Below are 125,755 nucleotides of genomic sequence, written 5' to 3' on the forward strand. Positions count from 1 at the left end.
TTGGTGAAACAGTGCCTTATTAGTGCCCCAGTGTTGGCTTTACCCAACCTAAATAAGCCATTTGACATATATACCAATGCGAAAGGAGGTGTAGCCACCGGAATACTAACACAAGAGAGGGCAGGCTATAGACAGCCAGTTGCTTTTCTGTCAAAAGTTTTAGACCCTATTTGTCGTGGTTGGCCAGAGTGTGTGCAAGCCATCGCAGCCACTGCTATTTTAGTTGAGGAAGGACGAAAGATTATGTTTGGTGCCCCGATGATAGTTCACACCCCTCACACAGTCCGCAATATTCTCTTACAACATGCTGGAAGGTGGCTCACAGACTCTAGAATTTTAAAATATGAAGCGATCCTAATGGATAGGGATGATTTGACCCTGATTACGAATAAAGAACACAATCCAGCAGCTTTCTTGGTTTCTCCAAATTCTAACAATACCATAAATGAGTTAGAGCATGTATGTTTAGAGGTAATAGATTTACAGACTAAAATTAGAGAGGATTTAAGTGATGAGCCTGTTAGAAATAGAAGTACCTTAAATTCCTCTTACCGGTGTGAGAGATGGGAAAATTGACCTAAAATTATGAACATGGAAGAAACTAAAGTTCATCAGTAAAATGGCTGAAACCAGTTCAAACAGGATAAGCTTGGGGCTTAGGATGCAGGAAAGCAGAGTCAGCACGATTAACATAAGAATCTTCTAGTCTTTGTGACAAGACCATAGGACTAAGATAAGGAATGGTAAGGTACAATAGAATGTAGGAAGTTGAGGTAGTCTGGATCAGATAAGGGTCTCCTAGCCCTGGACAGAAGTACCAAGTCATACATTTCTAATTAGCTAACCATACACAGATTTATACATATGAAATTAGCCAACCCTAGATAGAATGAGTCAACTCTGCATATCAAGAGACTGTAGCCCCGAGAATCAGGAAGGTGTGAATAAGGACAATGACATGAAGGGACACCGACAGGATACCCCCCCCTGGTTCTCCAAGTATACTGAAATTGCACGTAGGCAGGCAGGATTGCCTAATGCCAAACCTCTCCAGCAGGAGGCAGAAGAATGTAAGGGGGAGGGTATTCCTACACTGAAATCAACTGTATAAAAGTTGGGTGAGCCCCAGTGTGTGTGTGTATTCCCAGGGTAAGGGGAAGCACCCAACTTTGCATTGTTGTAGTAATAAATGTTCTTTGTTCTCAATTTTTGTCTCGAGCAATTTCTTTAAAGGTACTTTAATTCCTAACACCGGGATCCAGTAGCTAATCCTAGCGTGCTTCCTTAACGTCCTCCCGTTGTTTGTTCTCAATGCCTCTTTTCAGATATCAATCGCTTCATCCACTGACCAGTCACCCTCTGTCCATGAGTCCAGCTGAATCAGCTGGGGTGCAGCTACCCCTGTCTTTGGGCACTCTGTCAGTGGAGGGAGTGTGATCCCGGACGAGGTCCCATTTGTTAGAAATAGATGTACCTTCACAGAAATTGCTCGAGACAAAAATTGAGAACAAAGAACATTTATTAAACAACAATGCAAAGTTGGGTGCTTCCCCTTACCCTGGGAATACACACATACACTGGGGCTCACCCAACTTTTATACAGTTGATTTCAGTATAGGCATACCCTCCCCCTTACATTCTTCTGCCTCCTGGATGGGTGTGGCATTAGGCAATCCTTCCTGCCTACGTGCAGTTTCTGTGAACTTGGAGGACCAGGGGGTATCCTGTCGGTGTCTCATCATGTCATTATCATCACAACCTTGCCCTTGTCCCCATTCAAACCTTTCCAACTCTCAGAGCTACAGTCTCTTCATATGCAGAGTTCGCTAATCCTGTCTAGGGTTTACTAATTTAATATGCATAACTTGATAAATCTGTGTAAGGCTTACTAATTATATATGTAGAACTTGGTACTTCTGTCTAGGGCTAGGAGACCCTTATCTCATCCAGACTATCTCAACTTCCTACATTCTATTCCTTACCTCTCCTTATCTTATTCATACGGTGGGCTCACTGATCCTGTCGAAAAGACTAGAAGATTCTTATCTTACATAGGCTGACTCTGCTTCCTGCATTCTAATTTCCATGCTTAGCCTGTTCATACTGGTTTAATCCATCACTCCACATGTCTGCACTAGTTTCCCCATCTTTCATATTTTATGTCAAGTTTCCTCATCTCTCACAAGCCTTTACAGGAGGGTGAAAGGTGGTTTATTGATGGATCTTCCCATTGCATTGATGGCACTTGCTATAGCGGGTATAGTGTAGTGGATGGGAAAGAAGGAATGATGATTGAAGCCGGTCACCTTCCCGGCCATTGGTCAGCACAATCTTGTGAATTGTATACCCTCTGTAGAGATCTCCAGGGTCTAGAGAACAAGGTGGGCACGATCTACACAGACTCAAAGTACGCTTTTGGTGTAGTGCACACCTTTGGGAAGAACTGAAAAGAGCGGTGAATTATAACTGGAAAAGGACAAAAGTTGATCCATGAAAACTCAATTGTCCAATCTCTAGATACTCTTACATTACCTGAGGAAATAGCTGTAGTTCATGTACGGAGCCATCAAGGTGGTGACAGTCCTGAAGCACAGGGGAACAGACAGGCAGATGCAGCTGCCAAACAGGCTGCGCTCACGGAGAAAATAGACATGCAGCTGTTACTGCCCACCCCTGGAGTATCCTATTCATTCTATTAAACCTGGTGATTGGGTATATGTAAAAGCATGGCAAGATCACCAACTAAAACCTGTCTGGGATGGCCCCTATTGTGTACTTTTGATTACAGACACTGCCGAGCGAACGAAAGAAAAGGGATGGAGCCACATCCAACAAATTAAACGAGCTGCTGAACCACAGATTAACGACATTGATAATCTACCCTCCACCTGGCGTGCTGACCTTCATCCTTCTGATCTGAAAGTTACATTACGCCGGGAAAAAGTGCTGTCATGTTGTTTTTACCATTTGCTGTTTTGTTTACTTGTTGGTTCCCAATTTTTGGGAAATCACCAAATTGCTCACAGTGTATTAAGTCCTCCTGGAACAGGGGCAGCAGAGGTGACAATTATTTACCTTTAGAATGTAGACAGCGCGCAGGTATAGAGTCTAGTCATAGTGGGGTATGGGTTAATATAGGATCCCAACATGGACCAGGGGAACAGAACAGCTCTAGAGGAGTACATTTGATATGTATTTTGGCCTCTACAGGTATTAAAGAGAGGAGTTTTAAAGGGATAGCACAAAGGAGATGGTGGGACAAAGACAGGCAGAATGGTAGTCAGGATGGTACATGTGGCAGAGATAGAGTTAATACATATGCTAATGTTCACAGACAAGCTGCAACTCACAGGTTAAGTGACAAGAAACACCCCTCCCCAACTTGGTCTCCTGTAAATCATCTTTTGGGTCACACAGACATTCGGAATGTTAAGACCCACCACTGTAAGGGGAGTTCCAGTTGTAAAGGACGTAAGCTGCTCCAGAATAATAAAGCTGCTTGGCATTTAAATCGTTTAATCAGACTCCAGGCAGCCTTGGAGATCATCACTGAACAGACAGCGATGGCCCTGCATTTATGGGCTGAAGAAAGACGACAGATACGAGCCACAGTTCAACAAAACCGCCTGGCTCTCGATTACTCGTTGGCTGCTGAAGGCAACGTTTGTGAAAGACAGGTGAATGACGATGCTCACAACGGTCAGGCGGTTAAAGACACTTCTTCAGGAGTTCGAAAATATTCCCATGCCCAGATTCAGACTTGGCAACATTGGTCCGGTGTGGGATGGACTAGACTTTTTATTGGTAACTGGAGTCTGATACCCACAGCCCTTATAGCAGCTGGACTCGCTATTCTGGCCATTATGGTGCTCCCCTGCCTAAAGACTTGTGTGCAGTATTTAATTAATCGAACCCCTCATCAGAACACTATAACCCAAAGGATGTATGTTTCCCTAATTCTGTCTAATGATACTGAGACTGCAGTTCGTTTACTGACCAGCTGGGAAAAAGACCAAGTTTGCAAGTAATACATTTCAGTTGAGAATTCACGAAGTGTAGCTAAAAGAAAAGTGAGGATTGTGAGAGATGAGTAAAACTGATATAAATATATGAAGATGAGGAAACTAATATAGATATATGTGTAAATGAATAAAGCCAGTATGAACAGGATAAGAAATGGATATTAGAATGTAGGAAGCAGAGTTAGTCAGAATAAGATAAGAATCTTCTAGCCTTTAGACAGAATCAGCAAGTTCACCGAATGAATGAGATAAGGATAGACAATAGATAATAGAATGTAGGAAGCAGAGTTAGTCTGAATAAGATAAGGGTCTCCTAGCCCTAGATAGAATTAGCAGGTTTTGCATATGTAATTAGTAAGGCCTAGACAGTATTAGCAAGTTCTACATATGAAGAGGTTGTCGCTGAGAGTTGGGAAGGTGTAAATTAGAACAAAGACAGGTTTGTGAATAAGGGCAATGAGGATAATGACATGATGAGACACCAACAGGATACCCCCTGGTCCTTCAAGTTCACAGAAACAGAATGTAGGCAGGCAGGATTGCCTAATGCAAAACCTATCCAGGAGGCAGAAGAATGTAAGGGGGAGGGTATTCCTATACTGAAATCAACTGTATAAAAGTTGGGTGAGCCCCCGTGTGTGTGTATATTCCCAGGCTAAGGGGAAACACCCAACTTTGCACTGTTGTATAATAAATGTTCTTTGTTCTCAATTTTTGTCTCGAGCAATTTCTGTGAAGGTACTTCTGTTTCCAACACTTTGAATACAATGGTTATTTTGCATCAAGGCTAGGCCTCTGACAGCCTGTGACCAAAACAAGCAGGAAGATCAAATGTTCTTGGTACACAGATGTCCTTTTGTCAGATAACTGCATCTCTGGCCCCTCGGTGGAATTTAGCTTAAGTCTGCAGATTCTAAAAAACAAGCAGGTTCTCAGCCTTGCAGAAGCAAAGGTTGCAAAAGTAAAAAAAAACGGTTTTAATCTTCCATTACATTCCCCTCCCCATTCCCCTGCCCATTACCCTCCCCATTTCCTTCCCCCTTCACCTCCCAGTTCCCCTCCCCTTCCCATTCCCCTACTCCTAACTCTAACCCATAACAAACCCTAACCTTAACACTACCGATACCCCCATCACTATTCCACGTCCCCTAACTCTACCCCTACCCCATCCCCTAACTCTATCTCTACCCCTACGCTGTCCCCTAACCCCAACCCTAATTCTACCCACCTTCCTCTAACCCAAACACTCACCCTACCTCTACCTCCTTCTCCTACCCCCTTCCCCTCTTTGGCTTGGCTTCGCGGAAGAAGATTTATGGAGGGGGTAAAAAAGTCCACGTCAGCTGCAGGCTCGTTTGTGGCTGACCAGTCCGAAGCGGGACAGGCAGACACGATTGCAGCGGTTGCAAGGGAAAATTGGTTGGTTGGGGTTGGGTGTTGGGTTTTTCCTCCTTTGCCTTTTGTCAGTGAGGTGGGCTCTGCGGTCTTCTTCAAAGGAGGCTGCTGCCCGCTAAACTGTGAGGCGCCAAGATGCACGGTTTGAGGCGTTATCAGCCCACTGGCGGTGGTCAATGTGGCAGGCACCAAGAGATTTCTTTAGGCAGTCCTTGTACCTTTTCTTTGGTGCACCTCTGTCACGGTGGCCAGTGGAGAGCTCGCCATATAATACGATCTTGGGAAGGCGATGGTCCTCCATTCTGGAGACGTGACCCATCCAGCGCAGCTGGATCTTCAGCAGCGTGGACTCGATGCTGTCGACCTCTGCCATCTCGAGTACCTCGACGTTAGGGGTGTGAGCGCTCCAATGGATGTTGAGGATGGAGCGGAGACAACGCTGGTGGAAGCGTTCTAGGAGCCGTAGGTGGTGCCGGTAGAGGACCCATGATTCGGAGCCGAACAGGAGTGTGGGTATGACAACGGCTCTGTATACGCTTATCTTTGTGAGGTTTTTCAGTTGGTTGTTTTTCCAGACTCTTTTGTGTAGTCTTCCAAAGGCGCTATTTGCCTTGGCGAGTCTGTTGTCTATCTCATTGTCGATCCTTGCATCTGATGAAATGGTGCAGCCGAGATAGGTAAACTGGTTGACCGTTTTGAGTTTTGTGTGCCCGATGGAGATGTGGGGGGGCTGGTAGTCATGGTGGGGAGCTGGCTGATGGAGGACCTCAGTTTTCTTCAGGCTGACTTCCAGGCCAAACATTTTGGCAGTTTCCGCAAAGCAGGACGTCAAGCGCTGAAGAGCTGGCTCTGACCCTTCCCCTAAACCCATCACAAACCCACATCCCCAAACTCTAAACCTCACCCTAAACCTAGACCTAATCCTAGCCCATGTCTCCTAACCCTAACCATGATGTTACCTCTATCCCGGCCCTAACCCTTACTCTCACCCAACCCAACCCTAAACCCTACCCCTATACCCTACACCTATCCCTTCCCCAAACCATACCCCTTACCCCTATCCCATACCCACACCCCCAAGCCTACCCCTTACTCACCCCACTTCCATTACCCCCTTTCTCCTACCCCCTTCCCCTACCACTCCTTCCCCTAGGTTAGGGTAGTAAGGGGAAAGGGGGAGGGGGAAGGGGAGGTGAAGGGAGGAGGGCTGGGATTAGGGCATAGGTGTGAGGGAAGGGGAAGGTAAGCAGGAGGGTGTTGGGGTGGAGGAAGGGTAGGGAAGAAAGGGGGCATGGGTGAAGGGACATGGAAGATGCAGGGAATGGGGTTGGCAGGCCCAGAGGGAGAAGAAGGGGAGAGATTCAGGCCATCATGATGTTGTCCGACCTCTGTTCAGCTGGGATGCGAGGTTCTTCTGGACTCGTGTCTTGTCTCTGAGATCGCTCCTTCTCCTGGGAAGAGAAATACGAGTGATAGAGATGCTGTCTCCGAGGCCTGATCATAATGATTTTGGAGGGTCCCAACTCTTCCCCATCACCCCCCTCCCTACCCCTTCACACTAGGGCCTTTCCACTTCCTCTGCTTTACCTGAGGAAGTGTGTTTTAGAGAAAAGCACAATCTATCTGTGCAGAGCTCAGAGGACCGTGTCCCCATCAGGCAAAGCCCTGGTTCACCACTATATGGCAGGAAGATGCTGGACAAATCATGGATGGATCGGTCGAGTCCCTTCAGCTGACCCATCTGAACCTACCCCACAACAATATTACCCTTCCCTCCCTCACACCAGTACCCTCTGTTTTTCTTTTATTCCTGTCCCCATATTAAAATCTTTTTTATGCCTTTTTTGGACCAGCCTCCTTTAAATCAAATATTATAACAATTAATATCAAATCACAATGTTACAGTGTTTACAAATATATGTTGATAACATATAAAAGAGAAAAGAAAGGAAAAGAAATTAAGATACTACTGTAGCGGCGGCTACTCTGTTACTGAATGACCTCACAACCAGATGGGTTGAGTTCAGTGAGCAAAAACTCCTTTATTCAGGTCTGCCTGGCTGGTCTTATGCTCCCAGCCCGGACCTGACTGAGAAGCACACCGGGGGACCGGACGTAGCTGGGGTGGTCACGTGGGCTGCAGGATGCGGGCTTCTGAGTCTGGTGCCGAGGTCAGGGAGAAACCCCCGACAGCGCCACTTTGGCTGGCTGCCCCGCCACGTGCGTGACATGAGGGGCTGGATTGCCTGCGTCATGGCTTGCCGCCACACAGACCCCCAGAACCGGCACCAATGGCCTTTTTTGCCGGGCAGCCTCACTTCTTGGGTTGAGCCGCGACCACTGGCTCGTTGGGGTCGAGGTATGCTGTCTTTAATCTGTCCACAGTAAACAGTTCCCTCTTACCACTGATGTCTGGTGTGAAGGTTGATCCCGAATGATGGATGACTCTGTACGGCTCTTCATATGGTCTTTGAAGGAGTGCTGTGGAAGGGCCTCACTGGGGATGTAAGAGGCCTGTGTGCCATGTCTGGGCGGTGGTGGGAGTGTGAATGAGTCAAACTGGGCCCGGAGTCGGAGAAATAAATCGTGCGGTGACTGTTGCAGGTTGTGAGGTGCATTGATAAAGTCACCAGGTAGGGCTAGTGGTTTACCGTAGACCAGATCAACAGATGACATCTGCAGGTCTTCTTTGGGTGTCTAACGGATTCCCAGGATTACCCAAGGCAGCCTATCCACTGAGTTGGGGCCGGTGACGCAGGCCACAAGTGCCGACTTAAGGTGGCGATGCAATCGTTCGACCAGTCCATTGGTATGTGGGTGATAGACCGTTGTGTGATGCAGCTCAATTCCCAGTCTGTTGATGAGCTGTGCCCAGAGTGCAGAGGTGAACTGCGTGCCACATTCGCTGGTGAGGAGGGCCAGGACGCCAAACCAGGTAACCTAACCGGTCAAAAGTGCTTGGGAGTATGAGTCCGTGGAGGCATCTGGCATCGGGATCACCTCAGGCCAACGAGTGGTGCAGTCTACCACTGTGAAAAGGTAACAGTTACTTCGGGAAACGGGTAAGGAGCTGGCAATGTCCACATGTATGTGGCTGAAACGTTCTCGGACGTGTTCAAAATCCTGCACGGGCATTCTGGTGTGCCTGTGTACCTTGGAAAGCTGGCAATGGGTGCAGGTTCTGGCCCAGTCCACAATCTGCTTTCGAAGCCTGTGCCAGACGAAGTGTTCTGCCACCATATGAACCTTGGACCTGATGGAAGGGTGGAAAAGCTCGTGGATATGGTAAAGACTTGCCTGCGCCACTGCTAGGGAACCATTGGTCGCAGGGTGCTCAACACTGAGAGGATTCAGGAGGATCTGGAACCGCAGGCGCATGATGGCAGTCCTGAAGGCCTGCATCTCCTCATCGGACTTCTGATCTGGGACAAGCTGGTCATAGTCTAGGCTGGGTATCAGCGAGCAAATGGCCGGTTGGGAGAGCGCTTCAGTCACCACATTGTCTTTCCCTGCCTTGTGCTGAATGTGGGTGGTGAACTCCGATACAAAGGACAGGTGAAGGTGTAAGTGGGCCGACCAGGGATCTCTAGCTATAGCGAGAGCTTGAGTGAGGGGTTTGTGGTCGGTATAAATTGTGAAAGGCCTCCCCTCCAAGAAATAGCGAAAATGAGGCACAGCAAGGTACATGCCCAGCAACTCACGGTTGAAAACACTATACTTGCGGTCTGGCGGATGAAGAAGTTGGCTAAAGAATTCCAGTGGTTTCCACTGTCCATTAACCTGCATCAATGGCAGTGGCAGAGGCATCGATGGAGAGCACCATAGGAAGGTCGGTGCGTGGGTGGAGGAGCAGGGTAGCCTTCATGAAGGCAACTTTCGTGGCTTTGAATACCCTGTTGGCCTCTGGAGTCCAGGCGAGTATCTTGTCCTTGGCGAAGAGTGGCTGCATGATGTGTGCAGCTCCTGGAATGAATCGGTTATAGAAGGTGACCATACCTGCAAACTCTTGTAGCCCCTTGTGGTTGTCCGGGCATGGAAAATCTCTGATTGCAGTGACCTTCATAGCAGCTGGTGTAGCTCCTTCGGCCATGATGATGTGGGCCAGAAACTGCATGGACTCTTTCCGGAACTGGCATTTGGCCAGGTTGATTGTTAGGCCAGATTCGGCCAGTAGGGAGAAGAGGGTGTGCAGGTGAGACTTGATTTGTGCCCAGTCTCTGCTGGCGACAAGAATGTCATCCAGATAAATGAACATGAAATTCAAATCCCTGCGCCACGTATTTATGAGGTGCTGGAATGTCTGGGTGATGATTTTGAGCTCCAAAGGCATGCGTAGAAATTTGAACAAGCCGAAGGGGGTGATGATGGCTGTTTTGGGGATGTCCTCAGGCGACAATGGGATTGATGACACACGCGCACCAGATCGACCTTGGAGAATAACCTCGCGCCATGCAGATTGGCCGTAAAATCCTGAATGAGAGGGATGGGGTAACGGTCAGATACTGTGATGTCATTAAGCCATTGATAATCTCTGCAGGGGCGCCAGCCACCAGAGGCTCTGGACCAGGTGGAGCGGCGAGGCCCCAGTTGCTGCAGATGCTCCACTATCTGGAGCTTATCCGGCAGGTTTAACAGTAATGTACAATAAACTGTGTCAGATACTGTGACATGAGGTTCACAATGGGGAGAATATTTAACAGTGATATACAGTAGAGTTTGGCAGATACTGTGACATCAATTTCACAGTAGTGAGAAGGTTTAACAGTAATGCATGATAAGGTGTGGTAGATACCGTGATACCAGGTACACAGTTGGAACAATGTTTTATGGTGATGTAATATTAACTGTGGCAGATAAAGTGACACCAAGTTCACATTGGGGAGAAGTTTATGGTGATGTACGGAAGACTGACGCAGATACGATGATACTGCATTCACAATGAGGAGAAGGTATATCAGTGATGTACAATAAACTGTGGAATATACTGTGACTCCAAGTTTACAGTGGGGAGAAGGTTGAACTCTGATGTACGATAAATGGTGGGAAAAACAGTGAAAAATGGGTCAACATGGGGTGAATGTGATGTACAGTCGACTTTGGCAGACACTGTGACACCGTGTTCACAGTATTGAGAAGGGTTAACAGAGATGTGCGGTAGAATAAGGCAGATTATATGACTCCTGGATTACAGTAGTGAGAAGGTTTTAAAATGATGTACAATAAACTGTGGCAGATACTGTGAAATCTGGTGCACAATGGGGAGGAGGTTAATGGTGATGTACGGGAGACTACGTAGATACGTTGATACTGGGCTCAGAGTAGGAAAAAAAAGCTTTATTGGTGATGTATGGGAAACTGAGGCAGTTACTGTGACACTGGGTTCATAGTGGGGAAAATGTTTTACAGAGCTGTACGATAACCTTTCGTGAACACAGTGACACCAGGTTCACATGGTGGAGAATGTTTAACGGTGATGTACAATAAATTGTGGCAGATACAATAACACCAGGCTCACATTTGGGAGAAGGTTTACTGATGATGTAAGGTAGACTTTGGCAGACTCTGTAACACCAAGTTCACAGTAGTGAGAAGGTATAACAGTGATTTACAATAAACTATGGCAGATACAGTAAAAACGGTCTCACACTGGGAAGAAGGTTTAATGGTGATGTGTGGTAAACTTAGGCTGATACTTTAACACCAAGTTAACAGGGGGAGAATATTTAATGTTGATTAAAGGTAGACTGAGGCAGAAACAGAGGAATGAGAAGGTTTAACAGTGATTTACTATAAACTATGTCAGATACTGTGACAAGATGGCGCAGAGGGTAGACATGTGGTTCCAACCTTCCCCAGTTAGACTATTAAATGCTCAATTTTAAAAGTTGTAAAAGTGATTAAAAATACTGTTTATAGACTTGGGAATAGTGGAGGATCGAAATAGCTGCAAATGTGAAAAAAAGTGAAAACACAGTTACAGAAGAAATTACCTTACAAAATTGTTGAAGAATCGAGGCCTAGTTCAAGTTGAAGCAACGGAGTTGTTCACTGGAGTCCCCAAGCCTCAGAAGACTCCTGCCCGACTTAGTAATACACCGGCGCCATCTTGTGGAATCGCAAGATGGTGCAGGCTCAGCGATGAGTTCGGCCGGTTTCAACTCATACGCTCGTTAACTCGGGCGTGAGGGCGGGCCAGCTGAGTGAGGACAGGCCTGCGTGCTTGCAGCATTGCCTGGTGGTCCGGGGGTGCACAGTATAGCGTCGGAAGATGCACCTGCACGGTGGGTGGCCCTACCAGGCATGCTCCATGCGTCGAGTGTCCACGAAACTTTGGAGAAGGTGTGGGCTATGGGGGAGCCCGAGTGATGCCAGCTGATGAGGTAGGCATGCTGTTGTCGGGTGTCCAGACCTGCAGCTGCACTGGAAGAGGACCTACTGCTTTGGAGGAAGAAGACTGCTCAACTTCATTTGAGTTTGAAGAACTGGGGACTAAGGCAAAAGATGTTCGGCCTCAAAGGGAGGTGATGGATCCTGGACTGGATTCTGTGTTTCCAATTCTAGAAGGGATTGATCAGCTCATGGAAGATATGGCAAATATATCAATGCAGATGACTCATCAGATGAGTTAAGGATTTTCAGAAATGAAAACTAAAATGAACACTGTGTTTGAAAAGATAACTTTTATGAAGCAAGATATTAATGTAGTTAAGAGTGATGTTATGAGATGGACACGATCAGTGGATACTGTGCAAGATCATGTTAAAAAGATTGAGGAGGCTTTCTTGAATGCAAGTGTCAAGTGGAGCGTAATAGAGAAAAAATGGAAATAGTGGAAGATCCTTTTGTAGATTAGGGGATTCAGAAGAAGGAATTATTGAAGAAGTTTGACTTATTAGCAAACCAAAGTCGTAGAAATAATGTTAAGATAGTGGGTCTTCTGGAAGATATGGAAGGTTCGGATCCGATAAAAGTTTTGAAGAAATGGATCCCAGAAGTGTAGGGCAGGTAATTCGTTCCAGATGGACTGGAATTAGATCGAGCAAACAGAGCGTTAAGGAAGAAACTGTTTCCAGGCCAATTACCACGAGCAGTTTTGATTCGCTGTTTTAAATATCAAGACAGAGAGATGATCCTCCGATTGGTGGTGCAGAAAACACGGCAAGATCAAGCTCCACTGATGGTTCAAAATAATAGGGTTTTTTTTAATGCAGATCTGAGTCAAGAAATTATCAGAAGAGACCGAGAATTTAATTCAGCCTAAGAAGTATTGTGGTGAAAGGGATATAAATTTGCTTTTCGTTATGCGGCAGTATTGAAAGATTTTTATGGGAATTTTCAATCTCAGTTTTTTGAAAATGACCATGATGCTTTAATATTTGCTAATTCATTGCCAGAAGTACGAGGAAATGGGCGATCGTCACCATTGTCATCGAAGGGAAGGGTCAATGGGAATGGAAATGGGAAGATTGGAAAATATGGAAAGAATGGGAAAAAAAGTTGAATTGACGCAAAGTCTTCTCGATATTGAAGATCCGGAAAAATCATTGGGACTGGAATCACTGGGTTGAATGTTTTTGTTTCAGGACTTTGTGAAAGTCTGACTGGGGGTGGGTGACACTGAGTCCTTTAGTCACCTCCCACTTATGGACTTTACCACACCCAGATTTTTAGGGGGCTACTACTTTTGATTAGTTTGTTTTGGGATTGATTTTTCTCTTTTTTTGGAATTTTTAAAATAGGTGGGGATTCGAATACAGCGAGACTTAGAAGGGGAGTATTATTTTATAGTAGGATTCACATTTGTGAGAAGGTTTAACAGTGATATACTATGAACTGTGGCAGATACTGTGAAAGCAGGTTTACTACGGGAATAAGGTTTAACGGTGATAAAAAAAAAATAAACTGTGGCAGATAAAGTGACGAAAGTTTCACAGTAAGAAAAAGGTTTAACGGTGATGTAAAATAAAATGTGGCAGATAAAGTGACACCGGGTTCACATTGGGGAGAGGTTTAATGGTGATGTACGGAAAACTGAGGCAGATACTGTGACACCGAATTCACAATTGGGAGAAAGTTTATCAGTGATGTACGCTAAACTGTAAAAGATACTGTAACCCCAGGTTCACAGTGGGGAGCAGGTTTAGCGGTGATGTACGATAAATTGTGGAATATACTGTGACCCCAGGTTCACAGGGTTAATAAGGTTTATCAGTGTTGCACGATAAACTCTGTTAGATACTGTAACCCCAGGTTCAGAGTGGGAAGAATGTTGAATGGTTAACTTAGGCTTAGACAGATAATGCTGACACCAGATTCACTGGAGTGAGAAGGTTTAACAGTGATGTACAATAAATTCTGGCATATACTTTGACATTGTGATGGTACAGATCTATCACCAATATACATAGTGTATATAGTTACAGTATCTCGACTGCACTTACAGCGATTGGCTGAGAGCTTAGCCACGCCTACTCTCTGGGCCTTAAAGGGTTGTGTCCCTAGCCAGGTCAGATCATTCCGGACTGGTCGGCCACCTGTGAAGAGCTCCTGTCTTTTGCTAATAAAAGCCTTGGTTTGGATCAACAAGTCTTTGATTCTTTCAATAAGCTCTACAGTCATCAAGTTCATATTGGGGAGAAGGTTTAATGGTGATGTATGGTAGTGAGGCAGATGCTGTGACATCAGGCTCATTGTATTGTTCATTTATCTTAATTACAACATCTAATTTATATGCTCCATTTTTTTGTGGCAACTTCTAAACATTCCATAAACTTCTATTCTAATCAGATTTTGTTCATTTAAATAGGTCACCACTAAAAGCCCAAATTGTTTGGTCTCTTAAGTACACTGCACAAAATTAAATTCTTTACCTGGGTTTGGTTCAACGTCACTTCAGTCTGCTTCATTATTTTTTCAGTCCCTTGTTTTGTGCTTTCTGCTTTGCCCAGCAGATTCGCCTAATGGGCATCCAACTCTGTCTTCTCAGCTTGACCCAACGTCTCCTCTGTAAACTTAATCAAACCAAGGAGACCAAAGTTAACATTTTCACATCTGCATTTTCAAAAACAAAAATCACGCTGTGACTTGCAGTTTCACATCATAATCCCACTTGCTAAACTTGCAAGCAACTACAGCTGGAAAATTGCAAGAAAACTGCTTGGTTAAAGCAAAGATTCCACCCTGTCACCACATTAAAGGCCTCCAAGTTAACAACAGAGAGCAACCTGAAAGTTAAATACAAAGATTTGCATCAGGAAGATTAATGGGCTTTTTTAAAAAAAAATAATTTCCACTATTGAAAGAAAACTCCTCAGGGAACACCAGCCTCTTGTTGAACAATTCCTGTTGTATTCCTCAAAATGGTTTGAATCTTGATTTCAAGCAGTGTCATTTGGTGAGATTGTTGGTCCAGAACAAACCCTGCCCACACACTCCCTTAAATACCTGCAAAGTCCTGGATCAGCTCTGCTCCATGCTAAAGCTATGAGAGCTTTTCTGATGATATAACGGTTTTCAGATGCTGATTCGTTGAGCACAAATAAACACTAATGCTTCCCTGAACAACGCACCTCTCTCTGAAAACCAACAAGAACCTTCCCGAGTGGTAATCATTCACCTTTTGAGCACCAAAGTCTGGTGAACTTTTGATATGTTCAATTCTGTGCACAGTATAAGAATGGCCTGCATACAGTGGACTTGGAGGAATGAGAAGTGAGATTGGACTGTGAATCAAGGAACTTTTCTGAACTTACACACACATTACACACACGTGCACTTAGAATTAGAAGGGGGGTAAGTTAGGTAAAGTAAGTTAGTAAAATGGTGATAAGTTAAAGAGTAATTCTGTTTTCATGTTTAAAGATAATTAAAATCAACTTTTATTTAAGCAACCATTTGTCTTGGTGAATATCTATTGCTGCTGTGTTTTGGGATCCTCTGGTCTCGTAACTCAGCAACAAGCTTCCGGTTATGATAATAGTCCAAAAAAGAGACCCGGCATCTTTTGCAAATTATTAATTGACTTTTCAATAATTATTGTAAATATCAACAAGACATAATATCATGTAACTGTTGTGTCTGTGTTGTTGGAGAATTCCCTTTCCATTCAATCAGGTTTAGAGTTTTGGGTGCCGTATTTGAGAAAAAATGTGCTGGTGTTGGAGAAGGTCAGAGATGATTTACTGGAATGATATCAGGAATGAAAGGGTTAGTGTATGAGGAACAATTGTCGACTCTTTGACTGTACTAGTTGGAGTACAGAAGGATACGGGGGACCTCAGAAGGATTTCAAATGCTGGATGCCCTAGGCAGAGTACATATGGCAATGATGTTTCCCATGGTAGGGGATTCTAGGACAGGAGAGCATAATTTCAGGATAAAAGGGTGTCAATTTAAAACAAATGTGGAACAAATTATTTTGTCAGTGGATCGTGAATCTGTGGAATTGAGGTCATTGGGCGTATTTCAGGCAGAGATTGAAGGTATTTGATTAGTCAAGGAATCAAGGGTAATGGGGAGAGAGCTGGGCAGTGGGGCTGAGTGCAAGAATAGTGGAATAGACTCAAAGGGCATACTTCTACTCCTTTATCTTGTGATCTATATCCTGCTGGAGACCTAGACAACCTTCCTCTTGTTTTCCATTCTTAGAAAACAGTCTGCATCATGAGTTTATGTCATGTGAACACATTTCCGATTGAATCGCATGCTACAAGTGACCCACACTCCTCCAGGATATTTGCTCTCATGTTATGCCATTTTAGCCAATTCAATAAGATAGCTAAAGACAGCTGCGTTTCTCTCAATGCAAATTCTACATTGACAGGACTACAGCTTCCTCATTTTGAAAATTAGTATTGAGCAGCTCAAATGAGATTTCTTGCTTCTATTTTTGAAAGGGAAAAAATTGCCATGGGTTAAATTTGAATCAAATAAAATAGGAGAGAGGAAAAGCAGAAGAATTTATATCCAAGTGGGAATTGAAATTAATGGTTGGTGATAAAGATAAACCACTGTTGAAACATTTAATTAATATATGGAATAAAATAAATTATGAAATTGGTGTAAGTGGATATACAAATCCTCGTCTCTTTTTCGAAGGATCATCAATTTCTGAATAGCTGGTTTCGTAAGGGGATTATAAATTTTGAAGATTGTGATGAAAGGGGTAAAATAATGTCATTTGAGCAACTGAGAAATAAATATTGTATAACTCATCGCAATCTTTTTTGCTCTTTCCAACTAAGGACATATTTGAAGGATATGTTAGGACCAACCATGTTGTACTGAAATAGAAATTCCTTATAAAGAGGTATTGTTAAAATGTTTACTTCGATAATGTATTCTTTATTACTAGTAGGAATTTTTAAATGAGGAGTTCATAAGTCTAGACAAATGTGGGAAATGGATTTGAATGTTGTAGTAATGTATGATATAAATTAGTTCAGTATAATTGTTTTTACATTAGTCATGTACCAGATGTCAGCAAGGATTTTATCTGAAAGCTACACCAAGAATCAGGTGAGTCACGCAGTTGGATATGAAAAGCACTGCAGGAAGCTGATTTGGCAATAGGGATCACGTGATCCAGGGGAGATGTATTAATTCACTTCAACTCAGCAGTCTGGAACTATTGACCAGAGTTCCACACTACAGCAGTGAGGAAGGAATTCACAACTAGTTTTTCTTCTACAGTTACTTCTTACACTAGAGAAATTGATTAGAATAAAATCAGAATTATCAGATCAATGTTTTAAGTGTGGTGAAGATGTAGCAACTTTCTTGCATTCAACTTATCTTTGTCCTAAAGTAAGATCTTTTTAGGGAGAATTATAAATTTTTTGGAACAAGCTACAGGAGATGTTTTTCCACAAAATCAAACTTTATTTTTATTAGGAAATATTGAATGAACAAGGCCCAAATTAAAACTATTAATATATCAATTGAAATTTGTTAAATTAGCCGTAGTGGTGATGAGGAAATGTATTTCATTAGTTGGAAATCAGATATATTTTTAGGGATGCCAAGATGACATGCAAACATTCAAAGTTGTATTCTTTTGGAAAAAATTACATATAGCTTGAGAAATATATACTCTATGCTTTTCCAAATTTGGCACATGAAAATTCCAATATTAGGCTTCAATTTGTAATAATGCCCTTTCCATCCCTCTAGACATGGGAGATTCTCCTCTAAGTTGTAAAATTTTAATTTAGATGTGTTAAATTTCCTCGGCACCGCGAACTCTAGGGAAGCGCAGGACTAGCGCAGGGCACCAGAAAACAAGAAGACCAAACCCCATCAACATCTAGAAGCAGAGGATACAATCCACAGGTCAGTGACAATGGAAGCAGACCAGTGAGGGGTTCTGCAGCTGAAGGACCCACACAGGTGACAGGCTGTTGGTGACTTGAGGAGAGGAACCCACGCAGGCTGTGTAAAGAAGCAGTCAAGGAACTCACACCAGGTCATGGATTCCTAGAGACTGGTTGAAGACTGGCTAAAAGGGTGTCAGACCTGGGATATGAGTGGGTGCTGAAGGATTCCTAATCGTGTCAGAGGTTCAAAACTGCCGCTCGCATTACCAATGGCTTGGATTGATCTGTGAGCACTGAAAGAGAATCCACAGACCCTCAGTGACTTGGCCCAGGATTCGGGATGGTGGGGGTGGGGGAGAGTGACTCTCATTTCCTTCCTTCTCTGGCTGCAAGAGGCATTTCAGGCAATTTCTGCCAATGGCGAATCTGTCTGTCTTTCAGCAAGAAAAAAACAATTTTGTGTGTTATGACACATTTTAAATACATGAGAGTAAATTGTCTCCTGAAATAGAGAGAGAGGTTCAAGTTTCAAACTATTATAAACTCCACTCACCAGAGCTACCTGGATTATACCTCTTCCCACTTATTTTTTTGCAAGGACACCATTGATTTTATCACAACTCCTCTGCTGCATCTGTCCTGTGACAGATTATCTATATTTTATATGTATGTAGATATGTTTTTGAAGGATAGATTGTAGGAGTCGTGTAGGTCACAAACAAATACAAACACTTTGCAAAACAGCTCTTACGTAAAATGCAAGAGCTTTGCCGAGAGAGAGTCATGCAGGCGCTGAGAGCCGCCGAGAGCCTTTGCAAAGACTGTTTAGCTAAATAATTTCAAAAGCAGGTGCAAAATGGAATATTGTTTTTAAAACAACATATTATTGGACTCAGAAGTTAACTGTTCTAAGAAGGTCATGTGCTTTTGCAAGCAGAGAGGAGACACCAAATAGGCTTTTTGCTAAAAGAGAGAGAGATGGCAAGCTGGCATCTTGTTGAAACCCCATTTTGAAGACGGGTTGTGAGTTCTCAGTTCAGCCTGTTGAAAAACCTTGTTCTACATACAAGAGGAAATGGCTGGCTAGAAATGGTGTTTCACCTGAAATAAGGGAAACAAAAGGAACTCAATGGTGACCTGCAGAAGAGGTTATCATTTGGAAAACTCTGATGGTGAAAGTTTCTTTGGCAAGACACCAAAGTGGCTGATCAGAGGGAATCAGTTTTTGTGTGTCCAATGAGCAAGAAATCCCTCTCTGAAACCAACAAGAGCCTTCCTGGAGGGTAAACATTTACTTTTAAGCACCAGAGCTTGGTGAAAAGTCATAAATGTTGAATGCTGTGCACAGTATAAGAATTGATAGATACCGGTGAACTTGTAGGAGTGTCAAAGAACTTTATACACATTAAATACACCTGTGCTTAGAATTAGAAAGGGTTAATGTTAGGCAGTTACATTAATAGTGATAGTTTAAAGTTTCATCCTGTTTTTTTGTTTCAAGGAAATTAAAAAGACATTTGTTGAAGTATCTGTTTGTCTTGGTGATTTTCTATTGCTGCTAGGTTTTGGGGTCCTCTGGACCTGTAACAATCCCAAGTTTAGGTCCTCATACCAGGGTACCCAAAATGTCTTATTTCTTCAATAATTGCCGACCCCCATTGATAAACCCTGCACCCATATCTCCAATTATCTTTTTGCCTTTACCCCACCTCCTTTCCGGCAGAACACGAACAGAATCCCGCAGATTTCTCACTTACCACCCATCAGCTGCCACATCTGACACGTTATCCTTGGACACTTCCAAATTCAGCACCATCCTCTAACCTGCTACATCTAAACCGCTCCACTCATATCCTTTTTTCATAGGTGCACGTCTTTCTGTGACTCCCTCGACGGCACTTCCCTCTCCACCCACCTCCACCTGATGCACTCCCCATTGGAACTGCAGAAATTGCCAAACTTGTCCCTATATCTCCTCTCACCTCCATCCAAGGCCACAATCAGGCCTTCCAGGTGAGGCAGAGTTTCACATGCACCCCATCCAACCTAATCTAATACATTTGGTCGACTCAGTTGACCTCAATATCAGCAAGACCAAATACAGACTGGGTGGCCATTTTGCTAAACACCTGTGCTCTGTGGATCTAAACTTGAGCTTCCTGTGACCTACCATATCAATTCTCGAACCCTTCCAGCAACATGTCTGTTGGCCCCATCCTTCGCCAAGGTGAGGGCAAACAATCTTAAAGAAAACACATTATATTCCTCCTGGGCAGCCTTAAACTCTATAGCATGAACACGAATGTTTCTAATTTTAAGCAGCCACTCACCTCTGTCTGATTTCACTGTTTCCATCTCTTGATCTACTGCCCATTTGAATATAATTACTCCTTTAAGGCAGAAGACTTGACAGTGGTGTTTTCCCCATATAGCTTACATAGATACATAGAAGATAGGAGAAGGAGGAGGTCATTTGGCCCTTCGAGCATGCTCCGCCATTCAATGAGATCATGGCTGATCTTAAAGTGCAGTACCCCGTCCCCGCCTTCTCTCCGTAACCCCTAATTCCCTTATACTGAAGAAATATATCTAAATCCCTCTTAAATATATTCAATGAACCTGCCTCTACTGCCCTCTGTGGCAATGAATTCCACAGATTCACCACCCTCTTGGTAAATAAATTCCTCCTCATCTCAGTCATAAATGGTTTGCCTATTATCCTCGAACCATGGCCCTGGGTTCTGGACTCCCCCACCATTTGAAACATCCCTTCCGCATCCATTCTGTCCAGTCCTGCCAGAATTTTATATGTCTCTATGAGATCCCCTCTCAATCTTCTCAACTCCAGCGAGTTCAATCCCAATTTGCGCAATCTTTCCTCATAAGTCATTCCTGCCATTCCAGGTATCAGCCTGGTGAATCGCCTCTGCACTCCCTCCATTGCAAGAAAATCCTTCCTTAGATAAGGTGACCAAAACTGCACACAATACTCCAGGTGGGGTCTCACCAAGGCTCTGTACAGCTGCAGTAAGGTTTCCTTATTCCTATACTCAAACCCTCTTGATATGAAGGCCAACATACCATTTGCCTTTTTAACCGCCTGCTGTACCTGCATGCTCACCTTCAGTGACTGGTGCTCAAGAACCCCCTAGGTCTCTCTGCACTTCCCCATCTCCCAATCTATTGCCATTCAAATAGTAATCTGCCCTCCGGTTTGTATTACCAAAGTGGATAACCTGACATTTATCCACATTGTAGTGCATTTGCCATGTATCTGCCCAGTCCCTCAATTTATCAAAATCACACTGGAGCTTCCTGACCCGATCTTCAGTGCACACTAGCTTAGAGTCGTCTGCAAATTTGGAGATATTACATCCAATCCCCTCATCTAGATCATTAAAGTAAATTGTGAACAGTTGGGGTCCCAATACAGATCCCTGTGGCACCCCACTGGTCACCACCTGCCACTCAGAAAATGAGCCATTTATCCCAACTCTCTGTCTTCTATCTGCCAGCCAGTTCTCAATCCACATCAATACCTTGCCCCTAATCCCATGAGCCTTGATTTTGCATGCCAGACATTTATGTGGGACCTTATCGAAGGCCTTTTGGAAGTCCAGGTACACCACATCCACTGGCTCTCCCCCATCTATATTACCTGTCACCATCTCAAAGAATTCCAATAGATTTGTCAAGCACGATTTTCCTTTTGTAAATCCATGTTGACTCTGTCCGATCCCTTCTCTGCTAGTCATAGGCTCCGCTATTACATCCTTAATAATGGATTCCATCATTTTGCCCACTACTGATGTAAGCCTCACCGGCCTATAATTCCCTGCTTTTTCTCTACCCCCCTTTTTAAATAGTGGGGTAACATTAGCTACCCTCCAATCCATGGGCACTGATCCTGAGTCTATTGAGTTCTGGAAAATAATTCAGAATGTCCACTTCCTTAAGTACACTAGGATGTAGATTATCAGGCCCTTGGGATTTATCGGCCTTCAATCCCTTCAATTTCCCCAAGACCATGTCCTTAGAGATACTGATTTCTTTCACCTCCTCCCTTACATTAGTCTCTATGTTTCCCAACATCCTTGGGAGGTTATTTGTATCCTCTCTTGTGAAAACAGAACTAAAGTAAGAATTTAATTGGTCTGCCATTTCCTTATTCCCCATTATATATTCCCCTGATTCTGACTGCAAGGGACTGTGAGAGATGAGAAAAACTGACATTGCAATATGAACATGAAGAAATGAAGAAAATAAAATTGATACATAAGTAAATGAATGAAGCCAGTGCAAACAACATGAGACATGGATATTAGAAGGCAGGAAGCTGACACTGTCTGAGTAAGATAAGAATCTCCTCCACCAGCAAGTTCACTGAATGAAGGAGAGAAGGACAGACAATTGAGAATAGAAGTAGAGTTAGTCTGAACGAGTTAAGGGTCGCCAAGCCCCAGATAGAATTAGCAAGGCTTGCATAAATAATTAGAAGACCTTAGACAGTATTAGCAAGTTATACATATATAATTAGTAAGCCATACAACAGATTTTTCAAGTATGCATATTTAACTAGTAAACCCTAGACAAGATTAACGAACCCTCCATATGAAGGGACTGTAGCCCTGAGAGTCGGGAAGGTGTGAATGGGGACAAGGGCTAGGATGTGAATAAGGACAATGGGAATAATGGCATAAGAAGAGACCGACAGGATACCCCCTGGTCCTCCAAGTATACTGAAACTGCACGTAGGCAGGAAGGATTGCCTCTGCCAAACCCATCCAGGGGGCAGAAGAATGTAAGGGGGAGGGTATTCTGATACTGAAATTTACTGTATAAAAGTTGGGTGAGCCCAGTGTATGTGTGTATTCCCAGGGTAAGGGGAAGCACCCAACTTTGCATTGTTGTTGTAATAAATGTTCTTTGTTCTCAATATTTGTCTCGAGCAATTTCTTTAAAGGTACTTCTATTTCTAACAAATGGGGGCTCATCCGGGATCACACTCCCTCCACTGACAGAGTGCCCGACGACGAGAGTAGGTGCATCCCAGCTGATTCAGCTGGACTCACGGACGACGGGTGGCTGGTCAGTGGAAGAAGCGAGTGATATCCGAGAAGAAGCACTGAGAACAAACAACGGAAGAACGTTAAGGAAGCGCGCTAGAGCCTTGCTACTGGAACCCGGTAAGAGGAATTTTACTTGCCTATCAGTATGGGAAATATGGGTAGCAAGGAAGAGAGTCCTGGTAAAGGATGTGAGGATCAGATAACTACACACAGCCCGCTTGGGTTGATGTTATCTGACTGGGGCACGGGAAGGACCCGTGGAAAGGACAAACTGACCATGGTCAGGTATTGTTGTAGGGACTGGGTTAAATACCCGATAAAAGGGAGCTCCGTGTACTGGCCAAAACTCGGATCCGAGGATGACTGGATGTGTCAAGCTTTGAACATCTGGCTCTATCAAAACCAGAGAGAGAACCTAGAGAGCAAGGAATATGCAGCCTGCTGGCTTAGGGGATCGTGTGATCAATTGGTTTTGAAAGAAAAAGAGAACAGGGACAAGAGAGATGAGGAACCTTTTGTCCCTGAACCACAAGGGTGGGATGTGCTACATTCCCTCTCTCCACCTTATGTTCCTCCTATGCCAGCTCCTATCTTTCCTCCCCCTCCTATAACCTACCCTTCTGCACCTTCCCCACCTCCCCCACCACTAGAGAAGAGAGAAGAGAGCAGGAGTGGTATGATGACTCGCTCACAAAGCACTCGATTACCACCCCTGTTGACAGGAGAGAGAGGAAACTTTAATTCAGAACAGTGTGAGACTCTTCAGGAAGAAAGGGCAGAGCCCCCCAATCCATCTCCCAGGGGGCAGGAACCCAGACTTAATAAGCCAGAAACCAACTGGATGCGACCTCTGCGGGAAGTTCCCGTAGGAGAGGGTCTCGGTTTCATAAATGTGCCCCTGACCAGTACTGAAGTGTGTAACTTTAAGAAAGAACTCACCTCCCTGATAGAAGATCCCCAGGGATGTGCCGAACAGTTAGACCAATTTTTGGGACCAAATCTATATACTTGGGAGGAGTTAACATCTATCTTTAGGACCCTGTTTACTTTGGATGAGCGTGGAATGATCCGCCAGGCAGGGATTAAAGTCTGGGATAGGGATCACCAAGGGGGACTAGATGCGGTACCCGGAGAAACTAAATTTCCCTTGGCAAGACCTAATTGGGATAAAAATACCAATGACGGTCGGGTATTGATGGAAGAGTACAGGGTTAATTTGATAAGAGGAATCAAGGTATCTGTCCCAAAGGGACAGAATTTCAAGAAAGCCTTTGAGGTTCCCCAAGGTCCCGACGAGACCCCCTCCGCATTTCTGAATAGATTGCGCACGGCAATACAGCAATATGGGGGTCTCGACATAGAATCCCCAGCAGGGCAACAATTGGTACTAACTGGTTTTGTTACCAACTCAGCCCCAGACATTAGAAGAAAATTACAAAAAACAGAAAATTGGCATGAGCAAGGAATTACCCAGCTACTACAGATTGCACAGAAAGCATTTGTCCAGAGGTCTGAAGATAAGCAAATAGGGAAGGCAAAAACATTAATCCAAGCAGTCAGAGAGGTAGTAGATGAGCGACATAAAAAGGATAGGGACTGTGTGCCAGCTCCTGTATGCGGTGAGGGAAGCCACGGGTGGGGAAGTGCGGACCCCAGTGGATGGAGGAGTAGAGGAGGATTCCGGGGACCTTAGAAACCTAGGTAGAGATTGGGAAACGGGAACATTTGTCTGTTTCCATTGTAAAAAGGAAGGACACTTTAAAAAGGATTGCCCACTGCGAGCCAGGGACACACGATCCTATGCCCTGATGGAAGCAGATTATGAATAGGGGGGTCACGGTTCTCAGTCAATACACACTGTGGGGCTGCACGGAGAACCATTAGTTAATTTATGCATAGGACCCCACAGTGACAACATGATATTTTTAGTTGATTCTGGAGAAGCCCGATCTAGTATTTTACACCAACCAAAGGGGGTTAAAATAGAAGGGACAATGATAATTTCGGGGGTGGGAGGAAGAGACTTCACAGTCCCTGTATTAAGAGAGGTCAGAATCCAAATGGGAAATAAGGTAATAGTAGAGGATCTTCTACTACTTCCCCAGGCTGGAGTATGCTTATTAGGATGAGACTTACAGGACCAATTGGCTATCGGTACCAGACCACTAGAATCAGGCATCGGGGTTCAATTTTATATTTTAAGCGAGGAAGATCGAGAACTTATCAATCCAAGAGTATGGGCAGAAAAAGGCAATAGAGGGGTTTTAGACATTCCTCCCCTCCAAGTTACTTTAAAAGACTCGCAACAAACAATTAGAAGAAAACAGTACCCAATTCCTATGGCTGGCCGCAAAGGTCTGCAGCCCGTAATTGACCAGCTGCTTAAGGATGGTATACTCGAACCTTGTATGTCACCCTTTAATACCCCGATTTTACCTGTCCAGAAACCAGACGGTACCTATCGATTAGTACAGGACTTAAGGGAGTTGAACAAAATCATTCTTACCCGTCACCCTGTTGTACCTAATCCCTATACGATCATGAGTAAAATCGATCCCCATAGTAAATGGTTTAGTGTGATTGACCTCAAAGTTGCTTTCTGGACCTGCCCGTTAGCAACAGAAAGCAGAGACATGTTTGCCTTTGAATGGGAAAACCCTTTTACTGGACGTAAAAATCAATACCAGTGGACTGTCCTTCCTCAGGGCTTTACAGAATCTCCAAATTTATTCGGTCAGGTCCTGGAACAGATACTAGATGAGTCTCCTCGGAGAGACAATTGTCAGCTAATACAATACGTAGACGACTTGTTAATTATTGGAAGAACATACGAATTGGCTAAAGAATTTACTGTTGCACTTTTAAATTTTTTAGAAAAAAAAGGTCTTAGAGTGAGCGAATCCAAATTACAATTTGTTCAATCAGAAGTTAAATACTTAGGTCATCTGGTAAGTCAGGGAACTAGGAAAATAAGTCCAGAGAGGATACGTGGTATTCTGCAGATTCCCCCTCCCAAAAATGCCAAGGAACTTAGGAAATTCCTTGGCTTAGTGGGATTCTGTAGAATCTGGATGGAAAATTATTCTAGCCTTGTCAAATTTCTTTACGATAAACTCACGATTATAGAAACCGAAGCTCTAGTCTGGACAGACGATGAGATTAAAGATTTTGACTTCGTTAAACATAGCCTTACGCGTGCCCCAGTCTTGGCACTACCCGACTTAAATAAGCCTTTTGATTTATATACTAATGCCAAAGGAGGTGTAGCCACCGGAGTACTAACCCAGGACAGGGCAGGCTATAGACAACCAGTGGCTTTTCTATCAAAGATTTTAGACCCCGTTTGTCGTGGCTGTCCAGAATGTGTACAAGCCATAGCAGCCACTGCTGTTTTAGTTGAGGAAGGACGGAAAATTACTTTCGGCGCCCCTATGATAGTTCACACCCCTCACACAGTCCGCAATATTCTCTTACAACGTGCTGGGAGATGGCTCACGGACCCTAGAATTTTAAAATATGAAACGATCCTAATGGATAGGGATGATTTGACCTTGCTCACGACTAAAACCCTTAACCCAGCAGCCTTCCTCGTTGCTCCAAATTTGGACAATTCCACAAATGAATTAGAACATGAGTGCTTAGAAGTCATAGATCTACAAACCAAAATTAGGGAAGATCTTACTGATGTCCCTTTAAAAGAAGGTGAAAGATGGTTTATTGATGGCTCTTCACGATGCATTGCAGGAACTCGCTATAGTGGGTACAGTGTAGTGGATGGGAAGCAAGGACTAGTGATTGAAGCCGGTCGCCTCCCTGGTCATTGGTCAGCGCAATCCTGTGAATTATACACCCTATGTAGAGCACTCCACGGCTTAGAGAACAAAATAGACGCTATCTACACTGACTCTAAGTACGCTTTTGGTGTAGTCCACACCTTTGGGAAGATCTGGAAAGAACGAGGAATGATAACTGGTAAAGGACAGAAGTTAGCCCATGAACACTTAATTGTCCAATCCCTAGATGCTCTGATGCTCCCGACTGAAATAGCCGTAGTACATGTCCAAGGATATCAAAGTGGTGACAGTCCTGAAGCGAACGGCAACAGACAGGCTGATGCAGCTGCCAAACAGGCTGCACTTGCGGAAAAGATTCACATCCACCTATTACTGCCCACACCACTAGAGATTTAAAAAACCCCCATCTTTTCACGGGAAGAGGAGGTCTCAATGAAAGATCAGGGATTTCGCCAAACTGCCGACGGGTTGTGGTGGACAGCAGACGGACGTCAAGTCCTTAACAAAGCATTAGCCCGCCAAGTGGTAGATCAGCTACACCAACAGACACATTGGGGAACTCAGGCGCTTGTTGATGCCTTTCAACGATCTTTATACTGCTCCGGTATATATACAATTGCTAAACTTACTACTCGCAGCTGTCCGATCTGTCAGAGAATCAATAAGAAATCTATGCGCCCTGTAATGCCTGGCGGTCGCAACATCGCAGTTCGCCCGTTTCAACGCATACAAGTTGATTTTACAGAACTTCCTAAAATTGGTATTTACAAATACCTTCTAGTCATGGTAGATCATTTTACACGATGGGTTGAAGCTTTCCCCACCCCGAATGATCGAGCTATCACTGTAATCGGAATACTTATTGAATCTGTGATTCCAAGATATGGTCTGATTCAAACCATTGATTCAGACCGAGGAACACATTTTACCTCTCAGGTTCTCCAGGGTGTCTGCAAGGAACTGGGAATAGACTGGCAACTACATACCCCATGGCACCCCCAAAGTTCAGGTCGAGTTGAAAGAATGAATCAAACTTTGAAAAATCAACTTACTCGACTTCATGAAGAGACTGGCCTCTCCTGGATTAAATCTTTACCATTAGCCCTGCTTAGAATTCGCACAGCCCCTCGTAAAGACCTTGCAGTCTCACCATACGAAATGATGTTTGGACTTCCATTTATGGGATTCCACACTGATATCCCTATCCCTGAGGCTAATGATCAATACATTTCAAAATTTCTACAGGGTCTTTCTACTTCTATACATGACCTGAAACAGAAGGGATTATTAGCCCAAACTCCACCCCTGGAATTTCCTATCCATTCTATTAAACCTGGTGATTGGGTTTATGTCAAAGCATGGCAAGATAACCAACTGAAACCTGCCTGGGATAGTCCCTACTGTGTCCTTTTGATTTCTGACGCTGCCGTGCGAACAAGAGAAAAAGGCTGGACCCACATCCAACGGATTAAACCAGCTACCAAACCACAGGATCAAGACACTCAAACTCAACCCTCCACCTGGCGTGCAGTGCCTCATCCATCTGACCTGAAACTTACACTACGCCGTGAAAAAGTGCTGTAATGTTGTTTTTATTCTTTATTGTATTGTTTAATTGTTGCTTCTCCATTTCTGGGACATCACTTAATTACTCACAATGTATTAAGTCCTCCTGGAATAGGGGCAGCAGAGGTCACAATTTTTTTCCTTTAGAGTTTAGACAAGGTGTAGATTTAGTTTTTAGCCATAGTAAGATATGTTTTAATAAGGGATTCCAATACGGACCAGGGGACCAGAACAGCTGTAGAGACCATCACTTAACTTCCCACATAGATATTAAAGGTAATAGTTCTAAACCTGTAGCACAAAGAGAGCGATATGACACAGACACACTGAATGTTAGTAACCAATGCACCTGTCAGAGAGAGAGAGAGAAGACGTTTGCTAATGTACACAGACAGGCTTCGACTCACAACTTCAATTCTACTCAGACTGTTACACACATCTCTAATCGTAATGCACAATCCTCCCCAGACTGGTCTTTTCTCAAACATCCTTTGGGTTCCGCCGGCATTTACAATCCTTACTACTGCATCGTTAAGGGAAGTTCCAGTTATAAACGGCAACAGCGGCTACAGATCGCTAACGCTCCTTGCCACCTGAAACATCTAATCAGACTCCATGCAGCCTTGGGCATTATCATCCAACACAACACAATGACCCTGAGGTTACGGGCTGAAGATAAACAACGTTTACCAGACACACTTCAACAACACCGCCTGCCTCTCGATTACAGCTTCGCTGCTGAACGCAGCACTTGTGAAAGACTCCTTAAAGACACTACTCACAACGGGCTGGCGGTTAAGAACACTTCTTCAGGACGTCAAAAAATTTCCCATGCCCAGGGACAGACTTTGCCACCTCGGTCCTCTGCAGGATCGACTGGACTTTTCACAGGTTACTGGAATCTGATACTCGCAACCCTTTTAACAGCTGGACTCATTACTCTCACCATCTTACTGCTTCCCTACATACAGACTGGTACACATCGTTTAACTCATCAACCCTTTCGTCAGAACACTTACACCCAAAGGATGTACAATTCCCAACATCTTTCTGAGGACATAGAAACTGCTATCCGTTTATTGACCAGCTGGGAAAACCGACAAGTTCCACTTTACCGCATCAGTAATATTGATCTAAAAGAAAACGGAGGATTGTGAGAGACCAGTAACACTGAGATCAGTAACACTGATCATTGTGTGAGATCAGTATTACTGATCTAAAAGAAAAGTGAGGATTGTGAGAGATGAGAAAAACTGACATTGCAATATGAACATGAAGAAATGAAGAAAATAAAATTGATACATAAGTAAATGAATGAAGTCAGTGCAAACACCATGAGACATGGATATTAGAAGGCAGGAAGCTGACACTGTCTGAGTAAGATAAGAATCTCCTACACCAGCAAGTTCACTGAATGAAGGAGAGAAGGACAGACAATTGAGAAGAGAAGTAGAGTTAGTCTGAACGAGATAAGGGTCGCCAAGCCCCAGATAGAATTAGCAAGGCTTGCATAAATAATTAGAAGACCTTAGACAGTATTAGCAAGTTATACATCTATAATTAGTAAGCCATACAACAGATTTTTCAAGTATGCGTATTTAACTAGTAAACCCTAGACAAGATTAACGAACCCTGCAGATGAAGGGACTGAAGCCCTGGGAGTCGGGAAGGTGTGAATGGGGACAAGGGCTATGATGTGAATAAGTACAATGGGAATAATGGCATAAGAAGACACCGACAGGATACCCCCTGGTCCTCCAAGTATACTGAAACTGCATGTAGGCAGGAAGGATTGCCTCTGCCAAACCCATCCAGGGGGAAGAAGAATGGAAGGGGGAGGGTATTCTGATACTGAAATTTACTGTATAAAAGTTGGGTGATCCCCAGTGTATGTGTGTATTTCCAGGGTAAGGAGAAGCACCCAACTTTGCATTGTTGTTGTAATAAATGTTCTTTGTTCTCAATATTTGTCTCGAGCAATTTCTTTAAAGGTACTTCTATTTCTAACAGGACCTACTCTGGATTTCACCAATCTTTTCCTCTTGACATATCTATAAAAGCTTTTGCAGTTGGTTTTTATGTTTGCCGCAAGCTTACTCTCGTAATTTATTTTTACCCTCTTGATTAATCCCTTTGTCCTCCTTTGCTGCATCTTGAACTCTTCCCAGTCTTCGGATTTGGTACTTTTTTGGCCAATTGATATGCTCTCTCTTTGGACCTAATGCTGTCTCTAATTTCCCTTGTTATAAACGGTTGAGTCACCTTTTTTGGTTTATTTTTATGCCAAACCGGTATAAACGATTTCTGCAATTCTTCCATTAGATCTGTGAATGCTTTCCATTGTCTATCCACTGTCAACCCCCCCCCCCATAAACACCACCCAATCAATCTTACTCAACTCCCATCACATACCATCATAATTCCCTTTATTTAAATTCAGGACCTTAGTCTCGGTTTTAATTTCTTCACTCTCCATGTCGAGTGTGAATTCGATCATATTGTGATCGCTCCTACCCAAAGGACCTCGTACAACAAGATTGCTGATTAGCCCCTTTTCATTGCATAATACCCAGTCTAAAATGGCCTGCTCCTGAGCTGGTTCCTCGACATATTGGTCTTGATAACCGTCCCGTAAACATTCAAGGAACTCCTCCTCCTCAGTATTTTTACAAATTTGGCTAGTCCAATCAATATGTAAATTAAAGTCTCCGACAGCTGTTCTCTTATCTAATTTCTCTTTTTATGCCTTCCCTCACCTCTACATTACTATTTGGAGGCCTATATACCACCCCCACTAACGTTTTCCGCCCCTTGCTATTCCTCAGTTCTACCCATATAGATTCGGTATCTTCCGAGTTAATATCCTTTCTGTCAATTGTGTCGGTCCCTTCTCTCACCATCAATGCTACCCCACCCCCTTTTCTTTCTTGCCGATCCCTCCTAAATATCGTATACCCCGGGATGTTAAGTTTCCAGGCTTGCCCACCTTGCAGCCATGTTTCTGTAATCCCAATCAAATCGTATTTGTTTGTCTCAATGTCCACAGCCAATTCATCTACCTTGTTCCGAATGCTTCTTGCATTAAGATATAAAGCCTTCAAATGTGCTTTTTTTTTACCTTCCCTGCTCTTTCTGATTTTTTTACTTTCGCTGCCCAACCTAACTTTTCCTATTTTATCTTTCCTGTCCTTTGCCCTATCATACAGGTTCCCATCCCCCTGCCAAATTAGTTTAAACCGCATCCGACGGCTGTACCAAACCTAGCTGCCAATATATTGACCCCTTTTGGGTCAAGGTGTAACCCATCCTTCTTGTAAAGGTCATGACTTCCCCAAAAGAGATCCCAATGATCCAAGAAGCCAAAACCCTGTCTTTTACAACAGCCCCTCAGCCACACATTCATTTGTCTTAACCTTCCATTTTTGTCCTCAGTTGCACTTGGCACAGGTAGCAATCCAGAGATCACCACCCTGGCGGTCCTTTTTCTTAGCTTCTGTCCCAGCTCGCTGTAATCCTTTTTTAGTACCTCCTCCCTCTTTTTATCTATGTCATTGGTACCCAATGAGGCATGTACCAAGACATCAGGCTGCTCACAGTCTCCTTTCAGAATACTCTGGACCCGATTTGAGATATTCCCGTACCCTTGCACCAGGGAGGCAGCACGCCATGCGGGTATACCTATCTGGCTCACAGAATCTCTTGTCTGTAACCTCTGACCATGGAGTCCCCAATGACCACTGCATTCCTCCTCACCTTTTATCACCTTGATCCTGAATGTTGAATGTGTATGTTCATGTAATTTCCCCGTCTCTGTCGGTTTCTCCCTCCTAATTAGAAGTGTAGAGGCTTGCCTAACATATCAACCCTGTTGTCCTGTTTCCATCCCCGAAATAAATGTGTGCTTTGTACCTCCGCTTTGGTCTGGTTCTTAATCTGTGGGACCCACACGAATGTGACAACAGTGGAGGAGGGGAAGCAAAGTATGTCAAAATGTGTTATTGCCTATGAACAGAGGCAATAGAATATTAAATTTATGTTATGACAGAGTATAAGATATTTTGAAGACGCTACATGGAAGAAATTCTTCAAACAATTAAACACAAATACGGAGAGGCAAGTGGGACCTTCTTCTGTTTTCTCCCGCTTAGATCGTTCTTAAGAGAAAGATAGGGACCAACATTGACTCCACCTAAAATTAGTGAAATGGAACAAAGAGTTGGATGGGAAATACACCCAAAGTTATCAATGAAATGTACGATGCTCTCCAGAGAAAAAATCCAAAACCAGGATAGCAGAGGTCAGGAGAAAGATGGGAGTCGGGCTTGGATGTGACGATTTCAGAAAGAAGCTGTTCAGAGTGGTGTGAAGATTGAAATATACAAATTCAAGAAGAAATAGGGTCAGGATTGTGTCAAGAGTGTTACAAATATGATTAATGCCAGATATAAAAATAAAAATCTCCACATCAATTCTGCTATACTCCATATAAATGAAATGGACTTATCTCCAATTATTCCGAGAAATGTTTTCAATGTAACCAGGTGATCGGGACTTTCTTTCCATTTGGTTTGGACCTGTGTAAAAGTGGAAGGATTTCAGTCTATTATTAGGACAAATTATGAAGATTAAAATACAAAAGGATGTGAGAATATTTGTGCTTGGTCAGAGGTATGAAGCAGATACAAAACTGAAGTTGAATAAATATCAAAAACATTTTCTGAGTCCAGCCATAACAGCAGTGAAGAAATGTGCAGCATGAACGTGGAGAGCAGAGAGTTGTGTAACGAGAGATGGGACATTGAAATGAAAACTGTGTCACCATGTAACCATATAACCATTTACAGAGCAGAAACAGGCCATGTCGGCCTTTTGAGACCGCACCGGTTCACTAGAACAACTCCACTAGCTCAATCCTCCCGATTTCCGCCAATATCCCTCCAACCCCCTCACCTCCATGTACACATCCAACCTTCTCTTAAATGACAGAAGGGACCCTGCTGCAACTATCTCATTCGGAAGATCATTCCATTCTGCCTCCACTCTCTGAGTGAAGAAGCATCCTCTAAAATTTCTCCAGAAGTTTTGCCTCCTTACCATTAACTCATGGCCTCTTGTTCCAACGTTCCTTTCCCTCACGGGAAAGTGTCTGTCTATGTCTCGTCTATATATTCCTTTCATAATTTTAAATAGCTATATTGTCCCCTCTCATTCGTCTACGTCCAAATGAATAAAGTCCCAGTCTCCTTAATCTCTCCCTGTAATCCAGGTGCTGTAAGCCAGGCAACATTCTTATTAATCTCTGCACCTTCTCCACCTTATCTATATTCTTCCTATAATTTGGAGACCAGAACGGAACACAATTCTCCAAACATGGCCTCACCAATGCCTTAAACAGCTGCACTCTAGCCTATGCTATGATTTATGAAGGCCAGCATGTCATATGCCTTCTTAACCACCCTGTCTACCTGGGAACCCACCTTCAGTGAACTCTGTACCATAACTCAAAGATCCCTCTGTTCCTCTTCATTCCTCTACCCCTCCCCTTAACTGCATATGTTCTATTTGTATTTTTTTTTCCGGAATGCAGCACCTCACACTTGTCAACATTAAATTCCATCTGCCATCTTTTCCAAACAAACCAAATCCTTTATTCCAAGAAAATCTACCTCACTGTCCACCACTCCCCCTATTTTCGTATCGTCTGCATATTTGCTTACCCAGTTAACCACACCCTCCTCTAAATCATTAATATTAATGATAAACAACAAGGGACCCAGCATTGATCCCTGAGGCACTCCACTTGTCACAGGCTTCCAACATGACATATAGTTGTCCACCATGACTCTCTGCTGTCTATCTCCCAGCCACTTCTGAACCCATCCCACTATCTATTAATCCCTAATGACTGATCCTTCCTAAATAACCATACATGCAGAACCTTATCAAAAGCCTTACTAAAATTCAAATAGATCTCATCAACCATCCGACCTTCATCCACTTTTCTTGTCAACTCCTCAAAAAAATTCAACAAGATTCATCAAACATGACTTTCCTTTCACAAACCCATGCTGGGTGCCCCTGATCTATCCCTGCCTATCCAGATATTTGTACATACTATCTCGAAGTATACCATCCATAATCTTCCCCACTCGGAAGTCAAACTTACTGGCCGATAATTACTTGGACTCCACCTACTGCCTTTTTTGAACAACAGAACTATATTTGCAACCCTCCAATCCCACAGCACCACACCCTCCTCCAGTGATCTTTGAAAAATCGCTGTCAGTGCCCCCGCTATTTGTTCCCTGACCTCCCTTAAAGTCCTGGGAAAAATCCCATCAGGACCAGGAGACTTATCCACTTGAATTGACCCAAGAAGCTCCAAACCTCTTGCTTTACTAATCCCTATCCTTTTCATAACTAAGCCCTTTGCCTCTCTTATCTTGTATTGCCCTTTGACCCTTTCCCTCGTGAATACAGACGAGAAAAATTTGTTCAATATTTCTCCCATCTCATACGGTTCCTGAAATAGTTCACTGGTCCCATCATCCAGTCGACCTATTCTATGTTTAACCCTCCTTTTATTGTTTACATATCTGAAAAAACCTGAGGATTCACCTTTACCTTATTAGCTATGGACACCTCATCCCTTCTTTTTGTCTTTCTAATTTCCCTCTTCAAGTTCTTAAGAGTATGTCAAAATGATCACTGGATCCGAAGTTCTCTCTAACGCTCACCTCCGTCACCTGCCCCATTGCATTCCCAAACAACAGATCGAACACTGCTCCCACTCCAGTTGGCGTCTCAACATATTGCTGCAAAAAGCAATCCTGAACACAATGCATAAATACTAAGCAATCCTGCCCTTTTACTGACTGCATTTCCCAATCAATATTTGGAAAATTGAAATCCCCAACCAACACCACCCTATTTTACCTGCATATCCCACCTATTTCCTTGCACATTTGCTCTCCTAGTTCCCTTTTCCCATTTGGAGGCCTTTAATAATCCGCATAATAATAACCTCACCCTTCTTATTTTTCAGCTCTAGCCACACTGCCTCTCTTGACGAGCCCTCCAGTCTATCTTGCCTCAGCACTGCTGTAATATCCTCCCTGACATGTAATGCCACACCTCCCCCTCTTAATCCACCAACTCTGTCACATCTGAAGCAGCAAAATGGTGGAACATTCAACTGCCAGTCACAACCTTCTTTCAACCATGTCTCGCTAATGGCCACACATCATAATGCCACATGTCAATCCACATTAATTCTCGCATTAAAATAAATACAACTCAGGGATCTCCTACATCCTACCTTCTGCATATCCTCCTATCTACCATTCTCACAATTTTCACTGCAGTATCTGTTTACTACATCCTGCTTTTCCTCCCTCAAATTATCTAAACTTGTCTCTTTCCTTATCCTACTAACCCTCACCCTACCATCCTGCCTAACTTGAAACCCTGTCCCCAACCATACTAGTTTAAACCCCTCCTGACAGCCCAAGCAAATGCTCCCACCAGGAGACTGGTCCCTCTGGGATTAAGATGTCACCCATCATTATGGTATAGGTCCCAGCTTCCCCAAAAAAGATCCCAGTTGTCCAAGAATTGAAACCCAGTCTCTGACTCCACCCCTTGAGCCACATGTTTAACCTCCACCTAATCCTAGGTGCTCGCTGGAAGTGCTAGCTGCCTGATGTTACTCTCGGAATAAATGAAACAGGAAGGAACACAGGGCTAGCCTGAAAGAAAGAAGTTATCATCTGGAGAACCCTGATGGGCCAAGTTTTATCAGCGACACATTGAGCTGACTAATGGTGGTAGCTCAGTTGTGAAAATCCTGGAACAACAAATCTCTCTCTGCAAACCTTACAGAACTTTCCTGAGTGGCAAAGCCTGATGAACTTTATACATGTTCAATTCCATGCACAGTATTAGAATTGCCTACAACCATTGAACTTAGAAGAATGAGAAGTGAGATTGAACTGTGAACCAAATAACTTTTCTTAAATTTACACACACATCATACACATGCACTTAGACTTAGAAGGGGATTAAGGTTAGTTAAGTTAATAGAGATAAGTTAAAGTTTGATTCTGTTTTCATGTTTAAAGATAATTAAAAACAACTTATCTTTATATAACTACTCGTCCTGGTGAATGTCTATTGCTGCTGGGTTTTGGGATCCTTTGGGCTCACAACACCACAGTCTGGTGACGTACATGGACCTCCTTCCCACTCCATCCATTTTGAACCCCCACATGAAGAGGGAAACTGCACTGGTAATAGCCAGGGCAGAGGTGTGTGGGATGGGCCACGCCTGCATCACACGCAGCAGTACCGAGAGCACCTTGCACCTGATGACCAGGTTCTTCCCCATCACTGAGAGGGAATGTCATTCCCACAGACCCAATTTCTGGTGGACTTTTACAATCGGGTCTGACCATTTTTTTTGTTGCATGCCTTGGCCCCTCCAAGCCAGATCCCCGACACCTTCAGGTAGTCAGATCTGACTGTGAAGAGGACAGCGGACTGATTTACCAAAGTGCATTCCTCGCTTTTGTTCCAGTTTACCCTGGAACATAGATTTGTATACTTCCTGGTCCAGCCACTTACAGACTTGTGTACAACTCAGCCGGTCTCCCAGAACTGGGGGGTCTCTGTGCTGCTCCCTGTCTCCTGGAGCTGGGGGTCTCTGCACTGTCCCCTTCTTGCAGAGCTGGGGATCTCTACACTGCTCCCTGTCTCCTGATATTGTTGTTTTATTCTCCACCAGTCCCGCAGCAAAACCCTGACCCCTGGACGGAATGTAGAGGCACAGAGGGATCAGTGAAAATATGGGTAGTTTTGCCAGGGTGGGGTCCATCCAGGAGCATGATAACAGCAGGGAACCCGTGGAAGGGGATGGAGGGCATTCGATGGTGCACCAGCAGGACACTGCTGAGGGTGTGGATTCCCTCGGGCTCTCGAGGGTAGAAGGCGCAGGTTATTCCAATGGTTTAGGTGAGGCCAGGGTCCAAATTAGAGCTGGCGCAGGTCATCAAGGGTCGACATAACAGGTGCCTGGAACTGACATGAGGATACTAAGGGCTGGTAGAGGTTGGTAAGGAGGGGGTAGTTGTGTTCCGACGAGGAATTGATGAGTGAGGGGCCACATGGATGGGACTTCAAGACAAGGGGCCTCTGATTGTCCAGGGATGGGTCCTGTAAATAGACCCGCAGACATCCAGCACACAGCATCTTTGACCCACTACCATCAGGAAGGAGATATGGAGGAACAAAATCAGGCTGCCAGACAGGGAAATAACTTCTTCCAACAGGCCGTGAGATTGACAATGCAATGCGAGTTGAATGGGTCCGTGGAATGAAAAGGATGAGAGGGATATGGACTCTTTGCAAGCAGCTTGGCCATCAGAAAAGAAGGGCCAAAAGGATGGTTTCGGAGTTGTCTATCTTGTCCACACTTTTGAGTTGAATCCTTAAATAATTCATGACAGGCAGGACTATCATTTTAGATGGAGATTTTAGATTGACACATGCAGCCCGGGAACAGGCCCTTTCAGCCTCTGAGCCACAAACACTCAATTACACCAATGACCTACAAACCCCGGTACGTTTTAAATGGTGGAAGGACCAGGAGCAACTGGTGGAAATGCACGCAGACACAGGAAGAATGTATAACTCCCCAGAGACAGTGTCAAATTTGAACCCGGCTCGCTGGCCCCTTATCAGCATTTTTCTAACCGCGGCACTAACCTCGCCACTCTCAATTATTGCCAGGGTTCTTCCTCCTACTTTCCATGAGTTGTGATTGCTTCCAATTCCAGTGCCCTTGTTTCCCTGAGACTCTGACCCCTGCCCAGTGACTCTGTCCCTAATGCCTCTCCCTGGCCAGATGATCACCAGTCTCTCCTGGCTCTCACCCAAATTTTCTTACCCAATTCCACCACCTACAACCCCCTCGTCATGGCCCACCCACTCGCCCACAGGGCCAAGGGTAGCAAGGTGGCGGAAGGTCCAGCCTGTAGTCACAAAGCTTGTCGAAGGACAAGTGAGAGCAGGAGTCCTGGGGCAAGAGGTGAAGGGCAGTGTGTACTGTAGCAGCCAGCTACACAGGGTCACAGCCTCCAGGGTGCGGAGAAAGAGAGAACTGGCTCAGATGGGACAGATGTCCCGGTGCCAAGGGTCAGGGAATTCCCCAGCTCGGTGAAGGACTGGGACACTGTCACCGGCAAGGAGACTGGACCACTGCCCTCCCCACATCTCCACCATCTGGGGGTCCCCGGAGTAGCTCAGGTTCCAAGGTCTGTCAGTGGGGGAAGGGGGAGGTTCGGGAATTGGGATGGGGTAGTTCTGAATGGTGATCGAGAGGATCGGTCCAGTGGGAGGACAGACATGACAGACATGAGGGCTGGGGCTTCAGGACAGATCCCGTGGGGAGGCAGGAGCTTTGGGGACCAGCCGGTGGGGGACAATGGCTTTGGAAATGGACCTGGTGGGGCTCAGGGGCTTTGGGGAGAGACCAGTGGGTTTGTGGGAGGACCTGTCGGGCAAAAGAATTAGTGACAGACCAAGTTGGGAATGGCATTGGGGATGGACTCAGCAGGAGATGGGATGTTGATGGACCCGGCGGGGATGCGTTTGGGAATGGATCTGGTGGGGGATTGTATTGGGATGGATCAGGTGGGGGATGGTATTGGGGTTGGACCCAGTGGGGGACAAGATTGGGGATGGACCCAGTGGGGGACAAGATTGGGGATGGACCCAGCAGGGGGTGGGATTGGGGATGGACTCGGAGGGAGACGGGATTTTGAATGGACCCGGCGTGCACAGAATTGGGGATGGACCCGGCGGGGGACGGTATTGGGGACAGATTCAGCGGGGGACGGTTTTGGGGTTGGACCCAGCAGGGGACGGGATTGCGGATGGACCCGGCAGGGGATGATATTGAGGATGGACCTGGCGGGGTCAGTTTTGGAGATAGACATGCTGGGGGATGGACCCGGCAGAGGACTGCCCATTGACTCCGTCTTCAATGCCTCACACCGGCCGGATGATCACCATTCTCTTTTCCAGGTCTCACCCAAACTTTCTTACCCCAATTCCACCACCTACAAACCCTTGTCATGTCCCACCCACTCACCCACAGGGCCAAGGGTAACTAGGAGGGGGAAGCTCCTAGCTGTGGGCACACAGCTCGTTGAAGGACAAGTGGGAGCAGGAGTCCTGGGGAAGAGGTGAAGGGCAGTGTGTACTGTAGCAGCTAGCTGTACTGGGCCACATTCTCCAGGATGGTGGGGGGAGAGAGAGAGAGAGAGAGGACTGGCTCAGATGGGATAGATATCTGTGTGCCAAGGGTCAGGGGATTCCCCAGCTTTGTGAAGGTATGGGACACTGTCAACGGGAAGGAGATAGACCACTGCCCTCCCCACATCTCCACTGTCTAAGGGTCCTAGGAGCAGCTCAGATACCAAGGCCTGTGGGTGGGGGAAGGGGAAGGTTAAAGAACTTTGGTGGGGTAGTTGTGATGGGTAATCGATTGGAGAGGGTCCCAGTGAGGGAACTGGTCTGGTGGGAGGACAGACCTGATGTTGGGCCTTTGGATACAGGCGAATTGGCTTGGGGGACGGGGACAGGGACTTTTGGCTGGGCATGTTGTGGGACAGGGGCTTGTTGAAAGCCCTGGTGGGAGACAGGAGCTCAGGAGACGGTCCAAGCAATGGGTGGAGCATTGGGGATGGGCCCAGTAGGGAATAGAGGCTTTGTTGACAGGCCTGACAGTATTTTGGGGATGATCGCAGCAGGGGGAGGGGTTTGGGGACAGGCCTGGTGGGAGATGAGGGCTTTGGGGAAGGGCCAGGTGGGTGACAGGGGACAGTATTAGGGAAGGACCCAGAGGACAAAACCACCCCTGGAGCTCTGGTTCACCTCGGGTCACTCACCTTGGCCCACGGACGTGCTTTGATCTGCGGGAAGCTGAATTCGTTGCAGTTTGGGTTCATCTCCCGGATCTGCTCCCTGGATGAGGTCCGCAACACCTGTTGGGACAGAAACCACCTTCATTACTGGCTCAGGGTGGGGGGAGCAGGAGGGTGACAAGGGGAGGGAATGCAGTGTATGTGTACCAGGTCATGGACATGGGACGAGCCCTAGAACTGGGGTGGTGGTGAAGGCTGAAACGTTAGGGGCATGTAAGAGGCTCTGAGTCACGTGGATGAAAGAAAAATGGAGGGTTATGAGGGAGGAAGGGGTTACTTATTTTTATTTTGATCGGCACAACATGGTGGGCTGAAGTGCTTGTACTGAGCTCTCATGTTCTATGTTAAACGTGTCCTGTCAGTCTTTCAGCAAGCGGATATGTCGGGGAGGGACCGCTGCTGACTGGCACATTCCAGGCTGCAGGAGTCTTGCTGTGGGATGGACAGTGGGTTGGCGTAGCCAACACGAAGGTACTATAGGTATGGATCATAATCCTTCCATAACCGTGCACTGAGAGGCTGAGACCAAGGGGAACTCCTCCAACAGCAGAGGGGGGCAGTAACCACACGGTATCAAAGTGGTGGCAATGAAGGTAAACAGAGACATATGCAGCAATGTGTAGTGAAGGGAATATCTGGATACAACAGGAGGAGGAGAAAAGACGGAACGGTCTTCCTCTTTGGAAATAATTTGTAAATAAAGTCAATTTTGTGGGGTTGGGGGGTGGGGAAGAGAAAAGCCCTACTCAGTCAACTTTGCTTCATGAGATACATTCTCCGATCCAGAAAATCTCTTCTGCACCCGCTCCAAAGTACAAGATCAAATTTATTACCCTTGGATAGCACAAGTACGACCTGATAAAACAGAGTTCTTGGGATAAACATACGCAAACACACAACCAAGCCCTCACACAACAGACAAATGATACATGTGCAGCACGTCCAGAAAAATTACTCAACATTGTTGAGTAAATAGCAGAGTCGAGGAGTATTTGTATGAGCAGCTCATCAATCGTTCCACGTTCTCCCTGCCTGGAGGAAGAGGCTGTTCCTGGGCCTGGAGGTACTGGCTCTGAAATTCCTGGATCTCTTTCCCGACGGGAATAGCTGGATGATGCTGTTGGCCGGGTGAAGGGGTCCTCGATGATTTTGTCAATGATCGTAGTGGATCACATTGATATTTGGGGTGGTGGGGGGCAGGAGGGTGTCCCCAGTGTTGCTCTAGGCCACTTTATGTCCTGTGGATTGACCTCTGATCATTTTTTAAAAATATTATTTATAAATAAAATCCTCAAAGAATTCACACAATTAATAATAACACAAATAAAATATAAATACACTTGTCATAGTTAAAAGAAAGAATAAAGAAACCCCCCCACCATTAAACCACCCCATCTCCCCTCCATCCCCTTGCTAAAAGAAAAAGAAGAAAAATGAGGACAAGGGACCCCCAACAGGAGAACCAAGTACTTTAACGTTCCTTTTCAAAAACTGAGGCCTTAAGGAGAAAGGGAATGTTAGAGCCACCCTTTGTAAATATGGGGTCCATATTCTTCCACAATATATGTTTGAGGCGGCCTGCTCACCAGGACGAAAGCCAGTACACAAGATGGATGACGAACGCGGTGACTACACAGATCCTGCGGCAACCAATCATCTTCGTCCCAGGTGACATCCCGCACAGTGGGAAACAATGAGCAATGGCAAGAACACCCACCAATCCGAGGCTGGCTTTGCCGTCTCGAAAGACCTGTCATCAGTAGCGGGAGAGTATATAAGCAGAGCTGCCAGTTCAACGAACCAGTCTTCGACTTCGACTTCACGGGTGTGTATCATTCATTCTGTCAGAAATAAAACTTCTCACACATGAGTCTCTTTAAAACTGATGACACGACAAGCTTTATTTACAAGTCTGCAGAGTTGGACTCAACTGGTTTCTCACCAGTTAAGCCCCGATACATACAGTGCATTGATTTTTATACCTTTATTATTTGCCCTTCCCCTTCTTATTAATACTGTTTTAATTGGTTAGTATTACAAAAACATTCTAAGTATAACTGCATTATTAATTATCACGTTCGTTACGTACGCTGTGAACTCTACATTCACTGAATTCTGTTTCTCACACTTCTTATCAATCCTTTGTCTCCTGCATGTCTCTCACTATGACCATGAAAAGATAGGTTTAAAAAAACATATTCAGCAGCTCCTTCTGTCCTTGACTGCTAGTAAACTCTCTGTCCGTTCTGGCTTCCCTGTTTATGATTAATCATCACATTTTAACTTAAGTCTTTTTAACCTAAATTTTCTATATCACAATCCACCCCTTTCTCTCTTTAAAATGTGTTCAATATATGTATAGATATGAATGGGGATTCTAAGCTAGGGAAGAGAAATGTTTTATGATACATTAATCTCACGCTGAAATAAAAGTCTTACAGGGTCTCCCATCCCCCCTGGTTGCATAGCTTGTTCGACCATGGAAATCACCAGGCTGCGTAGACAGGGAATAATACAGGGCAAAATAAGTAGGAGGAATAAAATACCTCCGATGACCCACAAGAAGGTACGCCACCAGGTTCCTCCAAACCATTTGTCCATCCAATTAAATTGTGGGAAAGGATGCCAGGTTTGAACCGGTACATGGGACAATGTACGAATATTATCAGCGATTTTACGAACGGCTTTTCCATTATCATCAATCTGTAAGCAGCAGTTAGTCAAATTAAGTTTGCCACATACACCTCCTTCCGTGGCTAGGAGATAGTCTAGGGCTAGACGGTTCTGATATATAGCAGAGCGCATTTGACCTTGCTGGGATGCAAGTAATTGCAGGGCTATAGCTGTTTGATTTGTAACAATTTCAAGCACTGCTTGTAAGCGAATTATGCGATTTAACATATATATAGGAGTACGATAACCCCAAGATCCATCTTGAGCCCATGTAGTGGGACCATAATATTGAATTATGCGCTCTGGAGGCCAATCATCTCTCCATTCTCCCAAATGTACCGTGGTAGAGCGGGGTTCACGATGTAATGTATCAAAGACCTTCACGCCTAATTTATGACCGTGATCGTGGGGTAGAAGGAAAAATTCTGGGCGGATTATTCCTAGGAAACAAGTTCCACTCCACTGTGAGGGAAGACGAGTATAAGCTTTATTACCACATACCCAGAATAATCCATTTGGGGATACTCCATACCCCCTTTCCCAAACTCTTTTAAGAACAGGATTTGATTGGTATGGTCCTGTGATGGTGGAAGTGATACAATTCCAAAACTGAATACTGCTATTAGACAGGGGTAGGCAATTAGTTTTAAAAACAGTGGATAAGAACCAAGTCTGAGGTTTAGGAAACCAAGTGAAAACACCAGGCGAAATGCGAATCCATACAGCCTTGCAGGGACTTTCTCCTACTGGGTATTTGCCGGCTCGTGAGAGACAATAAAAACCAGAGGGGACGTTAGAGAGAGACCAGGTTTCTCTTGATCTCGTTCGGTTAGTTGTCCAAATACGGGAAATCATGGTCAATGAATTGAGAGGTTCTCCCCACCAAGGCCATTGTTCTGACATCCGTGGACCCCCGCAGACCCAACAATTGGTTACATTAAAAGTTCCTGCAATTTTAGTTGCCAGATCTACAAAAAGGTTATCTCCCCCAATTGCATTACCGAAACTTACATGGTTATTTGGATGGACTCGAACTAAGTCCGGCTGTCTTAAAGGGACAGGCAATCTCGAGTGTGGAGTGTAACTTCTCATTGGAACAGTACGTTGGTGTATGCAAAACCAGAGTCCATCAGGGCATGGTGGGCTTGAGTCACCTTTCCAACCGTTAAGAGGGAAAGGAGTGGTATTAGGAATCTGTATATAATGACCCATATTATTTCCTTCTTTTTCCACACAAGGGGTATATGGATGTTGGGTGGTATTTTCTGCCCAGCATTTCTCAGGAACTGAGGTATGGGAAATGAAATTACCTTCCTTTCTTCCCCAAATGTGGTCCTGAAACAGGACCACTGTATCTCTGCATTTCTTACATTTCACACCTGATAAAGACATAGGCAAACTAAGAAAAATCAAAGAACATAACAATAACATTGTGAATTAAGTCTTTTTGCGAAATCGTAAGGTAAGAGGTTTTTCTCCAGGAATACAAGTCCAATCTGAGTTCGTATCAGGGTCCTGTGGCGCCTCTACAGGTCCCTTAAATCTGGATGCGTGTGTCCACCCCTTCTCTCTTGTTCGTGCTGCAGCTTCTGTAGTTAAGAGAACTTGGTATGGACCTTCCCACTGGGGCTGGAGTTTTTCAGTCTTCCAGGTCTTGATAAGAATCCAGTCTCCTGGTTCCACTTTGTGTAAAGAAAAGTCTAGAGGCGGTGTTTGTGCCAATAGTCCTCTCTTTCGTAAATCTGTAAGAGAGCGTGACAGTGCCTGTAAATAGTTCCTAACAAATATATCCCCTTCCCCCAAGGTGGGACACCCCTCAACTGTACTCCAGAAGGGAAGCCCAAACATCATTTCATAAGGGGACAGCCCTACATCTTTTCGTGGGGCAGTACGAATTCTCAATAAGGCTAGGGGCAGACACTTTATCCAAGGCATTTTAGTTTCCACCATTAACTTTGTCAATTGGATTTTTAGTGTTCCATTCATACGTTCGACCTTCCCTGAGCTTTGTGGATGCCAAGGGGTATGTAATTTCCAAGAGACCTGTAATGCATCACAAATCAATTTCTGGATTTTTGAAGAAAAATGTGGACCCCTGTCTGAGTCTATAGAATCCATTATACCATATCTGGGGATTATCTGCTCTAGGAGGAGGCGAGCTACTGTAGAGGCTGTAGTATTTATTGTTGGGAAGGCTTCTACCCATCGGGTAAAGTGATCTATTATCACCAACAGATATTTCCATCTTTGAACTTGAGGTAACTCTGTGAAGTCGATCTGGATACGTTGAAAAGGGCGTATGGCTAATGGTTGACCTCCCATGGTCCCTGTCCTCATTATCTTCTTATTAATTTTTGTGCATAGGTAACAATTTTGCACCTCTTGTTGGGCCAAGGTGTAGATTCCTTTACACACATATTCTCGAAGCACTGTGTCACATAAGGCTTGGGTGCCCCAGTGGCTCTGTTGATGCAGGTGTTTTAAAATATTGCGAGTTATTTCTTTATTTAGAACAATTCTTCCATCTGGTGTTTTTCCATGTTCCATCAGGTAACTGGCTTGCGCCCAGCTGATCCATGTTCTTTTCTTCCTTAGCAGTGAAAATGGGAGCTGTCTTTATGCCTTGCCTTATTGGGATTAAAGTCAGCAAACGGACTTCTTGTTGCATGGCTGCTCTTTTGGCTTCTTCATCAGCCAGTCTGTTTCCAATTGCTGTCGGGTTATCTCCCCTTTGATGGCTTGGTATGTAGACCACTGCTATTTCTTGGGGTAATGTTAAGGCTTCTAGAGTCAGAGTAATCATCTGTTCGTGTGCCAATTCCTTTCTTCTTGATGTAATTAGACCACGCTCCTTCCAGATCTTACCAAAGGTATGCACTACTCCGTATGCGTATTTGGAATCTGTGTAAATCGTTCCAATTTTCTTTGCCAGTATTCTGAGGGCTCTCTGCAAGGCATATAGTTCACAGGATTGTGCTGACCAGCTTCCGGGTAGTCTCGTGGATTCTACTACTTTCCAAGTATTTCCTTCTATTATAGCATACCCATTTCTTCTCATTCCGTCAACACATCTGGCGGAGCCATCAATGTAGAATTCATATCCTTCTCCCAGCGGAGTATCGCAAAGGTCTTCTCGGGTCTTGGTCTGAAGATCTGTCAACTCGACACAGTTTGTCATACATAAACTTCACCAAAGCTGAGTAGTCCTCTATCCATAACCTACAGTATCCTAAGAGTCCCAGGAATTGTCTTATTTCCTTCTTATTACGGGGTAAAGGCATTCTAGTGATTCCCGCAATTCGTTCAGGGGTAATCCGTTTCTGTCCTTTACTTATCTGGTGTCCCAGATATATCACAGTTTTCTCAACAAACTGTAACTTGTTTCTGGACACTCGTAGACCCTTTTTCCCCAGATAATTCAAGAGTCTAATGGTCTCTCTCCTCATTTCTTGTTCCTTGGGTCCTGATAATAGTAAATCATCCACATACTGCATTAGTTGGGAATCATCAGATTGTGGATAGTCCATCAGGATTTGTTCTAGCATTTGTCCAAACAGGTTTGGAGATTCAGTGAACCCTTGGGGCAATACAGTCCACCGAAACTGTCTCCGTCTACCTGTCCATGGATTTTCCCATTCAAACGCAAACATATCTCTACTTTCCTCTTCTAACGGACAAGTCCAGAAGGCATCCTTTAAGTCGATAACACTAAACCACTCATGGTCTGGGGGAATCCGACTCATAATAGTATAGGGATTAGGCACCACTGGGTGGCGGGTCTGAACAATAGCATTCAAACTTCTTAGATCCTGAACTAGGCGATAGGATCCATCTGACTTTTTTACTGGGAGTATAGGGGTGTTATAAGGTGACATGCATTCTTCTAATAGTCCGTCTCGTATTAAAGTCTCAATTACCGGCTGTAGCCCTTTTCTCCCTTCCAAAGAAATAGGATACTGACGTTTCCTTACCGGCTGATGACCTGGTATTAATGTGACATGTAAAGGTGGGATGTCCAGACCTCCTCGATTTCCCTCCTTATACCAGACTCTCTCGTCAATCTGCCGTTCATCCTCTTCCTTTAAAGCGCAGAGGTGGACTCGCACTTCTCCGTCCACAGGGAGAGCACCCAAACCTAGGAGAGCCTGTAAGTCCCTTCCTAGGAGGTTAAATCCAGCCGAAGGTAATAACAAGAGGTCTTGTACCCCTTCTCTTTCTTCCAGTTTCACTGTTACTTGGGGAATTATTGATACCATTCTGGGAGCCCCTTCTATCCCAGAAATTGTCAAATTACTTTTTATAGGCTCAGTTCCGATTGGCACAGTTATTACACTACTTCGTTCCGCTCCTGTGTCCACCATAAACACCACCTCTTCTCCCTTGGGACCAATTTTTAGTTTTACCAGGGGTTCCCTCTTATATTTGGTCCCTAACATTTGGAACCCCTGACACCCCTAATCTTCTTCCATAAGTTCGAGGGCACGCAATTCCCTCTTGTATCGGGGGCATTCCCTCTTAAAGTGTCCTTCCTCATTGCAGTAATAGCACTTAACGAACCTCCGGGGTCTTCCCTCTCTTGGATATTTTGGATTGTTTAGAGGAAGGTTTTGTTTTCTTTCCCCTCTGGATTCAGCATTCATCTGTCGGATAGTCTGTACCATAACCTTTGTCGCCTTCTTTTGATCTTCTTCTTCTCTCTGCACATATACTTTTTGTGCCTTTTTTAACAGTTCACTTAGGGGTTTTTCACTCCAGTCCTCCTCCTTTTCTAGTTTCTTTCTAATGTCTTGCCATGATTTGGAAACAAATTCAATTCGAATAAGCTGTTCACCCATTGGTGTACTAGGGTCCACACCAGCATACTGTTGGACATTCTTTCTCACCCTCTCCAAAAAATCAGTAGGGGACTCGTCTTTCCCCTGGTGGTTCCCAAATGCCTTGGTAAAATTGTGACCCTTTGGCACAGCCTCCTGTATCCCTTTAATTGTCCACTCTCTATATTGTCTCATACTTGCCAATCCCTCGGGTGTTCGTTTGTCCCACCTGGGTTCATTTAAGGGATATTTTTGTTCATGGGGTCTAGGGTCCCCAGGTTGTTCATATTCCCACATGAGGAGGGCAGCCCGTCGAATCATCTGCCTCTCCTGGGGTGAAAATAATGTTCCCATTATTGCCTGCATCTCTTCCCACGTATATGTGTTTGGTCCCAAGAATTGGTCAAGCTGTTCAGCCAGTCCTATAGGATCTTCCAATAACTTTTTCATTTCTTTCTTAAATCCCCGCACCTCTGTACTAGTTAGGGGAACATTCACATATCCTGTTCCCCCTCCCGGTCCTCCCATAGGAACTTCTCTCAGGGGATTTAGGTTTATTGAAAACTTTGATGGTCCTGGACCAGTCTGGGATCTTGTCCAGGGTCGGTTTACCGGTGGAAGTTTAGGGTCCGACTCCCTTAATTCATCCTTTTTATCCCGGCCCCCTTCGGGGCAATCAGATTCATCACCTTTCCCCTCCGGTAATAAGCTTTCCTCGGGCGCAGTAGGCACCGGGGGAATATAAGGAGGGGGAAGGTTGTCCAGAGGTTCCCATTTCTTTTCTCCTGCCACTCTCAATTTAAAACATTCTGTTAAGGATCCTGGCCAGGGAACCCAACAAAATGCATATGCTGACTCTTCTTGATTCACCTTTGGTCTCGAATTTACATATATGTTTAATGCTTGTTTAACCCAATCCTCATCAGATCCAAATTTCGGCCACCAGACCGAGGAACCTTTAATAGGTTGTTTTGACCAAAGGAGACAATATTGGACCATCTTTTTCTTGTTTTTGTCCCGATATCTTTTACTATCCCAATTTTCAAACATTCTCCCCAAAGGGCTGTCAAGGGGTACTCCCAGGAATTGTCCTGAATTTTCAGACGAGCCCTTAGATTTTGATCCTCCCATTTTCTCACCTAGATCTGTTTATCGTTGCTGAGGACCCTCTCGCTCTGGACCCTACTCCCTTCCTCTCAGACGCCTCGTCGGAGGTGCTGTCCCTCCTTCGGTTACCGCTGAGGTTTTCCTGGGGTTGACCCCTCTCTTCTCGGCACTTCGTCGGAGGTGCTGTTCCTCCTTCGGTTACCGCCGAGGTTTCCCTGGGGTCTATCCTAGAGTCCCGCGACAGGGTCCTCACACAACGACAAAAGATCTATACTTAATCTATTCCGTTAGGTTTTTATCCAAACAGGTGTATCCCGTTACACCTGTTACCCAATCCCCACACCACAATCGTAAGTCGTCACTTACCGGTGTCTTCCCGGGGATTGAACCGTCACCCTTCTCCTCTCCGTCTTGTCGTGTCACCCTGTCCGGATACCACTCGCTGAAGCCGCCCGAAGCGACGAGCAAGGGACTAGGAGCCGCTGAATTCAGCGGGGTGCACCGCCTCCGATGTCCCTCTTCTCGCCTCCCCTCACCGCCGGAGTGTAGATCCCGGACGAGCCCCCATTTGTCAGAAATAAAACTTCTCACACATGAGTCTCTTTAAAACTGATGACACGACAAGCTTTATTTACAAGTCTGCAGAGTTGGACTCAACTGGTTTCTCACCAGTTAAGCCGCGATACATACAGTGCATTGATTTTTATACCTTTATTATTTGCCCTTCCCCTTCTTATTAATACTGTTTTAATTGGTTAGTATTACAAAAACATTCTAGTATAACTGCATTATTAATTATCACGTTCGTTACGTACGCTGTGAACTCTACATTCACTGAATTCTGTTTCTCACACTTCTTATCAATCCTTTGTCTCCTGCATGTCTCTCACTATGACCATGAAAAGATAGGTTTAAAAAAACATATTCAGCAGCTCCTTCTGTCCTTGACTGCTAGTAAACTCTCTGTCCGTTCTGGCTTCCCTGTTTATGATTAATCATCACATTTTAAATTAAGTCTTTTTAACCTAAATTTTCTATATCACACATTCCACACATCATGGTGAGTGTGCTGGATATCGGTGCGAAGGAAGAGACTTTCACCATTGACCACCTCAAACCAGCACATCAGGACATTAGCAAATTCAGCCCCCACGACCCAGATATAGACGACCGAAAGCAGCGAACAGCGCTGGTTCTAGGAAGGTGGGGCATCATGCTAACTGGGATGCCACCCTGTACACAAGATGGCCGACGAATGTGGCAACTGTTCAGAGTCCACGGGGACCAACAACTTTCATACCAGGGGACAACGCGCACGGCAGGAATCAACAAAGAAGGGAACACTGAACAATTGGAGGCCGGCATGGATGTGACATCACTCCAGTCGACAGCAGCAGGGAGAGAATAGAAGCAGAGCAGCCAGTGTAATAAAGGAGTCTTTGACTTTGATTTTTTGGGCGTGTGTCCACCTTTCCACCCATCACAGTAGCGCGCACGCTCCAATTTCACATCGAATGGTCTTGCTCATCTTACATCGGGAGTCACGTGTACAGTTTCCTTACCTGAAGCATGAGAAGTGCACAAAGATCGTCAGATTTGTTTCTGGGGTGTTTTAAGCAGGTGATAGAAGGAAAGTTTGAATGTGGATCTCTTGGTCGTTGGTAAAAAGGGAGATGACCTTACAACATTATGAGAGGACACAGCAGCACGGATCGAGAGAGGATAATCCAAAGGAGCCGAACACCAAGTGTCACAATTTCCCAATAACCGATCAGCTGCTTAGACTTTAAGAAATGTCTTCAATGAAAATGTAATATCCTTGGAATTCTCTCCGCTTTTGAAGGTGCATTTGAAATTGGGATCCGTGGACTTGTGATGAGTTTATTGCCGTACCCACTCATAGAGGGATCATATGCATTGAACTTAGATGTAGATACTTTGAAAAAAGTAGCAGACATTAAATTGGAAGCGGTAATAAATATGAAGGAAAGATTGAGAATAAATAGTCTCCCTTGCAGTTGGGGTACAATGTATTGCTTGAGATCAGAGGAATCCTGGAGCCAAGACAAAGTGATCCTGTGTTTCCCAAGGATTTGATTGTTGTTGGATTAGTAAAAAGTGGAAGGGCCGAAGGGTCTTCTGATCCTTCGACTGCTTGATTTGTCTTCTGATGCTGATTGGGTTCACCTGTGTATTCGCTCGCTCGCTCGCTGATTGGTTGCTTCAGTTACGCGAGGCAACGGGTTGATTCGGTGAGGCCGCTATTTGATTGGACGCTGAAGTCGGGTTGGATTGATGGGCGGGTTCGCGGGTTGATTGGCTCTTGATGTGAGGAGGCGGGACATTTGCGGCAGCGTCGTCTGCTCGGGGTCCGTCGTGTCGCCTCGGGCGCGAATGGGAGTAAGTTGGCGGAGGCGCCGGAACCTTCCACAGCCGCGCGGTCCAGGGAAAGCGGGCGACCCGCAGCCCACCGGCCCCACCCGGGAGCGGCCGGTACCGGCTGGGTGTTTGGGTGGAGCCGAGGCGTCGGTGCGAGGCCTGATGCCGCCGACAGGGCGAGGCTGGAGGCCGCGGGGTTACTTGCAGCGGGAAGGGGCGGGGTCAGGTGATTGGCAAGTCTTGTTTGCGCATGCGTGGTGAGTTCGCGCATATGTTGCAGATACGCATGTGCCGATTGAGGGAGACGAAACGAACGCTTTGCGCTCGCGGCAACTGACGACTGGCGCATGCGCACAGAAATTAAGATGGCTGCCCCCAGCTAATGGACCTTGAGTCACAAAGTCAATCCTGTGACTTCTCGTTTGTCAAATCATTTGATTTTAAAAATAGGCTCTAAGACTTCAGGGCTCCTCGCACGGGGGCAAAACCCCGACTTGCGACCATCGTGGTCCCACCCTCCCCCCCTACTCGACCATTGTGGGACCTTTGGACTAAACTCCTTTAATTAAAATAATAACTATTTATAAACTCCTACAAGACTTCAGGGCTCCTCGCACGGGGGCAAAACGCCGACTTGCGACCATTGTGGGGTCTGATTGATCCTTTGGACTCCATTATGGTCGCAGGTCGGGGAGGACCTGTCGGGGTCATTGGGTCGCTGAGGAAGGGATGGAAAACCAATCCATTTTTTGCTTCCCAATGCTCATAGAATGTGTCTGATTCCATCCGTTTTTCCTGTTGTAGTATCACATTCTTCATAAAGTTAGATGTTATTTTTTAAATTGTGTCACCTGAACAATAATGCTCCAATCCTTCTGATCCTGACGTACCATGTGTTTAAAATGTAATGTTTCTCAGTTACTTGATCGAATGCCTTAAAAATATAGGGACTTTGGTGTTAAAAATACAGAGTAAAGATTTCACCAATCCTTTTGAATTTATGATCTCTGGAATTTCTGGTCATGTTTTCTATTTAGGTTGGTGTATCTTGCAGACCTGTTTGGTTGCAGCAAGTAAGAAGTTATCCATTTGTAGCATCCGCTGCGGCAGCGCTACCAAATAAAGAGACATCCAACCAAGGTGAGTGTAAAACAAAGACTGGCTTTTCTGGTTTAAATTTCCCACGTGTGCTCACTGGCCCACCCACTTCTGGTAACGTACCCCTGACTTCCAGCATCACTCTCCAGCTGGCTGGCCGCTACGCGGAAGTGAAGGGCATCTCAGCCCGCACATGGTGCAAGGCCCAGGCTCCTTCTCAGTGATAAAGGGGACTCTGTGCCATCTTGGACTGTCCAAGTGTTGCAGTTATTTGGCCTTTTTTGCTTGCCCAGTTGCCTAGTGCGCTACAATCTCAGCGTTGATAAGGGGGAAATTCTTTCAATGTTTTATTCACTTTTATTACAGAATTCTTCCTAGTATATCTGTGTAACATTGAAAATTATGGGTTTTCATGAACAGGGATCATGATTTTACTCATAATTTGGTGAGCCAATGGATAGGACAGTTTTTGCTAATGCCCCATGGGAAGCAAAATAAAAATGAAGTGACAAAATTAGGAAGGTTTGTTGACCCATCTTTTTAAGCAGGATGTCAGGATGATTTTCATCTTGCTTGCTGAATTAAAATGTGATTTGTCAGTTCTTAATGGCAGCTGCCATTATTGGCATTGCAAGGAGAGATGGGAAATGGGTCAGGTCCTTGGTGGTCCCAGTAATGCAACGTAGAAAGATGTCACGGGGCTGAATGTGGTTTAGGGAGGGAGAGGGTATTAATTTTTAGGAAAAGTATGTGGCCAGCCACCTATCAATATTTTTTTATCAAATAGAAATTCCTGCTGGTAGAGGCCATTTCCTACTTTGAACAGGCCCAATGTCATTATCCAAGCAGATATTGTTAAGAGCCCAAAGGATCCCAAAACCCAGCAGCAAGAGACATTCACCAAGACAAGTGGTTTTTAAAACAGAAGTTATTTTTAATCAAATTTAATCATGAAAATAGAATTAAACTTTAACCTAACTCTATACTTAACAATACTTAACAGTGCGGCTAACTCTATACTCTAACCTAACTCTATACTTAACAGTGCGGCTTTCGCGCAAACAGAGGAACTACTGACATGGTCTTTGCCCTCAGACAGCTCCAAGAAAAGTGCAGAGAACAAAACAAAGGACTCTACATCACCTTTGTTGACCTCACCAAAACCTTCGACACCGTGAGCAGGAAAGGGCTTTGGCAAATACTAGAGCGCATCGGATGTCCCCCAAAGTTCCTCAACATGATTATCCAACTGCACGAAAACCAACAAGGTCGGGTCAGATACAGCAATGAGCTCTCTGAACCCTTCTCCATTAACAATGGCGTGAAGCAAGGCTGTGTTCTCGCACCAACCCTCTTTTCAATCTTCTTCAGCATGATGCTGAACCAAGCCATGAAAGACCCCAACAATGAAGACGCTGTTTATATCCGGTACTGCACGGATGGCAGTCTCTTCAATCTGAGGCGCCTGCAAGCTCACACCAAGACACAAGAGAAACTTGTCCGTGAACTACTCTTTGCAGACGATGCCGCTTTAGTTGCCTATTCAGAGCCAGCTCTTCAGCGCTTGACGTCCTGCTTTGCGGAAACTACCAAAATGTTTGGCCTGGAAGTCAGCCTGAAGAAAACTGAGGTCCTCCATCAGCCAGCTCCCCACCATGATTACCAGCCCCCCCACATCTCCATCGGGCACACAAAACTCAAAACGGTCAACCAGTTTACCTATCTCGGCTGCACCATTTCATCAGATGCAAGGATCGACAATGAGATAGACAATAGACTCGCCAAGGCAAATAGCGCCTTTGGAAGACTACACAAAAGAGTCTGGGAAAACAACCAACTGAAAGACCTCACAAAGATAAGCGTATACAGAGCCGTTGTCATACCCACACTCCTGTTCGGCTCCGAATCATGGGTCCTCTACCGGCACCACCTACGGCTCCTAGAACGCTTCCACCAGTGTTGTCTCCGCTCCATCCTCAACATCCATTGGAGCGCTTACATCCCTAACGTCGAAGTACTCGAGATGGCAGAGGTCGACAGCATCGAGTCCACGCTGCTGAAGATCCAGCTGCGCTGGATGGGTCACGTCTCCAGAATGGAGGACCATCGCCTTCCCAAGATCGTGTTATATGGCGAGCTCTCCACTGGCCACCGTGACAGAGGTGCACCAAAGAAAAGGTACAAGGACTGCCTAAAGAAATCTCTTGGTGCCTGCCACATTGACCACCGCCAGTGGGCTGATAACGCCTCAAACCGTGCATCTTGGCGCCTCACAGTTTGGCGGGCAGCAACCTCCTTTGAAGAAGACCGCAGAGCCCACCTCACTGACAAAAGGCAAAGGAGGAAAAACGCAACATCCAACCCCAACCAACCAATTTTCCCCTGCAACCGCTGCAATCGTGTCTGCCTGTCCCGCATCGGACTTGTCAGCCACAAACGAGCCTGCAGCTGACGTGGACTTTTTACCCCCTCCATAAATCTTCGTCCGCGAAGCCAAGCCAAAAAGAATACTTAACAAACCCAAATTAACCCCTTTTTAATTCTAAGTGCACATATTTGTAATGTGTTTAAATTTAAGAAAAGTGATTTGGTTCACAGTTCAATCTTACTTCTCTTTCTTCCAAGTTCTCTGGATGCAGGCAATTCCGCTGTGCACAGAATGGAATGTGTATAAATTTCACCAGGATTTGGTGCTCGAAAGGTAAATGTTTACCGCTCAGGATAGTTCTTGTAGGGTTTTTAGAGAGAGGTGTGTTGTTCCAGGATTTCCACAACTTAGGTACCACCATTAGTCACCTCATTGTCTCACTGATGAACTTTGCCCCGTTAGGGTTTTCTAGATGGTAACTTATTTCTGCAAGCTACTACAGAGTTCCATTCCTCTTTTTCCAAACAACAGGAGTTCTTTCTTCTGCTTAACCTAGTGTTAGATAAACAAAACCTAGGATTGAATTTCCTGTAAGCAGCCTGCAGAAAGGTACTTGCAGCCATCCTGGCTCCATTTCCAAACAATGGTCATTCATTTTATGACATCAGTTTGATTAACACCTACTTTTGAATGTGAATAACATTCTCCAGAGATCTTCAATAATTCTTCAGTCTTTCAAATAAGATGTTTTAAAATGTATGTGTGTGTATGTATGTAACCTACTCTAAATCTTACCAAAATCCCAAATATTACCAAATTCTCCAAATATATTTATCCATTACAATATCACGTAAGGAGCATTTAAGAGATTCTTAGACAGGCATATATGGGTGAATGAAAAACAGGGTTGTAGCGGATGCACAGCACAGTATTACAAACCACCACCATCAGTTCACAGACTTACCTGACACGTCGCGGGCTGACAGTGCTGGGTACCAAAGTACAGTGAGTGGATCAAATGAAGCCCCTGCCTAAAGGCATGGGGCACTAATGGCTCGTAGATTTAACCTGCTGGTCCTGTGGACCGGAAGGTGTTCACTAATATTCTCATTGACAGGCAGGGAATAAAAGGTCTGTGTATGTCTGCAATAAACCAGTCTTGAGTTGACTACCTTTGTATGTGTTTGCCTTTATTTAGCAGCATCTACCACAGTAGCCGCTCCAGGGTTTTTTTTTTGTTAGAAATATCTAGATCAACACAACATCGTGGGCCAAAGGGCTTGTACCATTTTGTCATATTCTGCTATTGCTTGACTTTGAATATCTGTTGTAAGCTCTGTGAGACTTCAGTAATGTAGCAAATGTGCACAGCAACATTGCAGTCAGGAGTTTGTATCTCCTGGTTGACTTGAGCTTTTCTCTTTTTCACACAATGCTTTCTAGTTCTGGTCAGTAAGAAAAGAAATATTGTGCATGTTGAATATGTCATTATGTCTGAAAGTAACACTGGAAAAGAGTCAGTAACACCAAGGTAAATAGCATCCTTTAGTGGCTGGTGCAGTTTCCTGACGGGCACAAGTTATCACTCAGTGGCGACAGTGATGTGAAAATGTGGGTAAATTATTTTGTATATGATTTATACATGTTAAAATTAGCTGTTGTTTGTTCCAATTTCAGGTAGGAGTGGTTGCAAAGTGGGTAAGGATAGAAAATACTTGGGGATAAAAAACTGGGGCTTGCATTTGATGGTGTGAAAGTCAAAATGGAAACTCAGAATAAGGCTCATCTGATTTAGCAAGCCACTGGCTCTCATACATCCACCAGAAGTGAATCTAGAATTGAATTATGAGTCTTTTATGGTGGGTATCTTCAAAGTCTGTTGATTGCAAGACTAAATTAAGAGCCCTTTTGCCCCTGGCTGTGCTGAAAGATTGTTTTGTTTATTAACTAAATCTTTCTGAAAGGGAGAATAGTGTGAAGCGGCTTTCCAACTCGTTGGTGATGAATCTTGCAGTAAGATGTTTCAAATAATTATAGATTCCTAATTCCTCCCAGTCCTCGGGCATTTTCTCCTGCAATCTACATCAGTTACCACCATCCAGGGATTCTCATGAAGGGTAAGTTTCAAATTCACCTCCTCCAACCATGTCCGTGCCCTCTGTGGCAAGAAACCCAATCCAGAGTAAATGACAGATTGGCTGAGCGCCTCCACTTGGATCACAATGGCCATCTTGGCTCATGGTCACAAGATGTTTTAAGTTCCATTCCATTCCCACACTGACCTTTGTCTTCTGCCTCCTCCATTGTCTGGGTGAGGTCAAATACAAAGGAACCATCTCTTATTGAATTTGTGAATCGATGGTATGAATATGGAATTGTCCAAGTTCATGTAACCAGCCCACACCCCCCCAGGTTTTCTCTCTGTCCTGTTGATCCACTCAGTTCCCCTCATATTTTCCCTTCCAAACCAGATGACTTATAAATGTGGGCAGAGAAATTATAGATGGAGTTTAATCTGGACAAGTGTCTTGCACTTTGAGAAGAGTTGTAGTAGTGTTGCAATGAGGGATCTTGGGGTGCAAGCGCGAGCTCCTTGAAAGTGGCAACAAAAGTGTAGGGTGTTAAAGAAAGTATTCTTCATTGAGCAGGGCATGAAGTATAAACGTGGTTAGACCACATTTCAAGTGTTTTCTGCATTTCTAGTTGCTGCATGACAAAAAGAGTTTTTCAGGGGGTTGCTTGGGATAGAGCATTGGTTCTGGGGAGAGGTTGGACAAATTTGGATAGTTTTCTCTGGAACATTGGAAGCTGAGTGATGACCTGGTTGAAATTTATCCAATTATTGTAGTCCTGGAGAAGGTAGATTTCTTCTTCCCCCTCCCCTGTGGGAGATGTAAAAATACTACGATGCCTATATTGAACATGAGAGGGGAAAAGGAGAGAAGTGAGGCAGGTTTTTGCACAGTGCGGTGGGGGTCTGGCCCACGCTGCCAGGATAGTGGTGAAATCACCACGATTTAAGAGGCATTTGGTTGGTCACATGAACAAGAGGGAATAATGGGTGATGCGTATGGACCATGTGCTGACAGATGGGATTATGCTCTGTTGGGTGATGATTCATCTCTTTTCAAGGATTGTTGCCGATGGGCAATAAACTTTTCACAAAGGTCTATCTCCAATGAATGTATTTAGAACATTTCCATGAGTTAATTCCCTGTAGAAACACCAGTTTATCATTCAAGCTGTGGAGCCACAGCAATAATGCAAAGTAAAAGGCCATCAATACTGAATCCATTTTAATCAGCCTTCACCTTGTACAATGTTCAGTTGAGACAAGAAAATCAAAATGCAACTTTTATCATCAAGGAAAGATGAGTAATCCTCTGTACCACAGAATTATTGCTGAAAAAATATTTGGAAAATTTTGTGAATTCAGCTTCCAAAGAGTTGATGAAGAGGAGCCACAACGAGATTTTTAAAAATTAAACCCAGAACATTTATTAGAAGATGTTTATCACAATAAACATGTTCAGGTTCAGTAATGATCGATTCTGGATTGGCATGTGGCAGTAATAAAAGGAATGCAGGATAGATATATTCCAAGGAAAAATAAATTAATGATTTGAATTGTGGTTTAAATGGTTTTGTGGCCAAATTTGCGGAGGTCACCAAGATAGGGGACAGAGTAGGAAATGTAGAAACCGTAAAGTTGCAGAAGGATATTGACAGATTAGGAAACTGGGCAAAATGATGGCAGATGAGATTTAACACCGAGAAATATACAGTTGTACATTTTGGCAGTGGAAATAAACAGGAAGCATACTATTTGGATGGGATGAAAATTCAGACCTTGGATGTGCAAAGGGACCTGGGTGTCCTTGTGCAAGGAAAACTAAAAGTTAATGACCAGGTGAAATTGGTCATGAAGAAAGCGAATGCTATGTTGGCATTCATTTCAAGATGAATAGTGTACAAGGGAAAAGTCATGTTAATGAGGCTCTATGGGGCACTGGTGAGACCTCATTTTGAGTACTGGGTGCAGTTTTGGGCCCCCTATCTGAGAAAGGATGTGATGTTGTTGGAGAGGGTGCAGAGGAGAATGATGAGGATGATTTCCAGAACACAAAATATAATGTACGAGGAGAGTTTGACAGCTCTTGGATTGTATTCATTGGGGTATCGGAAATTAAAAAAGAAAGCTCATGGAGATATTTTGTATTTTGAAAGGTTTAGATAGGGTGGATGCGGGTAAGATGTTTCCCTTGGTGGGTGAGTCGAGGACAAGAAAATTAGAGGTTATCCATCCAAAACAGAGATTGGGTTGAACTTCTTTCGCCAGAGTGTCATGGAGCTGTGGAACTTATTGCCTCATACAGCAGTGGATGCCAGATCACTGGGAGTATTTAAACAAGAAATAGACAAGTATCTCGTTAGTGAGGGCATGAAGGGATATGCGGAAAAGGCTGGAAATTGGAAGGAGTGCAGAGTAGCTCAGTGTGTATTTACGGAGCAGATTCGATGGGCCTGGTGGCCTGGTTCTGTTCTTTTGTCTTGGGATCTTGTTCTCATTTGAGAGTGATTATCGAAGGCAACTGAGAAAAATGGAAACAATTTGAGGCAATCGTTGGAGTAGGTTATTTGTTTGCCATCTCTATGTAAAACTCCAAAATTATCTGTCACTTTGGATCAGTGCTGGTCCCTCCAATCCCTGAGGAACATAGTCTTTCTAATATGTCATGTGTTCTTTCAGCTACAAATGATTCTCTTTTTCAAACATGGCCACAGGTTACTCGTGCTTCATTTCTGTCTTGCAATCTTTTTGGGTGGTTTTTCAGTTGTAAATGTGGAAAATTCCATTTTGGGAGTGGATTTCTTGTCACATTTTTCCGTGATGTATTTGAAAAAACGTTGTTGTGTGGACTGCAGCTCTTGAATGCAACTGAGCTGCATTTGTTGTCCTTCCAATGCCATCTGCTGCCTGACAAGCCTTCAACCTGATTCCTGCCCTTTCCAAGCCTTGCTCAAGTGTTTTCCTCGCCTCGTGACCCCATCGTAATGGTGTACAGACATGCAATAAGCCACCATATAAAGGCAGGGTCTGAGACGCAGGTCGTAATTCCCCCAGATTATCTTAAAATCGCAAGATTGGATTGGCAAGAGTTGGGTGTCGTCCACAGATCTGACAGCTGCTGGGCTTCACGGTTGCATATGGTTCTGAAAAATACTAGGGATTGGCGGCCTTGCAGAGATGATCGTCCCCTGAACAATTCCACCGTGCCTGACTGATACAATATTCCAAATTGACAAGACTTCTCAGCCAACCTCCACGGCAAATATGTATTTGCTAAAATAGATCTAGTACATGCTTACTATTAGATTCCACTTGAGTCTTCGGATGTCACGAAGACACCAGTGATGGTCCCGTTCGGCATGTTTGAGTTTCTGAGAATACCATTCGGTCTGTGGAATGCAGCTCAGACATTCCAGTGGTTCATGGACCACGAACTCACTGGCCTTGGGTTTTTTTTGGTGCTTGTGTTGATCGAGGAGATTCTGGTTGTAAGTGTGGATGAAGAGAAGCACAAGAGCCACCTTATCTCATTGTTTCCGAGGCTTGAGGAATGTGGCATCGTGATTAATCCCAGGAAAGTGTTTCTGGTGCTTCTGATCTTGTATTTATGGGACCTAGAGTTATGCAACATGGTATTTTGGCTGATGAATGAGAAGTGCGTGAATTTTGAGAATTTCCTCCCCCCATTAAGGTTGGCCAATTGTGATGGTTTTTAGGTATGAGGAATTTTTATCGCTGTTCCCTGGTGAATGCCACAGCATTTTTATTACCTCTTGCTGAACGACTCAAAGGATCTGATGTCTACTTCAAAAAGACCTTAACTTTGTGTATGCTTTCCATGATGTGAACACTTTTCTTGCAAATGTCACGAAGCTTGTACATCAAATGCCTAAGGCCTTGCTCTCTTACAACAGATGCATCTGTCAGTGCTGTGGGAGCAGTGTTCGAACAACTAGTCTGTGGGCAATTGGAACCTTGGTGTTTTTTTTCAGCCAAGCGGTCACTGGCTCAGGCAAAGTATAGTACATTTGGGCAAGAACTCTTAGCTATCTATCTCGCAGTGAAACATTTCTGTTTTAAAAAATATATATTTATAGTTTTGTATACAGTTCAATATAATAATAGAATCGTATCCAAATGATACGTTCAATGATCAAAATAGAATAAAAAAATAAATGTTGTACTGTACATAAAAGTGAGAAGAGAAAAAAAGTATAAAAGAAAAAAATACAGATCTAGGTGCAAAGCTCCTGTGATTACTATTCCCTTCCAAAAGGAAAGGCAGGATATTAATAAAATAGTAGAATTAAACCAACATGATAAGGTTCAACCATTAAGATTAAAGAAAAGTGGTGGTGGGGTGGAGAAGTGAATACATTAGATATCCAAACCCATATCTAAATATGGTTTCCATATTTTGAAGTAGGTATCATACCCAGTTCTAATATTATAAATCACCTTTGCTAAGGAAATACAATTTTGCATTTCCCCACAATCAATTTTAAGATTGGATTCAGATCTAAAACATGAATTTGAAAAATTAGGAATAAATTAATTGATGTGCCATGAAATATAATTGATGAATAAGTTATTATTAACTAATCTATCAAAAACATTAACTGCTGTCCCAACAAGTGTCAGACCAGCAAAAAGGGTCAATTTCAGTTCCCAAATCCAATTCCCATCTTTCTTTTGATTTATTCAAGTCTGGATTTGGAGATTCCTCTTGAAGTAGAAGATACAATTTGGAAATGTTTCTTTGTAATTCCCTCATGAATCCCAATTTCCAATCCAATATTTCAGCTTTTTTATTGGAAGGTCATCCTTTGACCATTTGTACAGACCACCAGCCTCTTATGCATACTGTATCTCTACTTGCCAAGGGAGATTCAGCACTTGCACTTCATCCTTCAATTTTCATCAGACACACGTGACATCTGAGAGAAAGCGAATTGGTGCCCAATCCAGGTGCGACATTACATACAACTACTGACATCAATTTCAATGCCATGGCTCATGTACGATGCACTGATCCCGATTTCATCCGGTGTAACCAGATCAACTCTGGTCTCCATCTTCAAGATGTGACCCTGGATGAATCGGCTGAAATGTTGGTCTGATTTTTTTCCCCCAACAGGAAGGACTAGGCTATTTGTGTGTGCAGCTATGAGGCAGGAGATTTTCCCTTCACAATCTATCTCTTCCTGGTGGAAGAGCATCAATCAAACTGGTTAAGGAACATCTTACCTGGGTTCGTTTAAAACAGAATGTTGGATTATGGGCAAGGACTTGCTTGCTGGGTCAATGCCCTAAAGTCTCCAGGCACATGAAATTCAAGCTGGGGGATTTTGTTGTTTTGGATTCCCATTTCCAGCACATGCACCTTGTGGCTTGAAAGGTCCACTTCTGCCATCTCGGCAATGTACTTTTCTGCTCACGTGTGAGGACAGGACTACCAGGTGGAAGGATGAAATTCCTATCATCGGCATCTCTGTAGAGACAATTGATGGGACTTTTGTGGATCATTGGATTCCATCTTTTGGTGTTCTGGGCACTATTACAACAGATCGAGGGTCTCAGTTCGAGTCAGCATTAGTCCGAGCTCTCACTGATCCTCTGGGCACTACCTGAATTATGGCTAAGCATTTCAGGGCCAACAGCATCTTTGAGCATTTTCCTTGACGATCGAAAGCACCATTGACAGCAGGTGGCAAATCATCGACATGGAGCGAAAGTTTGCCAATGGTTCTCCTTTGTGTGACTACAGCTCTTAGGGCAGATCATGGATGTTTAGTGGAAGAGCTAGTCTATGACTGTATGCTGACCTTGCCAGGTGAGTTTGTGAATCTGAGTCCAGACACAGTGCTCATAAACAGGTCAGTTATCTTGATTTTCTTCGAAAAATGAGATTACTCTGATGTTCTCCTATGTGGCAGCATCATCTGCAGTGGATGTGCCAAATGATTTACAACACTGTACTCGTGTGTTTCTTTGACATGATGTTGTTCGTAAACCACTTTAGCCCATTTACGATGGTCCTTTCCAGTTCTTATGGCACCATCCATAGTGTTTTGTGATTGACAGTAATGGAAAATGTAACACTGTTTCCATCAACAGGTTGAAGCCAGTGTATTTTGAATGTCCACATTCTGCATCAGGGCCAGTGTGCCAGAGGGCCAGTGTGCCAGAGGGCCAGTGTGCCAGAGGGCCAGTGTGCCGGAGGGCCAGTGTGCCGGAGGGCCAGTGCGCCGGAGGGCCAGTGCGCCGGAGGGCCAGTGCGCCGGAGGGCCAGTGCGCCGGAGGGCCAGTGCGCCGGAGGGCCAGTGCGCCGGAGGGCCAGTGCGCCGGAGGGCCAGTGCGCCGGAGGGCCAGTGCGCCGGAGGGCCAGTGCGCCGGAGGGCCAGTGCGCCGGAGGGCCAGTGCGCCGGAGGGCCAGTGCGCCGGAGGGCCAGTGCGCCAGAGGGCCAGTGCGCCAGAGGGCCAGTGCGCCAGAGGGCCAGTGCGCCAGAGGGCCCGTGCGCCAGAGGGCCCGTGCGCCAGAGGGCCCGTGCGCCAGAGGGCCCGTGCGCCAGAGGACCCGTGCGCCAGAGGACCCGTGCGCCAGAGGACCCGTGCGCCAGAGGACCCGTGCGCCAGAGGACCCGTGCGCCAGAGGACCCGTGCGCCAGAGGACCCGTGCGCCAGAGGACCCGTGCGCCAGAGGACCCGTGCGCCAGAGGACCCGTGCGCCAGAGGACCCGTGCGCCAGAGGACCCGTGCGCCAGAGGACCCGTGCGCCAGAGGACCCGTGCGCCAGAGGACCCGTGCGCCAGAGGACCCGTGCGCCAGAGGACCCGTGCGCCAGAGGACCCGTGCGCCAGAGGACCCGTGCGCCAGAGGACCCGTGCGCCAGAGGACCCGTGCGCCAGAGGACCCGTGCGCCAGAGGACCCGTGCGCCAGAGGACCCGTGCGCCAGAGGACCCGTGCGCCAGAGGACCCGTGCGCCAGAGGACCCGTGCGCCAGAGGACCCGTGCGCCAGAGGACCCGTGCGCCAGAGGACCCGTGCGCCAGAGGACCCGTGCGCCAGAGGACCCGTGCGCCAGAGGACCCGTGCGCCAGAGGACCCGTGCGCCAGAGGACCCGTGCGCCAGAGGACCCGTGCGCCAGAGGACCCGTGCGCCAGAGGACCCGTGCGCCAGAGGACTAGACGTACCCCTGCATTTCCTGTCTTGCAGTATCATACAAGTTCAGGCTGAACTGTCAACCCTCCAGACCGTTACCCTGGGGACAGTTCCATTCAGTCGCCTCCTTGCATGGAGCACAGGCTGGAGGTGGGGGGGAGGGGGCTGTCACGGTGATGTATCTGCCTGCTTTGGGAACGGTGCCAGTTGCCGCTGATGATGTAATTGGATCGTCGCACTGGAGGAATAGCCCATGTGCGCAGGTGCGTTAAGCGTCAGTATATGGGTGATGGATCTCGGATGCAGGAGGAGTTGACAGAGAGGGTCAGGATCACCGTGTGGCACTGAGCTAAGGAGAAGGTCAAAGGGGTTTGGCTGGGTGATGTTTGGGGAGTTGAAGAATGCAATGTTGTGTCTGAGGAGGATAAAGAAGGTCGACTGCATTGTCTTCTGGAGGAAACGTGTGAGGGTATTCTTTAATTGTTTGTAAACGATGGTATATCAGTGTCGTTACAAATCTAACCCTTCCCTACCTCACACTCATTACCCTCTATTATTTTTCCATCCATGTATCTTAGAGTGTTTTGAATGTCCTTATTGTACCAGCCCCCACCTCCACCCGAGCAATGCATCCGAGATCCTCACAGGTCTGTATTTTATAAAAAAAAACGTGTTTAGACGATCAAATCAAATGATGAATGAAGTTCTATTGCAACATCTTGTGATCTCATCATCATTTCTTTGCAGATTATGGGCAAATTGAGAGAAAAATGTTTGTCTTAAATAGACACTATGAAGGAGAGGGGGAAGGGTGGATCCCTTATTGTATCTGCTGTGCAAATACGAGCTGCATTGTTACACCTCATAACAACACATGTTGAAGAATACTGCGGAATGGTCATGATCTAAAATACCCAAACTGGAGAAATAAATTGAGATGAATGCCTTTGGAATGAACTTTGGAAGGCATCATTGGGTTTTCGTGACTTGCTCATGAACCAGAATTTCTCTCACTTGGGTTCTGGCTCCTGAGCCTATTCTCTTGCTTCTATTTCAATCAAGTGGCTACTTTCCCTTCCTGGCTCCCATGCAAGCTCGCTGTGGCTTCTTTTGTACTGACTGTTATTATGTTGTTGCAAAGTACTGTCCATCCATCTTTTCTCAAAATCTGGACTAATCCGTAACAACTCATGAAATATTGATGCTCTCCATTTATTGACTTCCTTGATTTGAGTTTCTTCATGTCCAACATGGTTCAACAGTGGATGGCAGAATCGCAACTCTGTTGCGCTGCCAGTGATAGAGATGGGGTTCAAATCCTGCTCTCTCTGTGAGGAGTTTCTATGTTCTCCCTGTGTGTGCTTAGGTTTTCCCCGGGGTGGGGGAGGGGGGTCCAGATTTTTCCCACTGTTCAAAAAGTATGAGTGTGTTGAAGGTGAATTGGGAGGCACAGGTTTGTGGGCCTAAAGGGTCTGTTACTGTGCTGTAACTAATCTTAAAGTATCGCATTGACTCTGATATGTCACTAATGTAAATCTTGGTAGTAATGGTGTGTATGATTCAGCTTTGTCTTGATCTCTGCGGCTATTGGCCTCGCCTCTCATGTGGAACCCTATAACTTGGGTGTTTTGGAATTACTTAGTTGTGAGCAGTATATCTGAATGAATAGCTTCACTAATTACTCACCATGTTCATGTTTAAAGTCCATCTATCCTTGTCTGCCAAGTCTGCACTGGAAAATTGTAAATGTTACTCCACTCTTTAAGAAGGAAGAGAGGCAAAAGACTGTAAATTTTAGACCAATCTTCACATTTAAAAAATCACGTAATTTGTTATCTTTTCCAAACAAATACAAGCTTTCATTTTGCCAATGATTCATATTTAAATCCACATAATTTTTCCAAGTAATCCCAATACATTCCCTCGCCACTGCTCATACTTACTGAATAAACTCAATTTGAGATTTATCCATTCTTAAACCCATTGTTAAAGTTGTAATATACCCCATTTAAAAAAAGCAGTGGATCTAACATTAAAGTAGTCTCCAATAATTCCGCCTTAAACTCTTTAATTTTTATCCTAAAAGACTTACTTTATCACACAACCAGACAGAATTGAAAAAAAAGTACCAATTTGAGTCCCACAATTAAAACATAAATCCGAATGACTAAATCCATATCTTTTTAACTTTTCCGGGATTTAATACAACTGATGTTGAAAATTATAGTTCACCAAATTTAGTCACACTATCTTCACACATAGTAGTCCATCCTTCTTGGGATAATTCTAAGGATAAATCTTTCTCCCATTTAGGCTTTGATTTATCTAAATCCAGTTTAGCCATTTTTTCTTGCAACAAAGAATACATTTCTGAAATAAATCCCTTTCTGCCCCATTTACAATTAAATTTTTAAATTTAGTTAACTTAGGCATGTTCGATTCCCACCCAAAACTCTTCACTACTGGAGCATGTACTTGAAAATATGCAAGCAAAGAATTTAACAGTACCTCAATTTTTTCCTGAAGCCTAACATAAGAAAAAAATATCCCATCTTCAAAACAATCTGCTAACACTTGAACACCTTTCATCTGGCAAATCTTTAAATACTGAGATTACTTATCGAGAAGGAGATGTAGTTATCCTGATATGATGGAATTTGTAATGAAACCTTACCTCCAGTTCCTATTGACAGATTTCCTTTATACCAAGTATCACATACATGTCATAATACTGGCACATTATAATAATGCAAAAGACGAGGAGTCCATCTAAATATACACTGATGTATAATAAAATGTGAAATCTGTGATAATAACATTTTAGCCCAGTGTGGAGGTTGATTAACATTGAACATCCTATTAATAAATTTTAACTGATAATTAACTAATAATTTAGTAAATAATTCTGAAAATGAAGCCATTGTCGTCCCTAATGCATATTGCCATGTTAAATTTTGCAAAAATACTCTAGCCAATGTACCTTTCTATAAAAATATTCTGATTGCTGCAGAACTCTTTAAAAACTATGTTTGGAAGCGAACATGGAATTGATTGAAAAAGCTATTAAATATAAGGAAAATTATTCTTTTTAATACAATTCACATGTGCCATTCATGTCAAAGGAAGGTTTTTCCATTTGATTAAATCAGCTTTAATTTTATCAATAGAGAAACATAGTTCAACTTACACAAATGTTGATAATCCACATCAACCATTACCTCTAAATATTTAATTTTCATTTTTCATCTAAGCTGTGTAATCTGTTTACAAGCAGGATAATCTTCCTCTGTAATTGGTAATATCTTCCTCTTATCCTGATTAACCTTATAACCAGACATTTCTCCATATTGTACCAAACCTTATATTCTCTTCCTTTATTTTAATCCCACTAATTTTATAATTTTGTCTTATAGCTTGGGCTAGCGGTTCTATCACCAATGGTGACAAAGGACAACCTTGCCTAGTGGAGCGTGTTAAATTAAACGTATCTGAAATTTGTCCATTCGTCACCATCCTCACCAAGGGATTTTTATACAAGTCTTTAACCCAACCAGGTAAAAAAGGTCCAAACTTAAATCTTCAAGTACTTTAAATAAAAAGTACCTTTCAACTCGATCAAAGGCTTTTTCCGCATCTAATGCCACTCTCATTGATTCATTCAAACAATGTCTTGACACATTAATCAACGTCAACAGTCTAACAATATTTTCAGAAGAAAATCTATTCTTAATGAAACCTGCTTGATCAACATGTATTAAATGTGATAAATACTTTGCAAGTCTATTAGCTTGGATAACATAACATATAACATAACAATTACAGCACGGAAACAGGCCATTAGGCCCTTCTAGTCCGCACCGAACCAAACACCCCTTTCTAGTCCCACCTCCCTGCACAATGCCCATAACCCTCCATCTTCTCATCCATATACTTGTCCAACCTTTTCTTAAATAATACAATTGACTCCGCCGCCACTATTTCTCCCGGAAGATCATTCCACACGGCTACCACTCTCTGAGTAAAGAAGTTCCCCCTCATGTTACCTCTAAACCTCTGCCCCTTAATTCTTAACTCATGTCCTCTTGTTTTAATCTTTCCTCCTCTTAACGGAAATAGTCTATCCACATCCACTCTGTCTATCCCCTTCATAATCTTAAATACTTCTATCAAATCCCCTCTCAACCTTCTACGCTCCAAAGAATAAAGACCTAATCTGTCCAATCTCTCCCTATACTCTAGATGCTTAAACCCAGGTAACATTCTGGTAAACCTTCGCTGCACTCTCTCCACTCTGTTTATATCCTTCCTGTAATTAGGCGACCAGAACTGCACACAGAACTCCAAATTAGGCCGCACCAACGTCTTATACAATCTCAACATCACCTCCCAACTCCTAAATTCCATGCAATGATTGATAAAGGCCAGCATACTAAAAGCCTTCTTCACCACCCTATTCACGTGAGTTTCTACCTTCAGGGAACGATGTACCGTTACTCCTAAATCTTTCTGCTCTTCTGTATTCCTCAATGCTCTCCCATTTACCACATATGTCCTATTCTGATTCTTCTTACCAAAATGAAGCACCTCACACTTATCAGCATTAAATTCCATCTGCCATTTTTCAGCCCACTTTTCTAAGCAGCCCAAATCCCTCTGCAATCCTTGAAAACCTTCTTCATTATCCACTATTCCACCTATCTTAGTATCGTCTGCATATTTACTAATCCAATTCACCACCCCATCATCTAGATCATTAATGTATATAACGAACAACAATGGGCCCAATACAGATCCTTGAGGCACACCACTGGTCACCGGCCTCCAACCTGACAGACAATTATCCACTACCACTCTCTGGCCTCTCCCTTTCAGCCAATGTTCAATCCATTTGACTATCTTAAAATTTATACCTAAAGACTGCACCTTCCTAACTAACCTTCCATGTGGTACCTTATCGAAGGCCTTACTGAAGTCCATATAGACAACATCCACTGCGCTACCCTCATCCACATTCCTAGTCACCTCTTCAAAAAATTCAATCAGATTGGTCAAACATGACCTTCCTCCCACAAATCCATGTTGAGTGCTCCTGATCAGACCCTGTCTATCCAGATGTTTATAAGTACTATCTCTAAGAATTTTCTCCATTAATTTACCTACCACAGACGTCAAACTTACAGGCCGATAGTTGCCAGGCTTCCTCCTTGAACCCTTTTTAAATAACTACTATCTTATAATCTACATTTAATAAAGATATTGGTCGATATGAGGCAACTTTCATTGGGGCTCGTTCTTTTTTGCAATAGCTAAGTCTAGGTCTAGAAAAGGATTCTGGAAATGCTTTTGCTCTTCTGTAGCTTGTTTAAGAACATCCACCAAAAATTCTTTATAAAACCCTCCTGTAAACCCATCTTCTCCAGGTGATATTCAATATAGCTTCTTCAATTTCTAAGTAATTGAAAGGAACTTCCAATTCTGTCCTATCTTTATCGTCCAAAACTGTTATCTCCAAACTACCTAAAAAAGACTCAACACGTTCCTCATCCTGACTTACTTCAAAAGGATATAAATTCTGGTAAAATGAGTGAAATTCATCATTCATTTTCTGAGGTTTAAAAGTGACTCCTGTATTATCTCATCGCATTTATTGTCCTTGATGCCTGTTCAGTCTTTAATTGCCGAGCGAAAACCTTATGCGCTCTTTCTCCTTACTCATAGTATCGCTATTTGGATCATTGTATTAATTTTTCATATTTATATGTTTGCATTATATTATAACAGTTTCAACTGAATCAAAAAAGTCTTTTTATCCACAGTCGAATTTCGTTGGAATTCCTTCTCTCAAATTGTTATTTCCTTCTCCAAATTTTGCCTCTCTGCCAAATGCTGTGTCTTAATTCTTGCAGTATAATTGATTATCAGACCTCTTAAATAAGCTTTTAAAACATCCCACAAAACAAATTTACTTTGTACTGAATATGTATTAATTTGAAAATAAGACTGAATATGGTCTTTGATATAACTTAGAAACTTTGGTTGCTTCAATAACATCCCATTAAACCTTCACCGATAAGGGGTGTCTACATTATGCAAACCAGAACATGTGCAGGTGCACAATCCTTTATCCAGAACCCTTGGAGGGGTCACTGTGGTTCGGCTTTCAGATTTTTCTGGATTTTGGAAAGCTAGATTTAAGCCCACCCGAATCGTGCTGCTGTATCCATTCCCTTCCAGTCATGCTGCCATTTCCCTCACCCACCCCTCTCCCACCTGACTTGTGCTGCTGTCTCTCTCCCCACTTGCTGGTGTTTGGAACTTTCTGGATTTTAGATGTCTGGATAAAGGATTGTGTACTTCTACTTAACAATGAAGAATGATCAGACAAATCCTACTCTTATACTCTGCATGTATAAATCTACCCTGTAATTATACTGACATTAAGCAAAAGTCGATTCTCGAAAAAGAATCATGTCTGGGTGAATAAAAATAAAAGTCTTTTTCTGTCAGAATTAACTTCCTCCACATTTCTACCAAATTCAAATCTTTCATTGAGTCTAACATCCATTTAGCTATTTTGGTTCCTTGTATAGTTTTTGGAAATTTATCCAACACTCAATTAAAATCCCCACCAACCAAAATATTTTCATTAGCTTGACCCAGATTCAAAAAAGTTTCAAAACTAACGTCTTCATCATTTTCAATGGGTGGATAAACATTCATCAAAGTCCATGCTTCAGCAAAAATTTTACATTTCACCAACAGCTCTCTACCCAATGTGGCAGAGAATGATTCCAACTGAAACGGTATCATCTTATGAACCAAAGTATCAACTCACCTCGAGCTTTCGAATTAAATGGAGATGAAAAACATGTCCGACCCAATCTCTTTTCAATTTCATATGTTCTTTCTCAGCCATATGAGTTTGTTGCAAAAAAGCAAGATCAACCTTCATTTTCTTTATATATGCCAATATTCCCTTCCTTTTCATCGGATTATTAAGTCATTTAGCATTAAAGGTCACAAAATTTAAATGAGCCATAACTTAATTTCCTCCCGAGATTGACACTTCACACAGCAATTACAATTAGGTATAAATGTTTAAAAAACCCAAAACCCTCTTTCAAACAATAAGAAACCCCTGTTAAAAATGTAAAAACCTAAGAGCCCAAGAGTCGGATCTGCCTCTGTGGACCAGGTGCAGTCAATCCCACAAGTGGCAGATGACTTTAGAAGTAGTAGAGTCAACCATCACCCCTCCAACCGAACATTAAAACCCATAAGTCATCCCAGTGATAACACCCACATTGAGCTTGAGCTTCATCTTCAACATCACTCACCAATTCTGATTCCAACTTCTTTTTCCCGTTCCCATTCTCAATGTTATCCTCGGACATTTTCCCCATCGATTCCTTCAAATCTGGGAAGGAATTTGCAAAAGATAATGCACCATAAGAACTCTCAAAACATTGAGACTGATCTCGCCCATAAGTCACCTTAAATATCATCAGATACCAAAAAGTAAACTTGTACCCTTTCTTTCACAGCACTGCTTTGACCAGATTAAACTCTTTCCATCACTTAATAATCTCCCGACTTAAATCAGCATAAAAGCTGATCAAGGCAACTTTCTGATCCGCAAGCCACAATATAATTTCTCTTTCCTGATATCACAAACATCTTAAAAGAACTGCTCTTCACATTTGACCCAGAAAAGGTTTTCTCCTTCACACCCTATGAGCCCGATCTAAAAAGACTCGACTCCCAACATCTCTGGAATCCATTTCCAAAAATAATTTTACAGGATCTGAACCTTCAATATCTTCCGGTAAACCAACTATCTTAATATTATTACAACAACTTTGATTTTCCAACAAATCAATGTTTTTTAACAAATCTCTCTTCTGGACATCCCAGCCTGTAAACAAATCCTCAATATGATCCATTCTCTCCACATAATGGTGGTCCACACGGTCCTTACAGTCAATAGAAATGTCTTCTATCTTCTTAAATTGACCTTGTCCAGTGTCCACTGCAGTTAAACTCTTATTAATATCAACTTGAATAAATGTAATTTCTTCACACATACCAGCCATTATTTCCTTTATACCAGCAAATTGATCATTTAAAGTTTCAAAATTTTAGGTCATAGAAGACATCATCTTTTCATTTGGTTGGATCAGTTCTGTAGACATGAAGTTGACTTCTATCCCTGTTGCAGGGGCCTTGAAGATTGGGGAAGGTGTCTGTGGTTAAACAACAGCTTTAATTGAAGGAGATGTTCTTAAAGCCTAAGGCCTTCCTTCAGTGAGTCCAACTGCAGCAAGTAGTCATTCTTGCTCTTCTTCTTCTCGAATTTCTGAGTTGTCCTCCTCCACCTCATACCTGGCAGCCCTACTGTGGATCTGATCCAGAATTTCCTGCATGTGATAACATCCATCCATGCTGAGAAGCTCAGTAGCACGCAGGGGAGCATCTCCAGATGGGGCGCTGCATACTGTCAGTCGTCTTCCTGTTAATTCGTGCTTGCATTTGGGCACCCACCCCCCCGCTCTCCTTAGTCAAGCCAGGCTCGGGTCAGATTCCATGCTCGCGCTCCTCCTGGCCCACCGCCAGGCCAAAGATCTTGGCGACATCTTGCATCTCTGGATGCGCAGAGGATGCGGACGTTTCTTCCAGCTTCTCCCGAGTTCCATGTTGAGGATTCGGATCTATCTCTAACTGCTCCTGAGGTTCCTTCTGAAAGGTCGGCCTTGCTTCTTCTGCACTTTTCAAAGGTTGAAAACCTAGGTTTTTTTCCTAAGTTGCTGGTAATGAAATGGTATTGAATGTACTGACTAGTACAGGCATGGGCTGGCCCACCCTCCTGATGACATCCTCTCCTACACTCCACCCTGGACTCCTCCCCTGTGATCCAGGCCATAAAGGTCGAGCCACCTCTTCCATCCCTTCACTTCCCTCACTTGGACCCGGGCCTGCAGTCTTGTGTATAATAAAGCCTATAATTCCCCTCAGTCTTTGTCTCTGTGATTATTGGGGCAACTGTCAGTGCCCAACACTGCTTTTTTCCTTTCTTCATTTCCAGAATCCTACAGTAGAAAATTACTCTTCAAAACACTGATAAAGTCAAAAAAGTCACTACAGTTCGAGTATTGAACAGTTCAGTCAGGGAGAGGTGTCTTCTCATGTCATTTTCCGATGCCATCTTTCCACGACCCTGCACCCCCCTCCCCTCAGCTGACTCCTTGAACACCATCCAATCCAAGGACTCTAGGCAGCCCTGCAGCTGCCTTCCCTCCCGTGACCACCTTCTGGTTGTCCTGATCTCGTAAGTGTTGTGAGCAATTTTAGGCCCCATTTCTAAGAGAGGATGTGATGGCCCAGAGGTTGTTTGCAAGAATGATCCTGGGGATGAGAGGAATAATGTTGGAGGAGCATTTGATGGTTCTGGGCCTGGACTCGCCAGTGTTTAGAAAGATGAGGCAGGACCTCATTGAAATCTGATGAATAGTGAAAGAGCTGGAGAGAGAGGATTTTGCCAGTCCTGCGAGAGTTTAGGATCAATGGGCACAACCTCAGAATAAAAGGATGTCTGCTTAAAACGGAGATGGAGAAACATTTTCATCTAGAGCAGTGATTTTCAAACTCCTCCTCCACACCCCCAGCCCCACCCCCCGGATAATATTCCACTTAATCCTTGTGCCAGAAGTGCTCTGTTAGTAAGGGATTACTTAAGGTGGAATGTGATTGGAAAGAAAAAGTTTGAAAACCACTCTTTTAATTGTACGTCATTGACTTGTTCTGTGTGTGGTTTCATAACTCCAGAGGAAATGGGCCAATGAGAGTTTTCCTCAAGCAAAATATTTCCTTCACAATTAGGTCTATTGCAGTCTTTCTCAGCCTTTTTTCTCATTCATATGCCACTTTAAACAATCTCTTACTCATTTTTTGACACTCCAAGGAATAAAGTCCCAACCTGTTCAACCTTTCCCTGTAGCTCAACTCCTGAAGACCTGGCACCTTCCAAGTAAATCTTCTCTGCACTCTTTCAATCTTACTAATACCCTTCCTGTAGCTAGGTGACCAGAACTGCACACAATACTCCAAATGTGGCCTCACCAACATCTTATAAAACCTCACCATAACTTCCCAACTCCTATTTTCTTTTTGTTAATTAATGAAGGCCAAGATGACAAAAGCTGTCTTTAGAACCCTGTCGTCCTGTGACACCACTTTCATGGAATTATGTAACTGTGTTTTATCTCTTGCTGCAGATTTGTATAACTTCTCTGTTCAATTTCATAATGTTGGCTTCTGGACTATTTTATTGTGCCCCTTGATCTAGAGAGTTCTGGCAGAGCCAAGCAATTTTGTTTTCTTTTGTCAGCTCAAATTTTGTCACATTGATCCAAAAACAAGTATTTTCACCATTCCTTCATTTCAGATTCTCTGCAGCTGTGGTATTGTACCTCACAGTGACGGCATCATGTTTGTCTTGTTTATTCTTTTCTCCTCCATCCAGACAGATGTGTTGATCAATGAGTCGACTCCACTCATCCAGCACCACTGCCATTTCTGCTGCTCGGGCTTTTCACCTCACGTATTCATTTTGTTATTTCCCTTCTTCTTTTTCTCAGCAAAGAGAATCCGGTTTGTTTGATCATCTTTCTGAATCCCAGTGAAAGGTTATCGACCTGAATGTTTCAACTCCGATTATTTTTCCAGTAGATGACCTGCTGAGTATTTCCAGCATTGAGTTTTTATTTTACTGCCTTGGTGTATTACTGAGTGCTTTGAATGGGAGAAGAAATGTGGGCTGTGTTAAGTAAAGATGTCTAGATTATGGAGTGGATTTAGAAAAATAGATGTAAATGTGGAGGGTTCATGGAAATAGTTTAGTAATCTTTTCGAATTTTGAAGTCTCCTGCCGGAAAGCGTGGAATACTCACGGGGTTTAATTCAAACCTGCCGGCAGAAAACTCTTAATGATGTCCCACTTTGTCCCGTGGAGCCCAGCACATATAATCATAGGACAGTTTGCAGCATGGAAACAGGCCATATCGATCCTTTGAGTCTGTGCCAGTTCACATGAACAATTCCACTAGTTTTCCCCTCCAACACTCTGGCCATATCCCTCCAACACCGTCATATCCATGTACACATCCAACCTTCTCTTAAATGACAGAAAGGACCCTGCCGCAGTTCTCTCTTCTGGAAGATCATTCCATTCTGCCACCACGCTCTGAGTGAAGAAGCATCCTCTAACATTCCTAAAGTTTTGCACCCTTACCTTGAACTCATGCCCTCTTGTTCCAACCTCCCCTGCCCTCAGGGGAGAGAGTCTACTCACGTCTTGTCTATCTATTCCTTTCATAATTTTGAATACCTCTATCATAACCCCCTTCAACCGTCTACATTCCAATGAATAAAGTCACTGTCTCCTTAATCTTTCTCTGTCCTCTAGATGTTGTAAGCCACGTAACATTTTTGTAAATCTTTTCTGCACCCTCTCCACCTTATCTATTTCCTTCCTCTATTTGGAGACCAGAACTGAAAACAATTCTCCAAACCTGGCCTCACCAATGCCTTAAACAGTTGCAGCATCACTTTCCAGCTATACTCTAGTCTATGCTATGATTTATGAAGGCCAGCAGACCATATCTCAGGATAAGACCCACTGTCTTAACGTCCCTCATATGCAAGATTTTGCCTCCCATCTTCACAATTTCTGTGCTTTCTCCAAGGTTGATCTTGTCATAAGATACCATCAGATCCCATCCATAAGGAAGACATTCCTAAAACGGTGATTATTACCCCTTCTGGGCTTTTTGAATGTCTTAGGATGCCACTTGAGTTGAAGAATGGTGCTCACACCTGCCAGCGGGTTATAGGTACTTTGGGCAGAGATTTAGGGTTCCCTTACATCTACTTGGATAACATCTTGTAAAAACAATGCCATCACGAATATGCTGTCCAGACTGACTATATATAATATTCAGGGTGACATTAATATTCCTGAATTACCCAGTGTCCAGGCAATGGGCCCCGATGTTCAGGCATACAGTATGGCCATTACTAACCTGACATACAGCAGGGGGCAGCACAAATTGGTGGCCAACCTTACTTTGTGACATGTCTTTGGGCTACATTAGACCAATGTTTCCTGCATCTTGGAGGAAACACCTTATTGATCAGAGACACAGCTTATCTCATCCATCCATCAGAACATCTGTCAACCTCATGTTAAATAAATATGTATAGCATGGACTGCGAAAAGGCATCGTGCAATGTGTTTGCACATGTACCTCCTGCCAGGCTGCCAAGATTCAGTGCCACACTAAAGCACCTCTTCAACATTTCCCGCCAGTATGCAGGGAGTTGGAACACGTGCATGTGGACCTGCTTGGACCATTGCCAGAATCTCAAAACATGAGATACATTCTCACAGTTGTAGAACATTTCACATGCTGGCCAGAGGCCATCCCGTTGCCATCCAGTGACACTGAGACAAGGGCCAGAGCATTCATCGTCAACTGGATGGCTAGATTTGGTTTTCCGACTCAATAATTCAGTCCGTGGAACACAATTCACTCACATTCCCACTGGCAATGCGCTCACATTCCCAAAGTCCACTTTTAAGGCCCGACTCACTGGTCCCAATTAGGTTAATGAGTTGCCATGCGTTCTTTTGGGAGTGCACACAGCTCCAAAATAAATACGTCTGCATTGTCCGCAGAGATGGTTTATTGTACGGTCCTTACAGTTTCATGGGACAATCATTTCACAACCAACTCTGATCTGAATATCCTTTGGCAGCTTCAACATGTTATCGCGATCAGCAAAGCTTTTCCTACCCATTGGCTTGGATCCCCTTAACAGAATGTGCCCCACCACTCCTGGACGCTGATTTTGCTTTTGTGCGCAGACAGTACCCAGGAGTGCTGTTACAACGACCGTATGACAGCCTTTTCCACGTGGTGAAGAAGGATGGATTTGAGTATACTTTGGATATTGGGGGACATTCGCAGCTGTTTAGTTTGAAAAGACATAAGCCTGCCCATGTGGATCCCGCTTCAACCTTTCAGTGCCCCCATCCCAGATGATGAGGGTGTCCACCTAAGGTGAATGCAGCTGGTGTTTTACTTTCTGGCGACGGTTCTGGGGGGGTGTAGCAGCTGTGAAGCGGGCCGAGTGGGCATGGTTCTTTGGTGGGCGCATGAAATCATAAGGCAGACAGCTGGGAACTCATACATTTAATTGACCGCATCTACGTGGTGTTGAATGCTGAGGAACAGCACGTTGATCTGTGAATTCTCCTGCCGGAAGGTGCGGGACACTCAGGGATTAATTTAAACCTGTGGTCCCGTGGATCTGCAACAAACTCATAATGATGTCCCACCTTGGCCCATGGAACCCACGACACGCTGTAAATAGAAGAAGCCTGTAAAGACTGAATAAAGCAGTCTTGTGTTGACTAACCTGGTATGTGTGTGTGTGTGTGTGTGTTGCTTTAGTAGCTCTATCGAAGTATCCGCTACATATATAAATATTTGGGAGGTTTATCGCACTTACAGGATACTTTTCATCCATCTCACAGCCTGTGGGAAGAAGCTATTCCCCAGCCTGTAAGTCCTCATTTTGATGATGGACATGGTTAAAGATGCTGTTCACTAGATCAAAATGGTCTTTGTACTATTCCTTGAACCCGATTTGAACTACACTCCCAGTAAATGTCATCTACAGAAAAAGAGAGACCCCAGTGATCCTCACAACTCTGCATCATTCCTGTCTGATGCTTTACAGCAACTAGACCATCCAATGGTGCAGCCAGACAGGAGGCTCAACTGCGCTCCTGTAAAATCTCAGGATGAGAGCCGTTCGCCTTGACCTCCTCAGTTTCCTTGGGAAGTGCAGGCCCTTCCTGAACAAAAAGGAGATGTGATTGTTTTGTGTATTAATACATGTGCTGTATGGATGAGAATTTTATGTGATTGTATTGTCTATTCTTGCTTTTTAACAATCTTTAGTGGATAGAAGTAGTCATTGTACTTTAGGATGTAAAATCATGTACAGATTGTCCTTCAATCGCCATTTGGCCCAGGTGTCTATTCAATCCAAGAATACTTTCAATCACAGGCAGATTTTGAACAATAATACCATTCATACTTAAACAAACATTGTTTTTAATTTTCTTTAAACAGAAACACAAACAGGATCAAACTTTAACTTATCACTATTAACAGCCTTTCATTACCACGTTCTAATTTTAAGCGCAGGTGTATTTAATGTGCATAAAGTTCTTTGACACAACTCCAAGTTCACCGGTGTCTATCAATTCTTATACTGTGCACAGAATTCAACATTTATGAATTTTCATCAAGCTCTTGTGCTTAAAAGTAAATGTTTACCCTCCAGGAAGGCTCTTGTTGGTTTCAGAGAGGGATTTCCTGCTCATTGTACACACATTAACTGATTCCCTCTGATCAGCCACTTTGGTGTCTTGCCAAAGAAACTTGACCCATTAGGGTTTTCCAAATGATAACCTCTTCTGCAGGTCACCATTGAGTTCCTTTTGTTTCCCTTATTTCAGGTGAAACATCATTTCTAGCCAGACATTTCCTCTTGTATGGACAACAAAGTTTTTCAACAGCCTGAACTGAAAACTCACAAACTGTCTTCAAAACAAAATGCCAGCTTGCCATCTCTCTCTCCCCCACCCCTCTCTCTCTCTCTCTCTTTTTAGAAAAAGCCTAATTGGTCTCTCCTCTCTGCTTGCAAAACCACATGACCTTCTTAGAACAGCAAACTAGAACCAGCCAGATGACTACACCAGACCCAAACTTCTGAGTCCAAACATTTGTTGTTTAAAAACAATAATCCATTTACACCTGCTTTTGAAATTCTTTAGCAAAACAGTATCCTTGTATTGTCTTTGCAAAGGCTCTTGGCGCCTGAATGACTCACTCTCAGCAAAGCTCTTACATTTTAAATAAGGGTTGTTTTGTGAAGTGTTTGTGTTTGTTTGTGACCTAAACGACTCCTCTAATCCAATCCATCTCTTTCAAAAACATCTCTATATAAAATGTAAAATATATAATCTGTCACAGGACAGATGCAGCAGAGGAGTTGTGATAAAATTAATGATGTCCTTGCAAACAAAAAGTGGGAAGAGGTATAATCTGGTGAGTGGAGTTTGTAATAGTTTGAAACTTGAACCTCTCTCTATTTCAGGAGACAATTTACTGTCATGTAATTAAAAAGTGTCATATCACACAAAATTGCTTTTTTCCTGCTGTCAGACAGACAGACTCACCTCTGGCAGAAATTGCCAGAAATGCCTCTTGCAGTCAGAGATAGACTGAGTGCTCCCCCCCCCCCCACAACACCCCAAACCCTGGGCCAAGTCACTGAGGGTCTGTGGATTCTCTTTCAATGCTCACAGACCATCCAAGTCATTGGCAATGTGAGCTCCAGTTTTGAACCTCTGACATAATTAGGAACCATTTAGCACTCACTTGTATCCCAGGTCTGATACTTGACACCCTTTTAGCCAGTTTTGACCCATTCTCTAGCATTCCACAGCCTGGTGTGAGTTCCTTGACTGCTTTGTCCAGAAGCCCGCAGCCTGCGTGGGTTCCTCTCCTCAAGTCACCAACAGCTTGCCACCTATGTGGGTCTTTTAGCTGCAGAACTCCTCACTGGTCTGCTTCCTTGGACACTGACCTTTGGATTGAATCCTCTGCTTCTGAGATGTTGGTGGGGTGTGGTCTTTCTGTTTTCTGGTGCTCTGCACTAGTTGTCCGCTTACCCAGATTTCACGGTGGCAAGGAAATCAAACAAATCTCAATAAAAAAATTTAACTAAGAGGAGAATCTCACATATCTAGAGGGATGGAAAGGGCATTATTACAAATGGAAGCCTGATATTTGAATATTCAGGTGCCAAATTTGCAAAAGCATGGAGTATATATTTCTCAAGCTATATGTAATTTTCTCCAAAGGAATACAACTTTGAATATTTGCATGTCATCTTGGCATCCCTAAAATGTATGTATATATATATATAACTGATTTCCAAGTAAATGCAATACATGTCCTCATCACCGCTAACGTTAATTTAACAAATTTCAATTGATATATTAATAGATTTAATTTAGCCTTGTTCCTTCAATATTTCCTAATAAAAATAAGGTCAGATTCTGTGGAAAAACATCTCCTATAACTTGTTCCATTAATATTGTAATTCTCCCCAAAGAGATCTTGCATTAGGACAAAGATAAGTTGAATGCAAGAAAGTTGCAACATCTTCAACACACCTAAAATATTGATCTGATAATTCTGAATTTATTCTATTCAATTTCACTGGTGTAATAAGTAACTGAAGAAGAAAAACTAGTTGTGAATTCCTTCCTTACTGCTGCAGTGTGGAACTCTGGTCAATAGATCCAAAATGCTGCGTTGAAGTGAATTAATACAACTTCCCTGGATCACGTGATCTCTATTGCCAAATCAGCTTCCTGAGGAGGTTTTCAAATCCAACAGCCTGAGTCACCTGACTCAAGGTGCAGCTTTCAAATAAAATCCATGCTGACATCTGCTACATGACTGATGTAAAAACAATTATACTGAACTAATTTGTATCTTGCATTGAAATCCTTTTATGGATCTGCCCATATTTGCCAATCATTTACAATATTCAGATCCATTTCCCTCCTTTGTCTCAACTTATGAACTTCTCATTTAAAAGTTTCTACTTGTAATAAAGAGAACATCATCAAATAACTTTTTTAACAATTCCTCTTATAAGGAATTTCTATTTCAGTCCAACATTGTTGGTCCTAACTTATCCTTCAAATATGTTCTAAGTTGGAAATAGCAAAAACGATTGCTATACGATATTTATTTCTCAGTTAGTCAAATGGCATTAATTGACCCCTTTCATAACAATCTTCAACATTTATAATCCCCTTACGAAACCCGCTGTCCAGAAATTGATGATCCTTTGAAAAAGATACAAAGATTTTGAATCAAAGACATTCTGGGAGATGTACATCCACTTACACCAATTACATTATTTATTTTATTCCATATATTAATCAAATGTTTCAACAATTGTGTATCTTTATCACCAACCATTAATTTTGATTCCCATTTGTACATAAATTCTTCTGCTTTTCCCTCTCCTATTTTATTAGATTCTATTTTATCCCTTTCAAAAAAAGAAGCAAGAAATCTCATTTGAGCTGCTCCATAACAATTTTTAAAATGAGGAAGCTGCAGTCCTCTCAATGCAGAATTTGCATTGGGTTACTTGTAACATGGGATTCAATCGGAAATGGGTTCACATGACACAAACTCATGATGCAGACTGTTTTCTGAGAATGGAATACAAGAGGAGGGTTGACTAGGTCTCCAGCAGGATATAGATCACAAGATATAGGAGCAGAAGTAGGCCTGTCGAGTCTGTTCCACCATTCTTCCACTCACCCCCACTCCCCAGCTTTCTCCCCATAACCCTTGATTCCTTGACGAATCAAATACTTGTCAATCTCTGCCTTAAATACACCCAATGACCTCACGTGGGTTTCACGACCCACTGACAAAATCAATTTGTTCCACATTTGTTTTAAATTGACACCCTTTTATCCTGAAATTATGCTCTCCTGTCCTAGAATCCCCTACCATCGGAAACATCTTTGCCATATGTACTCTGTCCAAGCCTTCCAGCATTTGAAATGCCTCTGAGGTCCCCCTTACCCTTCCGTACTCCAACTAGTACAGTCAAAGAGTCGACAATTGTTCCTCATACATTAACCCTTTCATTCCTGATATCATTTCAAGAAATCATCTCTGACCTTCTCCAACACCAGCACATCTTTTCTCAAATACGGCACCCAAAACTCTAATTCTGATTGAATGGAAAGGGAATTCTCCAACGACACAAACACAACAGTGAAATGATATTATGTCTTGTTGATATTTACAACTCGGGAAGGTTCTTGTTGGTTTTCAGATAGAGGTGTGTTGTTCAGGGAAGCATTAGTGTTTTTGTGACTCAACGAACCAGCATCTGAAGTCCGTAATCTCTTCAGAAAAGCTTGATAAATTTAGCATGGAGCAGAGCTGAGCCACGACTTTGCAGGTATTTAAGGGAGTGTGTGGGCAGGGTTTGTTCTGGACCAACAATCTCACCAAATGACTCTGCTTGAAATCAAGATTCAAACCATTTTGAGGAATACAACAGGAATTGTTCAACAAGAGCCTGGTGTTCCCTGAGGAGTTTCCTTTCAATAACAGAATTTTTTTTTTTTAACTGCCTGTTAATATTCCTGATACAAATCTTTGAATTTAACTTTCAGGTTGCTATCTGTTGTTAACTTGGAGGCCTTTAATGGGGTGACTGGGTGGAATCTTTGCTTTAACCAAGCAGTTCTCTTGCAATTTTCCAGCTGTAGGATGCGACTCAGTTGCTTGCAAGTTTAGCAAGTGGGATTTTCAATTTATTTATTTATTTATTTATTTTTATTTTTCACACCATAAATCACATTAGCCATGATGTACACTTTTTCTTTTTCACACATATACAGTGACTTTTTCTCCCCCCACCCTCCCTCCTCCCAAGCCACCCCCCCATCCCCCCTCTCATCCATTTTAGGTATACAATCTAGGTTGCATTAAACCCGTCAGACAATGTTGTCATTCAACAAAAATACACCAGAAATTCTACTGAGTCCATTCTTTTCTTTCCTTCTCCTTCCATCATCTTAGGTAATGTTTGTCCCCGGTAGGTTTTCGCTATTGTATTTAATGTAAGGCTCCCATACTTGTTCGAATATTTCAATATTATTTCTTAAACTATATGTTATTTTTTCTAATGGAATATATTTATTCATTTCTATATACCATTGTTGTATTTTCAAATTATCTTCCAATTTCCAGGTTGACATAATACATTTTTTTGCTACGGCTAGGGCTATCTTAACAAATCTTTTTTGTGCATCCTCCAAATCAATTCCAAATTCTTTGTTTTTTATGTTACTTAGGAGAAAGATCTCTGGATTCTTTGGTATATTGTTTTCTGTTATTTTATTTAATATCTGATTGAGATCATCCCAAAACTTTTCTACTCTCTCACATGTCCAGATTGCATGAATTGTTGTTCCCATTTCTTTTTTACATCGAAAACATCTATCAGATACTGTTGGGTCCCATTTATTTAACTTTTGCGGTGTAATGTATAGTCTGTGTAACCAATTATATTGTATCATACGTAGCCTCGTATTTATTGTATTTCTCATCGTTCCAGAACATAATTTCTCCCATGTTTCCTTTTTTATCTTTATATTTAAATCTTGTTCCCATTTTTGTTTAGTTTTACCATTTATTTCCTCATTCTCCTTTTCTTGCAGTTTAATATACATATTTGTTATAAATCTTTTGATTAACATTGTATCTGTAATCACATATTCAAGGTTACTTCCCTCTGGTAAACTCAAATTGCTTCCTAGTTTATCGTTCAAGTAGGATCTCAGTTGGTAATATTCCAGCGCTGTATCTCCAGTTATATTATACTTATCTCTCATTTGTTCAAAGGATAAGAATCTACTTCCTGAAAAACAATTTTCTATTCTTTTAATCCCTTTTTTTTCCCATTTTGATGTGAAATTGCAAATCGTAGCGTCATTTTTGTGTTTGAAAATGCCAATGTGAAAATTTTAACTTTAGTCTTCTTGGTTTGCTTAAGTTTACAGAGGAGACGTTGGGTCAAGCTGAGAAGATAGAGTTGGATGCCCATTTGGTGAATCGGCTGGGCAAAGCATAAAGCACAAAATGAGGGTCTGAAAAATTAATGAAGGAGACTGAAGTGCCGTTGAACCAAACCCAGGTAAAGAATTTAATTTTGTGCTGTGTAATTAAGAGACCAAACGATTTGGGATTTTAGTGGTGACCTATTTAAATGAACAAAATATGATTAGAATAGAAGTTTATGGAATGTTTGGAAGTTGTCACAAAAAAATGGAGCATATAAATTAGATGTTGTAATTAAGATAAATGAACAATACAATGAGCTTGGTGTCACAGTATCTGCCTCCCTCTACCATACATCACCGTTAAACCTTTTCCCCAATATGAACCTGATGTCAAAATATCTGACACTGTTAATCGTACATCAATGTTAAACTTCTCAAGAATGTGAATCCTGTCTCAAAGTTTCTGCCTCAGTCTATCGTAGATCAACGTTAAACTTTCTCCCCCTATGAACCTGGTGTAATAGAATCTGCCTCAGTCTACCGTCCATCAACGTTAAACCTTCTCCCCACTGTGAACATGGTGTCATGGTATATATCTCAATTTACAGTATATCACCGTTAAACCTTCTCCACAACGTTAACCTGCTGTCACAGTATCTGCCTCAGTCTACCGTATATCACCGTTAAACCTTCTCCCCATGTGAACCTGGTGTCACACTATCTGACACAGTTTATCGTATATTACTGTTAAACATTCTCCCCACTGTGAACCTGGTGTCACAGTATCTGACACAGTTTATCGTACATTACTGTTAAACCTTCTCCCCACTGTGAACCTGGTGTCACAGTATCTGACACAGTTTATTGTACATTACTGTTAAACCTTCTCCCCACTGTGAACCTGGTGTCACATTATCTACCTCAACATACCGTACATCACCGTTAAACCTTCTCACCATGTGAACCAGGTGTCACAATATCTGACACAGTTTATCGTACATTACTGTTAAACATTCTCCCCAATGTGAACCTGGTGTCACAGTATCTGACACAGCTTATCGTACATTACTGTTAAACCTTCTCCCCACTGTGAACCTGGTGTCACATTATCTACCTCAACATACCGTACATCACCGTTAAACCTTCTCCCCATGTGAACCAGGTGTCACAATATCTGACACAGTTTATCGTACATTACTGTTAAACATTCTCCCCACTGTGAACCTGGTGTCACTGTATCTGACACAGTTTATCGTACATGACTGTTAAACCTTCTCACTGCTGTGAAGCCAATGTCACAGTAACGATCTCAGTTGTCCACACATCAGCATTAAACCTCTCTCCACTGTGAATCTGGTGTCACTTTGCCTGCCACATTTTATTTTACATCAGCGTTAAACCTTATTCCCATTGTGAACATGGTGTCATAGTATCTGTCACAGTTTATTTACATCACCTTTAAATCTTATTCAAATTGTGAACCTGGTGTCACAGTATCTCACACAGTTTATCGTACATTACTGTTAAACCTTGTTAATGTTGTGAACCCATTGTCTCAGTATCTCTTATCAGTCTACCATACATCATCGTTAAACCTTTACACATCTGTGAATGGGTGTCACTCTATCTCACAGTTTATCGTACATTACTGTTAAACCTTCTCCCCACTGTCAACCTGGTGTCACAGTATCTGACACAGTTCATAGTATATTACTGTTAAACCTTCTCACAAATGTGAATCCCACTATAAAATAATACTCCCCTTCTAAGTCTCGCTGTATTGAATCCCACCTATTTAAAAAATTCCAAAAAAAAGAGAAAAATCAATCCCAAAACAAGTTACTCAAAAGTAGCAGCCCCCTAAAAATCTGGGTGTGGTAAAGTCCACAAGTGGCAGGTGACTAAAGGACTCAGTGTCACCCACCCCCAGTCAGACTTTCACAAAGTCCTGAAACAAAAACATTCAACCCAGTGATTCCAGTCCCAATGATTGTTCCGGATCATCAATATCGAGAAGACTTTGCATCAATTCAACTTTTTTCCCATTCTTTCCATATTTTCCAATCTTCCCATTTCCATTCCCATTGACCCTTCCTTTCGGAGATAATGGTGAAGATCGCCCATTTCCTCGTACATCTGGCAATGAATTAGCAAATATTAAAGGATCATGGTCATTTTCAAAAAACTGAGATTAAAAATTCCCATAAAAATCTTTCAATACTGCTGCATAACGAAAAGCAAATTTATATCCCTTTCGCCACAATACTTCTTAAGCCGAATTAAATTCTCTGCATCTTCTGATAATTTCTTGACTCAGATCTGCATTTAAAAAAACCCTATTATTTTGAACCATCAGTGGAGCCTGATTTTTCCGTGTTTTCTGCACCACCAATCGGAGGATCACCTCTCTGTCTTGATATTTAAAACAGCGAATCAAAACTGCTCGTGGTAATTGGCGTGGAAACGGTTTCTTCCTTAACGCTCTGTTTGCTCGATCTAATTCCAGTCCATCCGGAACGAATTACCTGCCCTACACTTTTGGGATCCATTTCTTCAAAACCTTCACCGGATCCGAACCTTCCATATCTTCCGGAAGACCTACTATTTTAACATTATTTCTACGACTTTGGTTTTCTAATGAGTCAAACTTCTTCAATAATTCCTTCTTCTGAAACCCCCAATCTACAAAAGGATCTTCCACTTTTCCATTTTTTATCTATTATGCTCCACTTGACTCTTGCATTCAAGAAAGCCTCCTCAATCTTTTTAAAATGATTTTGCAGAGTATCCTCTGATCGTGTCCATCTCGTAACATCACTCTTAACTACATTAATATCTTGCTTCATCAAAGTTATTTCTTCACACACAGTGTTCATTTTAGATTTCATTTCCGAAAATCTGATGAGTCATCTGCATTGACATATTTGACATATCTTCCATGAGTTGAGCAATCCCTTCCAGAATTGGAAACACAGAATCCAGTCCAGGATCCATCACCTCCCTTTGAGGCCGACCTTCTTTTGCCACAGTCCCCAGTTCTTCAAATTCTAATGAAGTTGAGCATCCTCTTCCTCCATAGCAATAGGTCCTCTTCCGGTGCTGCTGCGTGTCTGGATACCCGACACAGTGTGCCGACCTCATCAGTTCACCGTCGCTCAGGCTCCCCCACAGCCCACACCTTCTCCAAAGGTTTGTGGACCCTCGACGAACTGTGCACACCCGGTAGGGCCACCGACTACGCAGGTGCGTCTTCTGATGCTACACTGTATCTCTCCTGACCACCAGGCAATGCTGCAGGCTCACGGGCCTGTCCTCGCTCAGCTGGCCCGCCCTCACGCCTGTGTTCACGAGTGCACGAGTCGAAACCGCTGAACACATCACTGAGCTGAAGCCATCTTGCGATAGCGCAAGTGGTACCTATGTAATACTTAGCCGGGCAGGAGTCCTCTGAGACTTGGGGACTCCAGTCGACAACTCCGTTGCTTCAACTTGAACTCGGCCTCATTTCTTCAACACTTTTGTAAGGTAATTTCTTCTGTAACTGAGTTTTCGATTTTTTCACATTTGCAGCCATTTCGATCCTCCACTATTCCAAAGTCTATAAACAGTATTTTTAATCACTTTTACAACTTTTAAAATCAAGCATTTAATAGTCTAACTGGGGAAGGGTGGAACCACACGTCTACCCATCAGTGCTTAAATATATTAATAATGAAATCATGAGGTTTCATCTCTTTGTGACTAACAGAGAGAATGAAAACCTGGACAACAACAAATGGCAGATTTACCACAGGACAGAGTTTCACCTGATGAATTCCCATTTACATCCGTGGAAGTTGATTATTTTGGTCCTTTGCAAGTAAAGTGAGGACGAAGTGTTGAAAAACGATATGGAGTTATTTTCACTTGTTTGACTATGAGAGCAATTCATATTGAAGTAGCGTCATTGCTTGATACAGACTCTTTTATTAATGTTCTTTGGCGTTTTATTCCTAGATGTGGTCAAGTAAAAGAATTATGTTCTGATAATGGATCTAACTTTACAGGAGCTCAACGAGAATTATGAAAAGTTATTCAAAATTGGAATCAACATCAAATTCCTGATGCGTTATTTCAGAATGAAGTTAATTGGATATTTAATCCACCCATAGTTATGGGTGTGGTACGGGTAAGGGTCAGTTGGTTGTGGAGAACGTTTACAAAGGTCTGTACTGGGCAGTACTGGGCAGCAATGCCTAATGTTGTAATGGATGCAGAAGCTCTGGGAAGGGGTAAGGGAGGGACTGGCCAGGAAGTCTGCAGATGCTGGGGCCGAGGGAAATGGACAAACATGCTGGGGAAACTCATGGATAGTTTTGTGAGGAGCAGGTCCTGCTTCACGAGTCAAATTGAGTATTTTGAGAAGGTGTCAAAGGAAATAGATGAAGGTCAAGGTCTGTATGCGCTGCACGTGGATTTTAGTAAGGTGCTTGACAAGGTCCTCACAGTGGCCTCATTTAGAACGTCAGGAGGCATGGGATCCACGGAGCCTTGGCTGTGTGGATTCAGAATTGCCTTGTCTGCAGTAAACAGAGGGTAGTAGTAGATGGAACAATGACTAGTGGCTCTCCAAAGGGATCTGCTCTGGGACCCCTGCTCTTTGTGATTTTTATGAATGATGATGGGAGTGGAAGGGTGGGTACGTCAGGGGATGACACAGAGGTAGAGATGTTGTAGACAGTATAGAAGGTTGTCATAGGTCATCCAGTTTGCAGAGAAGTGACAGATGGAGTTGAATCCTGTAAATACAGATGTACTTAAACAAGCAACTGGTACAGGTTAATTTCCAGAGTCATTTTCAAGGGCACGAATAAAAGTTATTCCAAAGAAGGTTGGAGACCCATTAAAATTAGCTTCATATAGACCAATATCTTTATTGAATGTGGATTACAAGAACGTGAGGGCAGAGCACATGGTTAATGGCAGGATTATGAACAGTGTGCAGGACAGAGAAATATTTAGATCCTGCGCCATAAATCGCTCAAGGTTGCTGTGCAAATTGAGAGGGAGTTTAAGATGGTGTATTGTGTGCTGGCCTTCAGGAGTCAGGGGATTGAGTTCAAGAACTGAGAGGTAACGTTGCAGATGTACAAAATTCTAGTCAGACCACACTTGGAATATTGTGTGCATTCCTGGGGCGAGAATACCAGTGGACGTCTAAATAAGGTGAGATGAGGGAACTTTAGACAAGATGTGAGGGGGATATTTTATTCACACAGAATGTAGTGGGTGGCTGGAATACATTGCCAGGGGTGTTACTGGAGGCTCATCCAAAAAAGGCATGAAAAAGATTTTAATATAGGGACAGGAATAAAAGAAAAACAGAAGGTACTGGTGAGAGGGAGGGAAGAGTAATATTGTTGTGGGGTAGGTTCAGATGGGTCAGCTGAAGGGACTCGACTGATCCATCCATGATTTGTCCAGCATCTTGCTGCCATGTCGTGGAGAACCAGGGTGTTGCCTGATGGAGACACGGTACTCTGAGCTCTGCAGATATAGATTGTGGTTTTCTCCATAACACACTTCCTCAGGTAAAACAGAGGAAGGGAAAGGCCCTAGTGTGCAGGGGCAGGGAGGGGGGTGATGGGGGAGGAGTTGGGGCCCTCCAAAGTCATCGTGATCAGGCCTCGGAGACGGTATCTCTATCACTCGTATTTCTCTTCCCAGCAGAAGGACCGATCTCAGAGACAAGACACGAGTCCAGAAGAACATTGCATCCCAGCTGAACAGAGGATGGACAACATCATGATGGCCTGAACCCCTCCCCTTCTCCCTCTGGCCCTGCCAACTCCATTCACCACCTCTTCCATATCCCTTCACCCACTTCCCCTCCCATTTCTCCCCTACCTCTTCTCCATTCCAACCCCCTCCCACTCACGTTCCCCTTCACCTACCCTCACACCTATGCCCTAAACTTAGCCCTCCTCCCTTCACCTCCCCTTCCCCTCTCCTTTCCCACTCCCTTTTGTCTCCTACCCTTCCCCTCCTCCCCTTCCCTTCCTACCCCTAACTTAGGGGAAGGAGGGATAGGGGAAGGGGGTAGGAGAAAGGGGGGTAGTGAGAGGGTAGGAGTAGGTAATGGGGTAGTGGTAGGGGGTGCGTGTATGGGGTAGGGTTAGGGGAAGGGGGTAGATGTAGAGGATAGGGGTAGGGTTTAGCTTAGGGTTGGGGAAGGTGGGTAGAATTAAGATAGGGGTCAGGGACGGGTAGAGGTACAGTTAGGTTTAGGGTTAGGAGATGTGGGCTCGGGTTAGGTCGAGGTTTAGGGTTAGGTTTAGACTTCGGGGAAATGGGCTTGTGTTAAGTTTAGGGGAAGGGGGTAGGTGTAGGAGGTAGAGGTGGGGTGTGAGTTGGGGATAGGGGAAGGTGGGTAAGATTAGGGTTGGGTTTAGGGGACAGCGCAGGGATAGGGTTAGAGGACAGGGTGGAAATAAAAGTTAGGGTTGGGGACGTGGTGTAGTGTTTAAGGGTATCGGTAGTGTTAACGTTAAGGTTAGGGTTTGTTAGGGGTTAGGGTTAGGTTGGGGAGGGGAGCGTGGGCGGCGAGCGGGGCACAGGAAATGGGGAGGTGATGAGGGAGGGGAATGGGCAGGGAAATGAAGAGGGGTACGGTGTAGAGGAAATGGGAGGTGAATGTAGGAAGGCACCCCTTCCCCCACATTATCCCTGCCTCCTCTCCTCCTTCCAGAGGAAGCCGGACCTCATTCCGGCCAGAACCTCCCTGTAGTTTCAGAGCCTCCGTTTCAGGAAGTGCCTTCGACGCTTGCCGCTGGACAGACATCTTGTCTCTTGATTCATTCTATACCGTTGATATTAAATTTAAAAATGGTTTGATCTTTTAAAGCTTGAACTCAAAAGGCTGGTCCAGATAGACAACACAGAAACAGGCCCTTCGGCCCCACTCTCCTGCTGGCTGTGCTGTTGTAATCAGTCCATATTCCTCTCCACCTTTTCATTCTTAGCTCCCATCAAGCTCATGTTGCCTTGTCAATCTCACGGCCTGTGGGAAGAAGCTATTTCCCTCCCTGGCTTCTCTGCTTTTATTCTTCCATATCTCCTTCCTGATGGCAGGGGGACAAAGATGCTCTTTGCTGGATATCTGGGAGTCTATTTACAGAGCCCATCCCTGCAAAGATTCAGGGGTCCCTTGCCTTGAGGTTCCACCCATGTTGCCTCTCCCTCAGCACTCTCTCATCAGAACACAATTAAACCCTCCTTCCCCTCCTCTCCCAGGTCTCAGTATCCCCCTGACAATTCCAGTCAGCTGCCATATATACACCCTGCCCCACCTGCTATCGAATGCCCTGCATCCTCCTTCCCCATTGGTTTCCTCCTGTTATCAGGCATCAGAATGGACCCCACCCTGTTGAAACTATCCGTATTCTCACTGATCACTCTGCGCCTCTGCCCTCCATCCAGGGGTCTTGGTTGTCTTGTGGTGATGGTGGAGAACAAAGTACCAACTCAAGGAGATGGGGAGCTGTAAGGAGACCCCCAGTTCCAGGAGACAGGAAGAACCACAGAGATGCCCAACTCTGTCAATCCGGTAGAACCCGGTCATCAGGTGCAAGGAGCTCTTGGTACTGCTGCACGTGAGGCAGGTGTGGCCCATCCCCACACCTCCACCCTGTCAATTCCCAAAACACATTTCCTATTCATGTGGGGGTCCAAAATGGATAGAGTCTGGAGGACCATGTACATCGTCAATCAATGGGGGAATATCCCTAACCAGCATGGCTATTGTGTATGGCTGTGCTTGGAAACAAAGTTTAAGGGCACCAAAAGCCGCTATGTGCTGAGGTTCTACCTGGCTCAGGTGTTGTGAAAGATTGGTCTGGCCCTGATGCCACACAATGTCCTAGTCAGCAGGACTTTGCCCCATCACCTTCATGGGAATGGTTGCATAGACAAACACTATTGACCACAGGGCCATCAGGCAGTGGTCAGGATGGAATTCCTGCTGACACAGAGACTAGGACTTGATGAGATACTGCGGGGTGGTCCCCTGAGCAGAGCATCCAGAGACAGACATCCAGAACTGCTGGAAGAACAGAAACTCAGTGAAAGATGCCCTTTGGTCTGCCTGAAACCCAGATAAGAGAATCAAACACTAGAAGCCCAAAGCAAAGGGAGGAAGGTTTAGGGGAAATATAAGGGGTACTTGTTTTTACACAGAGTTGTGGGTGCCAGGAATGCCTTGCCAGGAGTGGTGATGAAGGCTGAAATATTAGCGGCATTTAAGGGCTTCTTGGACACATGAATGAAGGAAACATAGAAGATAGGAGCAGGAGTAGGTCATTCGACCCTTCGAGCCTGCTCCGCCATTCAACGAGATCATGGCTGATCTTAAAGTTCAGTACCCCATCCCCACCTTCTCTCCGTAACCTTTAATACCCTTATACGGAAGAAATATATCTAATTCCCTCTTAAACATATTTAATGAACCTGACTCTACTGCCCTCTGTGGCAATTAATTCTACAGATTCACCACTCTCTGGGTAAAGAAATTCCTCCTCATCTCTATCCTAAATGGTTTGCCTATTATTCTCAAACCATGGCGCCGGGTTCTGGATTTTCCCATCCTTGGAAACATCCCATCTGCATCCATTCTGTCCAGTACTGCCAGAATTTTATATGTCTCTATGAGAACCCCTCTCAATCTTCTAAACTCCAGCGAGTACAATCCCAATTTGCGCAATTTTTCCTCATAAGTCATTCCTGCCATTCCAGGTATCAGCCTTGTGAATTGCCTCTGCACTCCCTCCATTGCAAGAATGGAGGGTTATGAAGGAGGAAGGGTCAAGTTTTTATTTTGCTTGGAATTGATAGGTCAGCGCAACATCTAGGTCCGAAGGGCATAACTGTTCGACGTTAACCTGCTGGTCTTTTAGCACATGGAGATGTGGGTGAGGGAACGCTGCCCACCGGCCTATTCCAGGTTGCTGAGAGATGCACTGAGGCTTGGCGCAGCCAACACGAGGGCGCTGTGGGGAAGGACTCTAATCCTCCGGGTCTTGAGGGGCGGAGACTAAGGGGAACCCCTTCAACCACAGAGTGCAGGGAGTAACCACAAGGTGTCAAAGTGGTGGAATGATGTTAAACAGAGAATGTGTGCAGTGAAGGGAATATAGGCATGCAACACGAGGATGAGAAAAGACATGGAACAGTTGTCCTCTTGGTCAATAATTTTAGAATAAAGTTAATTTTGGGGTGAAAAAGAGAAAAGCCCGAACTCAGTCAACTTTGTTTCATGAGATACATTCTCCAATCCAGGAAAGCTCCTCTGTACCCGTTCAAATTTAACACGAGGAAACTGTATTCATGGTGGAAACCTCTGCAAACACACAACTGGACCTAAGCACAGAGAGACAAATGATACACGTGCAGTCCCTCCCAAAAAAAATAAATTCTGTTGAATCAATAGCAGAGTCATGGAGTCTTTGTCTGAGCCGGTCATCCATCATTCTCCATTCTCACTGCTCGCAGGAAGAATCTGTTTCTGGGCCTGGTGCTACTGGCTCCGATATTCCTCGACCTCTTTCCTGATGAGAAGAGCTGCCAAATGCTGTGGGCAGGTGGAAGGGATCCTCAACGACATTGACAATGAACCCGGTTTATCCCATTGATATTTGCCGTGGGTGGGTTGGGGGGAGAGAGTCCCCATGATCCTATCTGCCACTCGTGGTCCTGCCAATCATTTAAAAAAAATATTTATAAACTTAAAACCACAACAAATTCACACAATTAATAATAATGCTCATCTAATTTGTGGCATCTATAAAAGAAAGAATAAAGTAACCACCCCCCACCCCCATCCCCAATATCCTACCCTCTCCCACTTCTCTCCTCAACAGAAGTGTCTGCTACAGTGGTGACCTCAGCAGGACCCAGCCCTTCAGTTGGACGTGAAGATCACGGTCCAGGCGGCTCTTCAGATGGTTTGGTTGAAGCTGTCAATGTTCTGGATGTCGCAGCCACACGTGGGGTTCAAACAGGCCAAGGACCAGTTCCACCTCCAAGAGATCACCGCTGATGACATCCATTACTCCTCCATGATGTTCTTGCTCATCAGGACATGGCAGCAAGGCTCATCGACTTCTGACATCAGCCTCCCGAGCAAGGCAAATAGGATGCCCTCAAGGAGCTCTTCACCCGCACCTTCAGGCCATGCCTTCATCCTCCACCACATTCTGTTCCTGCTCTCACTGTCGCATGGCCCAGACAGTCATCCCAACATGAGTCCCTTCAAGCTATTTCTTTTCAGCTCTCACCAAATGCCCTGGACCCACTTTTCAGGAACTCTTCCCTCTTCCTCCCTATGTCATTGGTATCTCCATGTGCCACAACCTCTGTCCCATTTTAGGATGTCTTGGACACCAGCAGCAACACCCCAGACACTGGCACCAGGGAGGCACCACCTGGAAAAGGTCCAGGGTCCTTGTCCAACAGTCTTTTTCCTGAGCATCCAGGCAGCAGAAAAATATCAATGGTTGCTCAAAGCAAAATCCTCATTGCGGTGCCCACCAACAAGTTGAGGCACAAAGTTTTGTGTGTGTTTTGGGTTACTGGTGCCAACATCTCACCCTGTCCCTCCATCTACTGTACAATGTTGCTCAGAAAAAAAAACTCTCCGCTTCATTGATGACCGGAACAACAAATGGCTTCTTAAATGGTAAAACACGCTGTTGAACAACACTGCCACTGACCACAAGCACCCCCCAACCCCTCAAAACTGGAAGACCCTTTGAATGACTTGTCTCTGCAATGAAGACAATGGTCTAGTGGAGCCTCGAGCAAAAGAGGCAAGATCGCTGAGTCCCACAGAGCTTCTGGTTCAATTCCCTCCTGGAAGCTGCCTCCCGCGACTCCCCATCTGAGTGTCAGATGCTCGCCTGCTCACCACAGAGAACCAGATGGCAGCAGAGACAGTCACACTCCAGCCACACCTCCCCAACATGTGATGGGTTCAATCTGCGGATGCCACTCACAGCGGACCGAAGAAGTGGTACATGGCAGACCGCACAGAGGCCGGGCCCGAAGGGCTGAGCCACTTGCAAGAACAGATCATGTCCTGTCCGAAAGTGACAGCCTCCCACTTGAATGACCCCGAGAAGAGCTTGGCACCATGGCCTGGGGCAAACCGTTCAACACCCTCGATGCTGGACAGCAGGAAAAAGCTTGGTTTACTGACGGCTCCGGCTGGTGGATGTGCGAAAAACAACGGTGTAAAGTGGGAGCGCTCCAGCCCACCACAGATAAAGTACTGACACAAGAGGGTGAGGTGGAGGGGAGAGCCAACTGTCCAAGCTGGCAGCTGTGGCACTGATCCGAAAAGGGACAACCAGGTGGGCCCAGGAGCCTCTTTTCCGATCAGTGCAACAGGATTTCTGGGCTGTGCCAAACAGCACGTCAGTGTGGATGGGTCGGCGTCAGGAGACAGGGAGGCAGATCCATGGCTGCCTGCTCTGAGGACAACAGCACTGGCAGATCTTCTGAGAGGTGGAACAACAAAAGAATAGTCAGGGTCCACCACGTGGATGGACACTCCTCCAGGAAAACCGCTGAAGCTGACGCAATGCCACTGTGGACTGAGCTGCTCAAATATGCTCTGCCACTATTTTCCCCAAGCAGAGAGACCCCGGAGCCTTGGCAGCATTGGTGCATCATAAATGTGGGCATATGGGGGCACTATGATGGACAGAGGATCTGGGGGTCTCATGATGTTGCAAGAACTGTGATGGCCAAATGCCCTATTTGTCAGCAATTAAAACCAAGGGCCACATTCGCTGGGGTTCGGGAGCCGGCCAAGTCTGATAAATTGACCATATCAGGCCTCTCCCCTGCCAAAATAAAAAGTGATATGTTCTCACGATGGTCAGCACATACTCGGATGTCCTGCCAGCGGGCCGACCAAGCACCATTTAAGCGTGCTCCATATGTGGAATACCCTATCGGATAACGTCCGACCAGCAATGGGTGGTGATGCCAAGTATTTGGGGCCACCTGCATATCCCCTACCACCCACAGGCATCCAAGATCAATGAGTGAATGAATGACCTGTTCAAGGTATTGTATGTGACAAGTTGATTGTCAAGTCTTCTATCCACGACTGGTTGCAAGTGTATCGATTAATCCTGCGAGTTTGTGTCTGTGTGTATCTTTTATTCCTCGTGCGACTTCACTACATGTGTCAATAAAAGACAACTGTGTTCAAATTCGCCACCCTTGGGACCCCTCGAATCAGTTTCACACACATAATAATTGGTGCAGTGAGCAGGGTCCTTCGAGTTCCGACTGAACACAGCTGCAGTGGAGATGCTTTGGAATCGGTGCAGGAAATCGAGTGCAGGCAGGGAGAACAAGATCTGTGGGTGGACTGACGAGAGTGCAGGGTTAGGAAGCTTGGCAAGCATGCTGGCGGACCACCGCAAACTGGTAGACTGGTCCAAGCTCCTGGATCCACATCTTGAGAAAATAGGTCACCACGTGTTGTCCCACTTCAAGAAGTTGGGGTTCCCAAAATCTAAGGGGAATCAGAGGGTGCCTTTTGGCTGCCAATGTTTCTCCTTAGAAACCAATGTGAGATCATAGAAAGGAAAGATTTGGAGAGGGCCCAGGAAAATAAGGAGATAAAGGTGGTCCAGCAGCGCTGCTGTGCACTGCAGGAGGCAGTACAGACTCCCCCAACCTGAGCCACTGATGTCGAGATGAGAGGGACAGAGGTAGCCAACAGGCATGCCGATCAAGGTCTGACTCCACCCCCACACCCCAAGTGAGTGAGTTTGTACTGGCCATGGAGCGATTAGCCGAGGCCATTTGCCAGGATTCAGGCATTAAAGGTTTCAGAACAGGCCAGGAAGAGCATGAAATCAATTTATTTGCAGAAGTTGTTCTGATATATCTGACAGACCCGACACACTCATTGCCCAAGTTGTGCTCCACCTTGGAGGACTATGGGGAGATCTCTGGGTATAAGTTCTTTTGGGATATGTGCAAAATCATGTCACTTAGGAAGGGGGATTAGAGCCAATGTCAAGAAAATAGTCAACAAATGTGGCGGCAAAATGGCATCAAATATCTAGGAGTTAGAATAGATAACAACGAGTAATTTAGACCAGCTGAATTATTCTCCCCTTGCTTGGGGAAATTGAGGAGGATTTAAATGGTTGGATGTCCCTGCCCATTACACTAGTGGTGTGACAGAGAGGGGAGGTGTTACAGAGGGGGGAGATGATGACACAGAGGGGGTGATGATGTCACTGCATGGGGCAGCCATAGCTGAGTCGTGCCATGGCACAGCAACACGAGAAAGATGCCTCTCCTGGAAGGGGATTCTAGCCCGCGTGTCGGAGTAGGATGCTGTCTCATCCCAGGGACCCTCTGATCAACAGGGTTGAGTTTGGAAGCACCCTGCGCCCATGGGTGAGATAAAGAGCCTGTTATAGGCTCCCCTACAGGGACAGAGCCTCCTCTGGCACCATCCTTCACCCAGTGTGGGCGGAGAGAATGGAGGCTGCATTTAATCCCCTCTCCCCATCCTGAGTGCAGGGCACTTTATGAGGCAGCTGGAGGGGACTGGGGAGGGGAGAACAATGGCATGTGAGGGGATACAGGGATGGGGTCTGTAGGATTGGAGGGGAGAACGAAGGAACGGGGTTGCACCACAGGCTAATGTCAAGGGAGATTGGATCAGAGGTAGGGGACATAGGGTTGAGCTTGGGGGATGGGGTGCGAGGGGACGGAAAGCACTGGGGAATCCATGGGGGTGGTGTTGGGTGGGGGATGAGAGTGTGGTAGAGGAATCGGGGCAGGGGAGAGTGTGAGGTGTCTGAGGGAGAAGAGAAGTTGCGAGGGGGATGGAAGGCAGACCTTTCATTAGAAATGGGACAGAGCTCCCTCTCCACCTGGAATGGGATCTGTCCACTGAGAGACAGGACCGCTCCTCCACCCACACCCCCACCCCCGTGGTTACAAGATCCCTTCAACCCCACACCCCCCCAACCGGGATAGGATTCTTTCCCAAGTGGACCTGGATCAAGGTGCTAGAAAGTGTTTCTGCTGCGGCGGACCCAGCAGAGTTGAGCGGTGAAGAGTGGGGCTCTCTCTGCACCACCTGCTCCCTCAGGCGACGAGGTCTCGCTTGCATCATGGAAGATCACGGTGTTGCTAAGCTTCTGGGAATGTGGAGGGCTTCTGCTAAACCTGTGGTAGGGTTCAGAGTGGTTCATCTCCCCGGGACGTGCTGAAGGTCAAGGATGACCCGATCCTCTCATGGAGGGAGGGTTGTAGACAGAGTGATCGGCTGCGGAACTGGCCTCAGTCTGAGGAGAGTGATCAAAGAGGGACCTGGGGTGGCAATATTTCTACTGAGAGGCTGGAACGAACCACCAGAGGATCAATTCTGACATTTAGGTGACCCTTGGAAGGGAGTTAGAGGGAGGGGTAGAGACTAACTTGGACAACAAGGCTGGGCTGGGATAAATGACCTGTTGTGTACCCTCTGGGTGTGTAAATGCTGCTGCTTCTGCCCCAGAGGACATGGCAATAAGGTCACAACAGAGGTGGCCACACCGGGTCACGGACCCAACGTCCCCAAGGTGGTGTCCTGCACAGATGATAAAATCATCGACAATGGATCTTTCGGTGTGGTGTACCAGGCAAGGCTGGTGGACTCCGGAGAGCTGATTGCCATCAAGAAGATCTTGCAAGACAAGAGATTCAAGGTGAGGGGGAGGAGCAGTTGTGTGGAAATGGAAAACCCTGATATTTAACTTTAGGGCCTACAGCACGTTCACAGGCCCTTGCGACACATGAGCCCGTTTCACACAATTACACCCAATTGACAAACACCCCAAACACATTTTTGAAGGGTGGGTGGAAAGAGGAGCATCTGACAGAGACGAAAGCAGCCATGGGGTTTGGAAACAGAGAAAGTCACACAAACCCACAACAGCACCCCCCCTCCCCACACACAACCCCCCACCACACACACACACACACACACACACACACACACACACACACACACACACACACACACACACACATCAGAGATTTTCTGCAAATTAATTGTTCAGTAGAAGCTGGGAAAACAATCATAAAAACTGAAATGATACTTCATTGAACCCCCTGACGAGTCCCCACTCCAGCGACACGAAAAGTCCCTCCCACTGACTCTCGAAAAGTCCCCCACTTCGGCCTCCCTAGGAGTTCCCCACCTCTGACCCCTTGACGAATCTCCTCATCGCCTCCCCCCTCAACTTGGACAAGTCGCCCCTCAGGGCCCCGACCCATCGCCCAGCCTTGCTGATGTTCCTCTCTCGCCATGGAACCGCAAACTGCAGATCGTGCAAAAGTTGGATCACACCATCATCGTCCCTCTTCTCAACTTCTACTCCTCTGTAGTCAAGGTAAGATCCACCTGCACCCACCCCACCCCCACTCTGATGCATATCATTTGCTGCTTCCTTCCCCATTCCTTCAATCGATCTGTCTCGCTGCAGCCTCTCTGTTGCCTCCATCCTGCCCCTCTGACCAGTGCCGACTCCTTGACGCTGGCTGCCCTGCTCCTCACCCATTAACTCATGACCTCTTGCCATTTCAACTCCAGACAGCAGCAACCAAGACCACAAGACAAGGTCGCCAAATTCGGCCACTCAGCCCCTCCAGTCTGTTTCCCCAATTCATTTCACAAATGTATTTTCCCCCATATTCACTTCCCCAGAACCTTTTGGTGCGCTTCCAAATCAACGCCTGCTCTGAATCGTCCCAACCACTCAGCCTCCACATGTTCGACCCCAGCCAACACCCGGCTGCAAACATTTCTCATCTCAAAACGTCAATGGTTTTCTCTCCCGGTGAATCCTTGCCTCACGAGGGAGGGCGGTCAGAGCTGCACATTTTGTGCAGTCTCACCAGAAGCCGAATGATGGGGCAGCGGACGGGTCCACTACGGCCTGTTGACGCTCTGCTCGCTGAGCCCTTGGATTCATGCCATGTTGTGTTGAGCAGTGGGGGCATCAGGCCTACAGAGAGCAGGAGGCGCTGGCACTCCAGTTGGGAGAGGCACTGGGTGTTGGAGGGTAAATCCAGCTGACATGTTTGTATTGTGTCCAAGAGAAAGAGGAGGTTTATTTGAATCTGCGTCTGGACTATGTTCCCGAGACTGTTCACTGCATGGCCCAGCACTTCAACAAGGCCAAGCAGCCCATTCCCATGATCTACATCAAGGTGGTTGTGGGTCTGGGTGGTCAAGTTGTCCACTGGGGCAAGCTTGGATGGTGGGGTTGGAGGATATGAAGGAGTTTACTGGCTGAGTCTCGCTGGGGACTGGATATCGATGAAGGGTGCATGAGGGTCTCAATGGGTATTGGTGAGGAGAGAACGGGTAGTGAGGGGAGAGGGGTGGAGAGGATGATGAGGATGGATGTTGATTGGCAGGGAGGGGCCCTTCACCCACCTCCCTTTACCCTCAGGATCCAGACCCGGCCAGTGTGGAGGCAGAGTGGGTCATGTTATATCGTTGTGTTGCCAGATGTTCATGTACCAGCTGTAGCAGAGCATGGCCTACTTCCATCCTCAGGGGGTTTTCCATTGAGACATCAAGCCCCAAAAGATGCTGGTAGATCCCAAGATGGCCTTCTTATTGCTCCTTTATTTCGGCAGGTAGATCCAACCGTGTCTTCCCGTTCACCACCTCAACGCGGTCCTGATCCCTCTCCCCAACACGGCCTTGTCCCCTCCCCACCAGCTCTCATCCCTCCCTCACCAGCTCTCTCTCCTCCTCCCTCTCCCAACTTGCCCCTTCCACAGCTTAATAACTTATTCTAAATAAGATTGTGGGGTGCTTAGATGGAATGAACAGCCAGAAACCTTTCCTAAAGTGTCAGGTGCAAATCTCAGAGAGCATCCGCTTCAGGTGAGGGGAGATTTTTTTTATGCAGAGAGTTGTGAGAACTTTGAATGCGTCATCGGAGAAAGTGGTAGTGGTTGGTAGAATAGGTACATATAAAAGTCTCTGAGACGAGCATGTGGATGTAAGGGAACAGAAGTTTTACATGATAGAGGAATTTGGGGATATGGCGAGAAGGCAGGGTAGGTCGAGTTAGGTCATAAATTAGATCAGCCATGATCGTATTGAATGGCGAAGCAGGCTCGATAGGCCATTTTTGTCCTACTCCTGTTCCCACTTCCTATGTTCCTATGGGTGTGGTACAGGTAAAGGTTGTGGAGAACATTTACAAAGGTCAGTTCAGCCTTTATGGGCCAAAGGGCCTGTACTGGGCAGCAATGCTTGATGTTCTAATGGATGCGGAAGCTCTGGGAAGGGGTAAGGGAGGGACTGGCCAGGAAGTCTGCAGATGCTGGGGCCGAGGGCAATGCCCAAACATGCTGGGCAAACTCATGGATAGTTTTGTGAGGAGCAGGTCCTGCTTCACGAGTCAAATTGAGTATTTCGAGGAGGTGTCAAAGGAAATAGAAGAAGGTCAAGGTCTGTATGTGCTGCATGAGGATTTTAGTAAGGTGCTTGACAAGGTCCCCACGGTGGCCTCATTCAGAATGTCCGGAGGCATGGGATCCATGGAGCCTTGGCTGTGTGGATTCAGAATTGGCTTGTCTGCAGCAAACAGAGGGTAGTAGTAGATGGAACAATGACTAGTGGCGCTCCAAAGGGATCTGCTCTGGGACCCCTGCTCTTTGTGATTTTTATGAATGATGATGGGAGTGGAAGGGTGGGTACGTCAGGGGATCACACAGAGGTAGAGATGTTGTAGACAGTGAAGAAGGTTGTCATAGGTCATCCAGTTTGCAGAGAAGTGACAGATGGAGTTCAAACCTGTAAATCAGATGTACTTAAATAAGCAACTGGTCCAGGTTTATTTCCAGAGTAATTTTCAAGGGCACGAATAACAGTTATTCCAAAGAAGGTTTGAAACCCATTAAAAGTAGCTTCATATAGACCAATATCTTTATTGAATGCGGATTACAAGAATGTGTGGGCAGAGCACTTGGTTAATGGCAGGATTATGAACAGTGTGCAGGACAGAGAAATATTTAGATCCTGCTCCATATATCACTCAAGGTTGCTGTGCAAATTGAGAGGGAGTTTAAGATGGTGTATTGTGTGCTGGCCTTCAGGAGTCAGGGGATTGAGTTCAAAAACCGAGAGGTATCGTTGCAGATGTATAAAATTCTCGTCAGACCACACTTGGAATATTGTGTGCATTCCTGGGGCGAGAATACCAGAGGACGTCTAAATAAGGTGAGCTGAGGGAAATTTAGGCAAGACGTGAGGGGTACATTTTATTCGCACAGAATGTAGTGGGTGGCTGGAATGCATTGCCGGGTTAGTAGCAGAGGCTGGTCCAAAAAAGGAGGGTACTGGTGTGAGGGAGGGGAGGGTAACATTGTTGTGGGGTAGGTTCAGATGGATCAGCTGAACGGTCTCGACTGATCCATCCATGATTGTCTAACATCTTGCTGCCATATCGTGGAGAACCCGGGAGTTGCCTGATGGACACACGTTGCTCTGAGCTCTGCAGAGAGAGATCGTGGTTTTCGCCAAAACACACTTCCTCAGGTAAAGCAGAGGAAAGGGAAAGGCTCCAGTGTTCAGGGGTAGGGGGGATGATGGGGGAAGAATTGGGACTCTCCAAAGTCATTGTGATCAGGCCTCAGAGACAGTATCTCTATCACTTATATTTCTCTTCCCAGGAGAAGGAGCGATCTCAGAGACAAGACACGAGTCCAGAAGAACCTCGCATCCCAGCTGAACAGAGGGCAGACAACATCATGATGGCCTGAATCCCTCCCCTTCTTCTCCCTCTGGCCCTGCCAACCCCATTCCCTGCCTTTTCCATGTCCCTTCACCCACTTCTCCTCTAACCCTCCTCCATCCCAACCCCCTCCCGCTCACCTTCCCCTTCCCCTGCCCTCACACCTATGCCCTAACCCCAGCCCTCCACCCTTCACCTCCCCCTTCCCCTCTCCCCTTCCCTTCCCCTTACCCCATCCCCTTCCTCTCCCCCTTCCCCTCCCCTAACCCTCCCCCTTCCCCTCCCTTTCTCCTCCTCCCCTTCCCCTCCCCCTTCCCTTTCCCCTTCCTACCCCTATCCTAGGGGAAGGAGGGGGAGGGGAAGGGGGTAGGAGAAAGGGGGTAGTGGAAGGGGTAAGGGTAGGGGTTGTGGTACGGGGTAGGGTAGGGGGTAGTGGTAGGGGGTGCGGGGATGGGGAAGGGGTAGGAGGTAGGGTTAGGGGAAGTAGGTAGGTTGTAAGGGATAGGGTAGGGATAGTGGTAGGGGGTGCGGGTATGGGGAAGGGGTAGGAGGTATGGTTAGGGGAAGGGGGTAGTTGTAGGGGGTGCGGGTATGGGGAAGGGGTAGGAGGTAGGGTTAGGGGAAGGGGGTAGGTTGTAAGGGATAGGGGTAGGGTTTAGTTTAGGGTTGGCAAAGTTGGGTAGAGTTAGGGTTAGGGTTAGGAGCATTGTAGAGGTAGCATTAGGGTTAGTGTTCGGAGACATGGGGTAGGGCTATATCTTGGTTTATTGTTAGGTTTATAGTTCGTGGAAGTGGGCTTGTGTTAGGTATAGGGGAAGGGGGTCGGAGCAGGGGGGTAGAGGAGGAGTGAGGTTTGGGATTAGGGTATGGTGGGTAGCATTAGGGTTGGGGTTAGGGGGCGGCATAGGCATAGGGATAAAGTTAGGGTTAGTGGACAGGGTGGGGGTAGAGTTAGGGGACGTGGAGTGTTGGTAGGGGATATCGGTAGTGTTAAGGTTAGGTTTAGGATTTTGTTAGGGGTTAGGGTTAGGAGTAGGAGGAAGGGAAGGGGGAGGGGAATGGGGGAGGCGAGCGGGGGACGGGAACTGGGGAAGGGAAGGGGAGGGTATGTGGGAGGGGAACGGGCAGTGGAAAGGGGAGGGGAACGGGGTAGAGGAAAGGGGAGGTGAACGTTGGACGGCATCCCTTGCCCCTCCCCTCCCCTTCCCTTCCCCCGCATTTCCCCTGCCTCTCCTCTCCTCCTTCCAGAAGAAGCTGGGCCTCTTTCCGTCCAGAACCTCTCTGTGGTTTCAGAGCCTCCGTTTCAGGAAGTGCTTTCGACGCTTGCTGCTGGACAGACATCTTGTCTCTTGATTCATTCTGTACCGTTAATATTAAAATTAAAAATGATTGGGTTTTTTAAAGCTTGAACTCAAACGGCTGGTCCAGATAGACAAAACAGAAACAGGCCCTTCAGCCCCTCTCTCCTGCTAGCTGAGCTGTTGTAATCAGTCCATATTCCTCTAACCCTTTTCATTCTTAGCTCCCATCCAGCTCATGTTGCCTTGTCAATCGCACGGCCTGTGGGAAGAAGCTATTTCCCTCCCTGGCTGCTCTGCTTTTATTCCTCCATATCTCCTTCCTGATGGCAGGGGGACAAAGATGCTCTGTGCTGGATAACTATGAGTCTATTTACAGAGCCCATCCCAGCAAACAATCAGTGGACCGTTGCCTTGAGGTGGCACCCATGTTGCCTCTCCCTCAGCACTCTCAGAACACTACTGCACCCTCCTTCCCCTCCTTTCCCAGGTCTCAGTAACCCGCTGACAATTCCAGTCAGCTGCCATGTCTATACCCTGCCCCACCTAAAACGATGGATCGACCAGCGCCTTCTCCCCTCAAGAATTCGAGGAATCCACTCTCTCGCAATGTCCTGCTTTTGAATGCCCTGCATCCTCCTTCCCACTTGGTTCCTCCTGTTATCAGGCGCCTGGATGGACCCCACCCTGTTGAAACTACCCGTGTTCTCACTGATCTCTCTGCGTCTCTCCCCTCCATCCAGGGGTCTTGGATTTCTTGTGGGGATGGTGGAGAACAAAGCACCAACTTAAGGAGATGGGGAGCAGTACAAAGACCCCCAGGTCCAGGAGACAGGGAGAACCACAGAGATGCCCATCTCTGTCATTCGGGTAAAACGTGATTATCAGGTGCAATGTGCAAGAAACTTTCGGTCCTGCTGCACGTGGGCCAGGTTTGGCCCATCCCCACACCACCACCCTGTCAATTCCCAAAACAAATTTCCTATTCATGTGGGAGTCCAAAATGGATAGAGTCTGGAGAAGGACCGTGTACATCGTCAATCAATGGGGACAAGGGTGTAACCAGCATGGCCATAATTGTGTGTGGCTGTGCTTGCAACCAAAGTGCAAGGGCACCAAATGCTGCTATGTGCTGAGGTTCTACCTGGCTCAGGTGTTGCGAAAGATTGGCCTGGCCCTGGTGCTGCACAATGTTCCAGTCAGCAGGACTTTGCCCCTTTACCTTCCTGGGAACGGTTTCATAGACAAACACTTTTGACCACAAGGCTGTCAGGCAGTGGTCAGCAGCAAAATGCTGACACAGAGACTCTAGGACTAGATGGGATACTGCGGGGTGGTCGACGGAGCAGAGCATCCAGAGACAGACATCCAGAACTGCTGGAAGACCAGAAACTCGGTGAAAGATGCCCTTCAGTTTGCCTGAAACCCAGATGGGAGTAGCAAACACTAGAAGACATCTGTCTAAAGCAAAGGGAGGAAGATTTAGGGGAGATATCAGGGGTATTTTCTTTTATCCAGAGTTGTGGGTGTCAAGAATGCCTTGCCAGGAGTAGTGATGAAGCCCAAAACATTAGGAGCATTTTAGGGGTCCGACGCCTCGTCGGTGGTACTGTCCCTCCTTCAGTTACCGCTGAGGTTTCCCTGGGGTCGACCCCTCTCTTCCCGGCACTTCGTCGGAGGTGCTGTCCCTCCTTCGGTTACCGCCGAGGTTTCCCTGGGGTCTATCCTAGAGTCCCACGACAGGGTCCTCACGCCACGACAAAAGCTCTATACCTGATCTATTACGTTAGGTTTTTTTATCCTAACAGGTGTATCCCGTTACACCTGTTACCCAATCCCCACACCACAATCGTAAGTCGTCACTTACCGGTGTCTTCTCGGGGATTGAACCGTCACCCTTCTCCTCTCCGTCTTGTCGTGTCACCTTGTCCGGATACCACTCGCTCAAGCCGCCCGAAGCAACGAGCAAGGGACTAGGAGCCGCTGAACTCAGCGGGGTGCACCACCTCCGATGTCCCTCTTCTCGCCTCCCCTCACGGCTGGAGTGTAGATCCCGGACGAGCCCCCATTTGTCAGAAATAAAACTTCTCACACATGAGTCTCTTTAAAACTGATGACACGACAAGCTTTATTTACAAGTCTGCAGAGTTGGACTCAACTGGCTTCTCACCAGTTAAGCCCCGATACATACAGTGCATTGATTTTTATACCCTTGTTGTTTGCCCTTCCCCTACTTATTAATACTGTTTTAACTGGTTAGTATTGCAAAAGCATTCTAAGTACAACTGCATTTTTAATTATCACGTTCGTTACGTACGCTGCGAACTCTACATACACTAAATTCTGTTTCTCACCCTTCTTATCAATCTTTTGTCTCCTGCATGTCTCTCACTATGACCATGGAAAGATATGTTTAAAAAAACATATCCAGCTGAACCTTTTGTCCTTGGCTGCTAGTAAGCTCCCTGTCCGTTCTGGCTTCCCTTTTTATGATTAATCATCACATTTTAACTTAAGCTATTTTAACCTAAATTCTCTATATATAACATTAGTTACATTGAGGGGCTGAGACCAAGGAGGATATTCTCCAACAGCAGAGGGTGGCAGTAACCACAAGATGTCAAAGTGGTGGCAATGAAGCTAAACAGAGACCGTCTAATGTGACTGTGCGCCTGGCTGCGGGAATTTGGACTTACTATATAAACCTTGCTAAGTGCTAGTTCAGGTTGGAAACGTTCGACTTCCTTGGGGGTCAAATCAACAGGCAAAGAACTAAACCCTGCTTGAAAAGGTAGAGTTTGTTAAGTGCTTCCTCAAACCCCACATAATGAAGGGGCTGCAAGAATTCACTGGTACGATTAATTTTTATCACCGATTCATACCGGTAGTGGCCGACATCATTTTTTTGTTTTTAAACTTTATTTAAGATTTTATAACATGAATAACATATAGAATTACATTTAAAAAATTAAGGACAAAATAATAAAATTTCAATACAGTATCAGTAATCTAAATAAACTATACCCTCCCCAATAATTATTACACATTAATAACCCAACTCAAATTAGTCCAACCCCCCCTTCCCCCCAAAATAAAGAGTGAAGAATTAATAAAGTTAATAATATATGTGAGAAAAAAACCCACTTACAAAAAAAAACAAAAACATAACCGATTAAAATACTAACAAAATGAAAAGTAATTAATACTAAGATATCAAACTTAAAAAACATATTTAAATCAAACTTAAATGCATATATTTAACAGAGTTAAGATGAAACATATAATTAACTCAAACTTAATATAAAAAATTAGTAAAATTAGTAACATTGTCTATCAAAAATTCTTAAACAATAATCAATTCTTTTAAAAAAATTGTAGCATGAGAAAAAAAAAGATGAAAAAAAAAACTTTCTCTATAGAGATAAACCTTCACCAAATATCAACTAACTTCACATCTATCATCATATTAGTCACATAAACTGCCATCTTAAAACAAAATTCCAACCTCATTAAACATTGTAGAATTCAAATTTGGTACTCTTCCACCATTTTTCCCTTTTAACCTTGAATAATTACCCAATAAAAGCTCCAATACCACATTTAAATATCCCCAATCATGATGTTAAAATTCAGATATCCAAATAATAAAAATACATCTACAACGAAATCTATATCTTCAACAAATAGAGCATAAGCCACAAACAAAATTCAAGCCTCATTTTATAACTTTCACCATTATTCCCTTCGTTCTATAACTAAAATAGCAAAATAATATACACCAGAATTACCACTCCTTTCACCTTAAAGTTAAAGTAAAAATATTTAAAAAAACTTATCCATCCCATTCACATTTAAATTTCAAATATTCCTTATCTACTGAATAAACTTTACAAAAAAAACCACATGAATTTTTAGTTTTTTAAACAATCAAATACTTTCTTATGCCTTGTTTTAAAAACACAAAAGAAAACCCGTAACTCTTTAATCTAATAATACAAACAAGGAAAAAAAAACAGGTAGGAGGTTAAAAATACCGCCTCCCGTCTAAACCACGCAATGCGGTAACTCCCAAAAAAAATGGTTGTGAGATAACTCACACGTAGCAGATGACTTTCAGGAAATAGTGCCCATCCAGTTCTCTCCCCCAACTCTCACTTCATCTTAAACTAACATCATCATTATTTAATATTCCTTTTTTAAAAAAAAACATTATAAAAAAAAGGACAACTCTTCTTTTAATCAGCTCCAACTGCCGAGTCACCATTACAACCATTCCTTCTTGGAGCACGGCTCTTTTCTTCCATCTCTTGTCTACTTAGAGTTCGCGGCAGACTACGTCTCCGTTGAAACCGAGTAATTGGCAGCTCTTGAGCAAATGCTATAGCTTCCTTTGGAGAATCAAAGAACTTTGGTTGGCAACCATCTTGAAAAACCTTCAAAACAGCTGGATATCTAAAGGTTGCCTTATAACCTTTCTTCCACAACAACTCTTTAGCAGAATTGAATTCCCGTCATTGGAACATAACCTCTTGACTCAAATCTGCATAGAAGAAAGCTCGATTATTTTGAATCATCAAGGGTGAGTTTCTCTGTTGTGCATTTCTAATAGCCACTCGTAAAATTATTTCTCTGTCGCAATAATTCAAGCAACGAACCAAAACAGGTCTTGACTTTGACCTGAAATAGGTCTTCTACGCAAGGCTCTGTGAGCACGTTCCAGTATTATACCTTCTGGGAAATGTTCTTGACCCAGCACCTGCGGAATCCATTCAGTAAAAAATTTTCTTGGGTCTGGTCCCTCCATACCTTCCAGCAAACCAATAATCTTTATATTGTTCCGTCTGGATTGGTTTTCCAAATAATCAATCTTTTTCACCAAATCTTTATTTTGAGTTTGTAAGTCTTTGACCATTTTGGTCACATCTGAAACATGATCTCGTATTTCGTCTATATCTTCTTCACACGAATTAAAATTATCTCTCAATTCAAGCTTAAAAGCTCCAAACTCAGCCATCTGTTGAGAATGTATTTTCACCACAAAGTATTAAACCTAGTACCAAGTTCAGTCATAATCTTGGATAATCCCTGCATTGTATAAGATAATTTAGATTCAAGATTCACAAGAATCTTTTCAATTGGAAGAGATTCTGGCTCAACAGATTCCTGCTTCTTCTGAATAACCAAAGGGTCTTCTGTTGCTTCCTTCATTCTGGTGGCCTTCCTTGTAGTATAGCTGCGTGTGGAAACCCCAGCCACAGCCTCTCCAGCAATGATTGGAGGACGCTGGCCAGGGTTTTCCCCAGTCCATCAAGTTGTATAGGTTCTTTTATCTCAAAAGGTGCAGTTTGCAGTGCCACCGCTACAGTTGACAAATGCCTTTCCCCAGCCGGTACTTCAACTGATGTTACTACAAGTAGTTCATTCATAACATTGCCATCAGATGCTACTGCACATGTGCGAACCTGAGTAACTCTTTGTTCTAAACGCTGTTTGGCGCCCTCTTAAGAGGGCACTACCGATGTAATATTGAACTCAACATCCGAAAGCTGTACCTTTCTCCTGCGATCCATTTCAGGCTGAGCCCCGGTGTCTTTCCTGTAGGTAGGCTCCAAAACTTGAACTTTTGGAAAATGTAGTTTTTTGATAATCTGTTGTCTTTTTTTTTGCTCTTTTCCACCAATTGTACCATCATAAGTTAATTTAACAGCACTGAAGTTATCTATACTTTTAAAGAATTTTAACGGGCATTTCTAGACAAAACATTAAGATAGAGTCAGGAGAGAACTGGAAGGCACGTCTGATCCTTACGCCATCTTGCCACGCAACCCGTGGCCCACATCATGCGGAGAAAGGTAAAGACATTGCCTGGGACAATGAGGATTTGGTGGCGTTCCAGAAGGCCAAGGACGCACTGGCCAACACAACCCTTGTGGTACACGCCAGGCCAGAGACACCCACCACTCTCACAGTAGATGCTTCCAGCACAGCAGTAGGGGGCGCACTGGAGCAATTCATCAAAGGGGAATGGCAGCCCCTGTCCTTCTTTAGCAGACACCTCTGGCCACCTGAACTCAAATACAGCGTCTTTGACTGAGAGCAATTGGTGCTGTACCTGGCAGTCAGGCACTTAAGGTATTTTTGGAAGGTAGACAATTCAGTGTCTTCATGGACCAGAAGCCATTAACTTTTGCCTTCCATAAAGTGTTGGACCTGTGGTCGGCCAAGCAGCAGCGACTCCTCTCCTATGAGTCTGAGTTCACTACAGACATTCAACACATCGTGGGTGACGCACTGCCCCATCCCCACAATCAAGTCTATCCAGGCCCTGTCCCAGTGAATGGACTACTTAGCCCTCAGCAGGGGACAGCAGGATGACCCTGAGATCCTTGCAAGCAAGACAGCAGTGTCCAGGCTCAGGCTGGAGGATGTTAACATCGACCCTGGTAAGTAGACGCTCCTCTGCGACATTCCAATGGCAAACCCCACCTCATCGTGCCGACAGCATGGAGATGGCAGTTTTATGATGAGGTGCACAACCTGACGCACCCGGCCATCAGTACTGTCAAAATGGTGGTCAATCGGTTGGTCTTGCTGAGCCTCCAGAAACAGGTTGTCAGTGGGCCAAGGCCTGCACACTCTGCCAGATGACCAAAATGCAGACATACGTGAAGGCACCATGCCAGACATTCGAGCCAGCACCACATAGGTTCAGCTACATCTACAATGACATTGTAGGGTCACTACCGGCCTCCCGTGGGACGAGTTACCTTCTCACCATGATTGCCTGCTCCATGAGGTTCCCCGAGGTGGTCCAGCTGGCTGACACAACCACTTGTGTCCTCCATTAAATTGGAAGCAGTAATAAATATAAAGGAAAGTTTGATAATAAATAGTCTCCCTTGCAGTTGGGGTACAATGTATTTCTTGAGATCAGAGGAATCCTGGAGCCAAGACAAATTGATCCTGTGTTTCCCAAGGATTTAATTGAGTTGTTGGGGTAGTTAAAAGTGGAAGGGCCGAAGGGTCTCCTACTCATTCCACTGCCTCTGTTTTCTGTCTTGCGATGCTGATTGGGTTCACCTGTGTGTTCACTCGCTCTCTGATTGGTTGCTTCAGTTGCGCGAGCCAATGGGTTGATTCGGTGAGGCCGTTATTCGATTGGATGCTGAATTCGGGTTGGATTGATGGGCGGATTCGCGGGCTGATTGGCTCTTGCTGTGAGGAGGCGGGACGTTGGTGGCGGCGTCGTCTGCTCGGGGTCCGTCGCCACGTGCCTAAAGGGAAGAAGTTGGCGGCAGCGCCGGGACATTCCTCAGCCGCCCGGTCCAGGGAAAGCGGGCGACCCGCAGTCCACCGTGCCCCACCCGGGAGTGGCCGGTACCGGCGCGGTGTTTGGGTGGAGCCGAGGAGTCGGTGCAGGGGGAGGGGAGGGGGATGAGGGAGAGGGAGGGGGATGGGAGGGGCGGGAGCCCGGAGGGGGCGGGGCAAGTCAAGGAGGGGAGGGACGGGGCCAGGGGAGGGTGAATGGGGAGTTGGAGGGCGAGGAGGAGGCTGGGCAAGGAGGGTGAGGGGAGGGGAAAGGAGGGGAGGGGAAGAAGGGCAGGGGGAGGAGGGCAGAGGGAGGAGGGCAGGGGGAGGAGGGCAGGGGGAGGAGGGCGGGGAGGAGGGTGGGGGAGGAAGGCAGGTGGAGGAGGGCAGGGGGAAGGGCAGGGGGAAGGGCAGGGGGAACGGGCAGCAGGGGACGGGCAGGGGAGGACGGGCAGGGGAGGATGGGCAGAGGAAGAAGGGCAGGGGGAGGGAACCCCTCTGTTTGCCCCAGGTGCCCAAGTCCCCTCCCTGTGTGGTGGCTTCCTCCTGCCCTCCACCCCCACAATATAATGGTCCCATTTCTGACCTTCTCTTCCTCATCTTTCCTTGATGAAGGGACAAACCCACAATGTGTTTGATGTCTCTTTCTCTTTGCTCTATGTCTGTTTGACCTGCTGACTCTCTCTAACCCTGTGGCTTTACCCCCTCATCTTTCGCTGGTTGAACCCAACGGAGCTGGAAGAGCTCAATTGGTGAAGGGTTGTATCTGGACTTAAGTCATTGGACACCCTGTCGATTTCTTTAAATTGTGGGAAAAGCAACTGAAGGATTTCAAAACCTCGTCATCTGTCCTCTTTCAAACTCGTCTGAATTTCTTGGATGAAGAAACATTGCTCTGAAACTTACTCTGCGAGAGTTTATTTTCCTCTCTTGCAGGGAGCTTTCAGAATCTGTTCCACATGATGAATCTGTTCTCTTTTCAAAGAGACAGTGGAGTGGCCATTTTCTTCCACCAAGATTTCATCAACCCAGTCAAGGGCTGAACTAAGTCACCATTTAAAAATGGTTATTTTGCAAATGCAAGATTACTTTGGCTTTATTCATCAAAAGTGGCCATTTCCATGGTCACAACGAGGCTGCTCTCTTGATCTCAAAGAGACGGTTAGAAATGGTCTTCCTGCTTAAAATCCACTTGTTACTGCAGGCAAAAGGAGAAGACGATGTAACTGTACCTTCTCTGACGACTGTATCTTCAATCCTCTCTTCCCCACAGCATGGACAACAACTTCTGCCTCTCATTTGTAATGTTTCTCCAGAATGGCTTATCCCATGACACGTGCCATCATTTCTGCCTTTAAAGTCTGTTAAGCCTCTTCAAAAGTATGAATCATGAGCCAATGGACTCCAGCCTGTCTGTGCAGGTACTTGAATCAAGAACTCGCTTATTCGAACAGCTGCCATCTCTCAGCACTCTATTGACTTAGTTTCAATTTTAAGAACACAGATAATCAACAGATGGTCTCTCGATTTGATCACCAGTCTTTCCTGATGACACAAATTCTTCCGTTTTTAATAAAGCAAACACTCCAGTATGTCAAGGACCATCATGAAGGTTTTCCTCTTTCGGTTTCAGATGCTGAATGAGCAGACGTTTCATCTCCGTACATGGCTTGCCTTCTGGCATCTCAAAGAATTGTGTGTGTGACCCTGAATCCAACCCACAAAATAACTTGATAATATATATAGACTATTGTAACTGTAAAGATTAATATTCGCACAAAATGGTCCATGATAATTCACAGGACAATGGCATCTTCAAACAATAATTTTCATTGGTAAAGATTAATAACAACACTTTTTACTTCACTCTAACTCCACTCTGCACAAATATATGTGTGTGTGTGTGTGTGTGTGTGTGTGTGTGTGTGTGTGTGTGTGTGTGTGTGTGTGTGTGTGTGTGTGTGCGCGCGCGCGTGTGTGTGTGTGTGTGTGTATCAAAACCAAAACCATTCCAGTTCAGGCAATGTCCATCTCTTTTACTTCCTACAGTCGACAATCATCTCCTTGGTTTTGGTGGCATTGAGTGCGAGGTTGTTGTTGGTCCATGATTGAACCCTGCTTTCAATCTCCCTCCTGAATGCTGACTCATTGCCCTCCTCATGCAGCTCATGACTGTGCTATTGTCAGTGAATTTGTAGATGGTGTCGTCATACCAAGCCATGCAGCTGTAGATGTAAAGCGAGTCGAGCAGGGGTGAAATAGGCAACCCTCTGGTGTTTGGGAGCCAATGGAGATTTTGGAAGAGTGGTTCTTGCCAATCCACACTAATTGGGGTCTGGAGGTGAAGAAATTCTGGATCCAATTGCACAGTATGTTATGGAGTCCCAGGACTTTGGAGTTTGCTCATCAGCTTTGATGGGAGGATGGTATGGAATGCCAGACTCTAGTCAATAAAGAGCATTCTGATGGATGCACCTTTGTCGTCTGGGTGTTTCAGGGTTTTGGCAGAGCCAGTGAAGATGGCATCTGCCATAGGTCTGGTACTGCATTAACCAAATTGGAATCGATCCATGTCGCCCCTCGGACAGGAGCTGATGTACTTCAACACCAGCCCCTAATCCACCTCATCACTGGATGTGAGTGTCACTCGTTAATCATCATTTAGGCAGGTTACCCCACTCTTTGGAACTGGTATGTTTGATGCCTGTTTGAAACAGGTGGGTGCCACTCCCTGTCGGAGTGAGATGTTGAAGATATCCATGGCCAGTTGGTCAACACAGGTTATCAGTCCTCTGCTGGGTTCTCCATCCAGGCTTGATCCTTTCCTTTGATTCACTCTCCTGAAGGCAGCCCATGTTGTCATTTCGGTTACTGATAGCAGCGGATCATCAAGAGATGTAGGGGGGGAGGGGGCATTTGCGATGGTTCTTCCCTGTACTAGTGGTCATATCAGGTGTAGAAGGCATTGAGTTCATGTGGAGTGAGGCTTTGCCATCTCCCACTGCACCAGATTTGTTTTTGCAGCACTTTATGTCATTTAGGCCCCTGTCACAGCTGACGGGTATCCTTTGTTGTTTCCATTCTCGTGTGAATCTCCACCATCTGCGAGATGGGTTTCCATGGTTCGTATTGGCTCCTTGTGTATCTGTATCTCCAAACTGTGATTTGGCTCTCAGCAATTTCTGGATATTGTTGTTCATCCAGGATTTCTGGTTGAGAAAACTCCCTGAACAATTTGGTGGGGACACCCTTGTCCACAGCTGATTTGATAAAGTTCGCTATGTTCCTGGTACAGTGATTCAGTTTCTCAGGTGAGTTCTTGAACACGATCCAATCCAGGGACTCGAGGCAGTCCTGCAGCTGGCTTCCCCTCCCGTGACCACCTTCTGGTTGTCCTGATCTAATAAGTGTTGTGAGCAATTTTAGGCCCCATTTCTAAGAGAGGATGTGATGGCCCACAGGTGGTTTACAAGAATGATCCTGGTGATGAGAGGAATAATGTTTGAGGAGCATTTGATGGTTCTGGGCCTGGACTCGCCCGAGTTTAGAACAATGAGACAGGACCTCATTGAAATCTGATGAATAGTGAAAGGGCTGGATAGAGAGGATGTTGCCAGTCGTGGGAGAGTTTAGGATCAGTGGGAACAACCTCAGAATAAAAGGATGTCTGTTTAAAACTGAGATGCAGAAACCTTTTCATCTAGAGCAGTGATTTTCAAACTCCTCCTCCACCCCACCCCCACCCCCCGGATCATATTCTACTTAATCCTTATGCCAGAAGTGCTCTGTTAGTAAGGGATTACTTAAAGTGGGAGGTGAGTGGAAAGAAAGTTTGAAAACCACTGTTTTAAGTGTACCTCATTGACTTGTTCTGTGCGTGGTTTCATAACTCCAGAGGAAATGGGCCAGTGACAATTTTTCTCAGGCAAAATATTTCCTTCACAATTGGGTCCACTGCAGTCTTTCTCAGCCTTTATTCCCATTCATATTCCACTTTAAGCAATCTCTTTCTCATTTTTCAACACTCCAAGGAATAAAGTCCCAACCTGTTCAACCTTTCCCTGTAGCTCAACTCCTGAAGACCTGGCAGCATCCTAGTAAATGTTCTCTGCACTCTTTCAATCTTACTAATACTCTCCCTGTAGCTAGGTGACCAGAACTCCACACAATACTCCAAATTTGGCCTGACCATCTACTTATCCAACCTCACCATAACTTCCCAATTCCTATTTTCAATATGTTAATTAATGAAGGCCAAGATGACAAAAGCTGTCTTTAGAACCCTGTCGTCCTGTGACACCACTTTCATGGAATCATGTAACTGTGTTTTATCTCTTGCTGCCGATTGGTATAACTTCTCTGTTCAATTTCATAATGTTGGCTTCTGGACTATTTTATTGTGCCCTTGATCTAGAGCACACATGTCAAACTCTGGCAAGCGGGCCAAATGTGGCCCGCGATATAATTATATTTGGTCCGCAAGATCATTTCAAAAATGTATTAGAGGTGGCCCACCGATGCTGTTTTTTGGTAATGTCACCCCCACCATCCTCCCCCTTCATTGCACATCCTTCCCCATTGTAACACGAGAAATTGTAACACGAGAAGTCTGTCGATGTCATCAGCCGGCAAGCCGGTTGGAACGCTCCCCGCACAACCAGTCACTTCTCCCACCTGTCGAGCGGTGCGGCGGATTGGCGAGCGCCTGTGATTTCCTGTCGGCGCGACGGGCATGGCAGGCTGCGTATGGCTCCTGGGAAGCGCGAGCCCCGCGCGACTGGCACCGGACAACACTTCCACAGCACAAGCGCACTTCTCCCAGTCGCCACGGCCTTCAGCGCTTGCACCCGCGCGGACCCCAGGGACAGCTGGTTTGGCCCTGCACATGAAGAGAGAGATGGTGGCTGTCCGCAAAAGCTGATCGGCAGCACACTGGGCCTGAGTGGGTGGGTAAGCAGGGGTAGGCAGAGGGTGTAGGTGAGGAGTAATGGGCAGGGGAAGTTATGGTGGTGCGAGGGGCAGTTAGAGGGAGGGATGAGTAGAAGGAGGGGTGGATAGGGAAGAGGTAAAAGGGAAGGGGCAGGGCGAGTAGGGGAGGGGTGATTAGAGGGTGAGAGACGGGTAGAGGGAGGAACAGGTTGAGGGGAGAGGCAGTAGAGGGGCGTGTATAGGATGGGGTAGGTAGAGGCAGAGCGAGTGGAGTGAGGGGTGAGTAGAGGTCGGGTAAAGGACTGGTCAGATAGAGAGATGATGGGTCGAGGGTGAATAGAGGCCTCGAGCCTGAGGAGTGAGCAGGAAATGCTGAGTCCTGATGCAGGCCAAAATGGACACAGCATTACATATGTTGAAAGAAGAGAAAACATACAGATGTTGTTGAAAATTTTCAATAAATATTTAGTTCGGCCCTCGACTTAGTCCAAGTTTTTAATTTTGGCCTTCTGTGAATTTGAGTTTGACACCCCTGATCTAGAGAGTACTGGCAGGGCAAAACAATTTTGTTTTCTTTTGTCAGGTCAAATTTTGTCACATTGATCCAAAAACAAGTATTTTCACCATTCCTTCATTTCAGATTCTCTGCAGCTGTGGTATTGTTCCTCACAGTGACGGCATCATGTTTGTCTTGTTTATCCTTTACCCCTCCATCCAGACAGATGTGGTGATCAATGAGTCGACTCCACTCATCCAGCACCACTGCCATTTCTGCAGCTTGGGCTTTTCATCCCACGTATTCAGTTTGTTATTTCCCCTCTTCTTTTTCTCAGCAAAGAGAATCAGGTTTGTTTGATCATCTTTCTGAATCCCAGTGAAAGGTTATCGACCTGAAGGTTTTAACTCCGATTATTTTTCCAGTAGATGACCTGCTGAGTATTTCCAGCATTGAGATTTTATTTTACTTTCTTGGTGTATTACTGAGTACTTTGAATGGGAGAAGAAATGTGGGTTGGGTTTAAGTGGAGAAGTCTCGATCATGGAGTGGATTTAGAAAAATAGACATAAAAGGGGAGGGTGCATGGAAATAGTTAATTCATCTTTTGAAATGTTTTTTGAGCTATGATTGTTTTCTGATGTACGCGCAGTGTTCAGAATTAAAAATTTATTGTGATGAACATGTCAGAAAATTTGTCATATTGTGGCAATAATACAGGTGCAAATATTGATCTAAATTACATTTTAAAAAAAGAAATCCATTTGTGCAAAATGAAGAGTAAGTGAGGGAGTGACTGTGGTTCCTTGTCCATTCAAAAATCTGATGGCAGAGGGGGAGAAGCTGTGTTTGTACCATTGGGTGTTCGTCTTCATGCTCCTGGACCTGTTTCCCTGGTGATCACAGTGTGAAGTACGCCTGGTCTGGGTGGTGAGGGTCCTTGAGGATAGAGGTTGTTTTCTTGAGACTGCCTCTTGGAAAAGTCCTTAATACATGGGCGAAGGATGAAAGGGGAAAAGTTTAGTGGAAACATGAGGGGGAGCTTCTCCACACAAGGTGGTGGGAAAGTGGAACAAGCTGCCAGCTGCATGAGGAAATGTGAGCTCAATGTTAGCAATGAAGAGTTTGGACAAGTTCAGGGATACGAGGGAGATGGAGGGTGATGGACTGGTTGCTGGTCAGTGGGACAAGGCAGAATAAGAGTTTGGCACAGACTAGAAAAGCTGAAGGGCCTGTATCGGTGCTGTTATATTCTGTGAATCCATGGAGTGATGCACTGGGTCGTACATCTACAACCCGACAAAACTACCATGGTGCCTGCACAAAAGCACACAATATGCAGCACGTAATGACCAAATGAATCAACTAAATAAATATATGTAGAGGGCCAAGCGGGCACACAGCCCACGTTGTGAACCGTCGGTGACGCAGTTCTCCGACGTCGCGCAATACCATAAAACAGACCACTGGGCACTCACCCATTTAATGGACCACACGTGCACGGTGCTGCATGCCGAGGAACAGCACGTTGATCTGTGGTGTCTTCTACGGGTAGGTACAGGACATTCACAGGGCTTAATTTAAACCTGCTGGTTCCATGGATCGATAGCAAACTCTTAATAATGTCTCACCATGTCTCATTTGGCAGCCTATAATATACCCTCATCCTTCTTATTTTTTCATTTTACCCACACTGCCTCCCTCGATGAGCCCTCCTTTATCTTTCTCTGGATTCTAGCTGTTGTAAGCCAAGAAACATTTTTGTAAATCTTCTCTGCACTCTCTCCATCTATCTATATCCTTCCTTTGACAAATGAGTCCAGAACTGAACACAATACTCCAAACCTGGCCTCACCAATGCCTTCAACAGTCGCAGCATCATTTTCCAGCTGTACTTTATGCTATGATATATGCCATAACCACCCTGTCTACCTGGGAATCCACCTTCAAGGAACTCTGTACCGTAACTCCAAGATCCCTCTGTTCCTCTGCATTCCTCGATGCCCTCCCCTTAACTGCATATGTCTTAGTTTGGTTATTTTTTCTGGAATGCAGCACCTCACACTTGTCGACATTAAATTCCTTCTGCCATCTTTCAGTCCACTTTTCCAAACAAACCAAATCCTGTAATCTAAGAAAACCTTCCTCACCACCACCACTCCCCCTATTTTCATATCATCTGCATATTTGCTTACCCAGTTAACCATCCCATTTCATTCCCTAACCACAGATCAAACATTGCCCCCCTTGTAGTGGGCATCTCCACATACTGCTGCAAAAAGCAGTCCTGAACACATTGTATAAACTCTAAGCCATCCTGCCCTCTCACTGACTGTGTTTCCCAATCGATGTTAGGAAAATTGAAATCCCCAAACAACACCACCCTATTCCTACTGCAGATCTCAGCTAATTCCTTGCACATTTGCTCTTCTAATTCTCCCTTCCCATTTCCCAGACTATAATGTACCCCTATAATAGTAACCTCACCCTTCTTATTTTTTAGTTTTACCCACACTGCCTCCCTCGATGAGACCTCCAGTCTCTTGCCTGAGCACCGCTGTAATATCTTCCCTGACAAGTAATGTGGTATATAAAAGAAGTCTGTAAAGTTTGAATAAAGCAGTCTTGTGTTGACTAACATGGGTATGTATATGACTTTAGTAGCTGTACCGAAGTTGCCGCCAGAAATGGTGAGCCCCGAATGCAAAATTCAGCCGAAGCTTGAATCTCCAGTGATCATGGACACAACGACTGCAGCAGCTGCCACCACGGCTGCAGTTAAACCAGGTTCTGCCTATTTCTCCTGGAATTGACTAGACATGAGCTTTTAAATATGGAGGGCCTGGGTGACAGGGATGCATCTGATCTAATGAATGAGATGCTCGTATTAGCAGATGGCCATTCTCATTGTTTACTTTTTGAGACTCTATTCCTGTCCAAACTCCCAGGTCGTGTCGCAATACCAATCGTTAACATGGATTTCTGCCATCCCCATGATGTAGCGTGGGAGGCTGACAGGCCCGATCATACTGCAATGCAATCATCTGCTCACGAACAGCCGCTTTGATCAGTAGATCCATCTACCGTGTCCTACAAGCCTCCTATATCTGCAGTTCAGTTAAAAAAGGATGAATGCACTGACAGGCGGTGAAAATGGTGTTTTTACCATCGCCAATGGGGAAAAAAGCACATAGATGTGTCCCGCCATTTATCTATTAGAAAAAAGGCAGGAAATGAAAAGAACGGCTGTCAGTTGGGGCCTCGGCATCTGGCACAAGTACCGACTGGCCTATTGTATCTTCAAGACGACACTGGTAAGTACAAATATCCTGCCAACCTATTTTGAAAAAAACACATAAATAACAACACTTGGCTCTTCAAGCAGCAAATGGGGCTACAATTCCCTGCTTTAGCAAAGGACGGGTCACGATTGGGAAAGGAGGTGTGACATTCCGTCGGAATTGTGTATTGTCTTCCGTTGCACAGGTCATTTTGGGTGCAAATTTTTTAAGGTCCCATGATTTGCCAGTAGACGTGAAGTGGAGGAAATTGGTCGTTCCACCACTTTGAAAACATACCCACTGGTATGCAGCAAAGGGAGAATTTCCTACCTCGGGATGCATACCCCGCACAAAGATGCGTATGCTGTCCTGCTCAATGAATTTCCCACCATTATCTCCTAATTTCAACACCTCCAAAACAGACCAAGGTGTGTCCCATTACATAGACACTTCAGACCTGCCGATTTACGCCAGGGCTCATCATCTTCCAACTGATTCACTGCGGCAGGCAAGGGCAGAGTTTACTGCAAGGGAGATATTAGGCATCATTCAGTGCTTCAACAGTCCTTGGGCATCACCGTTCCACACGGTACCCAAAAAAACAGATGGATTGAGACCCTGCGGCAATTACTGTAGGCTCATTAACTACACCCAACAGATACCCTCTCCCTCATATGCAACATTTTTCTGCCCATCTGCACATTTTCCATGTTTTCTCCAAAGTTGATCTTGTCAAGGGATACAGTCAGATCCTGGTCTATAAGGATGACATTGTTACCCCTTTTGGGCTTTTTGAATTTCTTAAAGATACCATTTGGGCTGAAGAATGCCACTCAAACTTTCTAGCATCTTATAGATGCTTTGGGCAGAGTTCACTTCCATCTACTTGGATGACGTCCTCAAAGCCAGTCAAACTGAACAGGATATAACCAACTGCATTTAGGCTGTCTGTTCCAATGGCTGCAGGAATTCCATCAACCATAGCAAATAACAATTTGGCAAGTCCACCATCGACTTCCTGGGACACAAGATCATGGTCAATGGTGTATTTCCCTTAACCATCAAGGTAGAGGCAGTCTGTGCTTTTCCAACACCTACCACGGTTCAGGGCCTGCAGAAATTCTTGGGCATGAAAAACTTCTTCACCGATTCATTCCAGCAGCTACTGACATTCTTCGACCATGGTTTCCGATCCTCACCACAAAGCACAGGGATGATCCCTGGAGAACAGAGGCAGAGGTTGAGTTTGCAATGCCAAAGATGCTTTAATCAACGCAGCAATGCTCCCCCATCCTAACCCCGACACTTCCTTGACATTTAGTCCTGATGCCTCGAGTACGGCCCTGGGTGTGGTTCTTGAGTAGTACGTCGATGGCCATTGCCAACTCCTCATGTTCTTTTCCTGACATCTTTGGCCATTGGAGATGAAATATCGTGCATTGTATCAAGCCACATGGCACTTCTGATTTGTTTTGGAGGGTCGGCATTTCACTGTGTTCATAGACCACCAGACGCTCGTTTTTGCCTTCAGCAAAATAACGGATCCATGGTCGGCAAAACAGCAGGGTCACTATCATATATTTCAGAATTTACCATGGATGTGCGCTATATTTCTGGTAAAAACAATGCCGTCACGAATATTCTGTCCAGACTGACTGTATATCATATTCAGCGTGACATTGATATTCTGGAATTAGCCAGTGTCTAGACAATGGACCCCGATGTTCAGGCATACAGTACGGCCATTACTAACCTGGACATACAGCAGGGGGCAGCACAACTGGGTGGCCAACCTTACTTCGTGACATGTTTTTGGGCTACACTCGACCAGTGATTCCACCATCTTGGAGGCAACGTCTTTTTGACCAGATACACAGCTTGTCTCATCCATGCATCAGAACATCTGTCAAGCTCATGTCAAATAAATATGTATGACATGGACTGAAAAAATGTGTCGCTCAATGGGTTTGAACATGTACCTCCTGCCAGACTGCCAAAATTCAGTGCCACATTAAGGCACCTCTTCAACCTTTCCCATCGGTACGCAGGCAGTTGGAACACATGCATGTGGACCTGCTTGGACCATTGCCAGTATCTCAAAACATGAGATACATTCTAACAGACGTAGAATGTTTCACACGCTGGCCAGTGGCCGTCCCTTTGCCATCCAGTGACACTGAGACAAAGGCCAGAGCATTCATCTTCAATTGGATGGCTAGATTTGGTTTCCCGACCCACATTTCTTCAGACCGCGGAACACAATTCACCCACGGTCCAACGGCTTTGTGGATGTTTCCACCGGCAACTGAAGTCCGCACTTAAGGCCCAACTCACCGGTCTCAATTAGGTTGATGAGTTGCCCTGGGTTCTATTGGGAGTGTGCACGGCTCCAAAGGAAGATAGGTCTGCATTGTCCGAAGAGATGGTTTATGGTACGGTCCTTACAGTTTCATGGGACTTTCATTTCACAACCAACTCTGATCTGAACATCCTTCAGCAGCTTCGACATGGTGTCGCGATCAGCAAACCTTTTCCTAACCACTGGCTTGGATCCTCTAAGCAGAATGTTCCCCCACCACTCCTGGATATTGATTTTGTTTTTATCCCAGGAGTTCCGTTACAATGACTGTATGAGGGTCCTTTCCACGTGGTGAAGATAGATGGGGTTCTTTATACTTTGGACATTGGTGGGCATTCACAGCTGTTTAATGTGGACAGACTCAAGCCTGCTTCACCTCTTCAGTGCCCCCAGCCCAGACGGCGAGGGGGTCCACCTCAGGTGCATGCAGCTGGTGTTTCAGTTTCTGGCGACGGGTTCTGGGTGGGGGTGGGGGGGGTTGGTGTAGCAGCTGTCTAGTGGGCTGAGTGGGCAAGGTTCTTTGGCGGGTGCGTGAAATCATAAGGCAAAGAGCTGGGTACTCATCCATTTAATTGACAACCCTCGCGTGGTGCTGCGTGCCAAAGAATGGAACGCTGATCTGTGGATTCTCTTGCCGGAAGGTGCGGAACATTCACAGGGCTTAATTTAAACCTGTGGTCCCGTGGATCGGCAGCAAACTCATAATAATGTTCCACCTTGACCCATGGAGCCCGGGACAAGCTGTAAATAAAATAAGCCTGTATAGTTTGTATAAAGCAGTCTTTTGTTGACTAACCTGGTGTATGTGTGTTCCTTTAGTAGCTCTATCAAAGTAGCCGCTACATATATAAATATTTTGGATGATTATCCCACTTACAAGATACTTTTCATCCATCTCACACCCTGTGGGAAGAAACTATTCCCCAGCCTGGCAGTCCTGATTTTGATGATGGACGTGGTTAAAGATGCTGAGCACTGCATGGAAATGGTCTTTGTACAATTCCTTGAGCCCTATTTGAACAACACTCCCAGTAATGTCATCGTCAGAAGAAAAGGAGACCCCAGTGATCCTCACAACTCTTTGCATCATTCCTGTCTGATGTTTTACAGCCACTAGACCATCCAATGATGCAGCCAGACAGGAGAATCAACTGCGCTCCTGTGAAATTTCAGGATGAGAGCCGTTGGCCTTGACCTCCTCAGTCTCCTTTGGAAGTGTAGGCACTTCCTGACCAATAAGGAAGTGTGATTGTTTTGTGTATTAATACGTGTGCTGTATGGATGGGAATTTTACGTGATTGTATTGTCTATTCTTGCTCTTTAACAATCTTTAGTGGATAGAAGTAGTCATTGTACTTTAGGATGTACAATCATGTACAGATTATCCTTAAATAGCCATTTGGCCCAGATGTCTATTCAGTCCAAGAATACTTTCGATCACAGGCAGATTTTGAACAATAACACCATTCATTCTGCAACAACTGCCGCTTAATTTTGCCAGTTGTTCAATGGCAAGGTATATAGGAAAAACACCATGTCGACTCTTCTACCTTAAAGGAGTAATTATATTCAAATGGGCAGTAGATCAAGAGATGGAGACAGTGAAATCAGACAGAGGTGAGTGGCTGCTTAAATTAGAAACATTCGTGTTCATGCTATAGAGTTTAAGGCTGCCCAGGAGGAATATAATGTGTTTTCTTTAAGATTGTTTACCCTCACCTTGGTGAAGGATGGGGCCAACAGAAATGTTGTTGGAAGGGTTCGAGAATTGATATGGTAGGCCACAGGAGGCTCAAGTTTAGATCCACAGAGCGCATGTGTTCAGCAAAATGGCCACCCAGTCTCTATTTGGACTTGCTGATATCGAGGTCAACTGAGTCAACCAAATGTAGGAGATTAAGTTGGATGGGGTGCATGTGAAACACTGCCTCAACTGGAAGGTCTGATTGTGGCCTTGGATGGAGGTGAGAGGATAGGAAGGGACAAGTTTGGCAATTTCTGCGGTTTCAATGGGAAGTGCATCAGGTGGTGGTGGGTGGAGAGGAAAGTGCCGTCGAGGGAGTCACAGAAAGATGTGCCCCTGTGAAAAGAGGATCTGAGTGGAGCAGGTTAGAGGATGGTGCTGAAGTTGGAAGTGTTCAAGGTTAACGTGTCAGATGTGGCAGCTGATGGGTGGTAAGTGAGAAACCTGAGGGATTCTGTCCTTGTTCGGCTGGAGAGGAGGTGGGGTAAGGGCAGAAAGAGAATTGGAGATACGGGTGCAGACTTTATCAAAGACAGTATGGAGAAAACTGCATTTATTGAAGAAATATGACATTTTGGGTGTCCTGGAGTAGAAGACCTCATCTTGGGACTGTTACAGGCCCAGAGGACCCCAAATCCTAGCAGCAATAGGAAATCACCAAGACAAAGGGATACTTTAACAAATGTTGTTTTTAATTGTCCAGGCCTTCCAGCATTTGAAATGCCTCTGAGGTCCCCCTTATCCTTCTGTACTCCAACTAGTACAGTCGAAGAGTCGACAATTGTTCCTCATACACTAACCCTTTCATTCCTGATATCATTCCAGTAAATCATCTCTGGCCTTCTCCAACACCAGCACATCTTTTCTCAAATGCGGCACCCAAAACTCTAATTCTGATTGAATGGAAAGGCACTTCTCCAACGACACAAACACAACAGTTAAATTATATTATGTTTTGTTGATATTTACAAAAAATTATTGAAGAGTCAATTAATAATTTTCAAAAGATGCCGGGTCCCTTTTTTGGACTATTATCATAACCTGAAGTTGCTGTGTTACGAGACCAGAGGATCCCAAAACACAGCAGCAATAGATATTCACCAAGACAAATGGTGACTAAAACAAAAGCTGATATTAATTATCTTTAAACATGAACACGATTTACACTTTAACTTATCACTATTTTAATACTTTAACTTAATTTACTTAACTTACCCCCCTTCTAATTCTAAGTGCACATGTGTGTAATGTGTGTGTAAGTTCAGAAAAGTTCTTTGGTTCACAGTCCAATCTCACTTCTCATTCCTCCAAGTCCACTTGTTGCAGTCCATTCATATACTGTGCACATAATTGAACATATATAAAGTTCACCAGGCTTTGGTGCTCGAAAGGTAAATGATTACCACTCAGGAAGGTTCTTGTTGGTTTTCGGAGAGAGGTGTGTTGTTCAGGGAAGTATTACGGTGTTTTTAACTCAACGTACTGTCAGAAATAAAACTTCTCACACATGAGTCTCTTTAAAACTGATGACACGACAAGCTTTATTTACAAGTCTGCAGAGTTGGACTCAACTGGCTTCTCACCAGTTAAGCCCCGATACATACAGTGCATTGATTTTTATACCCTTATTGTTTGCCCTTCCCCTTCTTATTAATACTGTTTTAATTGGTTAGTATTGCAAAAGCATTCTAAGTATAACTGCATTTTTAATTATCACGTTCGTTACGTACGCTGCGAACTCTACATACACTAAATTCTGTTTCTCACCCTTCTTATCAATCTTTTGTCTCCTGCATGTCTCTCACTATGACCATGAAAAGATATGTGTAAAAAAAACATATCCAGCTGAACCTTTTGTCCTTGGCTGCTAGTAAGCTCCCTGTCCGTTCTGGCTTCCCTTTTTATGATTAATCATCACATTTTAACTTAAGCCATTTTAACCTAAATTCTCTATATATAACA

The 125,755-nt window shown here is 44.7% G+C and overlaps 1 protein-coding gene, 1 long non-coding RNA gene and 1 pseudogene across 2 annotated transcripts; 2 read left to right on the forward strand and 1 right to left on the reverse strand.

Annotated features, from left to right (window-relative positions):
• Nucleotides 1–42,015: 42,015 nt before the first annotated feature.
• Nucleotides 42,016–50,702, reverse strand: LOC138750190 (endogenous retrovirus group 3 member 1 Env polyprotein-like). The gene is made up of 2 exons (XM_069912335.1): nucleotides 49,105–50,702; nucleotides 42,016–44,559 (listed from the first exon to the last, which is right to left on the reverse strand). Exon 2 carries the CDS (start codon nucleotides 44,246–44,248, stop codon nucleotides 42,545–42,547), a length of 1,704 nt encoding a protein of 567 aa, XP_069768436.1. The 5' UTR covers nucleotides 44,249–44,559; nucleotides 49,105–50,702; the 3' UTR covers nucleotides 42,016–42,544.
• A 3,731-nt stretch (nucleotides 50,703–54,433) lies between these two features.
• LOC138750191 (uncharacterized) lies at nucleotides 54,434–88,210 on the forward strand. The gene is made up of 3 exons (XR_011349142.1): nucleotides 54,434–54,916; nucleotides 83,557–83,697; nucleotides 87,610–88,210. It is a non-coding gene; the product is annotated as an uncharacterized lncRNA (long non-coding RNA).
• A 6,548-nt stretch (nucleotides 88,211–94,758) lies between these two features.
• On the forward strand, nucleotides 94,759–100,683 carry LOC138750184 (glycogen synthase kinase-3 beta-like; annotated as a pseudogene).
• The last annotated feature ends 25,072 nt before the right edge of the window (nucleotides 100,684–125,755 follow it).

The sequence above is a fragment of the Narcine bancroftii genome, unplaced genomic scaffold, assembly GCF_036971445.1.
Source record: "Narcine bancroftii isolate sNarBan1 unplaced genomic scaffold, sNarBan1.hap1 Scaffold_104, whole genome shotgun sequence".
Lineage (NCBI taxonomy): Eukaryota > Metazoa > Chordata > Chondrichthyes > Torpediniformes > Narcinidae > Narcine > Narcine bancroftii.

Excerpts from the sequence above, each read along its gene's own strand:
- LOC138750190 (XM_069912335.1), bottom strand. The coding sequence starts at position 44,248 with ATGTTATTGTTATGTTCTTTGATTTTTCTTAGTTTGCCTATGTCTTTA.